Below are 144,179 nucleotides of genomic sequence, written 5' to 3'. Positions count from 1 at the left end.
CAAAGTACAAAATAGGGCATAGTAAGGCCGCGTACACACGGGCGGACTGTCTGTCCAACTTAGTCCGCCGAAACACATTTCAGCGGACAGTTCGCTCGTGTGTGGGCTTCAGCGGACTTTTTCAGCGGGCAGTTTGGCGTACTAAGTCTTTCGGAATTTCCGTAATACTGTCCGTCATACTTTGGTTTCAGCGGACAATCCGCTCGTGAGTAGGCTAGTTGGACGGACTAAGTATGGCGCATGCCCAGAAAGGATTTACACGGCGGAAGGTTGCATTGCTGTGTATTGGACGTCCTATTTCTAGTCCCGTCGTACGTGCTGTACACGTCATCGTGCAAGCTTTCAACGGACTGTTTGTTCATCGTGTGTGGTCAAGTCCATTCATTCGAAAGTAGGACGAACTGTCCGTCGGATTGTCTGATGGACTAAGTTGGCCAAACAGTCCTCTCGTGTGTACGCGGCTTTAGTCTGCAATGAGCAACAATCAGCTGCAAGGAGACCTCAGATAAAATGGACTTTACCCTCTGCTTTCCTGTTTTTGTCCCCAGCTTCCACCGTTTAGTTCCTTTTCGAATAAAAACTATTGCCAAACTAAAAATTTCCATAAAAGATGTGCTTGTAAACCAAAAAGTATATGTTTAGCTCTCCTTTCATCCACAGTGCTAAATATACTGGTCCACTAAACAGGAATAGTCAGATGGAGTTTCTTCTGAAACCTTCACTTCCAGGAATGTCAACCCCACTGGTCCCCTGCTGTGCTCAGTGGTTCCTTCCACTGACCCCTAGGTCACTGCTATGTTCTGTAGTGAGATGGAGGTCAGCGGGAAGAACCAGTTAGCACAGCAAGGAACCAGAAGACTGAATTGTGTCCGAAACTGTTGCATACACACGGTCGGACTAAGTTGTTGAAAAATCCGATCTTTCAGAACATGACGTAATTTAGTTACGATGGGACTACATTCAGGCTAGTAGCCAATAGCTTTGATGTAGGAATTTGATCTGAGCATGCGTGACACTTTGTCCGATCAAAATTCTCTACACATGATCGGAGTATGTCCGACCGGCCCAGTTGGTCGGGAAATATTTCCAAAATGTTGGAAAATTGGGTCGGACGGAGATTCGGACGGAATCAGTCCGATGCATACCACATACAGTCGGATTATCTGACGACACGGTCCGATAGGACACATTCCAACGGATTCTCCGACCGTGTGTACAAGGGCTAAGACATTGCATTGATTACTCCACACAGCACCGGCAATTTAGGTTTTATTCATATAGATCAGTGTGAAGTCTGTGGTGTCTTGCAGGGTGTTTTTGGCATAACTTTGAAAAAAAAAAAAAAAAACTGTCAACGGACTGAAGTTTATAAATTGGCCGCTAAGGTATTTATGTACAAAAAGGGTGGTAACTAGGAATAGGCAATTTGCCCAGATTCTATTTGCCAAATCCTGAATGATATTTGGTAGAAAAAAAGATTGGGCGAGAGTTTGAAATATAAACAATGGGACCAGGCAGGGATTATCCCCCCCTGCTATTTATTCTGACTCTAGAACACCTAAGTAGAACAATTCATTTATAAAAAGATGTACACAGCTTCTCAATAGCAGGAAGAGAATACAAAATAGCAGTTTATGCAGACAACCTGCTCTTTTACATTTATAAAAAAAAAAAAAAAAAGGGTAGTGGCGCTGCTCAATAGTATGAGATTTAATACATTAGTCCATCAATAAGTCCTTGAAGTGGATACTCAGTATATGTAGAGGGCAGGCATGTACTGGCCTTTGGGACTACTGGTAGATTCCCGGTGGGCCGATGGCTCAGTGGGCCAGTTTCAGCAGTCGCCTAATTTACCTATTGCATCATTTCTCAACTGGCGAGATCCGCAGCGATCTACCTGTCAATCACTGACAGCTGGCGCCTGATGGGTAGATAGAGATTTAGCCAGCATGCAGAGTAGCGCAGAAAGCGTCTATGATAAGTTCTCTCTCAGGTCACGCTGCTCCCTGGCGGCCCCTCCTCTCTTCTCACCATCCCAATTTGCTTCTGGGATGGACGATAAGAGAGGAGGGGCCGTCGAGGAGCAGCGTGACATGAGAGAGAACTTACCATAGACGCTTCCTGTGCTACTCTGCATTTGAAGTAAAAGGCTAGTAAACAATGTGCCCCATGTATCCTGATGTGCCCCATTTACACTCATGTGCCCCATGTACCTTGATGTGATGTGCCCCATGTACCCTGATGTGCCCCATGTACCCTGATGTACCCCATGTATCCTGATGTGCCCCATGTAGACTCATGTGCCCCATATACCCTGATGTCACATGCCCCATGTACCCTGATGTCACGTGCCCCATGTACCCTGATGTCACATGCCCCATGTACCCTGATGTGCCCCATGTACACTCACATGCCCCATGCACCCTGATGTCACATGCCCCATGTATCCTGATGTGCCCCATGTACACTCACATGCCCCATGTACCCTGATGTCACGTGCCCCATGTACCCTGATGTCACGTGCCCCATGTACCCTGATGTCACGTGCCCCATGTACCCTGATGTGCCATAATGTCCTGTGCCCTGATGTGCCATGTGTCCTGTACCCTGATGTGGTCTGTTGTGCTGTGTCCTGATGTGTTGTACCCTGGGCCAGTCTGGATGAAGTCCAGGGCCACATTTTTGTCCCAGTCCAGCCCTGGTAGAGGGGGAGAAATGAAGAGGAGGACCTGTATAGATTACTTTAACAGTCCAAACAACCTTGGCAGCCTTTGAGGGGGGAGTTGAAAGCAGACTCCAGATATGCAAAGAGAAGAGAAACACAGGTGCCTCTATGTTAGAACTGTAAACATTTTAATGAGATACAGGTGCATTGTCCACTTACATGGAGGTTAGGGAAGTAAGGGGCGAGTCCATCCACACTGGCGTGACGTTCACTGCAGCCCTCACCATTGGCCTGATGTGGTCCTAGAGATCCTGCTGGCTAGGATTTCTCCCCTACAGGAGAAAATCATCTGTTTGGAATGCTGCTCTGCAGTGAACGCCACGCCAGTGTGGATGGACTCGTGCCTTACTTCCCTAACCTCCATGTAAGTGAACAATGCACCTGTATCTCATTAAAATGTTTACAGTTTTAACCTAGAGGTGCCTGTGTTTCTCTTTCCTTTAAATTTCTCAACCACACATCTCCGTCCCTAAAGCACCATACACACTATCCATTTTTCTGCTTAGTTTTTCCTTCAGGTTTACCAAAACCATGTAGTGAAGGGCCAGTCTGATTGCATACACATTGAAACTCCTAAGGTTTGACCTCATATTATTAGGTTTTGGTAAATCTGAAGGAAAACCCAGCAGAAAAACTGATAGTGTGTATGGGGAATTACTCAAACAAGACTCTTCAAAAATGAAAATACATTTCCAATATTAAAATAAATTTCAGCAAATCAGAAGCCATGAACCCATCTCTTCCTAAAGAATTAGAACAACTAACAAAAGCCAATTGCCTATATATATGGAAATCAAAAAAACGTAAAATACTTAGGCATAAAGTAAACTTGGCCAAACTGCTGGTTGTAAGCTAAACAGTGGAGCCTTGAGTGGAGTGTGAATAAGTATTGCTTTTTGACTGCTGGTGACTGTTGGGTTCCATTTTTAGGTTCTTTTGGGGCTTTTCCTTGTAGCTTTTTAATACCCTTTTCTGACACTTTTTAAATAGTTTTTTGTTTTTTTCTTTACTTCCTTCAGCCTACTAATTAAGGGGAGTTGTTAAGTGGGAGTGGTTGGGTACAGGTGCTTGAGGTCTATATAACTTTTTGTAGAAAACTCATTGTGAGCCTGCTCATCTTGAGTCTGTGGGAACTCTGTCTAAGTGGAACTGGTCCAAGTGGTGAGTTAAAAACCAGAGTTAGTGGAACTGGTCAAAGTGGTGAGTTAAAAACCAGAGTAAGTGGAACTGGTCAAAGTGGTGAGTTAAAAACCAGAGTTTAAAACAGGAGGTTATAACAGGGGTCATAGTACCTGTGTAGTGTGAGTACCTGAGTGTTGTCTGAGTAGTGTGTGTATAGTTAGTACTTGTGTATTGTGGGTGCACGCTGGTCTGTGAGTACCTGTGTACTGTCTTGTTGAGTATTAGTGTCAGGAAGCTAGTTGTTAGGTAATTTGGACTGGGTATAATCTCTAATCCTCATTAATAGGTACGATGACTGGCGGGTGTTGAGAGGCGACTCGGTGTATATCTTGTGGCATGTATGTGTTCCTTGATCTTCTGATCAAGGGCAAATACTGCTGTGCAAAATGTAAGCACACTGTTTCCCTGGAAGCCCAGGTTCTGAATCTGGGGAAGCAACTGTCAGCACTGAGAGGACCCTCCACCCTAAATGGGAGCCAGGAATGTACACGGCAGGTGCGGGCAGGGGCCAGCACAGAGGCGGGTGGAGACAGAGGTGCAGACATTAGCAGAGAGTAGATGGGTGACAGTCAGGAAGGGTAGAGGGGCAAGTGCCAGGGAGGCCGATCCAGGGCTGGAGCATCCCAATAAGTATGCTCCATTGAGTGACATTGGTGATCCCAGTCAGGGACCAGCACTGCTGGAGCTGAGGGATTCTCTTAGCTGCCAGGGGAAGAACTCCTCCAGTGAGAGTGGGGGAGAGTGAAGGGAAAGGAAAGACAGATTCTGGTGGTAGGGGACTCAATTCTTAGGAGGACAGAGAGGCCAATCTGTAACAAAGACCTAAAGTGCCGAACTGTATGTTGTCTGCCGGGCGCTCGGGTTTGGCACATCACGGATCTAGTGGACAGATTACTGGTAGGGGCTGGGGAAGACCCAGCTGTCATGGTGCACGTTGGCCCCAATGACAAAGTTAGAGGCAGATGGAGTGTCCTAAAGAATGATTTTAGGGACTTGGGAGCTAAAATGAGGAAAAGGACCTCCAAGGTGGTATTCTCAGAAATACTACCAGTACATCGAGCCACACCAGAAAGGAAGAGGGAGATTAGGGAAGTAAACAAGTGGCTCAAGAGCTGGTATAGTAAGGAGGGGTTTGGATTCCTGGATGACTGGGACGACTTCTCAGTCGATAACCGGTACTATAGATAGGACGCACTGCACCTAAATGAGGAGGGTGCAGATCAGCTGGGATTAAGAATGGCCAAAAAGTTAGAGGGGTTTTTAAACTAGGCAATGGGGGGGGGGGGGGGTCCAGAGATAGAGATGGTCAGCGTGGAGCTTATTCCAGAGGGTAATATTAGGGGCATTAGTGGTAGGGTAACCAAAGCACATATACCCAAGGTAAATATAGTAGCAAGTCCTAGTTGTAATCTTGGAACACCCAAGAGGATAGTATGTGATCGGTCAAAATATATTAGGCATTCAAATGTTTGTTCACCAATGCCAGAAGTCTGCCAAGCAAAATAGGTGAGTTGGAAGCTCTGGTGCATCAGGAGAGCTATGATGTAATCGGTATTGCTGAAACTTGGCTTCATTCCTCACATGACTGGGCTATTAATATTCCTGGCTATGCACTCTTTCGCAAAGACAGAGTAAAAAGGAAAGGTGGAGGGGTCTGTCTGTATGTGAGAAGTGATCTCAAAGTGAGTGAGAAAGAGGACTCGGTGGACGGAGAGTGTGATGTGTCGGAAGCATTATGGGTGGAACTGCATACAGATGTGCGTAGTAGGGATGCACCGAAATTTCGGCTGCCGAAACATATCGGCCGAAAATGCCCTTTTCGGCAATTTGCCGAAAGGAAAAAATGTCCGATAATTGAGCCGAAAATGGGGCGGGGCGGAGCTCCGCCCCCGCCCCTGGTGCCGCCCATCGTGGGAGATCTGTAACGCAGGAGAGCCGCCTCCGCCGTCTAGCTCAGTAGAGCGCCGGGAACATCACAGCTTTAATTTCAATAGCTGTGTGTTCCCCCGTCGCGCGCCGTCGCATACAGCCCCTCCCCCTTCCAGATTGGACGGGTGATCTGTCTATCTCAGTTCCCCGAACAAGGGGGAGGGGCTGTATGCAATGGCGCGCGACGGGGGAACACACAGCTATTGAAATTAAAGCTGTGATGTTCCCGGCGCTCTACTGAGCCAGACAGCAGAGGCGGCTCTCCTCTCTCTTCGCTGCATCACTGGCTGCACAGGGGACAACACACTGGCTGCACAGGGGACAACACACTGGCTGCACAGGGGACAACACACTGGCGTCACAGGGGACAACACACTGGCGTCACAGGGGACAACACACTGGCGTCACAGGGGACAACACACTGGCTGCACAGGGGACAACACACTTATCTCTTTTATCATCTTGTCAGTCTCTGACCACCTCCTGTACCATGCCGCCAGTCTCTGACCACCTCCTGTACCATGCCGCCAGTCTCTGACCACCTCCTGTACCATGTCCCCAGTCTCTGACCACCTCCTGTACCATGTCCCCAGTCTCTGACCACCTCCTGTACCATGTTCCCAGTCTCTGACCACCTCCTGTACCATGTCCCCAGTCTCTGACCACCTCCCGTACCATGTCCCCAGTCTCTGACCATCTCCTGTATAAAAATATTTTTTAAAAACAGTAAAATGCTGTTTCAGTATCGGTTTCGGTTTTCGGCCTAGTGTATTTTTAATTTTCGGTATCGGTTTGGGCACCAAAAAACCCATTCGGTGCATCCCTAGTGCGTAGTTCAAAGTTAATCATTGGAGTTTGTTATAGACCACCCAATGTTAATGAAGAGGTGGAGACTCAGCCCCTTGCACAGATAGAAAGGGCTGCAAGGGCTGGGACAGTGATAATAATGGGGGATTTAACTACCCAGAAATTGACTGGGGTAATGGCACTGCTGGGGCAGTTAAAGGGCAAAAATGTATAAACCTATTACAGGACAATTTTATGGTCCAGTTTATTGCAGCCCCAACTAGGAATGAAGGTCTGTTGGACCTGGTAATCTCAAACCATGCAGAATGTATTATTAATGTTCAGATAAAGGAACACCTGGGTAGCAGTGACCATAACATGATTTCATTTGATGTTAGCTGTAAGCAAATATCACATACGGGAAAGATAAAAACACTTAATTTCAAGAGAGCAAATTTTCCAAGGATGAGGGCTGCTCTCCAGGACCTAGACTGGGAGAGAATATTGCCATCAATGGGCACAGAACAGAAATGGGAATTCTTCAAAAAGACTGGATGTGATCTCACTGCAAAGTATATTCCCATGGGCAATAAGTTTAATAGGCTAAAAATAAAACCTATGTGGCTCACGGCCAAAGTTAAAAAAGCTATAAACTATAAAAAAATAGCTTTTAAAAAATATAAAAATGAAGGAACACTAGTGTCATTTAAATGTTACAAAGAATATAACAGAATATGTAAAAAGGAAATAAAGGATGCAAAAATTCTAAATGAAAGACAGATTGCAAAAGATAGTAGGACAAACCCCAAAAAAATCTTCAAATATATTAATAGTAAAAAGGTCAAGTCTGAGCATGTAGGCCCTTTACAAAATAATCTGGAGTGGGTGACTGGGGACAAAGAGAAGGCTAACTTATTAAATACTTTCTTCAGCTCTGTGTATACAAAGGAGCATTGGGGAGCTCATGTCCATAATGGGGGTGGTAGTGACGCAGCCCCAAATCCACAATGGCTCAAAAGTGATATGGTCCAGAAATATTTAGACAGAAAAAAGGTGGATAAAGCACCTGGACCTGATGGCATCCACCCACGGATCCTAAAAGAATTGAGCTCTGTAATTTCAAAGCCATTGTATATAATTTTTAGGGACTCAATAATGACAGGAATAGTACCACTGGATTGGCGCAGGGCCAATGTGGTGCCTATATTTAAAAAGGGAACAAAGTCTTTACCAAGTAACTATAAGACCTGTTAGTTTAACTTCTATAGTTGGGAAGATACTGGAGGGATTAATAAAAGACCACATAGATGAGTTCTTGCAGGAAAAAAATATTTTAAGCAACAGACAGCATGGATTCATGAAAGACAGGAGTTGTCAGACAAACCTGATTTCTTTTTATGAGGTGGTAAGTAAAACCTTGGACAGAAGGGTGGTGGTGGACGTGGTATACTTGGATTTTGCAAAAGCGTTGGATACAGTTCCACACACACGGCTCATGTGTAAGGTAAAGTCTACAGGTTTGGAAATATCAGTTTGTAAATGGATAGAAAACTGGCTAAAAGACAGAATTCAGAGAGTCGTGGTTAATGATTCTTACTCTGAATGGTCTCAGGTTATCAGTGGTGTACCCCAAGGTTCAGTGCTGGGACCCTTACTTTTTAATATCTTTATAAATGATATTGGGTCTGGGATCTAAAGTAACATTTCCGTATTTGCAGATGACACCGAGCTATGCAGTGGAATAACGTCCTTACAGGATGTCTCCAATTTACAAGCCGACCTCAATGCTCTGTCTAACCACTTCCCGACCAGCGCACGACGATGTACGTCGACAGAATGGCACGGGCAGGCATATTGGCGTACAGGTACGTCCAATATTCGATGCCGCCCTGCCATCTGGTCGGGACCCCCGTGAGTCCGGTCCCTGGACCCGCGGACTCGATCGCCGCGGGCATCCCCGCGATCGTCTCACGGAGCGGCCGAATGGAGGAAATGCTGTGTAAACAACATTTTTCCATTCTGCCTAGCAACTAGTGACGCTGATCTCTGCTCCATGTGACTGGAGCAGAGATCAGTGTACACTAAATGAAAGCCCAACCCCCCCACAGTTAGTAACACACCCCTAGGAACACTCAACCCCTACACTGCCACCCACTGGTTAACCCTTTCACTGCCAGTGTCATTTACACAGGAATCACTGCATTTATATAGCAGTGATTACTGTATAAATGACAATGGTCCCAAAAATGTGTCAAAAATGTCCGATGGGTCCCCCACAATGTCGCAGTCACAATAAAAATTGCAGATCGCCGCCATTACTAGTAAAAAAAAATAATAAAAAATTATTAATAAAATGCTATAAAACTATCCCTATTTTGTAAACGCTATAACTTTTGCGCAAACCAATCAATAACCAATCAATAATCGCTTATTGCGATTTTTTTTTACCAAAAATATGTAGAAGAATACGTATCGGCCTAAACTGAGGGAAAAAAAAATGTTTTTTTATATATTTTTGGGGGATATTTATTATAACAAAAAGTAAAAAATAATGCGTTTTTTTCAAAATTGTCGCTCTATTTTTGTTTATAGCGCAAAAAATAAAAACCGCAGGGGTGATCAAATACCACCAAAAGAAAGCTCTATTTGTGGGAAAAAAAGGACGTCAATTTTGTTTGGGAGCCACGTCGCACGACCGCGCAATTGTCAGTTAAAGCGACGCAGTGCCGAATCGCAAAAAGTGGTCTGGTCTTTGACCAGCAAATTGGTCCGGTCTGAAAGTGGCTAATTGGGCGACTATGTGGCAGATGAGGTTTAATGTTGAGAAATGTAAAGGTATGCACTTGGGGGCTAAGAATAGGCATCATAAATTTTAGGGGTAGTACAACTGGGGGATCCATAGTGGAGAAAGATCTGGGGGTTCTGGTAGATCATAAGCTCAATAATAACAAGCAATGCCCAGCTGTGGTTTCCAAAGCGAGAAAAGTCCTTTCCTGTATTAAGAGAGGTATGGACTCCAGAGAGAGAGATATCATTTTGCCCCTGTTCTGCAATACCCGCCAATACTCTGCAATACCTGCCAATACTCTGCAATACCAATTTTCAGATATTGGCACCATAGCTTGTGGACTCTATAACTTTCACAAAGACCAAATAATATCCACCAATTTGTACTTATTTTTTACCAAAGATATGTAGTAGTATAAATTTTGGCTAAAATTTATGAAGAAAAATTACTAATCTGCTAAATTTTATAACAGAAACAAAGAGAAATTCATTTTTTTACAGAATTTTCGGTCTTTTTTCTTTTATAGCACAAAAAATAAAAATAAAACAGCGGTGATTAAATACCACCAAAAGAAAGCTCTATTTGTGTGAAAAAAAGGACAAAAATTTCATATGGGTACAGTGTTTCATGACTGAGTAATTGTCATTCAAAATGTGAGAGCACCTAAAGCTGAAAATTGGTCTGGTTATTAAGGGTGTTTAAGTGCCCGGTGGTCAAGTGGTTAAAAATGTCTATACTACCTGACTTCTCTACTTATTTCAAGCACTTCCAATTGAAATCCCCACTTTGTTTTTTTTTTAAAACTGACTACACGTAGTTTCCAACACAACCTTATCTGGGCAAATAAAAAAACACATATACAACTAAATGTACGGGACTTCCAGACTTCAAGAAATACTATTACACTACACATTTAACAAGAATTATAGACTGGCATTGTCATTTCAGTAACAAAGACTGGGTAAACTTGGAAAAATCATGGTCACATCTACAGATACATCACCTACCGTGGAAAAACCCTTCAAACTATCCAGTGACAATAAAAACGTACCCACTTATCAATACCACACTTACTGTGTTCCACAAAATAGGATTGCAATTGCCGATAATCCAGACTTCCCACCTGGTCTTAAACAAAACTATACCTATCACCAAAGAAAATACACAATTGCTGGATCATCATTGCTATCATAGAAACAAACGCCTTCAAGACTCTTAATTCAGAATATTGTGAGTCACCACTAAACTACTGGGTATACCATCAGATACATGATTTCCTTGAAAACAACAACCCTTTATGGCTAGACCACTCACTAATGCTACAAAAGAAAGCCTGAATGGCTCCCACAACCTGAAACTGACGTTCCTGGCAAACATAAACAAATCTGGGAACAGGAACTTAAGATTCAAATCACAAATGACCAGATGTTAAAAAGCGAGTGTTTTCACCCATAAGTGCTCATTAAGTACCCGTATCCTAGAAACCTGCTTCAAAATAAGGACACAATAGTATATTGCAACCATAAAAATCAAAAACTGGGTTACGCCTCAGGCACTTGCTGAAGATGCCTCTCCGACAGGGGGACTTTATTACACATGTGGTGACCGTGCCAACCTATCTTACAGTTCTGGCAACAAGATATAACATGGATTCGACAAATCATGAATATAAAACGATCATGAATACTATAACTACTTGACCCGGCCTGTTGCCTTTTACATGTCAATTATCTTTCATACAAAAGATATATAAACTCCTTAGCCAGGCACCTACTAAATGCTGCAAAAGCAATAATCTCACGCTGTTGGAAATCCACCAAAGAATGGTTACAAAAAGTGAAAACACTTTACGACATGAAAGAAACAATAGCAATGAAAAAAGAATCCAACTCACATTTCCACAAGCTATGGAGACCCAGATATCCCTTTACCCTAACTGAAGAATACAAAAAACTGAGATATGAACCTTATAATAATGAATAAATACATTCTTGTAAGTCCTGAAACTAGATCTCATACTAAGAATATCCATATTCAACCTTTTCATCTAAACACCAGATAAATCTATTAATAATTTGATTTTATTTCAGACATAACTTTATGTAGCAGTAACCCCCCGAAGGAGCGGCTGAATTTTTCTGGGCTTACCGATTACCTCCTCCAGCTCGTACTTGTTGTTCTTGTCTAGGGGTTCCCAGGGTTGATAACCCAGTAATTTGTAGAGACCGACACTTGAATTCCTTGATAGGATTTTTATTTTGCATAAAACGGTTGAACAAACTCTCTAAGTTGGGAATAGAGGGTATCAGGGTAGAGTTTAGCTCAGGTGCTTGGAACTGTTGACTTCAATAAAAGTCTCTCTCTATGTACACGGTCCAGAGAACAGCCACTCACAACTGGACTCTTTAACTGGTGGATAAATCCTTAAGTTTTGGGTTTAGCAGCCAACAGGTAATTCTAGCTTTTCAAAGTCTCTCACACAGACTTGGTTGGAAACTTAGTTACAACTGGAAGGGTAGAGGTAGGAACCTTTCTTACTGTACCAGAATCTTTCATCCAGTCCGGCGATACCATAAGAATTGTTAATTCAATCAATGTTCATGGCAGCTCAGTTTCCAGGCTCCTACTGAGCAGCCAGCCCCATGCGTGGCTCTCCCACCAAAGAGTCCTCCCCTGGTCGCATGCAGAGTTGCTGGGCCTCTCCAAAACCCGAGACGGCACCGGAACACCTTAGAATCCTCCTTCCAGTTACTGTGCCTCGAACTAGCCAGTTTCGAGGCTCGGAAACAGATGGATCCGCACCCCAAGCCATGAGCGCTACTGGGAGCTGGTCAGGAGGACCAGGACCACGGAGTCAGCAACAATTTCTAGATTGGAACCCCGAACCACGTGACTTCGGCACCTTAAGTACCCCTTCCCGGATTACGCAGTGAGACAAACTCCCACTGATTGGTTCCGAGACAGAGATTGGTACTCAATGCGTCCAACCAGACTGCATTCTAAAGCCTCCCACAGGTGTACAACCCCACCTATGACCAGGCAGAACTTCTATACAGCTCAGCCAAACTGATGCCAAAATACAATTTAGCACAATTAGCCCCAAAACTCATTACAGTTTTGGGCAAAAAACGAAATTTAACATATAGAGCGTACTCATTAGGAGTACCAGCGCTACATTTATAGAAAAAAAATTGAATAGACATACGTACAATATCGAGGTATGTCATAATTAAAAGAACTAACAGACTTCTGTTCATTTCATGTATGAGTCCTGATTGTGTTTCTCTTTCTCTCTGTTATTTAGAGGTTCCTGTTGGTCTCGGCACAGGGATGGTGATCCAGTATCCTCCATTCCTCAACTTGTTGTCCGGTGACACGGCACGGATGTCCTGTGACGTCAGCAAAGTTAAGACGGGAGAGATTGAGCACTGTTACTGGCAAATGAATATCAATGGACTCTGGAGTCCTCTGGAGAACACCACCCGGGTGACGGTCACCCTGAACTCTGTCATCATCTCCTCTGTCACCCCTAAAGACACCGGACTTTACATCTGCTCAGTGCTGGACAGGAACCTCATTCCATTCAAAGGGAATGGAACATATCTGTCAGTCACAGGTGAGGTTAGGTATAGCCCGCCATACTAACTTTGTCAAACAGTTTGTAGTAAACAATGATTTGAAAATTATAAGTGTTCAATAGAACAGCAGAGTTCCTTTTAAAAATATTTTATTTGTAGTCATTTATAAACACACACAGCATTGACCAAATGTTCATTAAGGGGTCCATTTAACCGCTTGCTGAGGCCGCGTACACACGCGCGGACTGTTGGCTCAACTTTGTCCGTCCAACAGTTTGAGCGAACAGTCCGCTCAAACTTAGCATGGACGGACATGGCCACACACGACGGACGAACAGTTTGCTGAAACCGTGCGTGATGACGTGAACGGCACGTACGACGGGACGAAAAATACGACGTCCTATACACTGCATTATAGCTTTTGGCGTGAAAATCCTTTCTGAGCATGCGCGAGACTTAGTTGGCCGAACAAGCCTACACACGAGCGAACAGTCCGCTGAAACCTTGTTTCAGCGGACAGTTTTTCGGAATTTCCGTAAGACCTTGTCCGTCCAACTGTCCGCTGAAACTGTCCGCTGAAGCCCCACACACGAGCGGACTGTCCGCCCAAACACTGTTCAGCGGACAAAGTTGGGCCAACAGTCCGCGCGTGTGTACGCGGCCTGACAGCCGCCTGTACATTTACGTCAACAGAAAAGCACGACGGTGCAAATGGGCGTACCTGTACATCCCTTTGAATTTGCCAGCGTGCCATCACGTGCGCGCTAGCTGCGAACTCCGTGAATAGAATGGCGGGTACCGCAAAAGTCTCACAGAGGGGAAGAACGGGGAGATGCTAATGTAAACAAGCATTTCCCCATTCTGCCTAGTAAGACTGTCACTGATCACTGCTCCCTAACAGTTAGAATCACTCCCTAGGACACACTTAATCCCTCCCTAGCCCCCTAGTGGTTAACCCCTTCACTGCTGGTGTAATTTATACACTAATCAGTGCAATTTTATAGCACTGATTGCATGGGGACATGGTGCTTCGAGGGGTCACAGACCCCCAAAGCATCCTCCCAATGTTGGGGGCATGTGGCCTGCTACTGTTCAGGAAGGGGGTGCTCTCTTGTCCCCCCTCTTTCCCTGCGGCCTGCCAGGTTGCGTTCTCCGATAAAGGGTCTGGTGTGGATTTTTGGGGAGAACGCCATGCCATTTTTTTTAAATTTGGCATGGAGTTCCCCTTAAAATCCATACCAGACCTGAAGGGTCTGATATGAATATTTGGGGGGAACCCCACTTTTTTTTTTTATCAATTACTTTCAATGACTGTTCTCTGTATTATGCGGAGCCGACAATTCATTATAGCCGCGAGTGATTTTAAATGACCTTTTTCCTGCAGAAATGACACTTTGTGCAGGGAGAGTTATAAGCACGGGAAACATGCGCCCCTTCACAGGCATACTATACACACCCCCCAGGTACGAAATTTAAAAGAATATTACTTTTTTATGGCTTCACTTTAAACATTATTAAAATCACTGCTGCTGGAAAAACAGACGTTTTTAAAACTTTTTTTTGCATTGATCCATGTCCCCTAGGGCAGGACCCAGGTCCCCAAACACTTTTTATGACAATAACTTGCATATAAGCCTTTAAAATGAGAACTTTAGATTTTCCCATAGACTTTTACAGGTTGTTCCGCGGCTTTTCGAACGAGCGGACCTACACACACACGCCCACGCACAACTTTTTTTTTTCCGGCGATTGTGGGCATGTGTGAAGGTCCCCTCATTCGGAAAGTCCAGCGGAACACCCTGCGGCCCCCCCACCTCAAAGCACCTTGTCCCCATGTTGATGAGGACAAGGGCCTCTTCCCGACAACTCTGGCCATTAGTTGTAGGGGTCTGCGGGCGGGGGGCTTATCAGAATCCGGGAGCCCCCTTTAATAAGGAGGCCCCCAGATTCCAGCTCTCTACCCTATGTGAATGAGTATGATGTACCCCTACCCAATCACATGGGGGAAAAAGTGTACATAAAAAAACACAACACAGGTTTTTAAAGTACTTTAGTAGACAGCTCCGGGGGGTCTTCTTCCGTCTTCATGGGGTCTTCTCGCCGGGCTCCTCTGATATCTTCTGCTCTTTTGCTAGCTCTTTTACTAGCGGAGGAGCCCGGTTTTCTTCTTTGTCGCCGCCACTGTCCGAGGGTCTTCTTCCGACTTCGGGGGTCTTCTACCAACTTCGGGGGTCTTGTTCCGCTCTTCAGTTCTTCTTGCCAGGCCTCCGCTTTCTTCTTCCAACTCTTTAACTAGCATTGGCATGGTCTTGTCGTTGTCACCGCCGCCATGGCCGATCTGTGATGCGCCGGGTCCTCTGGACCCGGTGGTCATTGAAGCCCTCGGGTGCGCTCCCCTGGGGGCGCGCAAGAGCGGAATTCTGGGAGGACGTCATAGTACGCCCTCCCAGAGTTAAGCAACCACCCTGTAGCCATCATCCGGCTATGGGTCGGTTGCTAAGTGGTTAACAATGTTTTTTGTCAGTTACGTTTTGGGGCTTACTCTAAACAACCCCTAAAATGTGTACAAATGTTATTGTTGTCCTTAAATTTAGGCAGAGTGCAAGAGGCAATTTTTTTGGGCCTAAACTCATTTGGAACCCACACCCCCAATGCAAAGTCATCAGATTAAAATACTCTATCTGCTGACTTTGCAAAACTATCCCTCTTTTGTGTTCATATTTTTGTATAAATTCACCAAACCTTGTAGTGCAAGGGCCTGCCTGATTACCTACAAATTGTAACTTCGAAAGTTTTTGTCTCCTATTATATTGATAGGTTTTTTCATAATGTCAAAATGTCCTGCAATTTGGATAGTGTGTATCCAGATTTTTAGATTATGACACTTCTTACCTGTCCACTGGGCTGCCAATAGTGTAAGTAAGGAGGGGCTAGCTATTACAGATTATTTATGCAAACAGGAAGTGGAGAGGGATACCTGTCCAAAACATCTAACCATTACCTCCCCCCACCCTAAAATTTTGCTAATGGGCCACCAGAGGGGGTGATGAATCAGATAAGTTGACTTTACACTTTTGTCTTTAAATACTCATTTACGTTTTTCCTTATGTTCACTAAGCATGTTTGTGTCAAAATATGCTTTCAATTTTATGTGCAGAAGTAGTGATTTATTTTTTATTTTTTTAATCCACAGTTTCCTTCCAACCCAGAGCAATGGCAGGATGTTGCAGCCCAGTTCCACCATCAGTGGGATTTTCCTAACTGTGGTGGTACTATTGATGGCAAGCATGTCCGGATTGTTTCACCGCCAAACTCAGGCTCATATTATTTTAATAGGGCTTTTGCAGCATAGTCATGCTAGCTGTAGTGTCTGACAACTATGAGTTTTTGTATCTTGATGTTGGGAAGAACGGCCGCAACTCTGATGAAGGAGGAGTGATTATGCAGGGAGAGTTCTACAAGCAGCTCCAGAATGGCACCTTAAACTTGTCAACTGCTGAGGAGAATGTTGAGGGCCTAAATTTTGTTTTTGTTGCAGATGAGGCCTTTGCTCTGGGGGGACATCTAAAGAAGCAGTTTCCTATGAGGAACCTCACCCCAGAGCAGAGAATATTTAATTACAGGCTCTCTCCTGCCAGAAGGGTGGTTGAAAATGCCTTTGGCATCCTATAGAGCTGCTTCAGGCTGTTTTTGACTCCAATCAACCTGGCACTCTACAAGATCAACCATGTGGTCCTGTGCTGTTGTATTTTACATAATTTTTTAAGGATGAATGCTACCAGCTTCCTTGCCTCATTGCCAAGTGACGTGGCCCCTGCAGTGGCAGGCCCAGCTGAAGAGACTGCAGCTGGGCCATCTGTGGATGATTGAAAATGCCCGTGCTGGATTGCCCTCACAAATTGCCAAAGAATTACGGCCGAAATATCTTGATTATTTTGTGGGTAGAGGGGCAGTGGCTTGGTAGCAAATTGTAGCTGATCATGCCTAATATAATTTTGTTTTTGTTAAAGTCATATTTCATTTGAGCTACTATTGTTTGTGTTTCGTTTCTGTCTAATAAGTTCACAAATGGGCTTTATTTTTGCCACTTGCTCTAATAGTGCAAATGTACCTTATTTGCTACATGATATGACAATATTTTCTTCAGCTAACTGTTATGGTGTGCTGTGGGTCTGCTACACACACTGTCATGAACAGATGTGACCAGATTGTATGGACTGCAAAGAGGAAACCAAAACGCATGTAAACTGAATAAGAATAACGTTTATTTAAGATAAGTGACATAAATAAGTAAACGCCCCAAATACAAATAGTGCTCAGCCACCCAACAGAAACCCACAGACAACAGATAATATATACAGCCAAAGGGAAGTACCAAAATCAAACACGTTAGTCAGGCCAGGGTCATACACAGGGGATCAGCAAATGAACAAGGGCAGGACAGGAGAGTTAGATAATGAGTGGGATCAGGTTTACAAGAGAACAGAATACAGGAGGCAGAGGTTCAGGATGGGATCGGGTAAAGGCTCAGGTTACAGGGTTCCGGATACAGGTCACAGGTACAGGCCAGGGCACAAGGAAGAAAGACACCAAGGCAAGCATGTGAGGGCTTGCCAGGTAATTATGGGACTACCAGCGATTGTCCTCATGTAACACCTGAGCACAGGGAGTGTTGTCTGCTCCACACTGCCAGGATCCATCCACTGGTGGACGCCAGTACTGCGACCCAATGATGACATAACACCAGCAGGAAAAGACTCTCCTGACAGTTCCATACTGCCAGGAGACACCTGCTGGTGGACCTCAGTACTGCACGCCAAATGATAGATCTTAACAGCGGATGGACCCTTTCCTGACACACACACACAATGTTTTTGTTCGTAATGGATCTAATGCATGAAGTTCAAAAACATTGTCTTTTCAAATTTTCTACTTTTTTGAGGACTAAAATTTGCAGGAGTTGGCCCCATTTAAGAGCACATTGTCACTGTAACTACAATAACTTAACAAATACACTGGTATCGAGCATTGAAATCATAATCCACACATTGTTTAGTAAACAACATTTTACTCAAAGCACATTCACATGTGCATTTTTAGGTTTTAAAACAAACCAACATCTTGGTGTATAACATGTATGTTTTGCATTATTTCTCCTTTTTTCTGGCTAAACAGGCATTTTCAAAAACATAAGATACACATTCCCAACTCAGGAACAAAGTCCGATTTTGGTAACGTGCAGGCCAAATGAGACATTAGTATGCCAAGACTGTGTGGATGTTGCCTTCCTCATATGGGGTGATCTCACCCCTCTAAAATCCAAAATTTGAAGCCACGTACACGTAGAGGCATAACAATTAAATTTCCCTTATGATCCCAGGTCGCAAATGTGTTTTGTTACAAACATGTTTTTTTTCGAAACCCACAAAACAATCAGTGTGTCAACATGTGCTATCTCCCATCATGGGGTGTCAATGGACGTGTTTCGGGGGTGCAGCCCCTTCCTCTGAGCTTCTGTAGTTATGAGGAAGGGGTTGCACACCCAAAACGCGTCCTTTGATACACATTGATGGTAGATACTGTAGCACATGTTGACACGCTATGTGTTTTGGGGCATTTTGCAAACTAGGTGTATGGAAATACACACATTTTAGGCATGGGATCATGAGGGAAATACGAATGTTAAGGCACAATTTGGGGGCGCATTCAAATTTTGGGTTTCAGACATAACTTTATAGAAAAAAAAATCAAATAGACATACTTACAATGTTGAGGTATGCCATAATTAAAAGAACTAACCTTAACCACAGACTTCTGTTCATTTCATGTATGAGTCCTGATTGTGTTTCTCTTTCTCTCTGTTATTTAGAGGTTCCTGTTGGTTTGGGCACAGGGATGGTGATCCAGTATCCTCCATTCCTCAACTTGTTGTCCGGTGACACGGCCTGGATGTCCTGTGACGTCAGCAAAGTCAAGACAGGAGAGAGTGAGCACTATTACTGGCAAATTAATATAAATGGACTCTGGAGTCCTCTGGAGAACACCACCCAGGTGACAGTCACTCTGAACTCTGTCATCATCTCCTCTGTCACCCCTAAAGACACCGGACTTTACATCTGCTCAGTGCTGGACAGGAACCTCATTCCATTCAGTGGGAATGGAACATATCTGTCAGTCACAGGTGAGGTATAGCCCCCTACTATACCTCACAGATGAGGTATAGAATTTGTCAGTTTGTAGTAAACAATGATTTGAAAATGATAAGTGTTCAATAGAACAGCAGAGTCCCTAAAAAATATTTTATTTGTAGTTATTTATAAACACACACAGCATTGACCAAATGATCACTAAGGGGCCCATTTAAAGTTGAACTTTACTCAAAAAGTTAACATTTGCTATTTTATGGGGTTTCCAAGTTGACTGAATCTAAGCAGTACCTGGTATATGTGTATGTGTGTCCAGGCAGTGTTCCGTAGCCTTACAGCTGAACGACCGAACAATGAAAGTTCGGCCCGAACTTATGCTCGGGCCGAACTGTTCGCCCATCCCTAGTGTCCAGCTCAAATTTCATGAATCGGGTTTACATCCACTTTAAGTAATTACATCAATTAACATCTATTAGACAAAGAACTCCAACAGCCCAGTGGGCCAGGCTTATTGACCTATTGTAAAATAAGCCTGGCCCACTAAAAAAAGTGGTTATTTGGGGGCCATTTATACTCTGTTCTGGATTTTTATGGCCAGAAATGAGATAGTCCGTCGGTACATCAGGATTAATATGATTTCATATATATATGACGAGCAGGCGCTATGTGTTTTTTTCAATTTAATATTCCTAAAGCCACAGTTGGGTTTTAGGGTTGATTATGCCAAATTATGGTTTCAGTACCAGTCTAGCTGGATTGCACTGAGTTCTCCTTTGCCACGGGTGTCGCTGTCACCGCTGGCAAGTGTGAAAACACAGTCTGGCTGGGCATATTGAGTGCCGTCCTTTCTCGGAACCAGCCCAGTTGGAGTGTCATCCTGCTGTGCACTCTGGTATTTAAGATGCTGACATCATGTGCTTCTGGGTTCTGGTCCAGAAGAGCTTTCTGTCTGTTTGGTCCTGGTCCTCCTGACCAGCCCCCATGGCCCTCATGGCCTGGGGTGCGGATCCATCCAATTCCGAGTCTCAGGGCTGGATAGCCCAAGGCAAAGTAACTGAGAGGAGGATTCAAAGGTGGTCTGGTGCCGTCTCATCTAGGAGAGGCCCAGCAACTGGAGAAGCACCCAGGGGAGGACTCTTCGGGAGGAGGCCATGCACAAGGCTGGCTCCACCGAATGAGCCCACACACGGGGGGATTGTCCGGCAGACTTGAGTTTGCCGGACTTTTCCACCGGATTGTTTGATCGTGTGTACGAGGCATTACTGTCGCTACCATGAGCTCCAAGGTGATGGGAAAGACAAGGAGTCACTTTTCTCTCATCTTTTAAATAAGCGATTGTATGCGTTATATGTTTTTGAAAATTAATATTCCTGAAACCACAGTTGGGTTTTAGGGATAATTTTGCTAAATTGTGGTTTCAGTACCAGTCTGGCTGGATTGCTCCGAGTTCTCCTTGGCTGCAGTTGTTGCTGTCACCGCTATTGAGCACCACGTTTTCTCAGATGCAGCCCAGTGGGAGAGTTCTCCTGCTGTGCACTCTGGGAGTTGGTATTTAAGGTACTGACACCATGTGCTTCAGGGTTCCGGTCCAGAAGATATTTTCTGTCTGTTTGGTCCTGGTCCTCCTGACTAGCCCCCATGGCCCTCCTGGCCTGGCTTGCGGATCCATGCAATTCGAAGTCTCGGGGCTGGATGGCCCGATGCAAAGTAACTGCAGGGACAGGCCTGACTGGTTATCGAGGCCTGAGGATTCAAAGGTGGTCTGGTGCCGTCTCATCTAGGAGAGGCCCAGCAACTGGAGAAGCACCCAGGGGAGGACTCTTCGGGAGGAGGCCATGCACAAGGCTGGCTCCACCGAAGGAGCCTGGAGGCTCAGTTGAAGGACACTAAATGGATCTACACTCATATGGTATCGCCGGACTGGCTGCAAGATACTGGTACCATATGATAGCTCTTTAAATTTACCTACGTCCCTGTTGAAGTCAGATGACGAAACCGGTCAGGGCAGTGACCATCCAATTCCGAGTCTCGGGGCTGGATAGCCCGAGGTGAAGTAACTGAGAGGAGGATTCAAAGGTGGTCTGGTGCTGTCTCATCTAAGGAGAGGCCCAACAACTGGAGAAGCACCCAGGGGAGGACTCTTCGGGAGGAGGCCATGCACAAGGCTGGCTCATCCGAAGGAGCCTGGAGGCTCAGTTGAAGGACACTAAATGGATCTACACTCATACGGTATCGCCGGACCGGCTGCAAGATATCGGTACCGTATGATAGCTCTTTAAATTTGCCTACGTCCCTGTTGAAGTCAGATGACGAAACCGGTCAGGGCGTGACCAGCATAGATATCGCAAGCGACGTTGTGCGCTCCACCACGATCTGCCCTCTACCCGGAAGTGCTAAGCGGTGTCTGCAATGAACAGCATACTTCCAGCAGACGGCTGGACACGGTGACAGCGCCCTCTGTATACTCTTTTACATGCTTGTTGATTGTGTTTTAAATGTAAACAGCTAGGATTAAGAGGACTTCTACTGTATGGGGAAATGTGATCATAATAAACAGGATTACGCTATGTACTTCTATCCTTGTGTTTTATGATACAATTGGAGTACCTATATCAGTGGATCTTCTGGATAAGTGGTGACCCAGCGCAGAACGATTGTTGTCCATTTACTCAAGGCTTACTTTATAGTGACGTCTGGTGAGTTTGACCCCCTGGGGGAGTGTGCTTCACAAGGTGGATAACTGAATGCTTAATTTGATGGAATGTGCACACTAATAGAAAAGTGATCGAACCTTGATAACACTCTGAACTGTCCACATATCCATCTTCATAAAGACTGTTGTCTGTGGTGTTTGCCTCAGTCCTATGGATGTAACACCATTATTGTTTTTCTATTTATTTTTTAGCGCTGTTTTAGTATTTGTATGATTGAAGGACTATATTGTTTCTAGAGATACTACTTCACTATTGCATTTTATTTGGTTTAAACAGCTGCTTAATATTGTTTAATCATTTTAGTGTTTGAACGTATTTTGTAGTGTGCAATGTTTGCACATTACATCCGTCATTATTAGCATCAGTCTGTTGCTAGCACTGTGGGATTGAATTGGCGCTGAGTAGGTGGACTATAGGCATTGTTTCACCTCCTTTAGGTACAGTGGTGTGAAAAAGTGTTTGCCCCCTTCCTCATTTCCTGTTCCTTTGCATGTTTGTCACACTTAAGTGTTTCGGAACATCAAACCAATTTAAACAATAGTCAAGGACAACACAAGTAAACACAAAATGCAATTTGTAAATGAAGGTGTTTATTATTAAAGGTGAAAAAAAATCCAAACCATCATGGCCCTGTGTGAAAAAGTGATTGCCCCCCTTGTTAAAACATACTATAACTGTGGTTGTCCACACCTGAGTTCAATTTCTCTAGCCACACCCAGGCCTGATTATTGCCACACCTGTTCACAATCAAGGCATCACTTAAATAGGAGCTGCTTGACACAGTAAGGTCCACCAGAAGATCCTTAAAAGCTACACATCATGCCGAGACCCAAAGAAATTCAGGAACAATTGAGAAAGAAAGTAATTGAGATCTATCAGTCTGGAAAGGGTTATAAAGCCATTTCCAAAGCTTTGGGAATCCAGCGAACCACAGTGAGAGCCATTATCCACAAATGGCGAAGACATGGAACAGTGGTGAACCTTCCCAGGAGTGGCCGGCCGCCCAAAATTACCCCAAGAGCGCAGCGACGACTCATCCAAGAGGTCACAAAAGACCCCACAACAACGTCCAAGGAACTGCAGGCCTCACTTGCCTCAGTTAAGGTCAGCGTTCATGCCTCCACCATCAGGAAAAGACTGGGCAAAAATGGCCTGCATGGCAGAGTTCCAAGGAGAAAACCACTGCTGAGCAAAAAGAACATCAAAGCTCGTCTCAATTTCTCCACAACACATCTTGATGATCCCCAAGACTTTTGGGACAACATTCTGTGGACCGATGAGACAAAAGTGGAACTCTTTGGAAGGTGTGTGTCCAAGTATATCTGGCGTAGAAGGAACACTGCATTTCATAAAAAGAACATTATACCAACAGTAAAATATGGTGGTGGTAGTGTGATGGTCTGGGGCTGTTTTGCTGCTTCAGGACCTGGAAGACTTGCCGTGATAAAAGGAACTATGAATTCTGCTGTCTACCAAGAGATCCTGAAGGAGAATGTCCGACCATCTGTTCGTGTACTCAAGCTGAAACGAACTTGGGTTCTGCAGCAGGACAATGATCCTAAACACACCAGCAAGTCCACCACCGAATGGCTGAAGAAAAACAAAATGAAGACTTTGGAGTGGCCTAGCCAAAGTCCTGACCTGAATCCTATTGAGATGTTGTGGTATGACCTTAAAAAGGCCGTTCATGCTCGAAAACCCTCTAATGTAACTGAATTAGGACAATTCTGCAAAGATGAGTGGGCCAAAATTCCTCCAGGACGCTGTAAAAGCCTCATTGCACGTTATCGCAAACGCTTGGTTGCAGTTGTTGCTGCTAAGGGTGGCCCAACCAGTTATTAGGTTTAGGGGGCAATCACTTTTTCACACAGGGCCATGATGGTTTGGATTTTTTTTCACCTTTAATAATAAACACCTTCATTTACAAATTGCATTTTGTGTTTACTTTGTTTACTTTTACTGTGTTGTCCTTGACTATTGTTTAAATTGGTTTGATGTTCCGAAACACTTAAGTGTGACAAACATGCAAAGGAACAGGAAATGAGGAAGGGGGCAAACACTTTTTCACACCACTGTATATATATATATATATATATATATATATATATATATATATATATATATATATATATATGTAGCGCCGGCTTCTGATGAGCACGCACTATGTGTTTTCTTCAATCTAATATTCCTAAAGCCACAGTTGGTTTTTAGGGTTGATTATGCCAAATTATGGTTTCAGTACCAGTCTAGCTGGATTGCACTGGGTTCTCCTTGGCCACAGGTGTCGCTGTCACCGCTGGCAAGTGTGAGAACGCAGTCTGGCTGGGCATATTGAGTGCCATAATTTCTCGGAACCAGCCCAGTGTCATCCTGCTGTGCACTTTGGTAGGTGGTATTTAAGGTGCTGACATCATGTGCTTCTGGGTTTCGGTCCAGAAGAGCTTTCTGTCTGTTTGGTCCTGGTCCTCCTGACCAACCTCCATGGCCCCCATGGCCTGGGGTGTGGATCCATCCAATTCCGAGACTCGGGGCTGGATAGCCCGAGGCGAAGTAACTGAGAGGATTCAAAGGTGGTCCGGTGCAGGAGAGGCCCAGCAACTGGAGAAGCACCCAGGGGAGGACTCTTCGGGAGGAGGCCATGCACAAGGCTGGCTCCTCCGAAGGCCTATCCGGTAGTTGTGAAAGTCCAGTTGTGAAATGGTAATTCTCTGGCTTTCTGTTGTGAGAGACTTTCTATTTTTGCAGTTTCCAAAAGTACCTGAGCTTTCCTTCCTTACCCTCTACCCTTCATTGAGAAATTGTGATATCTCTTTTCAATAAATATCCCAAAATGAGGATCCAGTGTCAGTTTCTGCAATTCTTTGGGCTATCAACCACGGGAAACCCTTAGACACAGGTGAGGTCAAGAAGGTAACGGTAAGCCCAATAAAACCAGCAGCTCCTTCGGGGGTTAGTGCTACATATATATAGCCCATATATTTGTGGACTCTATAACCAGGGCCGTCTTTAAGGCAGGGCAAAAGGGCAGTTGCCCTGGGCCTTGTCATTGTTGTGGGGCCCAAAACAGCTGCCTCATACTTGCCAACTATCCAGGTTTAAAGTCCCTTGTCTCTTGAAGTTTCATTCCTGTGCTATGTCCCAATATCTCAGTGTGAAGTGTTGGTACTAATACTGCCCAGCTCTGCCCTATTGTGTACAGATGACTCACCTGCAGACCCTTTGTTTACATGTAAATAACCGGCATTCATATGTAAATAGTGGCGACAAAACTAAGTAAATAGATGCGGCTGGCGTCATTGATATGTAAATAAAGGCGGCATTCCTATGTATATCATGCTCCCCTGCAGTAAGGAGGTAATGTGTTGTAACCTCTAGCAACTAATCAGTGAGCCATAATATGTGCTGTAACCTCTGGCAACTAATCAGTAAGCAGTAATGATATGCTGTAACTGCTGGCAACCAACCGCAATTGCTGCCTGATCTGATACAGAAAACGGATTTTAAGTCTAGCTGCTATTTATTGTAGGTCTCAGAGTAGGTGGAGAGGGAAATTGCATTGGGGGGGAGGCAAAAAAATTTGGGAGGGGGGGCCCCAAGAAAATTTTTGCCCAGGGTCCAACCTATATTAAAGCGGGAGTCCGCCGTTTTTTTTTTTTTTAAAAGCCAGCAGCTACAAATACAGCAGCTGCTGACTTTTAAAATGATGACACTTACCCGCCCAGCGTGCCCGCGATGTCGGCACCCGAAGCCGATCTCTCGATCGTCTCCCGGGTGCTGCCGCCGCCATCTTGGGTATGGGAATCAGGAAGTGGAGCCTTTCGGCTTCATTTCCCGGTTCCCTACTGCGCATGTGCGAATCGCGCTGCGCAATAAGGATGGACCCGCTGCCTCTGGGATCTGTGTGTTTCCCAGCAGGCAGCGGGGGACTTTCGGAAAGGGGCGTAGATCTACGCCCCTTTCCGCAGAGAGCTATCCCGGAAGTGGGTGCAGTTACCTGGATTATCCAGGTAACTGCACCCCCTCCCCCCTGAAAGGTGCCAATTGTGGCGCCGGAGGGGGGGAGGGTTCCAATGAGCGGAAGGTCCACTTTAAGGTGGACCTCCGCTTTAAAGACGGCCCTGTCTATAACTTTCCTACAGACTAAATAATATACACTGATTTGGGTTATTTTCACCAAAGAAATGTAGCAGAATACATTTTGGCCTAAATTTATAAAGAAAGATTATTCATTTGCGATATTTTATAACAGAAACAAAGAAAAGCTTTTTTTTTTTTTTTTTTTCAAAATGTTCAGTATTTGGTATTCGGTACCAAATGAAAGCTCTATTTGCATGAAAAAATATGTAAATTTAATTTGGGTATAGTGTTACATGACCATGCAATTGCCAGTTAAAGTAGTGCAGTGCTGAATAGCAAAAAATGGCCTGGTCATGAAGGGGGAAAACCTGTCGGAGGTCAAGTGGTTGAAAGAACTAACATCCAATGATTGGAAGGGGCAGGGCCTGGTACAGTCAGGCTGGGGAGAAAAGGACTAGATGATGCTGAACATCCTCCAGCCAAGAAATGATGTAGGCTCTATCTGACTTGCTGCAGCTTCAAATACACATTTTAATAAGCTCAGAGTAAGTAATTTCAGTACAAGAGAGGAGCCTGTACAACTGTGCAAGCACTCTGTACAGCACTGTGGTATATGTTAGAGCTATATAAATGTATAATAATAATAGTGTGGGCGGGGCCAGACTGGGAATAAAACCAGCCCTGGAAAAAATGTCATACCAGCCCCACAGCATTATTATACCAGCCCAACAACATTATGCCATTTTCTTATTCATAAAAGGGAAAACTGTGCATTTTAAAGCACATTTGAAGTGTATTATATATAGATAAGACAGATATGAAAGCACATAAGGATATATATATATATAAAATCAGTGCCCCCTTACATTAATGACCCCACCCAGACTGGTTTGGCGGCACTGATGCTGACCTCCTCTCAGGTGCAAGAGATCAGTGCATCAAATACAGCCTCATCAGTGCCCATCAAATGCAACCTACCAGTGTCCACCAAATGTAGCCTTATCAGTCCCCCCCAAATGCAGCCTACCAGGGCAATGCCCACTAAATGCAACCTGCCAGGGCAGTGCCCACCGAATGCAACCTACCAATGCAGTGCCCACCAAATGCAGCTCACCAAATGTAGCCCACCTGCTCAGTGCCCACCTACTGCAGCCGACTAGTGCAGTGCCCACCTAATGCAGCCCATATGTGCAGTGCCCACCTAATGCAGCCGACCTGTGCAGTGCCCACCGCATGCAGCCCATATGTGCAGTGCCCACCGCATGCAGCCCACCTGTCCAGTGCCCACCTAATATAGCCCATCTGTGCAGTGCCCACCTAATGCAACCCACCTGCGCAGTGCCCAGCAAATGCAACCCACCTGCGCAGTGCCCAGCAAATTCAGCCCACCTGTGCAGTACCCACCTCATGCAGCCTATCTGTGCAGTGCCTACCTCATGCAGCCCATCTGTGCAGTGCCCACCCAATGTAGCCTACCTGTGCAGTGCCCACCTCATGCAGCCCACCTGTGCAGTACGCCCACCTCATGCAGTCCACCTGTGCAGTGTCCACCTCATGCAGTCCACCTAATGCAGCCCACCTGTCCAGTTCCCACCCCATGCAACCCACCTGTCCAGTGCCCACCGAATGCAACCTACCTGTGCAATGCCAGCCTAATGCAGCCCATCTGTGCAATGCCAACCTAATGCAGCCCATCTGTGCAATGCCCACATCATGCAGCCCACCTGTTCAGTGCCCCCCCCCATGCAATCCACCTAATGCAGCCCATCTGTCCAGTGCCTACCTCATGCAGCCCATCTGTGCAGTGCCCACCTCATGCAGTCCACCTAATGCAGCCCACCTGTCCAGTTCCCACCTCATGCAGCCCACCTGTCCAGTGCTCACCTAATGCAGCCTGCCTGTGCAATGCCAACTTAATGCAGCCCATCTGTGTAATGCCAACCTAATGCAGCCCATCTGTGCAATGCCCACCTCATGCAGCCCACCTGTTCAGTGCCCACCCCATGCAATCCACCTAATGCAGCCCATCTGTGCAGTGCCCACCTCATGCAGTCCACCTAATGCAGCCCACCTGTTCTGTGCCCCCCTCATGCAGCCTACCTCTCCAGTGCGACCTAATGCAGCCTACCTGTCCAGTGCCCACCTAATGCAGCCCATCTGTGCAGTGCTTCTTATCTTACACCCAAATCATAAGCCCGCAACCAAAACCTCCTGGTCTCCACCAACCGTCTTTGGGCAGACCATCTCCCCAAAGACCAAAGCGAAGAGTCTCGGGGTTATTTTAGACGCACAAATGTCAATGGATGCGCAAATAGGATCTGTAGTCAGTCGATCTCACCATCTGCTGCGCATGCTTCGCAGACTCCTCCCTTTTATCCCAAAGAATGACAAAGCAGTGGTAGTTGGAACAATCATTAATTCACAACTGGACTACGCAAACTCACTTTACATAGGATTACCACAATATCAACTTGCGCGATTACAACTGATCCAAAACACGGCGGCAAGGCTGATAACAGGAAAAAAAACCCTGGGAATCCATTTCTCCTTTGCTGAGGAGCTTACATTGGCTAACCGTAAAAAATCGGATCACGTTCAAGACCCTTTGCCTCACCCACAAATGCGTGCATAGAGAAGCTCCGCAATACCTAATGGAGAAAATAAATCATTACACACCAAACCGCAGTCTTCCATCAGCCAACAAAAACCTCCTCCTCGTGCCCAAAGCCCGGTATAAATCCAAGGGTGATCGGAGATTGGCTGTCCAAGGACCGCGGCTATGGAATGCTCTACCAATCAACATCCGCCTGGAAGAAAATCACCTGGCTTTTAGGAAAAAACTCAAGACCTTCCTCTTTTAGCAGATGATCAAAGCTCGACACAGCGCCTAGAGGCGATTCAGTTCGCATTGTGCGCTATATAAGTATTTCATTCATTCATTCATTCAGTGCCCACCTCATGCAGTCCACCTAATGCAGCCCACCTGTTCTGTGCCCACCTCATGCAGCCTACTTGTCCAGTGCGACCTAATGCAGCCTACCTGTCCAGTGCCCAAATAATGCAGCCTACCTGTCCAGTGCCCACCTCATGCAGCCTACCTGTGCAGTCAGTGCCCACCTCATGCAGCCCACCTGTCCAGTGCCCACCTCATGCAGCCCATCTGTCCAGTGCCCACCTCAAGTAGTCTACCTGTGCAGTGCCCACCTCATGCAGCCCACCTGTCCAGTGCCCACCTAATTCAACCTACCTGTGCAATGCCAACCTAATTCAACCTACCTGTGCAATGCCAACCTAATGCAGCCCACCTGTGCAGTGCACACCAGTACCTGGTTCACAATCTCCTCATGAAACTTGGATTTCAGTTGCCCGTCTGGGTGGCTGCTGTAAGAAAGTCCTGCCTCCTGTGACACACATTACACTGATGCCCCATTGGATCATTTATCCGTCAGTCACAGAAGCCGTTCTAGAAGGTGGGACTTTCTTAGCAGTGCCAAACAGTTCAGACACAGTGGGAGCCGGTGTTCTGGCATATTAAGTCCGGCCATCATATAGCGTCCGCCCCGTACTGCACATGCGCAGTACGGGGCAGAAGAAGCTTTGTAAAATTTCCGAAGCTGAACGGTGCCTGCGCCGTGAGTGGAGGTGGTAGCCCCACCATCCAAGTGGACATAGGGTTTGGAAAATTAGACGGCCCCTCGCGGGCGAGCTTCGCTCGCCACGCTTCGGGCTCGGCCTCGCTGCGCTCGGCTCTTTTTTATTCGTACTCTATGTCCACTTGGATGGTCGGCTATTTTCGGAATCTGTGTTGCTGTGTACTGTGCATGTGCAGTACCCAGCGGACGCTATCTGATGGGGGGACCTTATATGACAAGACACCGGGAGAACACCGCTGTGTGTGTGCCACACAAGGAAGAGGGAGGGCAGGACAGCATGGAAACTTCGGCGACCAGCCGCAGTGCAGCCACGCAGCATCGGCCCTGCTTGAGCCACAGCTCAAAGCAGCCCCAGGGCAGGCGGCCTACCTGGAAATGTCCCGGTATCCCAGTCCGGCCCTGACTGTGGGAGGACATTAGGAGTGTAAGCTCCTCGGGTACAGAGATTGATGTGAATGACTCAGTAGTCTCTGTACAGCATTACAGACGATGTTGGTGATATTTTGATGAAAAAAGTATTAATTTGTTCCTGTACTGTCAGGTTCTCGCAGGGTCTCGTATCAGCAGTTGTTTCCTGTCTGGGTCCTTCTGATCATTATATTAATATTAACACCGGTGTCCATCCATGTGTATCGCCACCTACAGGAGAAGGTAAGATGACAGAATAAAGTGTTCTTATTTAACAAAATAGTGCGGAGTCCGGTATCCCTGATCTCCCTGAGCTGCAGTCATCTCAACACAAGGTGAAAACTGATTGGTTGCTCTGGGTTTGTAGGTTTTCATTCTATAACGTACATAGTATCATTATATAAGGATTTCATCTATTCTTGGTTATAAAGAAGGTGTACCGATGGAAGCTATAAATAATGAACTTTTGAAAATGATAGTTGCTTGGCTGTCTCTGGCTTTAATACATTTCAAGTGGACTAACCAAACATATGGCAACTGAAGTCAGAGCAAAGACAGAAATGACGATTGCCATGCTTTTGTTTATGTTGCTTACACAGAAAATGTGGATGACAGAGGATCAGCATAACAGCCAGGCAAGTAGCATATTCAGAAGTAGGGATGAGCAAAGACAGCCAACAATAACCCTAAATGAATTTTAAGCAGTACAATAAAATAATGCAGTCCAACCAGGAACACTCACAGTTCCAACAGCGTGGGGAGCAGAGTATAGCCAAACTGTCAGCATCTGTAGAACGTGGCCTGCCTGTCTTGTTCCCAGCAGGCAGAAGGCCAGAGAAGTTGTAAGTCCTACGCTTTCCCTCCTTCGTCAGGAACCTTTCCATGCTGCTAGTATTGTCCCTAACAGGTGGTGTACCTGTCCCTACAGTGCCAACTCCCAACCCAGGAGCCAAGGCCTCAAATAGGCTCTGCCTGACGCAAGATGGCTGCCAGAGTCACATGCATGCTTCCTTAGTGACCCAAGAATCCATAGAGAAACTATGTTCCTCCCAACTTCCTCTCCAACTGCAGCACCACTGCGGTAGAGCACCACCCAGGGGCGAACTGGCAACTGATGGGGCCCCCCGGGCAATAGGAGAAGATTATGGGGCCCCTGGGCAATAGGAGATTATGGGTGGCCCCCCAGGCAATAGGACTTTATGGGGCCACACAGTATACACACACATACAGTACACACACACAGACACACAATATACACACATAGTATACACACACAGAATACACATACACATACTGAAAAGGTACTGGAGAGGCGGGGCAGCTATAATCTTTTTTTTTTTTTTTTTTAAAACACAGATTTTTACATACTGTCCCTGGTTTTATTGAGGCTGGCAACCCTGATGGGGCCCCTTAGTGGCATGGGGCCCTCGGGCAGTGTTCAAGTACCCGAATGGTCATTCCGCCCCTGGCACCACCTGCAGTGGAGAAGGCAGACTGCACCTGCCTACATGCAACTTTTTAATCTCTGAGCCTTTTCCTCCCTATACAACCCCTGGCAAAAAGTATCTTACTCCTGGAAAATGTTCATTCAGTTGTTTAATTGTGTAGAAAAAAAAAACTAATTACAGACAAAACTATTTTCATTTAAAATTCCAACCTTTAGGCTTTAAGAAACACTTAAAAAAATTAAAAAATAAATAATACTGTGGTCATTTGCAACAGTTTTTGCAGATGAAGCAGAAATATAAAAGAATATGGGATCACTCAATTCTGAGGAAAATATTATGGAATCACCATATACTTTGCAGTTCTGAAACAAACATCTGCATCAGTTGGCATCCTGAAAAATGATGTCATCATCACCAAACATCCTTTCAATTGATGGAATAAGAAAAGTTTCCAAAATCTCAATATAAACTTGTGGATTTATTGAAGTTTTAATGACTGTCATCGCCCCCGAACCTTTACTTGACATGCAACCCCATATCAGCAGTAATTGTAGAAATTTGCATGTTTTCTTCAGGCAGTCGTCTTCATACATTTCATTGGAACGGCACCAAACAAAAGTTCCATCATCTTCACCCCGCCCAATGCAGATTGGTGATCCATCACTGAATATCACTTCCATCCAGTCCTCTACAGTCCATGATTGCTTTTCTTTAGCCCGCTGTAACCTTGTATTTTTCTGTTTAGGTGTTAATGGTGATTTTCAATTGGCTTTTCTGTATCCCATTTCCGTTAGCCGATGCCTTACGCCCTGTACACATGATAGGATTTTCCAACAACAAAATCCATAGGATTTTTTCTGACGGATGTTGGCTCAAACTTGTCTTGCATACACACGGTCATACAAAGTTGTTCGGGAATTTCCGACTGTCAAGAACGCGATGATGTATGTAGCGCTGGTTTCCTTGTCTACTAATGTGTATTAACATTTATTTATTTTACAATGAAAGTCTATGGACGTTTCTATGGCTTAGTGTTTGGCGGCATCCAGCGGCCAAACACTGAAAGTGGATTTAAATGATTTTTGCTTTCACAAGCATTGAACTATTTTACAGGAAGTGACTGTTATTTACATTGGAGAGTTTACCTTTTTTACCCACGATGCTGAGTGACCTACCCATGGACACCCTCTCTTGCACTGCATGCTGGGTAGGGCATAAAAGGACCCCAAGCGGCCATCTTGGGTCTCTTGGGAATGCATGGCCTGCCTGTGAGGACTGGTGAGGAGGCCTCCCCGAGGAAGCGGCCTGTTGCCCTTGCAGAGCGCCACCCTGCTCAGTTGTGTGAGTGACCTGAAGTGCCAGAGACACAGAGATCGGATTGGGAAGATCCAGAGACACTCGTTTGAGCATCGGAAGAGTGGGTACATCTATCGGAACGGAGTGAAGGAGCCGGCTAATGCAGAAGCAAGCTGCAAACACCGGACCAAAGTTACCATACCGAGCGTCCGATGCTGTTGGTGAGCGGGTTGCAGCCCACAGTTTCCTAAACTTTGCACCTAGTCAGACTTATATACAGGCCTCGCTGGGAGCCATAGTCCTATGGAAGAGGAATATAGCATTTGACACTAGGCAGGCATAAGGCCTACTTACTATTGCATCTCAAGTACTGTATTATAGTTACGGAAGCAACACTAGGATCATCCCTAACTCAACTTTGACTACTTTAACCCTTGGATTACAAATTATAAGGATTTCTCATTGCTTGGGAAGATCAGAAGACTAAAGACTGAGTACTTTAAGTGAGATCTCACGCATAGCTATAAAAGGAGGGGGAGCTCCTATATATATATATATATATATATATATATATATATATATATATATATATATATATATATATATATATATTGTTTGTAACTGTTTTATCAAAATGTATTGTCCTGTCATTCTATGTTGGGATGACAGTACAATCGCTGTAATCACCTCTTTACCAATATATACAGTAAAATATACTTTGGTTAAGTACCCCGTTGTGTGGAGTATTGTTTTTCTCCCAGCAGGTGGAGCCAGTGGATCCTGAGAGGACAATACAGGTATATTCTGTTATATCACATTGTACTGTATTGTATTGCACCACAGCTGTGTCAAGGGGACTGAGTCAAGTTAGTGGGGTTTATTAGCAGAGTGCAGGCCCAAATCAAACCCCCAGCTCCTTCGGGGGTCAGTGCTACATGTACAACATGTACGACGAGCCAAGAAAAATGAAGTTCAATAGCCAGTGCTGCTCTTCCGCTTGAATCCGAGCATGCGTGGCACTTTGTGCATCGGAATTGTCTATACACGATTGGAATTTACGCAAACGTATTTTGTTGTCTGAAAATTTTAGAACCAGATGTCAAATTTTGTGCGATGGAAACTGTCCGATGGAGCCCACACACGGTTGGAATTTCCGACAACAAGCTCCGATCGCACATTTGCCGTCGGAAAGTCCGACCGTGTGTACGCGGCATTACAGTTCCGTCACAGACATTGACTATAGTTTCTGACCAATTGTCCCTCATTTGGTTTGTTGTGCATTTTCTGCTTTCAATCAATATGGCTTTAAGTTTTTTAAGTTGACGCTTTGATGTCTTCCTTGGTCTACCGGTGCGCTTCCCTTTAACAACCTTCCCATTTGATTTGTATTAATGAAAACCATCACTAACACCTAAAACAGAAAAATACAAGGTTACAGCAATCATGGACTGTGGAGGACTGGATGGAAGTGATATTCAGTGATGGATCACCAATCTGCATTGGGCGGGTTAAAGATGATGGAACTTTTGTTTTGTGTCGTTCCGATGAAATGTATGAAGACGACTGCCTGAAAAAACATGCACATTTCCACAATCATTGATGATCTGGGGTTGCATGTCAGGTAAATGTATTGGGGAGATGTCAGTCATTAAATCTTCAATAAATGCACACGTTTATGTTGAGATTTTGGAAGTTTTCTTTATTCCATCAATTAAAAGGATGTTTGGTGATGATGAAATCATTTTTCAAGATGTCATCTGATGCAGATATTAGTTTTAGAACTGCAAAGTACATGGTGATTCCATAATATTTTCTTCAGAATTAAGTGATTCAATTTTTTTCCCCTTGGCTTGATCTGCAAAAACAGTTGCAACTGACTACAGTTTTCTTTCTTTTTTTTTTAATTATTTTAACTGTTTCTTAAAGGGTTTGTAAACCCTCATTTTTTTTTTTAAATAACAAACATGTCATACTTACCTTTACTGTGCAGTTAGTTTTGCACAGTGTGGCCCTGATCCTCGTCTTCTGGGGTCCCCCGGCGGCTCTCGCAGCTCCTCCCCAGATCGTTAAACCCCCTGGGAGAAGCACTCTCCTGGGGGGGGGGGGGGGTTACCTTGCGAGCGCACTCCCAAGTCCAGCATTTGCATCTATTGACACAGAATGTCGGACTCAGCCCCGCCCCCCGCATCATTGGATTTGATTGACAGCAGCGGGAGCCAATGGCTGCGCTGCTATCAATTTATCCAATCAAGAGCCGAGAACCCCAAGCAGAGAGGAAGAGTCTCCTCTGAGGGATCGAAGGGCTCAGGTGAGTAAAATGGGGGGGGGGGGGGGGCTGGGGGGCCGGTCACTGTCAGAAGTTTTTTCACCTTAACCACTTGGCGCCCAAGGTACGTCCTGAGACGTCCTTGACTTTCCGGGGGGTATATCTGAATGATGCCTGAGGCTACAGATATCATTCAGATATCGGCATTTCCAGCCGGCGATTCCCTGCACCATAAGAATGATCATAGCGGCTGTTCCACTGCTTGATCGTTCTTACGGGCGGTGGGAGGGGATGTCCCCCCCCCCTCCCGCCACCCTCCGGTGCTTCTCGGACCAGAGGTGCCCTCGGACCAGATGGTCCCCGGAGTCTCTATGATCGTTCAGAGGCCGGGCGCGATGTTATGACGTCACGCCCGGCCCCTGCATTCAAATAACAGCGCCGCCCCGGCTGGGATGCCGTGATCTTTTAAAAAAAAAAAATTATTTTAGGCTTCCCAGCCTAGAGGTGAGATACGGGGTCTTATTGACCCCCTCCATATCTCCCTGTAAATAGGTCCGATCGTGCCATGTTCCTATTACAAGGGATGTTTAAATTCCTTGTAAAAGGAATAAAAGTAATAATTTTAGTTTTTTTAAAGTGTCAAACTAAAAAAATAAAAGTAAAATCAACAATAAAAATATATTTTTTTTAAAGCGCCCCTGTCCCCGTGAGCTTGTACGCAGAAGCGAACGCATAGTTAAGTCCCGCCCACATATGAAAACGGTGTTCAAACCACACATGTGAGGTATCGCCGCGATCGTTAGAGCGAGAGCAATAATTCTAGCCCTAGACCTCCTCTGTAACTCAAAACATGTAATCAGTATAAAAAAATGTAAAGCTTCGCCTATGGGGATTTTTAAATACCAAAGTTTGGCGCCATTCCACGAGCATGTGCAATTTTGAAGCGTGACATGTTGGGTAACTATTTACTCGGCGTATCTTCATCTTTCACATTATGCAAAAAAATTGGGCTAACTTTACTGGTTTTTTTTGTTTTGTTTTTTTTAAAGCATGAAACTTTTTATTTTTCTGAAAAAAAAGGTGTTCGGAAAATTGCTGCACAAATACCGGGCAAGATAAAAAAGTTGCAACAACCGCCATTGTATTCTCTAGGGTTCTTTGCTAAAAATGTATAATATTTGGGGGTTGTATGTAATTTTCTAGCAAAAAAATTATGAATTTTACATGTAGGAGAGAAATGTCAGAATTGGCCTGGATGGGAAGTGGTTAATGCATTAAGGTGAAAAAACACAAGGGTCTGAGTCCCTCTTTAGTTCCTGATCCTTTTCCTCCCTATAACCTGAGTCCCCAAATCATGCTTATTTCCCTTTCATTGACATCTCAGTTCTACTATACCCCATCATATATATAGCAGGATTATGTGTACTTTCACAGTTTTAAATTTACAAAACATGGGGAATGTACTGTATATGTTCCTTTTTCTTTTTAAATCTTGCCCAGAAATACACGTTAGGTGATAGACAATACCTTTACATTTATTTATTTTTTGTCAATCCTTTCTTCTAGTGTTCTGGTCGGTCTTTTCTCCCAGGCTTTGCATAGTGAAAGGTGTTGGAGCTTTCATCATTTGAGCCTTTTTTTTTTTTTTTTTTTTTATCATCGCTATTGCTACTTGTGTAACATTGTATTTGTGTCGCTGATATGTTGTTTCATTGTTTTTATCTCTGATTTGTTTCATTGTATTATACTATGTTAATAACCAGTTAAAAAAAATGTTTTATTTAAATTTGTTTTAAAAAAAATTAAAAATGTAAGTTTTACAAAACATAATATGTAGCAAATGTATTATTATTATTTTTTATCACACTAAAGTTTGGCAACATTAACCGGTTCCAGACCCTTAGTTTTAATGTGGCAAGTTGGCGCGCCTGAGTGAACTGCTGTAACTGTACATCGGCCTTTTAAGACGCTGTAGGAGGCGCGAGTGTGCCCGGAGCCAATGTGAGTGCCCAGCGGGCGCGATGACCTCCGGGCACCCATGATCGCTCGTGACAGAGCGAGAACCGGGATCTGTGTGTGTAAACAGACAAATCCCAGTTCTGTCAGGGGAGAGGAGAGAGAGCGTGTGTTCATACTAAGTATGAACTAAGTATACATACTAAGTATGAACTAAGTATACATACTAAGTATGAACTAAGTATACATACTAAGTATGAACTAAGTATACATACTAAGTATGAACTAAGTATACATACTAAGTATGAACTAAGTATGAACACCTATACTAAGTATGAACACCGATCTCTCTCCTCCCCTAGTCAGTCCCATCCCCCCTACAGATAGAACACACTGAGGGAACACAGTTAACCCCTTGATCGTCCCCTAGTGTTAACCTCTCCCATGCCCAGGGCAGGACTTACCATTGGGCTTGACTGGGCTCAAGCCCATGGGCCCCACCCAATAGGGGGCCCCGCCAAAATACATAGCCGAGTGTACCCGGCTCCGCTCACAGTTACTGGGCGTGACTGTGAGCCGAGCCGAGTACACTTGACTACTCTCGGCTCCGTTCGGGACTGCAAAAGGACCCAAGAGCCGCCGAGATACACAAGACTCTGTATCTCGGCAGCGCCATTTTTAAACTTCAAGACTGCAATGACAAGCCTGCAAATGACAAGGCTGCAATGACACTGGACAAGGCTGCAGATGGATGGGCAAGGCTGCAGATGGACACTGATAAGGCTGCATTGATGGGCATTTAAATGTAAGTTTTTTCCTTAAACTTCCTTCCTAAAAGTTTTTTCCTTAAAATTCCCTCCTAAACGTGGGGTGTGTGTTATACACCGACGCGTGTTATACGATGATAAATACGGTAATGTATAGAAGGTAGGGCATTAAAGTGACTCAAGCCCAGGGGCCCCCACCACCCTAAGTCCTGCCCTGCCCATGCCAATGTAATATTTACAGTAATCAGTGCATTTTTATAGCACTGATCGCGGTATAATTATCAATGGTCTCTAAAATGTGTTAAAAGTGTCCAATTTGTCCGCCGCAATATCGCAGTCCTGATAAAGATCACCACCATTATTAGTATTAAAAAAGTAGTACAAAAAAAATAATAAAAATGCCATAAATCTACCCCCTATTTTGTAGACACTATAACTTTTTCACAAACCAATCAATATATACTTTTATTGCATTTTTTTTACCAAAAATATGTAGACTATATATCGGCTTAAACTGAGGAACAAAATTAGATTTTTTTTTTTTTTTTACATTTTGGATATTTATTATAGCAAAAATAAAAGTAAAAGATATTGTTTTTTTTTTTTTTTTTAAATGGTCGCTCTTCTTTTGTTTATAGCGCAAAAAATAAAAACCGCAGAGGTGATAAAATACCGCCAAAAGAAAGCTCTATTTGGGGGAAAAAAATGAGCTCAATTTTGTTTGGGTACAACGTCGCACGACCGCGCAATTGTCAGTTAAAGCCTGGTCATTGAGCAACCAAGTCTTCCGGGACTCAAGTGGTTAAAGAAACTACATAAAAAATAAAATACAAAAATGAATAGGCCATCAACCCCTTCACTGGCAGAGCCATTTTTGCATTTTTTGCACACGTGTTAAAAAATAATTTTAGACCTGAAGATTAGTTAACCACTTAAACCCCCGGACCAATTTGCAGCCAAAGGACCAGGCCCCTTTTTGCGAATTTAACTGACAATTGCGCGGTCGTGCAACATGGCTCCCAAACAAAATAGACGTCCTTTTTTTCCCCCACAAATAGAGCTTTCTTTTGGTGATATTTGATCACCTCTGCGGTTTTTATTGTTTGCGCTATAAAAAAAATAGAGCGACAATTTTGAAAAAAAAAATTCAATATTTTTTACTTTTTGCTATAATAAATATCCCCCAAAAAATATAAAAACATTTTTTCCCTCAGTTTAGGCCGATACGTATTCTTCTACATATTTTTGGTAAAAAAATTGCAATAAGTGATTATTGATTGGTTTGCGCAAAAGTTATAGCGTTTACAAAATAGGGGATAGTTTTATGGCATTTTAATTAATAATTTTTTTTTAGTAGTAATGGCGGCGATCAGCGATTTTTATTGTGACTGCGACATTATGGCGGACACATCGGACATTTTTGACACATTTTGGGACCATTGTCATTTATACAGCAATCAGTGCTATTTAAATGCTCTGATTCCTGTGTAAATGACACTGGCAGTGAAGGGGTTAACCACTAGAGGGCGAGGAGGGGTTATGTGTGATGTGTGTGTGTTTTTTTTACTGTTGGGGGCGTGGCTTGGCATGTGATGTCACTGATCGTCTTTCCGTATAAAAGGGAACAGACAATCGGTGACAGCCACAGTAGGAAGCACGAGGAGACATTTGTTTATACAGACCTCTCGTTCTTCAGCTCTGTGACCCGATCGCGGGACACCAGCGACAATCAGATCCGCGGGTCCTGCGGCCATGGTCATGGAGCTCAGGACCGGGTCCCGAGCGTGCCGCCGGCGGCGCGTAAGTGACCCACAGCTGGGCACTTAAAGAGCCACATACAGGTACATGATTGTGCCCAGCCATGCCATTCTGCCGACGTATATCAGCGTGAGGCGGTCCTTAATCCGTTAAAACCCCAAACATGATATATTTTCTGAAAGCGGAGAATATTAAAAATGCAAATTCCAATGTATTAATACAGTAATGTTGCAATAATGAACTTATTACAAAAATTTGCAATACAAAACATTTTGTTTGCAGAGATTCTTGTATGAGTACACAACGCGTTTCAGAGACAGTAGCTCCTTCTTCAGGGGTAACTCTGCAGAAAATACATTATGATACATCGGAAAGACAACAAAAATAAACCATATTAGAGAGTCCTAGCCAAGGTGCAACCATATTAGTGTAATCCTCCAAACATGGAGGGAAAGAGATCTTCTTTTCACATTTTTGTTCCTCTGATGAGATTGAATATTTCGTTCTTTTTTTCCCCTTTTTAGGATATAAGACAAACAATTGAAGCCTCATGGGGATCGCTGCAATCTCGGAAAACAAGTTTTTCCTCTTCCTCTATTTCTACTCCATGTTTGGAGGATTACACTAATATGGTGGCACCTTGGCTAGGACTCTAACCACTTGCCTACTGGGCACTTTCACTCCCTTCCTGCCCAGGTTAATTTTCGGCATTTTTTTTTGGCATTGATATGTGGCACTGATGTTTGGCACTGATGGCTGTCACTAATGGGCACTGATGGCTGTCACTGATGGGCAGCACTGAAGGGCACTGATAGGTGGCACTGGTAGGTGACACTGATAGACAGAATTGATGATGAGGCACTGATTGGCAGCACTGACCGTCACTGATAGGTGGCACTAGTGGCCACTGGTAGGTGGTACTGATAGGCAGCACTCATTTGTACTGGTAGGTGGCACTGGTGGCCCCTCCCCAGGCCCCGCCTTAAAACACAGTGCAGGTTTGTCTACAAGTGATATTTATTTTTCTCACAGCAACACAGGAAGGCCACTTGCCCTCTGGAAGATTTACCCCCCTTCATGACCAGGCCATTTTTTTTGCGATACAGCACTGCGTTATTTTAACTGACAATTGCTTGGTCATGCGACTTTGTACTTAAATAAAATGTATGTAATTTTTTTCCCTCCCAAATAGAGATTTCTTTTGGTGGTATTTGGTCACCTCTGCGTTTTTTTACTTTTTGCTTTTCTAAACAAAAAATTAAAAACAATTTTGAAAAAAAAAACAATATTTTTTACTTTCTGCAATAAAACTTATCCAATAAAAAAATGTAACAAATCAAATTTCTTCAATAGTTTAGGCCAATATGTATTCTGCAACATATTTTTTGTAAAAAAAGAATCCCAAAAAGCATTTATTGATTGGTTTGCACAAAAGTTATAGAATCTACAATCTATTTGATGTATTTATGTATTTTTTTATTTATTTTTATTAGTAATGGTGGCAATAATCGACTTGACAGCGGGACATGCCAATGCCATAATGTACTGCAGAGACAATGCTACCCATGCCATGCCACCAATACGATATTGTGCTGCAGACAGTGCCACTGATGCCATATCGTGCTGCAGACACTGCCACTCATGCCGCCAATGGCATAATGCCATTGGCAGCATGGGTGGCACTGTCTCTGCAGGCAGCACATGCGATATGGCATTAGCATCATGGGTGGCACTGTCTGCTGCACATTACTGCATTGGCGGCATGGGTAGCACTGTCTCTGCAGGCAGGTTATGGGCCATAACGCTTGTGATACCTGCAGACAGTGTCCCCCATGCCGCCAATGCCATAATGTATAGATGCTGCTTCAGTAGTAGTAGATCTTGAAGCCCCTACCCCTCCCCCCCCCAACCAAGCACACACCTGTGTAATTGTTAGCTGGGCCCCAAGAGTCACTTCCTCCGTGATCCTGCTGCTGCCTGGACTTGAGGGTCCACAAACTAGTTAGATGGGATGCCTCTGCCAATGTCCTCTTCCGACTGCCGCCGCTGTTTACCTGTTGCCTCACTGCCAGTGCTACTTCTGCTAATTCTCAGAGGTATCACTCCACAGCACCACCAGGGGGGCGGCACGCACTGCCACTACAGAGGACGCGCTGGCCGGGATGAGGAGCGGGTACGGAATAGGCATTCTTTCGCGCCCGAAATACAAGAAATAGTCCCTCCCCTGCCTCCACCTAATCATGAACATGTGTATCAGCAAAAAGATAAAAAGTAAAATGTAATGCGGGGGGGGGGGGGGGGGGGATGTCGGTGTTGTGTTCTGTGTGGTGGTATGGTTATTGTCGGAGGTTGACTCTGATCGCAGATTTATTTATTTTTTACATTAAATTGCTTATCTGTTAAAGTGGTTGTAAACCCTTACAAACCACTTTGACCTACAGGTAAGCCTAGATTAAGGCTTACCTGTAGGTCCAAGAAATATCTCCCAAACCTATACGGTTTAGGAGATATTTGCCCGAAGACGGGCACCGCTGTCTATGGCGCATGCGCCGTAGACAGCGGCGCGCAGGTGCACTGAGCGTGGCATCGTCGATGACCAAGATGCCGCGCAATGCCGCGCATCTCGGCTCCCGTGCGCATGCGTGGGAGTGACGTGATCACAGCGCCGGAGCAACGAGACCCACGGAGACCCACCAAGAAGATAGACGCTCGGAACTACAGGGGACAGCGGTGACTTCGCTAGGCTCCTGTGTCAGGTAAGTGACACATAATGGGCTACTATGCGATGCACAGTAGTCAATTATGCTTTGCCTTTGCAGGGAATGAAAGAGGAAGTAAACTCATCAGGGTTTACTTCCTCTTTAAGGTTTGCGAGGGCCCCCCTGCTGGTCGGGCCCGGTACAACAGGGCCAGTTGTACTGGCCTATCAGCGGCCCTGTTGGTGGGCACTGACAGGCAGCACTCATTTGCACTGGCAGGTGCCACTGGTAGGTAGCACTGGTGGGCACAGATGAGGCAGAAGTGGCTCTCCGTGTGTGGGACTGATGTCCCTCTGACAGAAGCCGGTGATCGGCTTTTTTTTCTCCTCACTCTGACAGCGTGAGGGAAAAAAAAAAAGCTAATTACGATCTTCTGTTTACATCACGTGATCAGCTGTCATTGGCTGACAGCTGATCATGTGGTAAGGGGCCAGGATTGGCCCTATAGTCCTATCTGTGATCACCCGAGTCTCGTGGACTCACTGATCACAGAGCACACCACGAGCGCCCCGCAGGGGGGCGTGCAGGCAGCGCATATTTGGGAGGACGTACATGGACACCCTCCCGGCAATTAAGGCCCACACTGTTGCCATCTTTCAGCTATAGCGTGGCCGCTATTTTTGCTGTCCTTCCGATATATCATAATGTATTGTCTGCAGCCCTCTGCATATACCTGAAGAAGGAACTACTGTCTCCAAAACACATTGGATACTCATTGGAGTCTCTGCAAACTAAAATGTTCTGTATTGCTATTTTTTTCTGTAATATGTTTATTATTACAACATTGCTGTATTGATACATTGTAATTTGCATTTGTAATATTTTTTTTTACCTTCATAATGTAATTAAAATAAAGAATATTTTGTAGACTTTTAATACTGTTAAATTTGTCTAAAAAGTCCCATAAAATGGAGTATTGCTTTCTGTATTATCTTTTATATTGCACCAAATAATATGGGTAGTAAACAGTATTGTACTCCACCTATTCTTCACCTATTAAACATACCTCCTTTAAGCCAAAATCTAGTTTCAACCCAACACATAACAAAGGCCCCTACATAGAAATTTTTTTATCAGGTGCTATATTCAGAACTTCTGGTTATATGTAAAAACTCCAAATCCACACATAATAAAGCCAATCTCACCCCTCAAGAATGTCTAGCTATAAACAATTTAAGTAAGAATATACAAATAATTATCAAAATGGCAGACAAAAGCGGTGGTATAGTCATTCAAGACCGAGCCACATATCTTGATGAATTACACCGCCTACTTTCTGATCGTAGCACATATACAAAAACTAAAAACAGATCCTTTACCAGATTTCATCAAGGAATCCAATAGTTTGATTGCCATGGCTTCATCTGAGGGAGTCCTTTCTAAAGCTGAAGCCTCCTTCTTCAATAGAGAATATTACAATGTACTGTACTTCTACTGCCTTCCACAAGAACCTTGAGAATCCTCCTGGATGTCCCATTGTGGCATCCATGGAGAATATTACCACCAATTATTCTCTCTACAATAATATATTCCTCCAACCTCGTATATCCGGGATGGTATCCATCTCCTAGAGTTATTACAACCATATACTTGGGAACGAACATATCTGTGGGTATCTTTGGATGTGTTTTCATTGTACACCTCGATCCCGCATGAGCTTGGACTACAGGCGGTTTGGCATTTTTTAACTTAGGACAGTGACATCAATTCCAGACAGTCACAGTTTATTCTGACAGTGACCAGATTCTATCTGGAACACAATTACTTAAATTTTGAGGGTGATTATTACCTTCAGGAGACTGGGACGGCTATGGGGCAAATTTTGCCCCCAGTTATGCAAATCTCATGATGGGCATATGGGAGACTAGGTGCATAGGGGAACAAAACCTGTTCACAGCAACCTGGTTTTCTATGGGCGCTACATCGATGATATCATCATCATCATCTCGGATGGTCCTCTTCATACTGTTCAGAAATTTCTATTACATTGCAACTCCAACACCTTTGGTCTTTCTCTTACCTCGGAAATAAATACCACCTCTTTGTTTTTTGGACTTGTAACTCAGTCACCAAGAGTCCATGATTATAGCTAAAAATGATACCAAGCCCACATCAGGAAATTCTTTTTTACATTTCACCAGCTGTCACCATCCGAGATGGGTCAAAAATGTCCCCAAAAGTCAATTTTGACGGTTACGGCACAATTGTACGAGGCTAGAGGATTATCATGCACAAAGAGTTCATCTCAAACAGAAATTTATAGAGAAAGGCTACCCCCCAGACCTCATCGATCAAGCTCATATGGTTTACAGTAGCAATGACATAAAAAAATCAAAACAGTGATCACAAGAAAGTCTAGGAACAAGATTTACAACTTAATAATCACAACAAACACTGGAAAATGGAAAGCGTTTTTCAAAAGCACTGGTCTATACTACAGCAAGACCCACACTTAAAAAACACTATTCCTACAGTGCCCCAATTTGCCTATAGGAAGGCTCCAAATATAAAAGGGAAAGTCGCTCCTAGCAAAATAAAATCTGCCCAATCTATTTCCAATAACATTCAACTAACACTCATTCCTCTGGTGGGCATGTTTCAGTGTAAGAAATCCCTGTGCCTGACTTATGAGCAAAGGAATTTTGACTATGTTGAATATGAGCACAAGGGTAAGATATACACATTCAACACCTTCCATAACTGTTCTTCCATGTTTGTGGTTTACTGTCTAGCTTGCCCTTGTGGCATGCTATATGTGGGATGTACAATCAGGGCCCTTCGAGCCAGATTTGAGGAACATCACAGATTCGTCAATGCTGGTCTCCCTAAACATAGTGTCCCCTGCCACTTTCTGGAATATCATAAGCAATCATCCAGATAAATTTTCCCCAGCAGATTGTTTCAAAGGGCTGTGTCGTCTGGAAATGCATTGGATTTTCACTTTGGATACCATGTCGCCTAGAGGAATGAACAAGGAGATCGAAATCAGCACTGTTAACAAGTGCTGGAGTGATCCCCTGGTCATGCCTCTATGGGTTGCCCGGTCACTGGGGACTGGATACCCTGTTTTCTCCACTAAACAGCTCGTATTGGGAAAAAAAAACACAACATTTACCACCCCCCCCCCTTTTTACTCCCCCCACCCCATTTACCTCCCCTCTTCTTTCTTGTATAATATTGTGTTCCTCTAGAGAGTATTGGGACAGAAAGATGCTTTTGCATATACTCACGTGTATGCATGCGTTTGTTGCACATGTACATGTTTACAACTGCAAGTGCACGTATGTGCACATACAGCAAAGATGATAATTATACGCCCCTGTTGAACAGGGGCAGAAAAATTGGGCCTTAGGCACTGGTGGTGGTGCCTTGAAACAAAAACGTTCTTAAAAGCTATCAGCATGAACATTGAGGAATAGGATAGACACTCAGCATAACAGGATAGTCACTCAGCATAGTCTTCAAGGGATCTCACATTCATAGAAAAATGAATCGGTTACATAAGCATCAGGTGCTTGGTAGCTGGTGATCCAAGACTCATTTTCATGAAGGTGAGCCGATCAACTGAGTCTGTGGACAGACGCACTCTGTGATTGCTTACAAAGCCTCCAGTAGCACTGAATGTGCATTCAGAAAGAACGTTGGATGCAGGACAGGCCAGTAGCTCAATTGCATATTGTGCAAGCTCTGGCTAGTAATCCATCCTCAACATCCAGTAACCCAGTGGATTTTCGGTTGGAAAGGTCTCCAAGTCTGATTTTGCCCCTTGGTATTGCTGCACCATGTAAATCAGATGCTGGCGATGGTTGCTGGAACCGATCCTACCTTGGGGCTGTGGACTAAAGAATTGTCTGAACACATCGTTCAGACAGCCACCGCTCCTTCTGTGACTGACCAAAGCGTCAGCAACACATTGTCCAGGAGGACCTGGAAATTGTAGCCTCCCAGGCTCAGGAAATGCATTGAACAAACCTCCCGAAGATGTTTCATCCTCTGCTCCCTCTGCGAAGGCTGGATAAATTCCGCAACCTTACCCTTGTAATGTGGATCAAGAAGGGTTGCCAGCCAGTAATGATCCCTCTCCTTGATGCCACAAATCTGAGGGTCCTTTCGCAGGCTTTGCAGGATCAGGGAGGCCATGCAGCGAAGGTTTGCTGAGGCACTCGATTCGGAGTCCTCTGGGTCACTAAGGATGACATGATCCACAGCCACCTCCTCCCAGCCACGTACAAGACCATGGGTTTCCGGGGACTGAAAATGATCCCTTGAAGACTGCTGTTGGCTAGGCTCCACCTTCATGCTTCTTCTTCATGTGTGATTTGCGGCTCGGCAGGAATCCTGTCTGGATAAAGGGGGCTTTGAGAGGTAAGGAAGTCCTCCCCTTCTGCCTCAAGTGCCCTGTCCATTATTCCACGAAGTGTGTGCTCCAACAGGAAGACAAGAGGGACAGTATCACTGATGCATGAACTGTCACTGCTCACCATCCTTGTGGCCTCCTCAAATGGTGACAGGACAGTGCATGCATCCTTGATCAGTAGCCACTGGCGTGGTGAAAAAAAAAGCCAAGCTCCCCTGATCCTGTCCTTGGGCCATACTCACACAGGTATTGATTGATGGCCCTCTGCTGCGTGTGCAACCACTGCAGCATTGCCAACGTTGAGTTTCACCTGGTGGGCATGTCACAAATGAGGCGGTTCTTGGGCAGGTTGCATTCTTTTTGAAGGTCAGCCAGCGGAGCACTGACATTATATGACCGGCAGAAATGCCCACAGACTTTCCTGGCCTGCCTCAGGAGATCCTGTAAGCCTGGGTACCTGCACAATAACCGCTGCACCACCAAATTAAGGACATGAGCAAAACAGGGAACATGGGTCAAGTGTCCCTGTCAGAGGGCAGATAGGAGGTTGGTGCCATTGTCACAAACCACCATTCCTGGCTGTAGCTGGCGTGGGGTCAACAACCTCTGAGTCTGCCCCTTCAGAGCTGACAGAATTTCTGCCTCAGTGTGGCTCCTGTCCCCTAAGCAGACCAACTCAAGCACTGCATGGCATCTTTTTGCCTGAGTGCTTGCGTAGCCCCTTAAACGCCTACGGAGCAATGCTGGCTCGGAGAGGAAATCTGCAGAGGAAAAGGCCATAGAAGAAGAAGAGGAGGAGGGGGTGGAGGAGAGAGGTGTGGCAGAATTACTACTACTAGCAATTTGGAGGCATGGTGGCAGAACAAGCTCCAACAATACTGCACCCTGTCCTGCATCCTTTCCAGCTGCCAGCAGAGTTATCCAGTGCGGCGTGAAAGAAAGGTAATGTCCCTGTCCATGCCTGCTGGACCATGAGTCAGTGGTAATATGCACCTTACCACTGACCACCCTGTCCAACGAGGCCAAGGCATTGCCTTCCACATGCTGATAGAGAGCCGGAATGGCCTTCCATGAAAAGAAATGGCGTTTGGGAACCTGCCACTGAGGTACCGCACATTCGATAAAATTTAAGAAAGGGGACAGAGTCTACCAGCTGAAAAGGCAGCAGTTGGAGTGCTAGCATTTTAGCAAAGCTACAGTTTAGCAACTGGGGTAGGGAAATTTGCCTGCTACAATCGGATGTTGGGGTAGCGATAGCAGATTGCCCGCAAGTACTTGGCACACCTAATTCTACACCTTCACTCTTCTCAGTGCAGGTTTCTGAGAGGACTGAAGGTATAGTGGGGTTGATGATCCCAGCTGATGAGGAGCAAGGAGAGGTCCGCTTTGTTCTTTGGTGTGGGACTTTTAAGTACTGTTCCCAACGGACTGCATGGGAGCTCGACATATGTCTGGTGAAGCATGTGGTGCCCAAGCGGCTGCTGCTTTGGCCACGTTTGATACGCTTCAGACATATGTTGCAAACAGCAACAGTGCGATCTGCTGCACATATATCAAAAAAGTCTCACACCAAAGAACTTTTCAAAATATGTGGTGAGTCAGCAGCGCCCTGCACATGCAGAGCTCTGTGGTGTGATGCAGTCGGGTGGCTGCCCTTAAGTTGGCCCCTGGAGGGCATCCTGCCTCGTTGGAGATGCGCCTCCTCCTCTCTTCTATCAGGCACCAATGTAGAGTCAGTGACCTCATCATCCCCTCCCTCCTCATCACTGGAGCAAACCTGACAGTATGCTGCAGCTGGGGGAACATGACTGCCAGTTTCTTGTTCTTCTTGGGCACCCCTTCTCTTTGGGCTCACATTACCGCCTTCCTCAACCTGGGTAACATCATCGGAGCCTTCAAAACACTGCGCATCCTCCTGCAGCATGTACCTGACACTGTGGTCGAACAGTTCGGGGGACTCCTCTGTGCATGATGGTGGAGTGACTGATGACATTGAGCCAATGGAATAGGCTGCTTTGGCAGCTGCATTGGCAGGCAAACTACTCTGAGCCTGGGTGACAGAGGATGAGGAGGATAAGGACGGTTTAGTAATTCACTCTACCAACTCTTCTGCATGTTGAGTATCAACACGGCCAGCTGCCAAAAAAAAGGACAAGTGTGCCCCACAGCCACATGCTGAGGATGCACCGTGTCAATGACCAACACTGTTGGCTGTAGACACAGAGCCTGCTTGCCCTCTTTTAGTGGCCTGTGGGTATCTGCCTCTCCTTTTGTGCCCTTCCAGACATACTGTAAAATTTTATTAGCAAAACACTGCCTAAAGTTTACTAGAAAAAGTACACCAGGAATTGCCTGCTGTCAGATATAGGCTTAGCTAGACTAGAATGCAGTGGATCTATATATGTAGGAGACTGTATATATTTTTAATACACTGCAGATCACTGAATCGCCTGCCTGAAAGTGTATTTGAAAACATACACCAGGAATGGCCTGCAGTCAGATATAGGCTTGGCTAGACTGGAATGCAGTGGATATATATATATATATATATATATATATATATATATATATATATCATTTGTAGTTGACTGTATATATATATTTAATGCACTGCAGATCACTGAATCACCTGCCTGCCTGCCTGAATGTATAGTTGAAAACGCACACCAAGAATGGCCTGCAGTCAGATATAGGCTTGGCTAGACTAGAATGCAGTGAATATATATATGTAGGAGACTGTATATATATTTAATGCACTGCAGATCACTGAATCCCCTGCCTGAAAGTATATTTGAAAACGTACACCAGCAATGGCCTCCAGTCAGATATAGGCATGGCTAGACTAGAATGCAGTGGATATATATATATATATATATATATATATATATATATATATATATATATATATATATATGTGTAGGAGTCTGTATATATATTTACTGCACTGCAGATCACTGAATCACCTGCCTGCCTGCCTCAAAGTATATTTGAAAACGTACACCAGCAATGGCCTGCAGTCAGATATAGGCTTGGCTAGACTAGAATGCAGTGGATATATATATGTAGGAGTCTGTATATATATATTTAATGCACTGCAGATCACTGAATAGCCCGCCTGCCTGCCTGAAAGTGTATTTGAAAACAAACACCAGCAATGGCCTGCAGTCAGATATAGGCTTGGCTAGACTAGAATGCAGTGGATATATATGTAGGAGACTGTATATAGATTTAATGCACTGCAGCTAACTGATTTACCTGCCTGCCTGAAAGTATATTAGTAAGAGTACACCAGGAATGGATGCACTGGATGCAGTGGATATATATATATATATATATATATATATATATATATGTGTATATATATATATATATATATATGTATGTATATATATATATATATATATATATGTATGTATATATATATATATATATATATATATATATATATATATATATATATATATATATATATATATATAATGCGAGACTGGCTGTATATATATATATATATATATATATATATATATATATATATATATATATATATATATTAAATACACTGCAGCTAACTGAATAACCTGCCTGCCTGAAGTATATTTGAGGGAGTACACCAGGAACAGACTGCAGTGAGATATAGCTAAACTGGATGCGGTGGATATAAATATATATATATATATATATATATATATATATATATATATATATATATATATATATATATATACACCAGACTGACTATATATATATATATATATATATATATATATATATATATATATATATATATATATATATTTAATACATTGCAGCTAACTGAATCGCCTGCCTCCTTAATCTAAATAAAATGACACTCTCTCTGTCAACGCCAGCAACACACTACACAGGACCGATGTGCAGGCAGCCTTATATAGTATGGGGCGTGGATTTAATCCCCTGAGCCATAATTGGCCAAAGGCACCCTGCCTTTGGCCAATTATGGCTCTCTTTGCTGACTGCGCAGTGATTGGCCAAGCATGCGGGTCATAGTCACAGCCGGGTGCCCACAGTTACAATGCCAGCACCGCCGAATGGAGGGGGGATACGAGCGGAGCTTTGTTCCCCCGCATCGCCAATCCTGGTCTGATGAAGAAGCTTTGAAACACATTACCATTCCTTGCCACTGTGAATAATCATATTTGCTGTTCCTGTGAAGTCACGACCAGCTGCATTTTTAGTTTCCTGCTTCCTGGTTCCCAGCCTCCTCTGGATCCCTGTAAGATCACACCAGTGCCCCAGGCTGCAAAGGGAAAACAGGACACCAATTAGGACGTTTATGAGACTCCAGGACTGGCGATTTTCACCACATACTGAACTCATCTAATTCAACCTGTGAGTTACTACTTGTTTTTATTAAATATATGATTTATACTACACTCACTCTGGCACCCCTCTGTTCCCATTTCTACACAGAGCCCATCGCTTCACTCTAAGGCCGCGTACACACGGGCAGACTGTCTGGCCAACTAAGTCCGTCAGACAATCCGACAGACAATCCGTCCTACTTTTGAATGAACGGACTTGACCACACACGATGAACAGACAGTCCGCTGAAAGCTTGCGCAATGACGTGTACAGCACGTACGACGGGACTAGAAATACGACGTCCAATACACTGCAATGCAACCTTCAGCCGTGTAAATCCTTTCTGAGCATGTGCCATACTTAGTCCGTCCAACTAGCCTACTCACGAGCGGACTGTCCGCTGAAACCAAAGTTGGACGGACTGTATTACGGAAATTCCGAAAGACTTAGTCCGCCAGACTGTCCGCTGAAAAAGTCAGCTGAAGCCCACACACGAGCGGACTGTCCGCTGAAACACGTTTCAGCGGACCAAGTCCGTCAGACAGTCCGCCCGTGTGTACGCGGCCTAAGGGAGCTGCCTCCAGGTGCTATATGTGTATAAACCTTGTGGTGAGCTGCCAAAACTAAAACCTCAACAACCTTAAAATAAATAACTACAGTATACTAGGAAATAGCTGCCAGCGCTCACCACTTCCTCAAAATGTGTCAATATAAACATGTATAACCAATGTGCAGCGCTAAGATGAACATGTGACAAAGTAACAAATATATATACAATATACTAAAACTCAAAAAAATAATCAATAGATGGATAATATGATAGTATGTAAAATATCCCCAATTATAGTGCAAGTGCTCAGTAATAATAATAAATAGATAAAGTGCAAGTGCTCAGTGTATATATATGCTGTCCTCAATATTAATTTGCAAACACATAAAAAAAAGTCCATAAGAATATCAAAGAAATAAGTGAAACAAATGGTGTCTTCATGCAATGTGCACTCTCCCCCTTCAGGCGTGCCCTCACCTTAAAGCGGAGGTCCACCCTAAAGTGGACCTTCCGCTCATTGGAACCCTCCCCCCCCCTCCGTCGCCACAATTGGCACCTTTCAGGGGGGAGGGGGGTGCAGATACCTGTACAGTACAGGTATCTGCACCCACTTCCGGCGTAGATTCTGCAGAAGGTACACCCCTTTCCGCAGAATCTACGCCCCTTTCCGAAAATGCCCCGCTGCCTGCTGGGAAACACACGGATCCCAGAGACAGCGGGGACCATCCTTATTGCGCAGCGCTTGACTCGCGCATGCGCAGTAGGGAACCGGGAAATAAAGCCGAAAGGCTCCACTTCCTGATTCCCATACCCAAGATGGCGGCGACAGCACCCGAGAGACGATCAAGAGATCGGCTTCGGGTGCCGACATCGCGGGCGCGCTGGGCGGGTAAGTGTCACTATTTTAAAAGTCAGCAGCTGCAGTATTTGTAGCTGCTGGCTTTTAAAAAAAAAAAAAATGGCGGAACTCCCGGCGGACTCCCGCTTTAACCACCTCAGTACAGTGCACTTACACCCCCTTCCTGACCAGATAAATTTTCAGCTTTCAGCGCTCTCACAGTTTGAATGACAATTACTCAGTCATGCAACACTGTACCTATATGAAACTTGCGTCCTTTTTTTCCACACAAATAGAGCTTTCTTTTGGTGGTATTTAATCACTAGTGGGTTTTTTATTTTTTGTGCTATAAATAAAAAAAAAATTAAATTTTCTTTGTTTCTGTCATAAAATTTTGCTAATTAGTAATTTTTCTTCATAAATTTTAGCCAAAATTTATACTGCTACATATCTTTGGTAAAAATTACCCACATTAGTGTATATTATTTGATCTTTGTGAAAGTTATAGAGTCTACAAACTGTGGTGCCAATCACTGAAAATTTATCACATCTGATCAGGAATTCAGTACATCAGGTGTACCTCATTTCTTGAGTCAGGAAAGTACAAATACCCCCCAAATGACCCCTTTTTAGAAATTAGACATTCCAAGGTATTAAGTAAGTAGCATGGTGAGTTTTTTTAAGTTGTCATTTGTTCCCACAATTTTTTGCAAAATGAAGATTTTTTTTTTTTACAAAATTGTCATATTATCAGGTTATTTCTCACACACAGCATATGCATACCACAAATTACACCCCAAAATACATTCTGCTACTCTTCCCGAGTACGGCGATACCACGTGTGTGAGACTTTTACACAGCCTGGCCACATACAGAGGACCAACATTGATGTAGTACCTTCAGACGTTCTACGAGCAAAAATGACACATCTCATTTCACAGCCACCTATTACACTTTTGAAGGCCCTGGAGTACCAGGACAATGGAATTTCCCCATAAAATGACCCCATTTTGGAAAGCAAACACCCCAAAGTATAATCTGTGAGGCATAATGAGTCTTTTGAAAGGAAATCTGGAAAAAAATGAAAACGCATTTTTTTTTACACAAAGTTGTCAATTTATAAGATATTTCTAACACATACCATGTATATAGCAAAAATTACACCCCAAAACACATTCTGCTACTCCTCCCGAGTATGGCGATACCACATGTGTAGGACTTTTACACAGCCTGGTCACATACAGAGGCCGAACATTGAAGTAGTACCTTCAGGCGTTCTAGAAGCATAAACGACACATCTCATTTCATTCCTACCTATCACACTTTTGAAGGTCCTGGAGCACCAGGACAATGGAATTACCCCCAAAATGACCTCATTTTGGAAAGCAAACACCCAACATATATTCTATGACGCATGGGCTGCAAATAGGTACTCGGGTACTCTGATGGGCTGCAGATAGGTACTCTGGTACTCTGATGGGCTGGTGACAGGTACTTGAGTACTCTGATGGCCTGGTGACAGGTACTTGAGAACTCTGATGGCCTGGTGACAGGTACTCGGGTACTCTGATGGGCTGGTGACATGTACTTGAGTACTCTGATAGCCTGGTGACAAGTACTTGAGTACTCTGATGGCCTGGTGACAGGTACTCGGGTACTCTGATGGCCTGGTGACAGGTACTGGGGTACTCTGATGGCCTGGTGACAGGTACTTGGGTACTCTGATGGCCTGGTGACAGGTTCCCTGATGGCCTGGTGACTGGTATTTGGGTACTCTGAAGGGCGGTGATAGGTACTCAGGTACTCATATGGACTGTGACAGGTACTCCGGTACTCAGATGAACTGTGACAGGTATTCAGGTACTTAGATGAACTGGGACAGGTACTCGGGTACTCGGATGGACTGTGACAGGTACTTGGATGGACTGTGACAGGTATTCGGGTACTTAGATGAACTGGGACAGGTACTCGGGTACTCAGATGGACTGGGACAGGTACTCGGGTACTCAGATGGACTGGCACAGGTACTCGGGTACTCAGATGGGCTGTGACAGGTACTCGGGTACTCCGATGGGCTGTGACAGGTACTCGGGTACTCCGATGGGCTGTGACAGGTACTCGGGTACTCCGATGGGCTGTGACAGGTACTCGGGTACTCAGATGGACTGGGACAGGTACTCGTGTACTCTGATGGGCTGTGACAGGTACTCGGGTACTCGGATGGACTGTGACAGGTACTCGGATGGACTGTGACAGGTATTCAGGTACTTAGATGAACTGGGACAGGTACTCGGGTACTCAGATGGACTGGGACAGGTACTTGGGTACTCTGATGGGCTGTGACAGGTACTCTGATGGGCTGTGACAGGTACTCGGGTACTCAGATGGACTGGGACAGGTACTCGGGTACTCAGATGGACTGGGACAGGTACTTGGGTACTCTGATGGGCTGTGACAGGTACTCTGATGGGCTGTGACAGGTACTCGGGTACTCAGATGGACTGGGACAGGTACTCGGGTACTCAGATGGACTGGGACAGGTACTCGGGTACTCAGATGGACTGGGACAGGTACTCGGGTACTCGGATGGACTGTGACAGGTACTTGGATGGACTGTGACAGGTACTCGGGTACTCAGATGGACTGGGACAGGTACTCGGGTACTCAGATGGACTGGCACAGGTACTCGGGTACTCAGATGGGCTGTGACAGGTACTCGGGTACTCCGATGGGCTGTGACAGGTACTCGGGTACTCCGATGGGCTGTGACAGGTACTCGGGTACTCCGATGGGCTGTGACAGGTACTCGGGTACTCAGATGGACTGGGACAGGTACTCGGGTACTCGGATGGACTGTGACAGGTACTTGGATGGACTGTGACAGGTATTCAGGTACTTAGATGAACTGGGACAGGTACTCGGGTACTCAGATGGACTGGGACAGGTACTTGGGTACTCTGATGGGCTGTGACAGGTACTCTGATGGGCTGTGACAGGTACTCGGGTACTCAGATGGACTGGGACAGGTACTCGGGTACTCAGATGGACTGGGACAGGTACTTGGGTACTCTGATGGGCTGTGACAGGTACTCGGGTACTCAGATGGACTGGGACAGGTACTCGGGCACTCAGATGGACTGGAACAGGTACTCGGGTACTCAGATGGACTGGGACAGGTACTCGGGCACTCTGATGGGCTGTGACAGGTACTCGGGTACTCTGATGGGCTGTGACAGGTACTCGGGTACTCTGATGGACTGTGAGTGACAGGGACTATAATGGGTGTTGACAGGTCCTCTTTATTGGGGGAATCAGTGTGATTTGTGTGTACTGTAAGCGGTAAGGAGATGTTAGCACAATCTCCTCCTCACACACGATCGGTGTGTGAGGAGGAGAACCCGGTAACATCTCGTTACCGTGGTTTGTTTACATTTAGAGATCGGCTGTGAAAGAATCACAACAGATCACGTGGGTAAACAGCCGGCCAATGGCTGTTTACCAGTGTCGGTGACGAGCAGTGTTCCTGGGAACACGCCGCCACCGGCGTACACGCGCAGCGCGATCGCACGCACTCGCCATGCACAGTGGGGGTGGAACCATCTGTGATCGGCCGTGAATTCATCACGGCCGATCACGTGGTAAACAGCCATGCCCAATGGCTGTTCACCCCCCTCGGTGGCGAGCGGTGTCTCCGTGACACGCAGCCACCGAAGGAACAGGAATGCGTGCGCGCGATCGCGCGCATTCCCTGTTTAAGCGGGAGGACGTCATATGACGGCCTCCCGCCACAGTAGGTGCGCCGCCTTGCCATCATTTGAGGGCCGGTGGTCAGCAACTAGTTAAAGTGGTTGTAAACCCTCTAGGACCACTTTGACCTACAGGTAAGCCTAGATCAGTGATGGCGAACCTTGGCACCCCTGATGTTTTGGAACTACATTTCCCATGATGCTCAAGGACTCTGCAGTGTGGTTGAGCATCATGGGAAATGTAGTTCCAAAACATCTGGAGTGCCAAGGTTCTCCATCACTGGCCTATATTAAGTGTAATAAATAAGTACTGCGGCGCTTATCTAAATATATGAAAATATATATAAAAATATATGTTGAAAGGCCAGTATGGTGGCCTGTATTTATGGGAGGAGCCCGGAGGAGTAATTGATCAGCCCGTTCAGCTGTGTTCCTTATCAGCCAGTACGGTGGCCGGAATTTATGGGAGGAGCCCGGAGGGGTATTTAATCAGCCCATTCTGCTGTGTTCCTTGTCGGTTCCTGTGTGCAATACCACAGATCTAGGGCCGACTATTCGAGACCGTTCGATAGAAGGAGTGCAGTGTTCGTGAGTTCCGTCTTCATTGAAGTCCTGTCTTCATCCTCATGTTACAGTCGGTTTTGCCGTCGTGAGCGTTCGTGTATTGTCTGAGGCGCAACAACTCGAAACTTGCCGGTATCGTGCAACGCATCTGGTTCGGCGGTCACGGGTAGGGCTTCGGCTCCCATTTCTCATTTCATGTTATTTCATGTCACTAAACTGTGATCTGTTGAACTCACGAACCACTCACTGAAATATCACCTTTGTATTTTTCCGATATCGTTCACGCATCTGTTACCTCTAAACATTTGTGCTCCTTGCTTCTCGAAAGAAGTCGTGGTCATCCGTTCGTGACACCACATCGAGCATTTCATTTCACAAACCCGCTATACCGACCAAATCACTGGTCTCTACTGAAACGTCCGAATCGTCCGGTTCATTTCGAAATTCCCAATCAGATGTTCTAAATTCTAATTAACCGGCTCATTTTAATCGTCTTAATCATTGCATTTTATTTAATTCTTCTCGAAAGAAGTCGTGGTCACTCGTTCATAACTCCACATCGAGCATTTCATTTTTCAAACCTTCCGCATACCGACCAAATCACGGGTCCCTACGTCCGAATCGTTCGGATCATTTTGAAAATTCCCAAACAGACGTCCTAAATTCTAACTAACCGGAGAGTTTCAATCATTTCAATCGTTTCAATCATTTCAATCGTTTCGATCAGTTCAATCGTTTCGATCATTTCTATCATTTCGATCATTTCAATCATTTTCGATCATTTCAATCATTTCATTTCATTTCGGTCACGAGTCGTGCTCCGATTCGAATCTAGTCGCATCTCCGGTGCACCGATTCGCTCCGGTGTGCCCCAGTTGTCGGCCTCATTTCAATACATGCTCCAGTGACAGAATCATCCGCAGGTTCAGCCACGGTTTTCGATTCTTGTCTTTGTCATGGCATATCATTTCTGGTCACCTATCACGCCCCGTTACGAATCCAGTCGCATTATATGGATGCACCGATTCGCCTCGGTACGCCCAGTTGTTTGGCCTCATTTCTATACATGCTCCAGAGACGGATTCTTTACCGAATCGGTGGGCCACTCGTTGATTCCGGTCTCTGTCATGGTATGTCACTTATTACGCTCCGATTCGAATCCTGTCGCAGTTATGTGCACCGATTCGTTCCGGTGTGCCCAGCTGCTTCGCCTCATTTCAGTACATGCTCCAGAGACAGGGTTCACCGTTGATTCTTGAGCGCAGCCGTTGATCCCTGTCTTTGTCATGGGTATCATTTCGTTTCACCTATCACGCTCCGACACGAATAGTCACACCTATGTTCTAATTCGTCTCGGCGTGCCCCAGGACTGGCCTCATTTCAGTACATGCTCCAGAGTCCGTTTCGTGCTCAGTCGCAAAGTTACGGCATGGCGATTCGGGCCTCTGTCATGGCGGATTCACTCATTTCACTCATCTCACTGTCACCTCCTGCACCTCGGTTCAAACCCAGTTGTTTTACAAATTCGGGTTCTGGACAGGGGGCCATGCACATTTGGCCTCATTTCACTAATTGCCTCATTTCAGTACATGCTCCAGAGTCCGGCTCGCTGTCAGTGGCGCCTGTGACACGACCGAGCTGCGCCTCTGCCATGGCAGGTTCTCATCAAAGGCAACATTTCGTTTATGTTTGTTCGTCTCATTTCATTTCATTTCATTTCAAAAAAATAATAATAATAATAATAATAATAGGAAAAGAAAAAAATATATATATATCTAAAAAAAAAAAAAAAACATTTCATTGTGTTTGTTTGTCTCATTTCATTTTATTTTATGCCATTTCGTTTTATTTCAAAGTTCACCACTCCCATTAGGAGTCACCATTTGGCCAGTTGTCTATGACAGGTATGGAATCCTCAACTGGTTTGGCCTTTGTGTTTACAGGTCAGTCAAGTCCAGTAGCACCCTCCATGCACTGATTCATCGAGGCATGCCCCAGGTGTCTTGACCTCATTTCGTTCTGTGCTCCGCAGTTCCAACTCATCATTAATCATAAACATACCAATTCTTGTCTACATCACGGCAAACATTTCATTTATTTCATTCCACATATTCATCGTTTACCAACTCAAATCCCTCAAACCAGCAACGCATTAATCCGCACCCGTCTTTTCAGCCTTATGGGTATAACTCAACAATTCATATCGGATTCATTGTCATCTACTCCACGATCGTTTGGGTCGGATTATCACATAACCAATTCATAGGATTCATTTCACACATACATCCGGTTCATATCGGATTCATTTTGCACGCAACCAAGTACAACTCTGTGCAAGCTTGTTGCTAGCACGCATCCAATCACAATCATCCTGCAGTCACCACAAGCACATCTAGGCATAACTCCCTGCAATCGTGGCAGACTCACATCCAAGCATAAACTTCTTGCAATCGTTGCAAACACGCATCCAAGCATAGACTTCTTGCAATAGTTGCAAACACGCATCCAAGCATAGACTTCTTGCAATAGTTGCAAACACGCATCCAAGCATAGACTTCTTGCAATAGTTGCAAACACGCATCCAAGCATAGACTTCTTGCAATAGTTGCAAACACGCATCCAAGCATAGACTTCTTGCAATAGTTGCTAGCACACATCCTAGCATAAACTTTGCAGTTGTCGCTAGCAAGCCCCAGGTACAAACGTAGTACTATCCTTGCTGGCAGGCAGTTCTGGCTGGCTCAGTGCATTGCTGGGTAAGGCCTGGATACTTTCCTAACGTACGTAGTATAACGGGGTGCTATATTGTAGGTAGGTTGATCCAGGGAGAAATCTGATTGCCGCTCGAGGGGTCAGGAAGGAATTTTTTCCCCTGCTGTAGCTAATTAGAGCATGCTCTGCGGGGGTTTTTTGCCTTCCTCTGGATCAGCTGTGGGGATAGCATTGGGTGTGTCGGGTTGTGCAATGTTGTTTGTCTAAATTGTTGATTTTGTCGTGGGCTGGGTGGACTTTGTCTTTTCAACCTAGCTAACTACGCATCCTAGCATAACTTCTTGCAATCGTAGCAAGCACGCATCTTGGCATAACTTATTTAGCCTTTTCAGGTCATACTGCTCACAGGCCTGTGTCCGGATGTCTGCGACACCACCGAGTCCAGCTGCCACAAACACATCTCCAGTGACGTTAACTCCCTTGCTATCATTGTGTGCACACATTTAAGCGCAACACTTGCTATCACGGCTAGGCGTGCAACTTAGCATAACTTGTGATCGTTGCAAGCATTTTGTTGGCACTCAGCCACACATCATTTTCAGCGGTACTCATTTGGCCACTTAGCCCCAGTGACTACGCCACTCGCCATTCCTGACACTCATTCCTCCCGTTGGGCAGTTGAGTTCAGCTTCCGTCCTACACCAGAGGTCGAGTTGCCACACGCAGCTGGCTTCTTCTCGTAATACGGTCAGGCTGTATCTAGCCAGCACCCGACATTTCTATCCTTACAGGACCCCGGTGAGCCATCTGTTGATGGCCCATACAGTAAGATCCCCTCTAACGGGTATCCAGAAACATCTGCCTGTAGCCAACGCTAGACGCTTGCCCATCACAACTGCCATCTTTAGGGACATGTAGAACATCCTCGCACGCCAGTTTCCCCCTTGACAAGCTGACCCTATCAGGTCAGTTTTTCAAACACTTCACCCACACACAGGGGTATACCTAGAAGCAGCTTCAGTCTGTTTCGGGTATGCTCAGTTCTGCGATATGGTCATTCCCCAGGGTTGGTCTTTATGTCATGCATCCTCGTCTTCCCCTCCCAGATTCAGGACCCCTGTCAGACCCTTAATCTGGATGCCACAGATCTTTCAATATCATTCACTGCAATTTTTGGCCACCATCAGGCAACCAGCAGAGATTATTGCAAGATAGGTCTAAATCCCTAGCAGTCATGTCCTGCCTGGGTAGGCTGGTACAGCTGTCGTTATAATTCAGTTTAAAGTTGACTATACATTGTTCCTGGCCTAGAGCAATCTCGTAGCAGATGCGCTGTCGTATTTGACTGGAGCCGATCCAGTGTCAGCCGTTGTCCTTGGTCGGTCTCACCTAAACCCCGGTTTAGTACAATATCTACAAACAGCAACCAAACTCGTAAACGTCTCACTTTCTCGCAACATGCTCAAACTACCAGACGGCCTGGAGGGCCTTCAGAAATTCCGGATACACCACTCCTATGAAACCTCCAACATCAGGCAGTTACTGGCCTTTCCCTCATACTGTCATACTCAGCTGCCTATCCCATAACACTGTTCGGCTATACCTAGCCGGCAGGCAACATTTCTTGTCCTTGCCGGACCCCGCAAACCTTCTTTATTCATGTCCCACGCTGGTTGAACCGTGCTTCGTGAAGTCCAGGAAATCCAACCGATGGTCGGTGACAAATGCTTACCCGAACGGGTGACATCCTTAAGGGTATTCCGACCATCCTGACTATCCCCTCGGTTGTTCTCTCCCCTAGCATGGTCCTACAAGCAGCCAGGTGTTGGCCTACTACAGGTTCCTGTGACCTGGAAAGTTCACCTGCGGTAATCCAGCAGGCCAAGAGCTATGTAGACGCTACTTAGCCTGATACAAAGATCACTTCGTACTTCCCCTAGCGGTTTCAAAGAGCAGCAAGTAAGCTCCAGCGTAGACATCCACTTTTACAGAATCGGTAACAGCGGGTCCCCAGACAATGTCATTGAATAGCTAGGCAGGTAGAAGTCTGCCTGCTTCACCCAGTACAGCCACAATCCTCAGGTGGAAATAAGCTCAGGCATCTGTTAAACTCACTCAGTGATCAAACTCAATCGATAAAGAGCAATTCCCTACCAGTATGTTTTTGCCCCCTTATTTTGGTATACCGTACGTTAGACCAGGGCACACCCTCAGGTCTATTTCAAGTGGTAAGTTTATGTTAACCCTGTTTGTCATCGTTATACGTATCGGACATAGGGCTCTGGACCATAAATATATATATATATATATATATATATATATATATATATATATATATATATATATATATATATATATATATATATATATACAAAATTAATTAATTAAATTAATAATAACAAATACTGTGTAGAATAATAAATATAAAACTGCTAAAAATACCAATCCATATTAAAACTTGATCCCCAAAATAAGTACAAATGACAATCCTTACTAAGCATACTACTGTAAAAAAACAACAGATGAATAATGATTAAAAAAAAAACTATACTATATGAGTGGAAAAAATGTGTGCAAACATATGCAATAAATTATTGTGCAAAAAAATGCAATAACGATAAATCCTGTGCAAAATATCCCACAAATAATAATGTGCAAACAGCAAAGGTGAATCTGTGCAAATTAGCAATATAACAATAAAGTATTTAAGTAAATGAAACAAAAAATCTCCTGATAAAAGTGCAGTAAAATTCCCAACTGTGCAAAATCACAACATGCAGGCTGTCCCATCCAGTACTAAGGTGCATGTGCAGCAGTGTAGCAAACTTCCTCTGTCCAATTCAGGTGATAGAAAAAATTTCCCCCAGCCTCTCACCTCATAGATGGAATATATGGGCCACACACAAGTATTCCACATCTGGTAAAACTCGATCCCTGGTCAATCGATCTCTGGAACACTCCAGATCTCCCAGGTGATAACATGCAGCCATGTGCAAAAATAAGGGGAGGGCTGCATAGTGCAGTATCTAAAAAACCTTTAATAAAATTTCAAGTAGCACTTACAGTTTAAGAAACGAAGGTGCAGCAGATGCATAAAACACTTCCGACCTCGGCCGCGGTCAGAAGTGACGTCATCGCGGCTCCTTTTCCCTGACGCATTGCGTCACTGACCACGTGACTTTTTCACCCATAGACAACGGTGCAGGCGCACTGGGCGTCCCGCAAGTGAAGGCAAACATGACGTAACTTACGGCCCCCGTGCGCATGCGCGGGAGTGACGTCATCTTGGCTCCGGCCAGTCACAGCGCCGGAGCCACGATACACGGAAAGAAGATGGATGCTCCGTGGAAGAGGGGACAGCAGTGACATCGCTGTCTCCTGTGTCAGATAAGTGACACATAATGGGCTACTATGCGATGCGATGCGATGCGATGCATAGTAGTCCATTATGCTTTACCTTTGCAGGGAAATAAAGAGGAAGTAAACCCATCAGGGTTTACTTCCTCTTTAAGGGCTTTAAGAACAAGCCTGTAGTAAATGGTAACAGCTTAGATGGTCATCATCCATATAGTGGCTGGTTAATGGTAAGCAAAGATCCCATATTCTCTCCACCTCCTTGTAAGAATGCTGATCAATAAAGCTACATCTGGACCTGGGGGCGTGGCGACCGCGCAACGTGATGGCCGCTTGTTGAAAGAGCTCCGCTCAATGCTCAGGGAACTCTAGCCCTCAAGCCCGCTACTCGCATCCCACGGCCGGCACATCAAACACCAGCGACGCGGGAGACTCCCGCCGACCTAGCGAACATGCGGAGGAGAACACAGCACCCGGCCAACACCATGAAATTACCGGATTTCTTTCCGGCGGTAGGCCGTGGGCTACAGAAAGATGGCGGAGGAGGCCGACACGCAGGGAGACGCTCTCACCATCTATCGTCACCTAAGACGAAACCCGGAGCGGAACACGCGGTGGAGATGGACGCGGAAACAGGTACACAATCCTCGGATTCGGACTCTCCGAACGTTTTCCCATCGTCACGAAGCCCTGTCAAGTCTAAGCCTAGACTTGACACTACACGAGCGTCTAACCGAACGGATTTAGAAACGACCGATTCGACTGGCGGAGGTACGACCATACAACCGCACGTGGATCCGTTCGCACAGTTCCCGACTACTGGTCAGCCTATCTCTGACACCACACTTAAAGAACTGTTAATGTTACTGAGGTCATCCCTACAATCCGACATGGCAGCCTGCTTAAATCAATGCAGAGCTGAGATTAATGACTTGGGGGGAAGAGTGCACCAAGTGGAAACCAGAATGAGCGACGTCACCTCATCTTTTAATGCGTTGGTGGACTCGCACGCAATGCAACAAGAAACTATCGACAAAATGCAACTAAAAATGGCAGATCTTGAGGACCGGTCCCGTAGAAACAATCTAAAGATCCGAGGGGTCCCGGAAACAATCCTAACACAACAACTGCCATCCTACGCCCAGGACCTCTTCCAAGCAATGGTCCCATCACTGTCTCCGCTGGATCTGACGATTGACCGGATCCACAGGGTCCCCAAACCGTCGTTTTTACCCCAGGAAATACCCCGAGATGTCTTACTCCGACTGCACTTCTATCACACCAAAGAAAAAATCCTGGAGACGCTTAGAAAAGGTGAAAACATTCCGGAGGCGGCCTCCAATCTCCAGATTTTACCAGACCTCTCACAACACACCTTACAACTTCGCCGCAACTTGGCGACAGTTACCAAAGCCATGCGGAACCACAAGATCCTATATAAATGGAAGTACCCCGCCAAACTGCAAGTGACATTCAACGGCTCCACCCATCTCATCCAATCACTAGAGGAAGGGCTGCATCTCTTGAGAACCTGGCAGATCCTACCGCCAGACCTTCATCTGGACCTATCTCAGTCGTCCACCAGACCGCCGACCAAACTGCATCCCGATTGGCAAGTAAAACAAAATCGTAGATCCAGAGCTCTTCACACTTGAGTTCTTACAACATGGTCATCCTCTCCATAGCTTCCAAATAAGTTCCCTGAGCATTCCTGGTACATGTTATCGTACCGTAAACCCCCACCCTGGGCATTCATATTGCCTGACCCGTATGGGTCTTGTTTCTTACCCCAGTTCTCCTGTCTTCATTTTTTTTTCTTTTTTTCTTTTCTTCATTGTTCCGACTATGTTCCTTTCATGTTCTTTTTGGCGCTTATACATGTCATGGTACTGGCATACGAATATGACCAACATTCTGATATCCCTAAGAATCCTATTCAACCACGGTTCATTGTATCCCTACCTGCTATACTTCGATCCTCATGGACACAACCTGCGTAAATACGAGACCTCTCGAAACAGATGCTGCACAATAATTGTTATAGTTCTACCTCGCAATTTGGGCCCAAGATACTACACCTATACAAAACACGATATGTCCTGGACCGTAAACCTCTTCTTACGTAACTACGAGATTATATATCGCTCTTTAATTTGAACCCATGAATATCAATATTTTATCGCTTAACGCGCGCGGACTTAACCATCCTGCTAAAAGACGATCCCTCTGGACTGAAGCAATCAAGCAGAAAGCTGACATCCTGGCAGTGCAAGAAACCCACTTCCACAAACTGTTCACGCCGCTTTGCACACACCAGAACTTTCCGTCCATCTTCCGCTCCTCCATAGCGGCAAAGAAAAGGGGAGTCATGATAGCCGTGAAAGATTCAGTGAACTTTGACCTTAAAGATTCCTTTATCGATCCCGATGGCAGGTTCATTATATTGGTTTGTAATGTCAATAAGATCCCTATTACTTTAGCTTGCATATATGCTCCCAACTCGCACCAACTGAGGTTCCTTAAGAAAGTTGTTAAGCGGATGGAGTCGATGCGAGTTGGAAATTTACTGATTTGTGGGGACTTTAATATGATTCTCGATAAAGATTTAGATACCTCATCTGGAGTCAGGAACCACTTTCCCAAATTCCGCGAACTCCTACTACAGGAAGGACTATATGATGCCTGGCGTTGCCTTAATGCAAACGAGAGATCGTATACATACTATTCACCAAGATTCAATTCCTACTCCAGATTAGATATGTTTATTACTGATGGGGAGTTGCTCCACAGGGTCACAAAATCTTCTATCCTAGATATCACTTGGTCAGACCATGCCCCTGTGTTGATTTGTATTGCAGGAACCAGATCCCAAGTTTCGTCTCGTATTTGGAGGAATAATGAGTCGATATTGCAAGACCCAAAACTCCAATTAGAAATTTCCCAACATTTGGAAGAGTACTTTAGATTTAATGACCCTGAGTATACTAGTCCCTTCACCAACTGGAATGCCCATAAGGCTTTTATAAGAGGAGTCCTGATAAAACTCAATTCCAAAATTCTTAAATCTCGATCTGCTACACTAAACGATTTATTAAATGAACTCCGCTCTTTAGAACAAACAAATCAATCTAACTCTTCCCCAGACCTAGCCGATAAACTATTTCATGTGAGATACAAAATAAGGGAATGGTACTGTGCTCAACACGAACAAGCCATGAAAAGACTCAAAATAAACTATTATGGGAATTACAATAGAGCGGGGAAGCTTCTGGCCAACCGGTTAAAGGATAAACGCTTCAAAACCTCGATCCCATACCTGCTCCACCCCACGACCTCGGCAAAGATAGAACATCCTCAGGCAATTGCGGATGCATTTGCAGATTATTATGCTTCCCTTTATAACTTACACCTGGACCCAAACACGAATACACCTACAAAAGAGAGTATAGATTCCTTCTTAGCCAAAATCCGACTACCCTCATTATCACAAACACAACTCCAGGAGTTGGAAACCCCATTCACCCCAACGGAAGTAGAGAAAGCAATTCGATCACTGCCTCTGGGAAAATCCCCAGGCCCAGATGGCCTCTCCAATGCCTACTATAAACATTTCAGTACCATACTATCTCCACACTTAATATCCATATTCAATATAGCTAGGAAAACCGGATCTTTCCCTATTGAAATGCTAAAGGCCTATGTCATTACATTACCCAAACCAGGGAAACCCTCAGATACCCCTGCCAACTTCCGCCCTATTTCTCTTCTCAACGGAGACGTTAAATTATATGCGAAAGTGATAGCAAACAGAATTTACGATATTATGCCTACCTTGGTGGGTCCGGACCAAACCGGATTCATGAAGGGGAGGCAAGCCTCAGACGCTACACGACGTCTATTGAATATCATCCACCAAGCTAGAGCTCGGGGAACGCCTTCTCTGCTTCTTTCAATAGATGCAGAGAAGGCGTTCGATAGGGTCCAATGGGAATATATGGAAGCGACTCTACGTAAATTTGGCTTTCAAAATGAAGCCTTGTCAGCCATTTTAGCGCTCTACTCCAATCCCTCTGCCCAAGTCTTTACCATGGGGCTCTTGTCCAAATCCTTCAACATATCGAACGGTACCCGTCAGGGGTGCCCTTTATCACCGCTAATTTTTAATCTGATGATAGAACCCCTGGCGGAGGCCATCCGAACCCACCCACAAATTTCAGGACTAAAAACCAAACGAAGGGAACACATAGTGAACTTATTCGCAGATGATATCATCTTGTTTTTATCGAATCCAGTAGTATCCCTCCCGTTTACACATGCTATCTTAGAAGCTTTTGGACAGATATCCTTTTACAAGGTAAATTTTACCAAATCCCTTATACTAGATCTAGGTCTAAACCCTCACACGAGCTCTCATCTGAAAAAAATGTACCCCTATATATGGACTTCTACGCAGATCCCCTACCTTGGCATCCTATTAACAGCAAATCTACCCCAGTTAGCAGATGTCAATATGAAATCTCTTTTACAAGACGTTAAATTGACCCTTTCCAAAATTTCACGCACTGAATTGTCATGGGCAGGTAGAATAGCATCATATAAAATGTTAATTCTGCCAAAAATTCTCTACATATTTAGAACTCTCCCAATACCATATAAAGCCTCACATTTCCATGAATTAACAAAACTCCTTAGACAGTACATCTGGCAAGGCAAGAGAGCCAGATGCCCAATCCACAAACTTATAAAACATAGGAAAGCTGGAGGCATGGGCCTCCCTGACATTAAAGATTACTATTGGGCGGCTATATTAGCACAGGCGAAACTTTGGTTCCTCCCCAACCCTGAACAACTATGGGTAGACATTGAGGCGTCTATTACAAACACCCACCCTATTAGTCTCCTTCTTCTAGCAGACGCTTGGAAACTCAGACCCTTGACACATTTCTCTCCTCCTATCGTAGCGACCATAACAGCCTGGAGACATCTCTGTCAACAGCAACTGATGGGGAAGCCTTCCACTAATGTTAGACTCCCGATTCAAACTTTAACTATACTACTACCGTACAGTAACATCGCCACGTGGGAAAACTCCGGAATAGCATGGGTAGATGAGCTATACAACCAGGGAACACTAAAATCATTTGAAACCTTGAGAATCGACTTCAAACTGCCCCAAACCGGCAAATTTCTATACAACCAGGTATCATCATTCCTATCGAGATCCCCACCACCAACCATTGAAATTCAAACACTCATATGGCAATATTATGTTTCTCATAACTCCAGAGATAGAGGTATATCCCTTCTATATAACACTTTACAACACAAACAACTTCTAACGAAATCTCCCTCTATGCTTACTTGGGAGAACGACTTACACCAGAGCTATGACATTAGCCAATGGAGCTCTGCCCTCAGATATAACTATAAGGCCTCACGCTGTGTTAGCCATTGGGAACTCACACAGAAGATATTACATAAATGGTATAGAACCCCCCACCAATTAGCCAGAATGTTCTCAACTCACTCGTCTCTATGTTGGAGAGACTGCGGCAACGTAGGCACCATACTACATATATTTTGGCACTGCAAAAACGTCTCTAGTTATTGGAGGAAATTATTTAGTATACTTGCGGAAATTACAGGGGTACTACAGCCCCCTAACCCGGCTTTAGCAATTCTCCATATAGGTATTGATAATTACCCACCCGAGTTCCGCATAGTAGTGACACACTTCCTTATCACGGCCAAGTTGGTTATAGCCCGACATTGGAAAAGTGTACTATCCCCAAATCCATCAGAAGTCCTAGTTCAAATAAATTTAAACTATCATTATGAACGATTACTAGCTCTCAGGAAATCTTGTGGCAAAAAATTTGATTTACAGTGGAAATGTTGGACAGAGTGGTATAAGAAATAATCACTACTTTAAGTAGCAGCAAGATACCTTGAACAGATCCCAAATCGAACGTCCACCACTCCACGACCCATTTAATGTCATTTAACTCTACTCTGTGTGGCCCCTCTGTCACAGCGTGATCCCAATTTGGGGTGCAGAGGGAGCCACACAGAGGTCCGAGTAATCTAAGGGATGCTGACCGAATAGAATTCCAGGTTGATCCTTAAATGTGACTGTTCGAGTTCAGATTTATGGATTCATGAGAAAAGCCAGTAGACAGAAAATGTGCTGTTACTTGTAAGCGAATTTCTATAATGTTCTATAATAGTTGGTGATCTCCTTGAATTACATTGGTCTGATTATTCCTTTTATTTTTCTCTCTTTGTTTTTCCTTTTCTTTTGATTGATCTTTCTAGATTGATTTCTTTGATTTACTTCGATTAGTACTAGTTATCGATATGTAATAACAACCACAGATCACTGTCATTTATAATGGTTTATTTTTCTTTTTTTCCTTTTATTGTTTCTTTGTATCACATGGAAATCAAAAACTTAATAAAAATGATTTAAAAAAATAAAAATAAAAAAAAATAAAATAAAGCTACATCTGGCATTTCAAAGATCACCTCATATGCATACAGGGAATAATAGAGGCGTGCAATAGTGTAATTCCGTTTATAAAAAATGTAATGGCAACTTAAACTCATCATATTACACTCACATTCAGTATATTTAAAAACTGCATTAAGCTGTGCTGGTGTGTAGGGGTAAAATGGTCACCTGTATTCCGGTCTGCAGTCCTGGTGTACGGCGTTTCCCCTGTCCTATTTTCTCCACAGCACTTCCTAGTTCCTTGTGCATCAGTCAGACAGACTCCCCCCTACCGGTTTCGTCACACCTCGTGACTTCCTCTGGGAGATATGATTGGCTGATGCAAGTTTCATGTTATTTATAGCGGCGATAGCCGCCATTTTCTCATAGCCTGCGATTACTACTGCTGATCTGATACTGCTTCAACTGCCCATTGAAGTTAGATCAGCAGTAGTGAACTGTTAATAATGTGTCTGTGATCACGGGCTATGAGAAAATGACGGCTATCGCCGCTATAAATAACATGAAACTTGCATCAGCCAATCATATCTCCCAGAGGAAGTCACGAGGTGTGACGAAACCGGTAGGAGGAGTCTGGCTGACTGATGCACAAGGAATTAGGAAGTGCTGTGGAGAAAATAGGACAGAGGAAACGCGGTACACCAGGACTGCAGACTGGAAAACAGCTGACTATTTCATCACTACACACCAGCACAGCTTAATGCGGTTTTTAAATATATTGAATGTGAGTGTAATATGATGAGTTTAAGTTGCCATTACATTTTTTATAAACGGAATTACACTATTGCACGCCTCTATTATTCCCTGTATGCATATGAGGTGATCTTTGAAATGCCAGACGAAAGTTGAGGCTTTATTGATCAGCATTCTTACCAGGAGGTGGAGTGAATATGGGATCTACAGTATGCTCACTATTAACCAGCCATTATATGGATGGTGACCATCTAAGCTGTTACCATTCACTACAGGCTTGTTTTTAAAACCCTTAGGCCCCTTTCACACTGGGTTTGTGTGTGTCGGCAGTAAAGCGCTGCTATTTTTAGTGGCGCTTTACCGTCAATTTTGCGGCGCTACCCGGCCACAAGCAGCCGAGAAAGGGGTAAATCCACCGCAAAGCGCTATGCCAGTGGTATAGCCGCACTGCCCCATTAATTTCAATGGGCAGGAGAGGTGAAGGAGTGGTATACACACTGCTCCTTCACTGCTCCAAAGTTTTTTTTTTGCGTCCTGCCAGCGCACCGCTCCAGTGTGAAAGCCCTTGGGGCTTTCGCATTGGAGAGACAGGAGCAGCTCTTTCAGGGCACTTTGCAGGTGCTATTTTTAGCGCTGTAGCACCTGCAAAGTGCCCCAGTGTGAAAGGGGTCTTAAGGTGAGGGCACACCTGAAGGGGGAAGAGTGCACATTACATGAAGACACCATTTTTTTTATTTATTTCTTTGATATTCTTATGGACTTTTTTTATGTGTTTGCAAATTAATATTGAGGACTGTGTGTGTATGTATATACAGTGCCTTGCGAAAGTATTCGGCCCCCTTGAACTTTTCAATCTTTTGCCACATTTCAGGCTTCAAACATAAAGATATAAAAAAAAAATTTTTTGTGAAGAATCACCAACAAGTGGGACACAATTGTGAAGTGGAACGAAATCTATTGGATTTTTGAAACTTTTTTAACTAATAAAAAAATGAAAAGTGGGGCGTGCAAAATTATTAGGCCCCCTTGCATTAATACTTTGTAGAGCCACCTTTTGCTGCGATTACAGCTGCAAGTCGCTTGGGGTGTCTCTATCAGTTTTGCACATCGAGAGACTGAAATTCTTGCCCATTCTTCCTTGCAAAACAGCTGGAGCTCAGTGAGGTTGGATGGAGAGCGTTTGTGAACAGCAGTTTTCAGCTCTTTCCACAGATTCTCGATTGGATTCAGGTCTGGACTTTGACTTGGCCATTCTAACACCTGGATACCTTTATTTGTGAACCATTCCTTTGTAGATTTTGCTGTATGTTTGGGATCATTGTCATGTTGGAAGATAAATCTCCATCCCAGTTTCAGGTCTTTTGCAGACTCCAACAGGTTTTCATCCAGAATGGTCCTGTATTTGGCTGCATCCATCTTCCCCTCAATTTTAACCATCTTCCCTGTCCCTGCTGAAGAAAAGCAGGCCCAAACCATGATGCTGCCACCACCATGTGTGACAGTGGGGATGGTGTGTTGAGGGTGATGAGCTGTGTTGCTTTTACGCCAAACATATCGTTTTGCATTGTGGGCAAAAAGTTGGATTTTGGTTTCGTCTGACCAGAGCACCTTCTTCCACATGTTTGGTGTGTCTCCCAGGTGGCTTGTGGCAAACTTTAGACGAGACTTTTTATGGATATCTTTGAGAAATGTCTTTCTTCTTGCCACTCTTCCATAAAGGGCAGATTTGTGCAGTGTACGACTGATTGTTGTCCTATGGACAGACTCTCCCACCTCAGCTGTAGTTCTCTGCAGTTCATCCAGAGTGATCATGGGCCTCTTGGCTGCATCTCTGATCAGTCTTCTCCTTGTCTGAGCTGAAAGTTTAGAGGGACGGCCAGGTCTTGGTAGATTTGCAGTGGTCTGATACTCCTTCCATTTCAAAATGATCGCTTGCACAGTGCTCCTTGGGATGTTTAAAGCTTGGGAAATATTTTTGTATCCAAATCCGGCTTTAAACTTCTCCACAACAGTATTACGGACCTGCCTGGTGTGTTCCTTGGTCTTCATGATGCTCTCTGCGCTTTCAACAGAACCCTGAGACTATCACAGAGCAGGTGTATTTATACAGAGACTTGATTACACACAGGTGGATTCTATTTATCACCATCAGTCATTTAGGACAACATTAGATCATTCAGAGATCCTCGCTGAACTTCTGGAGTGAGTTTGCTGCACTGAAAGTAAAGGGGCCGAATAATTTTGCACGCCCCACTTTTCAGTTTTTAATTTGCTTAAAAAGTTTAAAATATCCAATAGATTTTGTTCCACTTCACAATTGTGTCCCACTTGTTGGTGATTCTTCACAAAAAATAAAAATTTTATATCTTTATGTTTGAAGCCTGAAATGTGGCAAAAGGTTGAAAAGTTCAAGGGGGCCGAATACTTTCGCAAGGCACTGTATATATATATATATATATATATATATATATATATATATATATATATACACACACACTAAGCACTTGCACTTTATTTATCCATTATTATTACTGAGCACTTGCACTATAAATGGGGATATTTTACATACTATCATATTATCCGTCTATTTATTATTTTTTTGAGTTTTAGTATATTGTATATATTTGCTACTTTGTCACATGTTCATCTTAGCGCTGCACATTGGTTATATATGCCTCCAGTTGCTAATCATACAAGATCTTGGATCATTTATGGACATTGTGTTTTAACAAATGTTTTAATATTATGTGTGCTTACTTACACATTTTATGTATACCTATATTCCAGTTGCTATATAATTTTATGCTATCACCATATCTAGCACTGCTGTTCACCCCTGTTGTTACTGCACGTTTAACGCAGTAAATTTGAGTGCGTTACTGCAAGTTTAAAGCAGTATATTTGATTGTGTTTCTACATGTTTAAAGCAAGATTTATCAGTGCTTACTGTAAGTTTAACGCAGTATACATCAGTGCATTAATACACGTTTAACTCAGTATACATCAGTACGTTACTGCATGTTTCAGGCAGTATATATCAGTGTGTTACTGCATGTTTAACGCAGTATATTTAGGTGCGTTACTACACTTTTAACGCAGTATATATCAGTGTATTACTGCATGTTTAATGCTGTATATATCAGTGTGATACTGCACATTCTTTTCAAATATTTTATTAAGGAATCAGGCAGGGTACAGTAAAATAGACTGAACAATTTACGATAAAAACAGCAACGAAGGATGATCAGATACGCTGTTACTTAAGCATTGTAAAAGTAGATAACTCGGTACAGACATAAGATTGGCCCCTGCTTCCCACATGCATAGGGTAACGAAGAGTCAAAACCATGGGAGGGGGGACCAGATGAAAATAGGTCAACTAGTGTCGGTAGGGAAAAAAAAAAACCCGTAGACATTTATGTTCAGATCGCCATTCCCTACTCAGGGTAGTAGTAAAGAAGAACAGCTTTGCTTAAGGTATTTTACCCAACATAGAAAAAAGAGTAAAAAAAAAGAAATTACAGGAATAGAAAAGGAGAGGAAAGAGAAGGAGGAAATAGGGTCATAGAGAGAGAGGGAGGAGTTGTGATGGAGTAAGGGAAAGGAGGGAGAGAGGGAAAAGCATGGTCGGCGGACCCAGGGGAACCACAGGCCCCAAATCACTGATTATGTTAAATTAAGGAGCCATAAGGCGTGTGTCAAAGTCCTTAGGTAGGAAATTGTCTACCCATGGTTGCCAAATTTTAGTAAACAATGGGATTTTGTCTAACGTTACCGCTTCTATTTTCGCATGTATCATCGCTTGTGTGATTCTGTGCTTGGTTTCCGCTACATGTAAGGTAGGTGTCTTCCAGGCTCTCGCTATCGTTTGCTTAGCTGCAGTCAATATTTGGAGGGAAAGTCGAATTTGGGGTTTGGTGAAATTAAGTGGTAGCCAATTCAACAATGCTATTTTAGGATCAGGATTCACAGGGTGATGAAATAGTGTAGCTAATATTTGAAAGATTAAGGACCAAAAATTTGTTACGATGGGACAGGTCCACCAGATGTGGAGATGAGTACCCCGGTTTTTGCAACCTCTAAAGCAATCGGGCGAATAATTTGGCACATACTTGGCGATTCTAGAGGGGACCAGATACCATCGCATCAGGACCTTATAGTTCGCTTCAGAAGCTACCACATTTTGTGAGGAGTTCTTAGTGTTAGTCCATATAGTGGACCATGACTCTGCGTCAAGATTAAGTGTTAAATCAGTGGCCCATGCTTTAGCATAATTCGGAAGGTCTTCAGACGAAGTGGAGAGGCAAGAGTAGAGGTATGAGATGGTGCCCGGGGCATGTGGATCAGAGGAACATATAGATTCAAATTGGGACATAGATCTAAGATTGGGGCCTGTTTTGATATGGGTTTGGAAGAAGTGAGCTATCTGCAAGTAACGGAAGCATTCTTTGTGGGGCAGCTGTGTTTGTGCCTGTAAGTCAGGGAAGGGAATGATAGCGGTTCCTCGGAAAAGTTCACATACCCGAGTAAGGCGTGCATGTGACCAGGCTGAAAAGGCGCCTGGCTCCATGCAGGCTGGCGTAAAGCTTGGGTGACCTAAAAACGATAATAGGGGGAGATGCGGGGACAAAAATTTAAAAGGAATACATATCTTATGCCAAATTTTCAGAGAGTGACTTGTGATGGGATTAATAAGGGTTTTACACTCCTGGGGGGGGAGCCAAAGTAAGTTGGAGACGGAAATGGGATGAGCCTCCACTGCTTCCAGACTGACCCATAGTGGAATTTCAGATGCAGCGTGGTAGAGGGTCATTTGTGACAATTGAGCGGCATAGTAATAGTGTTTGAAATATGGTATTCCCAGTCCTCCTTGAAGCTTATGCCGAAAAAGGACCATCCTAGAAATTCTAGGTCTAGTATTACCCCAAATGTATTTGAGAGTCTTGCTTTGAATAGCGTTATGGAAATATGTAGGGACTGTGACCGGGAGTACTCTATACAAATATAGTAATTTGGGTAATAAAGACATTTTTACTGCCGTTATACGCCCCAGCCAGGAAACACATAAAGGTTGCCAAGAGGAAAGAAGCAGCGATAGACTACGTAACATGGGAAGATAATTAGTATGATAAAGGTGAGCAGGGTTACTAGTTAATCTAATACCTAAGTAGGGAATATATGACGATGACCATTGAAATGAGTAGTTAGTCCGTAGGTTTTGTAAAGTTTCTGTGGACAGGGATACTGCAAGGGCTCTAGATTTAGATTGGTTTACTTCAAGACCTGATATTTGTGCAAATGTATCAAGAAGCTTAAAGAGGTTGGGCAATGTGGCATGAGGGGAAGTTACAAACAGAAGGGCATCATCTGCAAAAAGGCATAACTTGTGGGTTGTGGAAGCCACCTCCAGGCCCCGGATATCAGGGTTAGTTCTGATCAGGGCTGCTAGCGGTTCTATAGCAAGGGCAAAAAGCAGGGGTGACAAAGGGCACCCCTGCCTAGTACCTCGTTGAATCGGGAATCTATTGGAACTGAAGCCGGAATAGCGAACAAACGCTTGGGGATGGGCATATAAGGTGTCTATCCAACGGAGAAAATGAGGGCCAAAACCACATTTAAGCAATATATACCTAAGGTAGGGCCAAGAAACTGTATCAAAAGCTTTACGTATGTCAAGTGACAATAAATGCATAGGGATATTTCTAGATCTAGCCAAGTGTTGTAATAGAATAACCCGACGTATATTATCGCTCGCCTGGCGCTTAGGTATGAACCCTACCTGATCCTTGTGAATCAACCCTCCAATATGTGGGGACAGCCTTAGGGATAATACTTTGGCTAAGAGCTTAATATCTAGATTCAAAAGTGATATAGGCCTATAGTTTGACCATACGGAATGATCAGCATCAGGTTTGGGTATCATTGAAACTGAGGCCGTAAGTGTGTCACTACCAAAGGTGCCCCCCTTCAAAAGAGTGTTAAAAGTATTTGCTAAAAGGGGCGCCAGGGTATCTGCAAATTTTTTGTAATATAGCCCTGTAAAGCCATCTGGGCCAGGTTGTTTATTAGCTTTAATTAGTTTGATAGCCTGGAGCACTTCAGAGGATGAGACCTCCGTGTCAATGGCATTTCGGGCCTGGATGGGAAGAGAAGGGATCTGCAGATCGCGGAACAATGTTTCAGCTTTGGTTAAAGGGAAAGAGGAGGGGGATTCGTAGAGTTTCGCAAGGCGTTTGGAAAACTCATCAACTATTTTAAGTGGGTTGCTAGTGTATGACTCTTTCCCCACCTTAAGTCGAATCGGTTTGTGTACTCGTTCGGGTTGTCTAAGGCGGAGAGCTAAAAAGGTGTCAGGTTTATTAGATTTAGTATAAATGGTATGAAAAGTCCTACGTAAAGTTTTATCTGCTGCGTCTGAGAAAAGCAAGTCCAACTCAAGCCGAATTTTAGTCAGTTCAGACTTATTCGTCTCAGAAGGGGAGGCCTGGAATAGGAGAAATAGACGTTGATATTCGGTTTCTAGGTATTGCAGACGTTGGAGCCTGTCTTTCTTAAGGAAGGAGGCTGTAGATATGCATTTACCCCTAATTACAGGCTTATGCGCTTCCCATAAGAGAATAGGGGAGATACCCGGAGTGGCGTTGTGTGTAAGATAATCGCGTAAGGCAACTTGAATGTCGAGCAGAAAGGATTGATTTGTTAAGTGTCTATCGTTCATTCACCAAAGTCTTTCCCTAGGTCTTGGTACAAGGGAGGAGATGGAGGTGATCACTGCACAGTGGTCAGACCAAGTTATTGGGTGTATAATAGATTGCAGCAAGATTGGGGAGGACGCTATGGGGATAAATATATGATCTATTCTAGAAAAGGAATTATGGGGATTAGAGTAAAACGAAAAATTCTTCTTTGCAGGATTGCATTCCCGCCAGGTATCTAATATTGAGTATTTTTGCAGCAAGGACCAAAATTGAGTTGAGAGTGAGTGGCGGTCTGGTGTGTACGGGGATCTATCTACAGACGGATGAATAACCAAGTTAGAGTCCCCACACATAATTAAAGTACCTTTAAGGTGAGTTTTGATTACTTGGAAAAGGTGGGAAAAAAAAGGAATAGGGTTAGAATTAGGGGCATAATAAGAGACTAGAGTTACATCTGATTCCTGTAGGGAGCCTGTCAAGAGAATATATCGTCCCTCAGGATCCTTGATAGCCGACGTTAGAGTGAACAGGAGGGAACGATGGAGAGCCAGGAGGACTCCTCGATGTTTCGTAGCCGCAGAGGCCGTGTATACTAGGGGATAATTTTTATGAAAAAATTTAGGAGTATTACGTACAGAGAAATGTGTCTCTTGTAATGCTACTATACTTGCATGTAACGATGTAAAGGTGCGAAAAGCTTTAACCCGTTTGTTAGGCGAGTTTAGACCTTTTACATTCAGTGATAATATATTCAGGGGAGCCATAAACCAGGGTGTGGGTAGATGATAACTAGGAGCCCGGGATTCCCCCAGGCCAGCCAACCATTACAAGTAGAAAAAGAGAGCAGAGAGGGTAAACAGAGAAAAGGTGAGAAACAGTGGAAAGAAGACAAAGAAATGTCAAAATAATTATGTAAGGCGAACCTTAGGTAAATGGGCATATCACGAGAAGACTCAAGTCGCCCGACAAAAATGTGCATGGTCTCCACGGCAAAAAATCTCGCCATAGAGAGAACGCACTAAATTGGGGGGAGCAGTGACTGTTCCCCGCAACATACCAGGAGAGGCATTACGTATGTAACATTTTCGCATAGTGTAATAGCCTAAGGCAATTGCAATTAACGCATAGAGAATGCACATATAATAAACTCCAATAAACATAAACAGAGTTGAAAGCATAGCAAACTTAGTAACATAACTATGAAACCTAAAATTGGGAAAAAAAAAAAAAAAGGGGGGGGAGGGGGGGGCCTGGAAAGGAGAAAAGGGGGAAATAGGAGGGAGGGAGGGGGGATGAGGGATAGAGAAGGGGAAAAAGGTAAGTTGTCTACAGGGGCGACAACAAAAAAAAAAAAAAAAAAAAAAAAAAGGGGGGGGGGAGGGGGAAGGGGTATTTTTCTGGAGATATTATTCTGGAGGTAAGGATAGGATCAAAAGATCTTCTACGCATAGCGTCTTCAAATATAGCAGGCCAAGTAAGCCGGTGGGTCCAGGATTAAGACTTCCGATAACCGGGGTGTAACATATGAGACAGAAAATGGTGTAGTAGAGATCCCTCAGCGGGGCACAAAGATCTTGGGGCTGTAACGATTCTCAGCAGGAGCCTTTGCAGGTGTTCCCTTACGGATGGACCTTGGTGACCGTAAGTCTCTGGGGTCTCGCTTGGGGGTAGCCGCATGAGGATAGGGGGTTAGACGTGCAGGGGTGCGCGGAAGTGTTGTCTCTAACTGTTGTTCTGGAGTAGTCAACCGAAGGGACTCCAAAAGGCGTTGTAGAGCTTCAGGGGTGGTGCAATTATATTGCTGGCCATTGTATGCAAAATGAAGAGCAAAAGGGAACCGCCACACGTATTTGATTTGGTTTTGAATAAGAACCTGTAATTGTGGCTTCATGGCTCGTCGTTTTGTGATCGTAAGGGGAGCCAGGTCAGTGAACAATTGATACGTGTGGCCTTGGAAAGTAAGTGCGTCTCCTTTGTTGCGCGCAGCGGTAAGAAGTTGTTCCTTCGATCGGAAGAAATGGAGCTTAATAATAATGTCCCTTGGAGGACCGTCGGGCTGACGACGCGTTAAGGCCCTATGTATTCTGTCGAACTCCAAACGTTCGATCGGAATGTCTGGGGAGAGTTCCTGGAATAGGGCCGTAGTAAAGGACTGCAAATCCACGACCGATTCTGGGATGCCTCGCAAGCGTAAATTAGCTCTTCTGGAGCGATTTTCGGCATCTTCAAGTCGAGAAAGCAGCACTGCATTCTCCTCACGAAGCAGTGACTGCTCCTGAGCTTGTTCTTTAAGAGTGAGTTCCATATCATCAGCTCTAGTTTCAAGGTCTGCGGTGCGCTGTCCCAATTCACGTATTTCACGTGTTAGTTTAGTGGTAATTTGGTCTGACGTCGCTTTAAGCACTTTGTGAAGCATTTTCTCTATATGAGAGAGGAGGTCTGACTGCGGCATACCTGGGGTTGGCAAAGCAGGAAAGTCCTCTAAGTGGGGTCCGCACTCCTCGTCGGTATCATCACTGTGGTGGTCGGCTGTGTCCGTTGGAGAGCAGGAGCGCTGCAATGCGGCCTGCGCTTGTGCTTTCGCCGCCATCTTGGACGAAGCCCGCGCGAGCGCCTCTTTAATTGGTTTCGGCTTAGATTTGCCTCTGTGCCCCGTTAAAACCATCCCGGGGGGAGCGCGATGTTGTCCCTGGATCGTACCGGTTAGTTGGATGTCACTTGTGTGATCGGCAGGATTATAATAGCCCGGCACTGTTGCGGGGAATGCGGAGCTCTAACGGAAGGCGTCCATCTCGTCGAGCCTCGCGCATGCGCCCCGTGATACTGCACATTCAATGCAGTATATATCAGTGCGTTACTGCATGTTTAATGCAGTATATATGAGTGCGATACTGCGTGTTTAACACAGTATATATCAGTGCATTACTACACATTTAATGCAGTATATATCAGTGCATTGCTGTGCATTTAACGCAATATATTTAACTGCATTACTACATGTTTAATTCAGTATATATCAGTGCACTGCAGCACATTTAAATTACACACAGGTGGACTTTATTTACTAATTAGGTGACTCCCGGAGGCAATTGGTTCCACTAGATTTTAGTTAGGGGTATCAGACTAAAAGGGGCATAGAAATGCATGCCACACTTTTCACTTATGTATTTGTAAAACATTTTGAAAACCATTCATCATTTTCCTTCCACTTCACAAATATGTGACACTTTGTGTTGATCTATTACATAAAATCTCAATAAAATACATTTACATTATTGATTGTAACATGAATACTTTTTGAAGGCACTGTATATGCTGATGAAGACGGACTCACATTTTTAAAGGGGGATTTACTTATTAAAGCTGTTTTTTTTGCTGGAGCAAGTTATAAAAGAGTGAGATTGCATTCTGGAGTACTGTGGTAACATTAACCTCCCTGGCGGTGATCCCGAGTCTGGCTCGGGTTGGGATTTTAGTTCCACGAGCGGTAACCCCGAGCCAGACTCAGGATCGCATCGCTGGATACAGGGAGGACACAGGGAGAGTTACTTACCTTGTCCCCTGGATCCAGCGATGTCCTCCGCGCTGTGTGATCGAGCTGCCCTCCGCTCGATTCACAGTGCCCGAATGCCCGCCGAGCTCCGTTCCCTGCGACGTTACGGCGCACGGGAGCGGAGATCGGCGCCAAATTCAAAAAAGTAAAAACACACAAAACACACACAGCACTGTAATCTTACAGATTACAGTACTGTATAGAAAAAATTACACACCCCCTTTGTCCCTAGTGGTCTGTCCAGTGCCCTGCATGCACTTTTATATTATAAATACTGTTTTTTCTGCCTGGAATTTGGAGATTGTCCATAGCAAGTGTCCCTTTTTCAATCTTTTAGGATTTGATTACATTATTGAATAATTTTTATTATTATTTATTATATTATAAACGTTATCATACCCGGGATGTCTGCTAGACTCTGGTTTGAACAGATTTAAGAGAGTCATTCCTAAGAATTACAGGACTACAATATAAAATGCCAAATTTCCATGCAAAATAATTGTACCGCTTTCAGCACCTAAAACCAGAACTAATCATACCGCCAGGGAGGTTAAGAAAGGTTCAGGCTTGTTGGGGTATCTGAAGGGGCCAAATGGGGAGTGTTGATATACAGTGTTTCATGCAAAGGTAAGAGAACAGGTCCTTATTAGGAAGGAGATAATCTTTTTGAAGGGTGGTGAAGGGCTTGGGGTATTGTTTTTAAAAAGTTCATTGACATATAATATGCCTTTTGCTTGCCAAGTCCATAATGTGGTGAAGAGCTAAAATGGGTATTTTGAGAGGAGGTGCATTGGGGAATTTGTGGGCCAACTGAAGCAATGATTTCCAAGCTCGCACTGATGCCAACATAGTCGGAGGAAGGAACGAGGGGACTTGGACACCTAAGGGCACACTGAGTAGCCAAGTGGATAGGAAGTGGTCAGGGATGTAGGAGGATTCTATTATACTCCATTGCGTGATAGGAGAGGGTTGGAACCACTCAAGTTGCGTGAGCACTGATGCTTGATAATAATCAGAGAAGTCTACATAACTCGCTCCCCCAACTAATCAGTGTTTGATTAGGGTTTTATGGGCACAGAGAGGTTTCTTTCCCTGCCAAATAAATTTGGATAGTATGGACTGTAAGGATTTAAAATAAGTGGTCGGGATTGGAATTTGTAATGTTCTGAAAAAGTAGAGGAGCTGAGAAAGGTGTAGCATTTTAAAGGCTGCTGGCCTGCCCATCAACGAAAATTCTAATTTGGCTAAGTGAGTAAGGTGATTTTATAGTTTGGGTCGAAAGGGTAAGTCGTTGTGTTTATTTTCTCTTCTTAATGGACATTAGTAAAATACCAAAATATGACCACTTGATAGAGAGGAGGAGCATAGCAATGACATACCTATTTATAACAAGAGATGATGCAATGCAACATTTCTAAAGAATGCTAGAGGGAATTAGCAAATAAATGTAACCATTGCAGATTCACTGGATGATTTTTTTCCCCCCGAAAATAAGACTGGGTCTTATAATAATTTTAGCAACAAAAGACAGAGTAGAGCTTATTTTCGGGGTAGGCCTTATCATGTAATGTGTATTTGCCATTCCCTGTGTCTTCTCTCCCCCAAGTGGTTGTAAAGTCCTATAATCCAGTCTATTTCAGTATTATATAATGTACAATGTGTGCAGGGCTCAAGTCCTGCGGGAACGCATGGGAACGGAGTTCCTGTACTTTTTCCACAACAGGAACTCCGTTCCCGTTAGCAGCCGCGTCCTGCAAGCCCTTGTACACACAGTCGGACATTCTGACGGAAAATGTCCGATCGGACCGTGTTGTCGGATAATCCGACCATGAGTGGACTCCATCGGACTGTTTCCATTGGAATATCCGACCGACAAAGTTGTAGAGCTGGGCTATAAAATTTTCCGACAACATGATCCAATCGGACTTTGTCCGATCGTTTGTAAAGAAGTCCGATCGGACAAAGTGCCACGCATGCACAGATCAAATTACGAGACCAAAGCTATTGGCTACTAGCCTGAACGTAGTCCTGTCGTAACGAAGTTACGTCATCAAGTTCCGAACGATCGGGTTTTCTGACAACTTTGTCCGACCGGGTGTATGCAACACCAGTTTTGGACAAAATCCGTTGGACAAAATCGGAATGTCCGACCGTGTGTACAAGGGCTTAGACTTTGAAGTATGCGAGGTGTGTGGCAGGTGCTACACCAGCAACTGCCTACACAGCTCGCAATAGTAAGTGCCGCACACCTGACCATCCAGGCATTGCCAGTAGAGGGCCCCATGACAGCTTCCGCTTCGTTCTACCTGTCAATCACAGCTAGCTGATGGGTAGATCAGGTCCCTGCTGCTAAGAGATTGTATTTAGTCAGACCTCTCGTGATGCGCTCCTCCCCGACAGCCCCTCCTGATTTTCTGTCTCCTCATCTTCCCCCCTCCAGTCTCCTGCATACTTGCTCTGTGTGTCCCGCTGAATCCCCCCCTCCTCTATCTTCAGTGCCATATGATGAGAGAACCCAGAGGAGGAGCACAGCTATTCTGCTCACAGGACATGCAGGGAGAGAGGTGAGCTGAGGGAGGAACATCAGTTTGGGGTGGTAAGCTGGGCACAATACCTGGCAAAGTTTAATGCCAGGAGGGAAGTTTATGTGGAAATATGTGAAGGGTTGGAATAACAGCGAGTGTGTGTTGGAGCCCCTGCAGAGTTTGCAGCCCCCCCAAGCTAACATACATCTCCTAAGCAGGAACACATCACTATCTCCCCAAGCATTCTGTCCAGATAATGTGCAGTTCATTTATCACCTTTCCATTTAACCCTGTGTTATCCAAACTCTGTTCAATGAAAAGTGTAAACTCACCACATAAACACTCTATATACAAAATAACATTCCCCAATAAAGATCAGAACATGATGGTCACATTTGCATGGAAGCACAATAAATGAATGCTGATTATTCCAAAAATTACCGTATTTATGTTTATTGAGAATTGTCTGTTTTATGTACTAACAGTTAAGCTTCATACACACAATACGAAAATTGGGTGAAAAATACCACTTTTGAAGCGTTTGTGCATATGAGCGTATCATTATTTTTTTTGGTGGGGGGAGTGGATCTTGGGTGGGAGTTCCCACACTTTTTTCCCCAGGACTTGACCCCTGAATGTGTGTGTTTCTGTAATATTATTGTCCCAAATACCTTCGTTACAACGCCGATGGGGACTTACATGACCCGCTGAAGCTCTCTTCCCTACTCCGAGCACTGCAAAGGGGGGGAGGGGGGGATCCCGCGCTGACAGCTGGGAGAAGAGCAGAAGAGCAGCCAGCTAAGTGCTGTAACAAAGGTATTTGGCACAACAATATTACAGAAACATGACCAGTGTAGTTCAGAGGTACCCAACCTGCCTCATACTGCTATACCACTTGTACTCCCCCATCCCCATTTCTTACCCTTCTAAAATGATGAGACCACACCTTCATTTTGGAGTATAAATGGCCATAGCAGCCTATTTATTATTCACACCATATAAATAACTCCAATATCAAATATATACCAAAATATCACCTCCGTAACAACTTGTTTAACTCCAGTCTGTTGGTCTTTGACGGCCCCCCGAACTCCAACACATATTCCACCAATACAACGCGGGACCTTTTTCCACACGATAGGCCTCCAGCGGATAATCAGCTCGGAGACAACCCCCTTCCCGCAGTGCAACCATTACAGTATTCCAGCTAACCTGGAATACACCGGAGGGGCACATACTACCGATGAGCCCCCCACCCCTTTCCATCACATATGTTTACTGCCACCGTCAAAGACCAACAAACCACCGCCAATCCACAGCTGCCATGACGACCATCTGCCATGCTCCTGAAAGAAAGAAAACACATAAACCAACAAACACAGACAACATATAGGGAGGGTGGGTGGGAAAAACTGCCTCCTCCTTTCTTTCTCCACAACTTTCTGTTGCCCAGCCCCGCCTCCTCCTTATATATTACCACTCCCCCTTGGACTTTACTCACTGTCCCCTCCCCTCTTATCTCTTCATATTAACCCATGCATTGTCTCCCCTAAACACACGGTCATGCCCGGCCCTGCACTACTTTTTCTTTTCTGTCTTTTCCGTTCCGGGCCTCACTCACATATTGTACATTATATAATACTGTAATCAGGGGCGTAACTATAGGGGGTGCAGCAGTCGTGACCACAACTGGGCCCTGTGCTGCAGGGGGCCCATGCAGCCTCCTCTACATATGGCCGGCAGCAGCATAGGCAGCTAGGGGTACCAGTGCACCATGCACACGGGTGGCTGGAGGTGGAGAGTGACTAGCAGAGCTCCATGCTCGACTATCGCACTGGCTGCTCTTTAGTTGTGCATTCCCCGCATGACCTGTGTCCTCGGCCGGCTCCTCAGAGTACCCCTCTCCTGCTCCATGCATTGCTGCTCAGTCTGATGTCTGTTCTCCCCAGCCAGAGTTGAGAGCTGCCCTGGAGAAAAGGGCCTCATCTCTTCTGGGGACAGGGACCCCATCCTGCCTAGGGATAGTCCCCCAACGGGGCACCTAAAAATAAAAAAAAAATAATAAAAAAAAATACTGATACCAGTGGTGGAACTACAGGGCTCACAAAGGTTATACCTGTGACCACGCCCTGGAGTTCCACCGCCGGACTCGGAGGGAAGGGCCCTGGCTGGGGTTCAGGGGGGCCCTTCATGGTTTCTTGCATCGGGGCCCTGAAGGTTCTAGTTACGCCACTGACTGTAATAGAGTGGATTATAAATATGGTATATATAAATAGACCCCTATGTGTGTATTAAGTTTGTATTTTCACCTCCTGACAGTTTTTTGCAAGGAGAACTGAGGTGAAGCTGTATATATTCCATGCTTCATCCCAAACCTGCAACCTTTGGATTTAGAAGCACAAAAGCACAACATTGTCCTGCCAAAATCTAAGGTATTGAGCTGTTTTAAAAAATAAAATAAAATCTGTAGGAAATATGAAAGCATACAGTGCTTCAAGAGAATATTTGCAAAGCACAATGCCAAGTGCAGTTGCTCCAGGGCTTAAATGAGGGAAGATGTGCTGACTTTCATCATACAATCCCGTGCAAGCAAAAATGCTGTTTTCTTTTTACATTTTCTTGTGCAAAGTGAAGCTTTGTCTCATTTACCAAGCTCCAGAACGAAATACCTTGCAGAGTGCACCTGCAAAGTTTATATATTAATTGCCTTTAGTAAATCAATCTCAATGTAGCATAACTCCTGTAGCTATAAATCAGCGTTTTATATCTCACGGATTACTTTCACTTTGCGCTGAGACGTACTATCTGTGTCTCTCCATCTCAGAATTCACATGACCCGCCATTTCAACAGACTCCGGACTTCCTACATCCATGCAGTGCCTCAAGGGGTTAAGTCACATTCACAGTAGAGAGTAGATGTTCTTGGCAGAGGATAAGGTTAGCAGTTTGCAAGTCAGTGTACAGAGGCTATTAGTTTGTAGAACAGCGTACAGGGGGTCAGCAAGATGGAGGGCAGGGGGTTATCAGGGTGGTACACAGGGGGTTAGCAGGGCAGTACACAGGGGGTTAGCAGGGCAGTGTACAGGGGTTCAGCAGGGCAGTGTACAGGGGTCAGCAGGGCAGTGTACAGGGGTCAGCAGGGCAGTGTACAGGGGTCAGCAGGGCAGTGTACAGGGGTCAGCAGAGAAGACTACAGGGGTCAGCAAGCCAAAGGATGGGCATCACCAGGGGAGTGTACAGAAATTGGTAAGGCAGTGTTTAGGGGGGTCAGTAGGGCAGAGCACAGGGGTCAGCAGGGTGAAGAACAATAGTCTACAGGGCAGTATACAGGGGGTCAGCAGGATGGAGAACAGGGGTCAGCAGGGCAGTATACAGGGGGGTCAGCAGGATGGAGAACGGGTCAGCAGGGCAGTGTACAGGGGTCAGCAGGGCAGTGTACAGGGGTCAGCAGAGAAGACTACAGGGGTCAGCAAGCCAAAGGATGGGCATCACCAGGGGAGTGTACAGGGAGTGTACAGAAATTGGTAAGGCAGTGTTCAGGGGGGTCAGTAGGGCAGAGCACAGGGGTCAGCAGGGTGAAGAACAATAGTCTACAGGGCAGTATACAGGGGGTCAGCAGGATGGAGAACAGGGGTCAGCAGGGCAGTATACAGGGGGGTCAGCAGGATGGAGAACCGGTCAGCAGGGCAGTGTACAGGGGTCAGCAGGGCAGTGTACAGGGGTCAGCAGAGAAGACTACAGGGGTCAGCAAGCCAAAGGATGGGCATCACCAGGGGAGTTTACAGAAATTTGTAAGGCAGTGTTCAGGGGGGTCTGTGTTTGTTGATCTGTGATATGATTTCCCAATAAAAGAAAGTGGTTTTCTGAAGAGTGTGGCAGTCCAGAGCTTGTTTTTCATCTGTAGGAAGTGAACCCTTACGGTTTCACTGCCTGTTTCCTACTGCGCATGCACAAGTTGTGCTGCACGATCTGAATGGTCCATGCTGTCTTCTGGGACCTGACCTGTGTGTCTCCCAGAAGACAGCAGGGGGACGGAGGAGGGGCCAGACATTCCATAGTTCTTTGCCCGGAAAAAAAGGGAGCAGATACCTTGATTTGACAGGTCTCCCTCCCCCCTTCGAAAGGTGTCTATGTGGCGCTGGGGGGGGGGGGGGGAGGGGGTTGGGGGAGGAACAGCAGAAGTTAAATTTCTGGGTGGAATTCCACTTTAAGGATGCATTACATTGTTGTTATTTTGTCTAGTTATTCTATAAAGGTGTACTCCAGGCAAACCGCTAAATACAAAGATGACATACACACTGTATATGGGAGCAGTTTTATCTCGCCAAAAGGATTTACATTTTTGTCTATCCAGTGCTGAGATTTGGACTGCCCTGCCACACAGCCAGGCAAATGATATCATGTAAAAATAAAAAATAGAGCGGCATGGTCGTCCACAGGTAGGGGCAAGGGGGGGGCTAGTGCCCCCCCTGGAGCAAGGTGTCCACACATGGACACTCAGGGGCCAGGCTGATCCTGGGCGGGTGCAGAGCCGGCGCTAGCATAGGGGAGGAAAGGCCGCCTTAAGGTACCAGGAGAGGGAGGGCACTAAAGCCATGGGCTTCTCAAGAGAAGCTGATGCTGATGCTGGTCCCGCTCACACCTTTACCCAGCTCAGCACAGGTCACACAGCGCGCACCGTGACATGCAGCACCGTGCTGTGATTCTGTGAACATCAGCCCCTGCCTCCTGTTTACACTAGCTTCCATTTGCTCCCCACTCCAGACTGCTACTGCCCCTCCTCTCTCCAGGGTGATGGGCAGAACAACCGCTTTTCTCTCTCCAGGCTCCAGCCCCGCACTGAACAATTCCTGCAGAAATGCCTACAGTCCAACACAGAGTCAACAATCGCCGCTGAACTGGAGGCGAGAGATGAGGGGGAGGAGTCCAGTGAGACTAGGGGGAGGAGTCAGAAAGCACAGGAGTGGGATCTGCATGGAGGGTTAAAAGGCGTCAAAAACGGTGACCTGCGAGAGCGCCATGTTGGATGCTCGCAGTTCATTCAGCTGTGTTAGGAAAGCGAATGAATATTCACTTTCCTAACACTGAACCGCCTCTCCGCCAATCAGGTGCTAGGGTCTGTTACCTGTCAACTGATTGGCTGAAATGACAGGCGCCGCTATTGGACACCTATCAGGAGGAGAGGATGGGAGTTGGGAAATGAGGACGGCAGGAGACGCTGGCTCGAAGGACCCTGCTTGTCGCCATCACCCGCTGCTCCACCAAGACAGGGTAAGTGCCGGGCAGATGGCGAGCAGGCGCTGGTGGGTCACACTGGCGGCATTTAATGGGCACAGTGGCTGCATTTGATGGTACGGAGCTGCGTTTGATGGCACAGTTGTTGCGTTTGATGGCACAGTTGTTGCGTTTGATGGCACAGTTGTTGCGTTTGATGGCACAGTGGCTGCAATTGATGTTTTTTTTTTCAGTTTGTTTGTGCCCCCAAAACATTTTGAACACCACCTGCCACTGTTGGGATCTGTGTGCTGATCCCCCCGCTGAGCAGATCCCACACAGCCCACTTTGCTCCAGGTGACTTTTTATTTATCGCAGTCAATGAGCCAAAACAAACTGAAATTTCACTTTGCAGAGAATACCCAGTCATGTAAAAAATAAAAAACAAAACAGTGTTAAATAACCACTTTTTTGCTGCAGTACAAAGGCGTTAATTTACTGCCCCGGGTCACTAATCCATCATCATTTCATCATTTACTGCCCCGGGTGGCAGCACACAAACCCCTTCAAGCTGCATATTACTACATTGTAAAGTAACTATTTTTTTTATCTGGCCTGGTAAAGAAGCGGTTATACCAGGATCATGGCTGAAGTTACAACAATCATCCTGGTATAATTTTTTTTAGTGCTGGCCGGGGCTTTTTTCTCTGTCGGAACGTGCTGGCGCGGCATTCCGCACCTCTGCCAAAGCTAGTGAGGGAGAACTTGTTTCTATAATATTTACTTTACTTGGACACCAGCCGCAGAGTAAGCTGGCACTTAAGCCGGAACAGCTTCTGTAGCGCCATCTGCAGCCCTTACAGAGGCGGAGTAATATCACCTGCACTCCGCCTCTCTCTGTAGACCGGATCGCGCGCTCCTTTTTGGCACCAATTGTAGCTGTCGGGAAGAGCTGCGGTACGATGTGCTAGCCTACTTTCCTGGGGAATCATTGCTTTTTTGGTAAGTTAATTATTCAGTTTTGCTGGATGGGGGCTGTCTATTAATGCTGCTTGGATATAGGGGCTGCCTGGATGTCTCTTGCAGGATATGGGGGGTGTCTCTTGCAGGATATGGGGGGGTGTCTCTTGCAGGATATGGAGAACAGGGGTCAGCAGGGTAGTATACAGGGAGCCAGCAGGAGGGAGAACAGGTCAGCAGGGCAGTGTACAGGGAGCCAGCAGGATGGAGAACAGGTCAGCAGGGCAGTGTACAGGGGGTCAGCAGGGCAGTGTACAGGGAGCCAGCAGGATGGAGAACAGGTCAGCAGGGCAGTGTACAGGGGGTCAGCAGGGCAGTGTACAGGGGGTCAGCAGGGCAGTGTACAGGGGGTCAGCAGAGAATTGTAGCGGGGTTCAGCAGGGCAAAGGATGGAAGGTTAGCAGGATGGACAGGCATGTACTGGCCAACGGGACTACTGGGAGTTTCCCGGTGGGCCGATGGCTCAGTGGGCTGGTTTCAGTGACAGCCTGTCAAAGTAATGGCTGTGTGGCTCACGCAGCCATTAATTTGAGCAACACTGTATGGCTGAAAGGACTGCAGTCCTCAGTCTTCATTGTTCCCTGATACAGTACATCCCTCCCTGTACATTGCTACTTCTTTGGGCGTATCCCTTCTACCAACAGGTGATAATCCTGCAACGGGCCTGGGTGATAATAAGTAAGTGGCTTCTTTCCTTCCCTCCTGCCTGTACTATGTCATTATACCCTTTGTATAGGGGTTTGGGTGAGTCGGGGGCGGTTGCAGCTTTCCTGGAGTCCCCCTACCTTTGCAATCAGGCTTGCTCAAAACTTTGTGCAGCTTCACATTCAGCCTCTACAGACTCAGTACAACAGCAAGCAGCCTAAGTCACCCAGTAGCAGTCATATGCAGCCCCCCCCCCCCTCCAGTCTGTGCAACATCCAAAGCTCAGCAAGTCCTGCAAGCGAGCTTTAGTCCCTGCTTTCTCGTTTGTCACCCCAGACCCCCTTAATGTTCCTAGGAGGAGGGGGGTGACAATACAAGGGGGTTCTGCTTCACAGAAAAGCCAAGTATTCTGGAGATCCCCCCTCCCCCTCACACCATCCTTAGCTAAGACTTTTTTTTTCTTTAATTAGGCTTGGTATAAGCCCTTGTACACATGGTCGGACATTCCGACGAAAAATGTCCGTGTTGTCGGATAATCCGACCGTGTGTGGGCTTCATCACAGCTGCTATTGGACGCCTATCAGTAGGAGAGGATGGGAGTCGGGAGATGAGGACGGCAGGAGACGCTGGCTCGAAGGACCCTGCTTGTCGCCATCACCCGCTGCTCCACCAAGACAGGGTAAGTGCCGGGCAGATGGCGAGCAGGCGGGGGGGGTCACAGTGGCGGCATTTAATGGGCACACTGGCTGCAATTGATGGGCACACTGGCAGCATTTGATGGCACGGTGGCTGCGTTTGATGGCAGAGTTGTTGCGTTTGATGGCACAGTGGCTGCAATTGATATATTTTTTTTTCAGAATTTTTCAGTTTGTTTGTGCCCCCAAAACATTTTGAACACCACCTGCCACTGTTGGGATCTGTGTGCTGATCCCCCCGCTGAGCAGACCCCACACAGCCCACTTTGCTCCAGGTGACTTTTTATTTATCTCAGTCAATGACCCAGTCATTTGAAAAATAAAAAACAAAACAGTGTTAAATACCCGCTTTTTTGCTGCAGCTCAAGGGGTTTATTTGTTTCCCCCGGGCCACTAATTCATCATCATTTCATCATTTACTGGCCCGGGTGGCAGCACATTAACCCCTTCAAGCTGCATATTACTACATTGTAAAGTAACTATTTTTTTATCTGGCCTGGTAAAGAAGCGGTTATACCAGGATCATGGCTGAAGTTACAACAATCATCCTGGTATCATTTTTTTAGTGCTGGCCGGGGCTTTTTTCTCTGTCAGAACGCGCTGGCGCTGTGTTCTGCACCTCTGCCAAAGCTAGTGAGGGAGAACTTGTTTCTATAATATTTACTTTACTTGGACACCAGCCACAGGGTAAGCTGAGACATAAGCCGGAACAGCTTCTGTAGCGCCATCTGCAGCCCTTACAGAGGCGGAGTAATATCACCTGCACTCCCCCTCTCTCTGTAGACCAGATCGCTCGCTCCTTTTTGGCACCAAATGCAATAGAGTTGGTCTGCTTACCTGTTTCCATGTGTTCATCTCTAGAGACCAGCCGACCCTCACCTGACTGCTTTTGTAATCCATCCTCTGGCATGGCTCCACCCTAGCACCTATCAGAGAGCTCTATATTAACCTGTGCACTGCAGGCCAACCCTGCTGATCAACCTTTGTGTGTTTAGCTTCCTGTTACCTGCTGTGTGCTCTTCTGTTGTTCCGTTACCGACTTTGGCGTGTCTTTGACTATCCCTGTTTGCCTGTGATTCTGACCTTTTGGCGTGTCCCTGACTATTCCTGTCTGCTTGTGGCCCCGACCTTGGCTTTGTCCCTCACCATCCCTATCCTCCTGTTGCCTACTGTGAGTGTGAGCTGGGGGACCCTGGGGGTCGCGACCTGGAGCCAGTTGCAGCCATCCTCACCACTAGAGGCTCTGGTGAACACCTGCTGGCTCTTAGACTCCGCTCCCCAGGGAATCTTACGCTCTAACCCTGGTGGGACCTGTCTCCCATCCGCAGCAGTCAGCAATAGGGTCCACAACCTTGCGGTGCACTCCTGATCCCTACGGTGTGCATCTGTCACCTCGCCTCAAGGTGACCTGACACTGTCTCTGGCAGGATATGGGGGGTGTCTCTTGCATAGTTGCCAACATTGTAAAAAAAAAATTGGGGACACCCTTTTGGCAGTAGGCGGAGTTGTATTATAGATAAATAGAAAGAACTGCGCCAATAGCACTAAATAAATGACTATATATATATATATATAAAACATATGGCATAGGTGTCTATTGCCAAAAGTGGTCACTAAACATACGTATAGTGTTCACAGAAACATATATGCATCACTAATCTATGAGAAATAGGGACCATACAGCAAATAAAATTAGCATAGACATAAAAATTATTATAAATTAAAGTCCATTAGGGTGTTCCGATATTCCAAGCGATCAGCATATCACCACCGTGATCACACACACACTCCGAAAATTCTGTGCCCGTCACCAGATAAGTGATGCGCTTACCAGATGAATGAACAATTACAGCCTTAATGGTATTTAATTCGAAGCAGAGAGATTGGAGCTTCAATCAAGACTCCTGACTCCAGATGTCCCAATGTAGATAAATGGCCAAATCCCGATCTATGGAGCTCCAATGGATATGTCATCAGCATTCATTGAAGGAGGGCACATCCTCGATGTCTGCAGGAGTTATGTCCGTTTGGATTTTCCCTCCGCACTCTTTGGTGAAACACACGGAAATCACGTGACGTAACGTGAGGCAGCGGAGGAAGAATCTGTGCTTGTCGTCGGAACTGCAGTCAGGTGGGTGAAGGGGCGTGACTGTGATGAGGAGTTGTATTATAATTAGGGGGCGGGATTGTGGTTATAGGCGTGGCATAGGAAAAGGTGAAAATGCGGCAAATGTGGGCACGGTTTACGTAAAATAGTGGGCGTGACTTACATGGGCGTGGCTCAAAGGGGTGTGGTTAGAGTCTGAGATGAATGCGGGATGGAGAGGGAAAAGGGGGGTGGGATGGAGAGGGAAAGGGTGGGGGGGATGGAGGGACAGCAGCCTCCGATCCTACACCACAATAGCAATATGTGTTTTCCAGAGTTTGACAATCAGCAGATAAAGATACTCCATATACCTGGTGTTAGCGCTTCAATCATCCCGGCGCCATGATTGTTATGGTGTCAGGATGATTAAAGTGCATTATTTCTATTATTACATTGTAATATAAAATGAAATCATTCAACTCACCATAATGCAGAATCAGTGGGAGCCATGAGCGCGTCGCTAATCACGTTGCCTGCCACCAGATGCCATCAGGTGCCCCCAGCAGAGTCCCTCCTTACTTCAGGTGCCCCATCAGAGCAGCCTTCCTTACATCTGGTGTCCCCATCAGTCCTCCTTACATCTGGTGCCCCTCTGACATCCAGACTGGCCCCCTCTGACATCCAGACTGGCCCCCTCTGACATCCAGACTGGCGACTGCCCCCTCTGACATCCAGACTGGCCCCCTTCTGACATCTAGACTGGCCCCCCTCTGACATCTAGACTGGCCCCCCTCTGACATCCAGACTGGCCCCCCTCTGACATCCAGACTGGCCCCCCTCTGACATCCAGACTGGCCCCCCTCTGACATCCAGACTGGCCCCCCTCTGGCATCCAGACTGGCCCCCTCTGACATCCAGACTGGCCCCCTCTGACATCCAGACTGGCCCCCTCTGACATCCAGACTGGCCCCCCTCTGACATCTAGACTGGCCCCCCTCTGACATCTAGACTGGCCCCCCTCTGACATCCAGACTGGCCCCCCTCTGACATCCAGACTGGCCCCCCTCTGACATCCAGACTGGCCCCCCTCTGACATCCAGACTAGCCCCCCTCTGACATCCATACTAGCCCCCCTCTGACATCCATACTAGCCCCCCTCTGACATCCATACTAGCCCCCCTCTGACATCCATACTAGCCCCCCTCTGACATCCATACTAGCCCCCCTGACATCCAGACTAGCCCCCCTGACATCCAGACTAGCCCCCCTGACATCCAGACTGGCCCCCGACATCCAGACTCACTGGCCCCGACATCCAGACTGGCCCCTAACATCCTCCAGACTCTGACTGGCCCCCAATATCCTCCAGACGCCGTTAGTTGCCACGCGAAAAGAGATTGAACTGTGGCGCCGCCCACCTCCCATACACTTCACAGACACTGGTAGCAGGGGTGGGCGGTGCCACAGCATCTCTATTGAAGTCCAGCTTCTGCTCTTCTTTAAAATGGCGGCCGCGGAACTCTAGCGGCCGGCGGCGAAAAACAGGACAAACCGAATTTCCCGGGACATTTCCAGGAACAAAATTTAATCGGGACAAGGGTCCTAATCCCGGGAATGTCTCGGGAAATTCGGGACAGTTGGCAACTATGCTCTTGCAAGATATGGGGCATGTCTCTTGCAGGATATAGGCTGTCTCTTGAAGGATATGGGGCATGTCCCTTGCAGGATATAACCTGTCTCTGGCAGGATATGGGGGGTGTCTCTTGCAGGATATAGGCTGTCTCTTGAAGGATATGGGGCATGTCTCTTGCAGGATATGAGGCACGTCTCTTGAAGGCTATGGGGTATGTCTCTTGCAGGATAAAGGCTGTCTCTGGCAGGATATGGATGTGTCTCTTGCAGGATATGAGGCACGTTTCTTGAAGGCTATGGGGTATGTCTCTTGCAGGATATAGGCTGTCTCTGGCAGGATATGGGGGTGTCTCTTGCAGGATATGAGGGTGTCTCTGGCAGGATATGGGGGTGTCTCTTGCAAGATAAGGGGTGTCTCTTGCATGACATGGGGTGTCATTTGCAGGATATATCTCTTGCAGGATATGGGGGTGTCTATTGCAGGATATGGGGGGTGTCTCTTGCAGGATATGGGGGGCGGGGGTGTCTATTGCAGGATATGGGGTGTCTCTTGCAGGATATGGGGGGGTGTCTCTTGCAGGATATGGGGGGTGTCTCTTGCAGGATATGGGGTGTCTCTTGCAGGATAAGGGGGGTGTCGCTTTGCTGCATATGCATCTGTTGAAATCTCAAGGAAGAAGAAGAGAAGGTGGCGGCGACAGAAGACCGGGCCACTGCTAGTAAAAGAGCTGGGAGAAGAAAGCGGAGGCCCGGCAAGAAGAACCGAAGAGGGGGACAAGACTCCCGAAATCGGAAGAAGACCCCTGGGCGGCGGCGGCGGCGGCAACGAAGAAGAAGAAAGCCGGGCTCCTCCGCTAGTAAAAGAGCTAGCAGAAGATAGCGGAGAATTCCGGTGAGAAGACCCCCTAAGACGGAAGACCACTGGAGCTGTGCAATAAATTATTTTAAAAACGTGTTTTTTTCTTTACACTTTTTTTCACCAGGTGAATGGGTAGGGGTGCATGATACCCCAATACTCATTCACATAGGGTGGGGGGCCAGCATCTTATTAAAGGGGGCTCCCGGATTCCGATAAGCCCCCCAGCCCACAGACCCCAACAACTAACGACCAGGGTTGTCGGGAAGAGGCCCTTGTCCTCCTCAACATGGGGACAAGGTGCTTTGGGGTGCGGGGGGCCGCAGGGCCTCCCTTCCCCAAAGCACCCTCCCATGTTGAGGGCACGCGGCCTGGTACGGCTCAGTGCGGGGGGGGGGGGGGGCGCTCGCTCGTCCCCACCCCCTTTCCTGACGTTTTTTGGGCATAGGGCTTCCCCTTTAAGTCCATACCAGGTGACGGGGCCAGCGACGTGTCAATCTTGCCGATGGAGGCGGCGACATTGACCTCCTGTGCTAGTCCCGTCTACCTGGAGTCACGTTCAAAATGAATGGACTTTTCTCCATGTGTGGGTAAGTCCGTTCATTTCAAAAGTCCGGCGGACTAGCACACAGGCGGGCAGATTTTGAGTCAAAACTTCTTTCTAAGTCCGCCGGACTTTTGAGTAAAAAAGTCAGCCAGAGCCCACACACGGGCGGATTGTCTGGCGGACTCCGGTCCACCGGACCAAGTCCGACGCATAGTCCAATTGTGTGTACGCGGCGTAAGTCAGTCTCCTGGAATAAGCATGCAAGTTAGAAAATCAAAGTCTTCACTGGCTGCATGCTTGCTCTAGAAAGGGAATAAAAATGATAAAAGCATAACCTAATTTTAACCAGTTAATCCTGTAACATGTACCATGTATGTCCTACAGTGCTTCCAGCTGGTTGCAAACCCTCAGATAGGACTGTAGGTTGTCTGTGTAGAAGAGTCACTGCAGCTGATTACAATGGATAGCTCTTTTACAAAAGTGTTTTTCTAAAAATCACTTATGGCCAAATTATTGGGGCAGCAGCTGGAAGTCGAAAATTTGTTCTGGAGCTCAACAGGTTAAAATAATCAGACAACGCCTATAATTATTTCCTTAGTAATGTTGACTCCTTGTCCTAGAAACAAAATAATCTCTTCTGTAAATAACTGACTCTTTTTATTCTATCCAGGAGGAGAAGTCAACCACCAGACTACAATGAAGTTACAAGTGTTAGTAATGTTACTATTCAAGGTGAGATTCTGAAGATTTATTGGATTTATTTAACGGCTTACTGGGCACTTAAAAACTCCCTCCTGCCCAGAACAATGTTCAGCTTTCAGCGCTGACGCACTTTGAACGACAATTGCGCGGTCGTACAACACTGTACCCAAATGACATTTGTATCATTTCTTTCCCACAGATAGAGCTTTATTTTGGTGGTATTTAATCACAGCTGGGATTTGAATTTTTTGCTAAACAAACAAAAAAAGATGGAAGATTTTGAAAAAAAAAAAAAAATCATGTTTAATAGTTTGTTATAACATTTTGTAAACAGGTAATTTTTCTCCTTCATTGATATGTGCTGATTAGGGGGCACTGATAGGCTGCACTGATATGCACAGAAAAGGTGGTGCTGATAGGCACAGAAAAGGTGGCGCTGATAGGCACAGAAAAGGCGGCGCTGATAGGCACAGATAAGGCGGCGCTGACAGGCACAGATAAGGCGGCGCTGATGGGCACAGATAAGGCAGCGCTGATAGGCACAGATAAGGCGGCGCTGACAGGCACAGATAAGGCGGCGCTGATAGGCACAGATAAGGCGGCACTGACAGGCACAGATAAGGCGGCGCTGATAGGCACAGAAAAGGCGGCGCTGATAGGCACAGATAAGGCGGCGCTGATAGGCACAGAAAAGGCGGCGCTGATAGGCACAGAAAAGGCGGCGCTGATAGGCACAGATAAGGCGGCGCTGATAGGCACAGAAAAGGCGGCGCTGATAGGCACAGAAAAGGCGGCGCTGATGGGGACAGAAAAGGCGGCGCTGATGGGGATGGATGAGGCAGTACTGATGGTCACTGATAAGATGGCACTGATGGGCCCTAATGGGTGGCAGTGATAGGTACCACTGATAGGTGGAACCGATGGGCACTGGTAGGTGACACTGATGGGCAGCACTTTTGATGAGGAACTGACTGTGGGCACTGATGGGTGGCACTGTGGGCACTGATGGGTGGTGCTGGTGGGCACTGGTAGGCGGCACTGTGTACTGCTAGGTGGCACTGGCAGGTGGCACAGGTGAGCACAGATGACCTGGCCACTCTCAAAGCCGCCACTGATCAGCTTTTTTTTTTCTCCTCATGCTATCAATGCGAGGAGAAAAAATAGCCGGTTACCGACTCTGTTTACATCATATGATCAGCTGTCATTGGCTGACAGCTGATCATGTGGTAAGGGGTCGGTGTCAACCCCTTACTCCGATCTGTGACCAGCCAATTCTCATTGACTTGCTGATCACAGAGCGTGCCCTGCAAGGGGCACGCATGCCACTCGGGCACAGGGGGGACATCAATAGACTTACTCCCAGCAAATTAGGTCTGCACTGTAGCCATCATTTGGCAATGGCACGGATCTGAAGTGGGTTAACTTCTCTAAAAGCTGATCGCTCCTTTCTCTTCCGGAATAGTGAATGTGAGGAAGCCACATAAACAAGGAGGGGATATGAAGATGTAGAGGTGCTCTAGGAAGGGTTGGACCGACTTTGGGATGATTGGAGCTCATTCACATTGAGGAGTTTTCATCCCCTGAGGAGCGAAGTCTGAGGCTGGCCATACACTATATAATTTTCTTCTTCAACTTTCCTTTAGATTTACCAAAACCATATAATATGGAGGTCAAACCTAAACCCTTTTAAGTTGAATGCAATCAGGCGGGTCCCTGTACTACATAGTTGAAGGTAATAAGTGAATAAGAAAATCGTATAGTGTATCACCAAACTAACACTCTCTACAGACATTTGGATGGGGTTTGGCCATCATGGCCAATCTGAAAATAACCAATATACAAATTATGTGCCATTAGGTATCCTGTCATAGGGAGCAAGCGAACACTTATAAAGTGTTTTCACTACACCTCAAATAATCAAAAATAACCAAACAGTGTAGCGCTATAAATAAACAATACAAATGTGTGTTCTGTGTATTGATCTTTCTTCTAATCATCAAAACATTGCGTGATAAAACCACAGACAGGAACATAATACTAGGAATACTAATCAATCTATAAATAAACCCCTTTTTTTTTTTTTTCTTTTTTTTTCTCGGTAGGGCATGATGGGTGTTACGGAGGGATTACGATCCCACCTTATAAGAATTTTTGATGGGGAGTGATAAGATCACGTGGGGGGATGGTGAGCTCGGACACTTCTTGAATGGGGTATGATTATACCGGCTACAATTGAGACCCCTAAGGGTGGCTCAGATGGGCAGGGTTGGGTGGGGGGTGGGAGGGAGGGGAGTCTTCGAGCGCACGCTGTGAGTAACGGGGCAGCGATGAGGGGCAGGTTGAGAAGGGGAGTGGCGATGGGGGGAGGAAGCGGTTCCCTCTCCCCCTACCCCCTCCCCTTCATGGGCATATTAACCACTGGAGTCGATGAGTGGGAGGAATATCATTGGAGTCGATGGGTAGGTGGAATATAACCTCGTGGAACGTGAGGGGCTTGGGAGACCCTAAGAAACGGAGGTCTGTGATGTTGGAATTGGAGGGAAGAGGACCTGGTTTACTCTTTTTGCAGGAAACCCATCTGACTCCAACTACGGCCCCTCTGCTCCATGATCGGAAATTCCAGGCATACTACCACTCCTTTCATTCATCGTACTCCCACGGCGTGAGCGTGTTGGTATGGAAGGGCACGGATTTTTTTATGTAAAGAGTCCCAGATAGATGGGGAGGGGAGATTTGTTTTCTTGCACTGTCAGGTGGCTGGGCAAGAATGCATTCTAGCAAATATCTATATACCCCCTCCTTTCAAATTAGAGGTTATGGATACATTTCTCATGTTCAGCCTGGGTAAAATGGGTATCCCATGGATAATTGCTGGGGATTTTAATGAAACTATAGATAAACGCCTAGATAGATTTCCTTGTCCAACTGGGAATAGAACAGGTCGATTACACGAACTTCTTATGGAAGTTGGTCTAAGAGACATCTGGCGTATGCGACACCCCCAGGATAGGCAGTACTCCTGTTTCTCCAGTACCGATCAGACGCTGTCAAGAATTGACATGGGTTTGGGGAACAATGAGGCAGTGGGAGTGGTGGTAGACATAGAATACGGGGTACGGGGGATCTCAGACCATTCCCCTTTGGTTATAACTTTGAACACGGGAGAGTGCGCCCCACTGAGAGAATGGAGAATAAGCCCCGCTTGGCTGGAACTAATTGATAGATCCAATCTTTTAGGGGATCAAATAGGGGAATTTCTCCAGACTAACAGGGGGACAGCGGCATCTGGAGTGGTTTGGGATTCCCTAAAAGCCTTTCTTAGAGGAATACTTATACAGAATATTGCAAGGACAAAACGGGAATCCCGAGACCAAGAGGGGAAAATCCGAAATTACGTTATTCAGGGTGAGAGAGAGTTCGTGGAGGATCCATCGCCGGGGAAACAACAGATTTGGGAGGATAGCCAACAGATATATAAAATGGCACTTCTAAAAAGGGTAGAAAATCAACGCATTTTCCAACGCCAATATTATTTTGGCGAAGGGGAGAAGGTGGGTCGAGCTCTTTCTTTATTGACTCGCACTAATAGCTCCCCCACAGGAATACAGGTAATTAAAACACAGAAGGGTGACCTTGTCTCTAGGCCCTTCGAGGTTATGAAGGTGCTGGGCGAGTATTACAGAACCTTATATAAATCAAACACACAGGGATGGGAGGCTCTGGACACTAACTTCTTGCAGCAAACAGGTATTCCCGTGCTTTCAGACCAGGATAAATTGAATTTAGATCTACCACTTACTTTGGAAGAATTAAAAGGCGCAATGAATAGTATGCCCAATTGTAAATCTCCTGGTCCCGATGGCCTTCCAGTGGAAATTTATAAGCGATACAGCGAACAGCTGATCCCGGCACTACTGGAAACGTTAAACTACGCACTAGAGGTGGGGGAACTCCCCGCTTCAATGAGCGAGGCTAATATCACTTTAATCCTTAAAGAGGGGAAGGACCAACATGAGGTCTCGTCATACCGGCCGATATCTCTGCTATGCTCAGATATAAAAATCCTAGCCAAGGCCCTAGCAATTCGTTTAAATAGTTGTATACATAAATTAATACATCCAGACCAGTCTGGGTTTGTCCCAGGCAGAACAACTAATACTAATATTAGAAGGGTTTTTCTAAACCTACAAATACCCAGCGATAGTGATAACCCAGGTGCCATACTAGCGTTGGACGCCGCCAAGGCTTTCGACAGTCTGGAGTGGGACTATCTTTGGGGTGTATTAGAACGTTTCGGCTTTGGCCCCCAATTCATCCGGTGGGTAAAACTACTATACAGGGGACCCAGGGCCAAGATTAAAATGGGGACCCTATTTTCTGAAGTGTTCTATCTAGAAAGAGGTACGAGACAGGGATGCCCGCTGTCTCCCCTCCTGTTCGTGCTAGCTATGGAACCCCTGGCTGTGATGGCGAGAACACGCTCAGACATCCGGGGATTCCGGCGCGGACTAGAGGAGGAGAAGCTGGCTTTGTTTGCAGACGACGTCTTGTTTTTTCTTGACGATGTGCGCCCCACTTTGAATAGGGTAGTACGGCTGATGGACGAATTTGGGCAGCAATCAGGTTTGGTTATCAATTGGAGTAAATCAGCCCTTATGCCACTATTGGAGCTTGAAGACCAAACATCGTCTATAGTTGAGGGACTAGAAGTGGTACCTAAGCTGAAATACTTGGGTGTCTGGATTTCCAGAGAGATAGACCAGTATGTTGAGGAGAATCTGGTACCATTATTGGCAAATCTGAAACAGAAGGTTAATAGCTGGTGTCGCCTCCCCCTGTCGGTGGCGGGGCGTTGTAATTTAGTAAAAATGATTTGACAGCCACAGATCCTATATATCCTCCACCATTCCCCGGTCTGGATCAACCAGAAATGGTTTAACAGACTGGAGGGATTAATTCGAGAATTAATATGGAAAAAGCGACAGCCTCGGATTCGGCTGCGGACGCTGCAGCTCCCGGTGGAAAAGGGAGGAGTAGCGCTGCCACATTTAAGAACATACTTTCTATCAGCCCAGCTCCAGCATTTGACTGGGGCTGGACTGGAAGAGGGTGGCTGTCCAAATCATAAATTGATGATTAATAAGGCATATCATAGAACTCTAGTTGAAGTTCTGGAGGCTAATTCATTCGCTTGTAAATGCCCCACCAATACCTTGGCGAGGAAAGTATGGCAGATAGCTAAGCGCCTCTTGGCCTATGGGGGGGTAACTGAGTATACCCCCCTATGGAACAACGGAGAACTGGCTGAACTAAACTGTATAGCACGGTCCCAGGAGTGGGAGAGGAGGGGGATTAGAAGACTGGTGCATCTCTAACAGGGGAACACTATGAAATCTTTCGAAGACCTCCGCCAGGAATACGACATCTCCAATAAAACATTTTATATATATTTGCAAGTGAGACATGGGATACATTCACAGTTTGGCACACTTACTATCGAGAGGACAAAGAACCCCTTGTTACAGAGATTTCTTGAGCAAGGACAAACAAAGGGCCAGATCTCTAGCCTGTATACAAAACTTAGGGATAAAGTCTTGAATGGAGAAGGACCGGACAAGAGCAGGAGGGGATGGGATGGGAGGAAGATCTGGGACCAATTGAGCAGGAACAATGGGACGAGATCCTAGCACAGGGGAATTTGGTGTCTATCTCCCCATCGCAGCGTATGTCTCATAAGCTTTTTTTATATAGGGCATACTATACCCCCAAAAAAATGCGGAGGATAAGCAATAGGTCCAACGGGGAGTGCCCTAGATGTAGAGCATCAGGAGACCTGCTCCATATGGTATGGAAGTGCCCAAAACTGTATCAGTACTGGATAGAAATTGTGCACAGAATAAATAGAATTTTTAATACCACCTTAGAACCTGAAGCTAGGACTTGTCCATTAGGGATTATGGAAAGGGGTGGAATCTCTGTTGCAACAAAAACATCTATATTAAGATGCCTGTACCAGGCCAGACGCTTAATCGCAATGAATTGGCAGCCAAAGAATCCTCTAGCACTGCAAGCATGGATAAATGCCATCAATTCCATAATTTGGTGCGAACGGGCAATGTATATTAGACAAAATAACCTTAAAAAATTCAAGCTGCTATGGAATCCATAGTTGAGGGACATCGGCTTCCCCCTAGATGAGATAGTGGAGGATGGGACCTAGAGTGCACCTATCGGTCTCAGGCCCGGGGCGGCCTGGGAGTTTACTGGAAGCTCCGTATTTCTGTCCCTGAATGGATTCGCCACTTCGTCATCGGCTGTCCAGATAAGCTTGTTTGGATTTAGCAGCGTGTGTTCGAAGAACAGGGGTATGGGGGGGAGGAGGGGTTAGCCCTACAGGGGCGCTAGCGATAATTAGAGGGATAGATATGACTACGTCATTGGTGTTAAGCAGTTTCTTTGGAAGAAAAACTCGGTATTTTTGGCTGACATGTATACCCCCTCTATGTATGCAAAACCATGTTTTATTTATGCATGTATAAGCGAAATTCTTTTTTTCAATAAAAAACAATTCAACTAATAAATAAACCCCTTTGAATGATAACTGTTCTTAACGTAGCAATTAATAAATGTGAACCACATAAACAGATTTCATGAAGTGCAAACTGTCTATAGCAAATAAATCCAACAGTTCAGTGTTCAAGTTTAATCCCAGATGCAGGGGGGGGGGGTGCAGGCAGTACTCAAGTAAGGGGCCCAGCTGGCGAGGGCCTCCTCCACCTACAGCAGCACATGAAATTAGTCTATCACCTCCCTGCGCCACCGCTAGCCTGCGTGATATAGAGAAAGAAGCCTTCATTCACCTCTTTTCACTTTTCCCACCCACTGTCTGTACAGAAGTGGAGAAACACATTAGATCAAGCCTGAGCCTCCGCCGGCCGCCACCTTACTGACTAGCAATCCCCCTCAGCAGGTGATCGCAGCCAGCACTATCTCCTCTTCCTTCCCTGCTGAGGCGGAGCCTGCTGGCTGCTGCTAGGTTAGTTTACAATGTGATTGGCCAGGACACAGACGGGGGGTGTGGTCAGCTCGTTAGCGGTGAACGTGGACGGGGCCAGCCCTATCAGGTGCATGCATGCAGATAGATACCAGAGAGCGGCTTGGAGGGTAAGTCACAAAAATTTTGTGTGTGTGTGCTGTGCTGCCTCTGTATATTTGAACTTTATTTAATCTCCTTCTCCTTGGAGGGGGACACCTGAGGGCCGGGGGCTGACAAGCTGGCATGATGGAGTCGCATTGTGGAAAATGGAGGAGTGTGACTCTGGGTGGAGATGAGTTACATTGTGGAGAAAAAAGAAAAAAATAAGATAGTGAAAAGCACACTATCAAAAAGAAGGCACCATTTACCAAGCAGTTTGATTCAGTTAATTTATTTGGTTGAAATCTGTATTTTTGAGACACTTCCTATATAAGACACCTTTTATACTTCAGAAAACATAAAACATATAACATGTACAAAAACATTGTTAAAAAGACAATACGGATTGTCAACCCACATGCTGGAAATTCTACGATAAAGATAAATATCTAAATATTAGGGCTGTAGAAATTAACCACTACAATACAGGGCACTTTCGCCCCCTTCCTTCCCAGCCCAATTTTCAGCTTTCACGGTCGCGGTCGCCAGTGGCGGAACTACCGCCATAGCAACACATGCGGGCGCTATGGGGCCCGCAGTCAAGTGGGGCCCGGTGAGGACAGGCGCCACGGCTCCGCGGGTGGTCCGCGGGCGGCTCCGCGGGTAGTCCGCGGCTCCGCGGGTGGTCCGCGGGCGGCTCCGCGGGTAGTCCGCGGCTCCGCGGGTGGTCCACAGGCGGCTCAGTGAGTGAGAGCGGGCGGTCAGAGGATCCGTGGGAGGCGGATGAGAGTGGCCAGTTCGCTGGTGAGAGAGTGGGCTGGCCGATCAGGGAGCTGACAGGCGGGGAGCATAGAGATGACATCATCTCTGGCCGCCCTGCATCCCTGCAGTGCAGTTCCCCCCTCACTGGGCAGGCAGCCAGGAAGCAGAGAGCTGACATTATCTCTCTGCTGTCTGACTGATAATCTGCTGCCTGACTCAGTGACACAGCAGGAAAGTGGCAGAGCAAGTGACAATCCATAATGTGTGGCAGGCGACGTGGCAAGTGACAATCCGTAATGTGTGGCAGGCGACGTGGCAAGTGACAACCCGGGACGTGGCAAGTGACAATCCATAACGTGTGGCAGGTGACATGGCAAGTGACAACCTGGATGTGGCAAGTGACAATCCATAACATGTGGCAGGTGACGTGGCAAGTGAAAATCCGTGACGTGACAAGTGTCAATCCGTAATGTGTGGCAGGTGACGTGGCAAGTGACAACCCGGGACGTGCAAGTGACAATCCATAATGTATGGCAAGTGACAATCTAGGATGTGGCAAGTGACAATCTGTAATGACGTGGCAAGTGACAATCCGTAATGTGTGGCAGGTGACGTGGCAAGTGACAACCTGGATGTGGCAAGTGACAATCCGTAACATGTGGCAGGGGACGTAGCAAGTGAAAATCCGTGACGTGGCAAGTGACATTCCGTAATGTGTGGCAGGTGATGTGGCAAGTGACAATCCGTAATGTGTGGCAGGTGACGTGGCAAGTGACAACCCGGGACGTGGCAAGTGACAATCTAGGACGTGGCAAGTGACAATCCGTAATGTGTGGCAGGTAACGTGGCAAGTGACAATCCGGGATGTGGCAAGTGACAATCTAGGACGTGGCAAGTGACAATCCGTAATGTGTGGCAGGTAACGTGGCAAGTGACAATCCGGGATGTGGCAAGTGGACAATCCACAACATGTGGCAGGTGACATTCTGCAACGTGTGACAAGTGACAATCTGCATCTGGTGGCAGGCGATGTGGCAAGTGGACAATCCGCAACATGTAGCAGGTGATGTGACAAGTGACAATCCTTAATGTGTGGCAAGCGACAATCCAGGACGTGGCAAGTGACAATCCATAATGTGTGGCAAGTGATGTGGCAAGTGACAATCCAGGACGTGGCAAGTGACAATCCATAATGTTTAGCAAGTGACGTGGCAAGTGACAATCCAGGACGTGGCAAGTGACAATCCATAATGTGTGGCATAATGTGTGACTTATCTATCTTGGCAAGTGACAATCTGGGATGTGGCAAGTGGACAATCTGCAACATGTGGTAGGTGACATTCCGCAACCTGTGACAAGTTACAATCTGCATCTGGTGGCAGGCGATGATGGCAAGTTACACGCTCAGGGATCCCACTGATTTTGCATTATGGTGAGTTGAACTATTTCATTTTATATAACAGAACAGAAATTGGTTAGAAGGCCTGGAGGTCTGCAATGTGTTCCCTTCAGGGGCTGCATACAGTATACTGCATACTTTGTTGTTCAAAATTAATATAAGCTGTTGCCCGGGTACTGTGCCACATGGGTGTGGTAGTCTGTTGTTCAATGGCATTAGTTCATTTTTTTTTTTTTTTGATGGGGGGGGGGGGGGCCCATACAACATTTTGCTATGGGGCCCTGTGATTTCTAGTTACGCCCCTGGCGGTCATGCTACACTGTACCCAAATGAAATTTTTATCATTTTGTTCGCACAAATAGAGCTTTATTTTGGTGGTATTTATTCACGACTCTGTTTATTTTGTGCAATATAAGCGCAAAAAGAGCTGAAATTTGGAAAAACACAATATTTTCTTCTTTCTATTTTCAAAGAAATCCAATAAAATCATATTTTTTCGGAAATTTAAGCCAAAATGTAGTCTGCTACATGTTTTTGGTAAAAAAAAATTCAGTTAAGTGTATAATAATTGGTTTGTGTGATCATGGACATATGTATGCAAATGATCATGTACAGATGTGTGCAGGTGATCACATACATATCACATACATATGTGTGCAGATAATCATTGGGACATGTGATTTTAGTGGGACATATGTGGGGGACATAGTTTCATAGTTAGTAAGGTTGAATAAGGACACCAGTCCATCCAGTTCAACCTAAGCAAGTGTCTACAATTGTCCCTATCCCTGTACATCACACACTCACATTGGTCCCTACCCTCAAGGAGCCCACAATCCAAGGTCCCCATTCATATACTATGGCCAATTTTGGACAGAAGCCAATTAACCTCCCTGCATGTCTTTGGATTGTGGGAGGAAACCAGAGTACCCGGAGGAAACCCACGCAGGCACAGGGAGAACATGCAAACTCCAGGCAGGTAGTGGCATGGTTGGGATACGAACCAGTGACCCTTCTTACTGCTAGGTGAGAGTGCTAACCACAACACCACTGTGCTGCCCACAAGTGACATGTGTTTTTATTATTTGGGGACATGTCTTTTTTATGATTTGGGGACATGTGTATTTTGGGGAAGTGTGGGGACATGTGTGTTTTATACTAGACTGGTGATCAGTGAGTAAAAAGCTGTAAAAAGTAGCTCATACTCCCTGATCACCAGCCGGCTGCAGCTGCTGCTCTCCTCTCTCAGCGACGACTTCCGTGTGAGGAGAGGAGAGCCGATTGCCTAGCAACCGGCTGGCTGTTTACATCACATGACGGCTGTGATTGGACATGGCCGTCATGTGATCAGGAGGGCCAATCACAGAGCCCTCCTGCCGATCCGAGATGCGCCGTGTCCGGGTGACACGAGTACATCGGGATCCCCCTCCTTCTGAAGGACGTTCCTGAACGTCCAGTCAGAAAGAAGGAGGAGGCTCCCACCTGGCCGTTTATATACATTGGCCGGGTGGGAAGTAGTTAAAGATTAATTCCTCAATTCCTTGATTAATCGATTAATTTTTTTTTTCAAAAGAATTTTGATCGATCAAACGAGTTCCATCAGAGATCCGGTGACGTCACGGACATCAATGTCACCGGACTCCTCCCCCCTTCCCCAAGTGCCTCCGTCTGCTAATGAAGGGAAGGAGGGAGCAGTCAGGTGACGTTGAAGTTCTGATTGAACGTAACGCGTACGGGGGGAGGAGCTACGCATGACATCACCCGCTGCTGCCCTACAGAACTAACACGATTGTCGGCTTTACATGCTGTGTTTTTATCATCTTTATGTGAGTAGTTTGTGTTTGAACACAAAAATGAAATATTATACTTAAGCGGTGAGCACTTCGATCTTTTCTTTCTACCCATGACCCGGCGTCCTTGCTGAGATCTAAGGAGACGTGAGAGCAGTTTATGGTCTGTGTTAACCCTTTTTATACCCGCTTACATGACCTCCTGTTTGCACAGGGGTCCATGCCATAAGGTGAGAGCGATTAGTTAGACCGGAGGTGGAGGGATCGTCACGCTACTGCGGAAAAAAAAAAGACTTACGTCAGTGCTACAGTTTAAATTTAAAATGTATTTGTGTGAACTGTGAAGTTAAGTCATGGATTGTGGAAACGAACTAGTGTCGGGAGATTGTATATAGTGTATACCACATTTACCACTGATGCAGAGCTGCAATTCAAGGAGATCAGCTAAAAGTAGTTGGATCTGTATGTGCGTTATAATTAAACGTAATTAGTAGATTAAAAAAAAAATTGATCACGAAAATTTTAATCAGTAACAGCCCTACTAAATATCAAAAACTCTGAAAATTCCAGTTTAGAATGAAGTGCACTTTGAGCAAAAATAGCAATTATGCCGAGGACAGAAGGGTACCATTAATTACCAAAGCTCACTCATATATGACCATAGGTTTAAGCAGGGCTTTTTTTCCGCAGAAAATAGGTGCAAGAACTCAACAACGACCACCCAACTCCCCCCCCCCCCCCTCACCACACACACCCATCCTCTAAACCACATCAAATAGTGGGTGTGGTCAAATTTCACCACTAACAGTGGGAGGGCCTTGAAGGGGCATTCAATTCCAGGAGTGCTGGGATAAAAAGGATATAATATACCAATTGGGGACTATTTCAGCTGTCAGTCCTCCTACGTTAGATATATTATTATAAATGTCCATGTGGGTGACACAACACAAAAATTCTAAGTAAGGATTGCAAGACACAAGTACTCCATCAGAGATAAACTCGACAAATTACCACTAGCTAGACACTTCATGGAAAAAAAATCACAAGGTGTCACAATTGAGATTTATGGTTACTGATGGTATACCTAAAAACAGACGAGGAGGAAACTGAGAATTAGAATTGAGGCAAAGAGGAGTGCGTGAGAGGAGTCTAGCGGGGCAGACATGTTCAGCTAGAGCTCTGCTAAGTGAGGAGATTACCCGCTGAATAGAGGTAACCCAGCGGACATTCAATTAGCGGAAATATCATCCCATATACCGGAGAGGTGAGAAGAACATTTTAATATTTAAGAATGGTGCTTGGAGGAGCCCGCATTAAAACAAAAACTAAGTTAGGAGGCATACCAGTGGGGGTGTCACCTAAAATGGCGCAAATTACCTCAGAAGCAGCCTCAAACACCTCAGCACGCTGTAATAAACAACAATTAAAATTAAACCTAATACAGCCTGTTTCCTCAGGAGATTCAGACAATGATTTATCTGTATCTCATTCAGCCCCACAAGATTCTATTTCACCTCAAAACATTTTGAAGCAATTTGAAAAAAATTTACATAAAGAGCTAAAACAAACTTCAGAGCAAATCACTGAAAATCTTACAAAGGAGATTAGAGAATTGGGACACCGCACAGCAGCACTTGAAATTAAAGTGGAAGATATTGAACATACAACTAATGACAGAAATGGATATGCTTAAAGAAGAAAATATTGTATTACAAAACAAAGTTGAGGATTATGACAACAGAGCTAGAAGGTCAAATCTGCATATCAGAGGGATACCAGAATCTGTTAAAGATGTGCAATCCTCAGTAACAGCATTGTGTCAAGAATTATTACCAGGTATACCAATGGAAAGATTGGAGATGGACAGAGTGCACCGGGCTATTATACCTAAAAAAGCAGATGCCCCCCCCAAGAGACATAATAGCTAAATTCCACTTTTTCAGAACAAAGGAACAATTATTAATTTCTGCTAGAGAAAAGACTAACTTAGTCTTTCAGGGACATAACTATCAGTTAGTTGCGATAGGTCAGCAAATAATTATCTCCAAAAGGCGTGCAATGAAGCCACAATTAATGGAATTGCAACGAAACAAGATTACTTACCAATGGGTTTTTCCTTAAGATTTACTTACCGAGGTATCAGATACACTTGCAGAACATCTGAAAAACTCCAACAAGCGCTACAATATCTAAAATTGACTGAATCTCCACAAACTACATCTACCTCAAGAAGAAGAACAGCATCTACTTCCTCACAATGAAATTCTTCTCAATATGTGGAGAAAAATGGAAATCAACACCAACACAAAAGAAGTAGACATGTATCCCCACCTCAAGAAAAAGAAGATGTTATGGAATGAAAAACGCAAAGAGGGAAGTTGAAAATATAATCCTTTCATGGAAAAGAATTCATGAAGAATTCCATTATCATTGGTAGAGAAACCTACTCCCAATAACTAATGGACTACATATTATCAAATTATTCCAGAACTTGATCACAATATGTAAAGGAGCCTAAAATCCCTTCTAAAAGTCATATGACTCCAACTTTTTATACATATTTTTTTTTTTTTGTTGGATCATTATTCTTCATATTAAATTTTTATTTTTATTTTACTTTTATTTAAATTTTTATTATTCCTTATTTTTTTTTATTTATTTTTTATAATTTGAGTGATCCGTTTTGATTCATTTCGGTGTGTCTATACAATAACACTGATTTTAATCATCATGGATGGGTTACTTCCTTAGGGTTGCAAGTTTTATTTATTTTTTCTCTTTATATTAACCAAATATCTCCAATTCGCAGGATAAATAGGATTGTATAGATTGAAGTTTAGTATCTTTTTTCCTTTGCTTATCCGTATTATGATTCCTCACTCACTATTATTATTATTAGTTTAATCTATCCTTTATCAATTTACCCTCATCGGGTGGAAAATTTCAGTTAATGCTTAAATTAACAGAATATTGAAATTCTTTATTAACAAAGATCATTATGATGCTAATATTTAATCCTAATATTATCCTTTCATTTTCATATTAATTTAATATTTTTATTTTATTTTTACTTTTATTTTTATTTTTAATTCCATTTTTCCAATTAGACCTATATGGTCCTTTTGATTCATATTGGTGTAACTATACATTAACACTGATTTTAAACACCATGGATGGGTTTCATCCATAGAAGTGCGAGTTTTATTTATTTTTTCTCTCTATATTAACCAAATAACTAAAATTCGTAGGATAAATAAGACTATATAGTATATAAGTTTAATCTCTTTTCCATTCACTTATCCGTATTAGGATTTCTCATTTCAATACTATTATTAGACAAATCTATTCCTTATCAATTTATCAAATTTATTAAATCGGGTGAAAATTCAGTTAATGCTTAAAATTAAAGATATATTGAAAGGGTTTATTAACAAACATTGTTATGATGTTTATATTTAATATATTTGAGACGGGTGTTTTGCTCACGGAAGATCCGTGCTCCCCAATTCGCCTTCACCAGATCCCCAGTTTTATTATGGGGGGATTCAGTGTTGGCAACATTTCCCCTGATGGAGGATATTGTCCATCACGGGTACACCTTGAATGTTTTAACATCTTTTTTGTACCTATTTATTACGTGATCTCACATATCTTTTGTTCCTTACCCACTCCAGGTCTTTCTGAACTTTTCTTTCCCTTATTTCTATCTTTTTCTGCGGACATTGGGTCGAGAAACCAACACTCTGGAATATTCGGTAAGAATGGTCTGCTGACTCAACAACTACTATGGCACCATTGAATATTCTATCCCTGAATGTTCATGGTCTCAATATTCCGCAAAAGCGTACGAAAGCTTTTAGAACATTTCAGGCCAAAAAAGCACACATTGTGTGCGCACAAGAAACACATTTTACAAAAAATCCAACTCCCAAGTTTTATAATGCTTCATATCCCCCAGGTATTCACAGCTTCAGCTGATACCAAGCAGCGTGGTACTCTTGTAGCCTTTCATAGGTCTACTCCCTTTACATTACATAATGAAATTAAAGATCCAGAAGGCAGATATATAATACTTACCGGATTTATTATGGACACAGCCATTACCATTGTCTCATACTATGTGCCTAATAAAAAAACCTATACCTTTTCTGTCACACATTTTTCAAGTAATAAACTCAAATAAAATGGGATCACTAATTATATGTGGGGATTCCAACCAGGTTATACTCCCATTTTTGGACAAAACCCCTTTTACTTCTCCCAATAACCATTCTAAACAATCTTTCTCTCAGCTCCTCTGTAAATTTTAATTAGCGGACTCCTGGAGAGAAAATAATCCTACTAAAAGAAAATACACATACTTCTCGCACCCACATCAAATTTTTAGTCGAATTGACCATATCTTTTTAACTATAGGAATGGTGCCAGAAATACTTACATCCAATATAATTCCAATTCCTTGGTCCGATCATAATGCAGTATTCACTTCCATTGCATCTACCATACCGAAAGTGCACGATCACACATGGTACCTTCCAAGCATATTATTAAAACACCCATCTCATTGCAAATCAATAGAACTAGCCCTTAGCATGCTCAGACATTTCCCCATTGACTCTCTGGGAACCACACAAGCCCGTTCTGAGCCCTTGTACACACGGTCGGAGATTCTGATGGAATGTGTCCGATCGGACCATTTTGTCGGATAATCCGACTGTGTGTGGTCTACATCGGACTGTTTTCGTCTGAGTATTCGACGGACCAAGTTTTCCAACTTGTCTGTAAAATTTTCCGACAACATGATCCGATCGGACATACTCCGATCATGTGTAGAGAAGTCCGATTGGACAAAGTGCCACGCATGCTCAGATCAAATTCCTACACCAAAGCTTTTGGCTACTAGCCTGAACATAGTCCCGTCGTAACTAAATAACGTCATCACGTTCTGAACGATCGGATTTTCCGACAACTTTTTCCGACCGTGTGTATGCAACAGTTTTGGACGAAATCCGACGGACAAAATCCGACGGATTTGGTTGTCGGAATGTCCGACTGTGTGTAAGAGGAATAATTCAACAACAGTTGGGAATACTCAAACGGGAACGCATCAATTTGGCAAGGAAACTAGAAACTGAATTTAATTCCTCTTTTATAGATTTTCAAAACAATCCTACTCCAACAACAAAAATTAAACTAGAAAATGCAAGATTTGAATACGATTTATTCTTTGCAAATTCTGCAGATAAATCATTGTACTGTACTAAACATGCGTTTTATGTTAAGTCAAATACATCTGGCATGTACTTAGCTCGTGCACTAAAATCCATTAATAAATCATTTAAACCAATCAGAATTAAATGGGCTAGAAACACTTACACCAGTAATCCACTCAAAATAGTGCAGAAATTTGGATCTAACTTATCACCCCTATACTCCGAAACAAAAGAGTTTAACCCTACAGAAGCTCAATCCTTTTTCTCACGTATAAAGATTCCTCAAATATCTTCCTCTCATAAGAATCTTTTAGACGGACATAAAACTACCGAAGATGTAATGGCTGCCATTAAGGATTTAAAAATAAATAAAAGACCGGGCCCTGACGGATATACAGCACTCTATTATCGCACTTTTGCTGACATCATTTCCCCTTTGTTGGCAGATGCATTTAATAATATATTAGATGATAAATCCTTTAGACCAGAATCCTTAATGGCAATAATTTGCATGATTCCGAAACCTAATTCGGATGAAACGTCCTGCTCTAATTACCGTCCTATTTCAATGTTAACCACTTGAGACCCGCGCTATAGCCGAATGACGGCTACAGCGCGGACCTCCTTTGCCGGGACGACGTCTATTGACGTCGTCCCGTGCAAGAGCGGCCTGCGCGCCCCCTGTGATCGGCGAGTCTATGAGACTCGCCTGATCACTGATCCGAGCAAGGGGTCAATCCCGACCCCGTATCACGTGATCAGCTGTCAGCCAATGACAGCTGATCATGTGATACAACGGAGCCGGTAATTGGCTATTATTCCTCCTCGCGCTGACAGCGCAAGGAGAAAAAAAAAGAGCCGATCACCGGCGGCTGTGATCAGGACATCAGTCCCGATCACGGCCAGCCCTGCCAGTGCCCACCTGCCCCCTGCCAGTGCCACCTCATTAAAAAATAAGTGCCCCCCGTTAGTGCCACCCAGCAGTGCCCACAGTGCCACCCAGCAGTGCCCACAGTGCCACCCAGCAGTGCCACCCAGCAGTGCCCACAGTGCCACCCAGCAGTGCCCACAATCTGCCTCAAAAAAGTGCTGCACCCCAGTGCCACATATCCGTGCCCATCAGTGTCATCTACCAGTGCCCAGCAGTGCCGCCCATCAGTGCCCAGCAGTGCCACCTATCAGAGCCACCTATCAGTGCCACCTATCAGTGCCCATCAGTCCCATCTATCAGTGGTACCTATCAGTGCCCCTTAGTGCCACCCCTCCGTGCCACCCATCCGTGCCATCTTATCTGTGCCCATCTTTGCCCATCAGTGCCGCCTTATCTGTGCCCATCGGTGCCGCCTTATCTGTGCCTATTAGTGCCGCCTTAACTATGCCTATCAGTGCCCACCAATGCAGCCTATCAGCCTATCAGCCTATCAGTGCCGCCTCATCAGCGCACTTCAATGAAGGAGAAAAATGACCTGTTTGCAAAATTTTATAACAAACTATTAAACACGATTTTTTTTTTTTGCATCTTTTTTTGTTTGTTTAGCAAAAAATAAAACTCCCAGCTGTAATTAAATACCACCAAAAGAAAGCTCTATTTGTGGGAAAAAAATGATAAAAATTTCATTTGGGTACAGTGTTGTATGACCGCGCAATTGTCATTCAAAGTACATCAGCGCTGAAAGCTGAAAATTGGTCTGGGCAGGAGGGGGGTTTAAGTGCCCAGTAAGCAAGTGGTTAAACACCAATATCAAAATTCTGGCAACAATTCTAGCATCTTGCCTAAATAAAATCATTGGATCTCTAATACATCAAGACCAGGTCGGATTTACGCCCAAGCGTCAAGTGGGAGACAATGTGCGCAGAGCAACGCTGCTAGCGCACATTGCAAAAACATGTTGTATACCCGCATGTTTTCCTTCTCTAGACATTAAAAAAGCCTTTGATTCTATTTCTTGGTCGTATATGAACTACACCCTACAAAAATGGGGCTTTGGTCCTAACTACATAAATAACATACTATAACGGGCGTTGAATTGGGTGGTTACCAACACAAAATCTGTCTTTTTGCAGGTGATATATTACTATTTCTTTCTTCTCCACAGGTCTCAGGGCCCAATCTTATGCCAAATCTCAATGAATTTGCTGCTTTTTCTGGCCTATCAATCAACCCCAAAAAATGCTTAACTTTGAACATATCCCTTTCAGAATTGGAACTAAACTCTGCAAAACAGGGACTCCCATTTAACCACTTTCAGCCCCGGACCAATTTGCTGGTCAAAGACCAGACCACTTTTTTGGATTCGGCACTGCGTCGCTTTAACTGACAATTGCGCGGTCGTGCGACGTGGCTCCCAAACAAAATTGACGTCCTTTTTTTCCCACAAATAGAGCTTTCTTTTGGTGGTATTTGATCACCCCTGCGGTTTTTATTTTTTGCGCTATAAACAAAAATAGAGCGACAATTTTGAAAAAAACACATTACTTTTTACTTTTTGTTATAATAAATATCCCCAAAAAATATATAAAAAAACATTTTTTTTCCCTCAGTTTAGGCCGATACGTATTCTTCTACATATTTTTGGTAAAAAAAAATCGCAATAAACGATTATTGATTGGTTTGCGCAAAAGTTATAGCGTTTACAAAATAGGGGATAGTTTTATAGCATTTTTATTAATAATTTTTTATTATTTTTTTTTTTACTAGTAATGGTGGCGATCAGAGATTTTTATTGTGACTGCGACATTGTGGGGGACCCATCGGACATTTTTGACACATTTTTGGGACCATTGGCATTTATACAGTAATCACTGCTATATAAATGCAGTGATTCCTGTGTAAATGACACTGGCAGTGAAGGGGTTAACCAGTGGGTGGCAGTGAAGGGGTTAACCAGTGGGTGGCAGTGTAGGGGTTAAGTGTTCCTAGGGGTGTGTTACTAACTGTGGGGGGGTTGGGCTTTCATTTAGTGAACACTGATCTCTGCTCCAATCACATGGAGCAGAGATCAGCGTCACAGTTGCTAGGCAGAATGGAGAAATGCTGTTTACATGGCATTTCCTCCATTCAGCCGTCCCGTGAGACGATTGCGGGGATGCCCGCGGCGATCTAGTCCGCGGGTCCCGTGACCGGACTCACGGGGGTTCCGACCAGGGCGGGAGCGCGCCGGCGGCGGCGCGCTCCCGATGGCAGGGCGGCATTGAAGATTGGACGTACATGTACGCCAATATGCCTGCCCGTGCCATTCTGTCGACGTACATCGTCATGCGCTGGTCGGGAACCGGTTAATTGGAATGAAAAATCAATCCCATATTTAGGGATCAATCTTGCTGCGTCATTGTCAGATCTTTTTCCATTAAATTATCCTCCAATCCTGAAATATATATCAAACCTAATGAAATTCTGGTCTCACATCCCACTATCATGGTTTGGAAGAATAAATGCAATTAAAATGACAATACTTCCCAAAATACTATACTTATTCAGAGTGTTACCAATTCCGGTGCCTGCCTATTTTTTGAGAATTCTACAGAATAGAACATTGACATATATATGGGGTTCCTCTAAACCACGAATACAAAAATACACATTATTTCTCCCTAAATTAAACGGGGGTTTGAGATGTCCTAACTTTGCACAGTACTATAAGGCAACACATTTGGCTAGTCCTACCAAATATCAAGCAAACTATGACATTCCTCTAGGGGTACACATAGAAGCTGCAGAATGTGACCCACTGACAATTTCCAACCTACTTTGGATTTCCCGAAAGACCGTAAAGAATTGAGTAATCCTATTACTAAGCATTTTCTTTCTCTATGGGATAAAACTAAAATTGGGAGCCGTCTACAATCAATGCACAATCCTCTCCTCTCATTCTACAAAAATCCATCTTTCCATCCTGCATGGGTTTCTCCCAAATTTATTTAGAGAATGGATATCCCTTAACCTCTTGACGATGCATAAATTCGTAAACTCCTCACTCCTCTATGTGAATCTTATGGTTTACCCCAATCTGAATTATTTCGATACCTCCAAATTAAAAATTTCTTCACACCATACCTAAACTCTGATACTCCAATTGATCAACTCACTAGTTTTGAAAATATTTTTAAGAATGATCCTCATACTAGGGGTATAATATCACTATTATACTCCCAGATTTTAACACATCCTGAACAAAAATGGGAGTTGGATCTGGAAAGAACATTAGAAAATGCGGAATGGAACCGAATTTGGTCAGTAACAAAAGCAATCTCCCCCAATGTATTGGCGGTTGAGGCAAACTACAAAGTGATAACCAGATGGTACCTTGTACCAGTTAGAACTGCTAAATATGCACAGAATTGCTCAGCACAATGTTTCCGTGGTTGTTCAGATTTGGGCACATATTTCCACACCTGGTGGGTATGCCCTAAAACACAAACTTTTTGGACGGTAATATTCAATATGGCATCTAAATTGTTGAAAAAGGAAATCCCTATTGATCCTGTAATGGCTCTCCTTAATTTAAAACCGGATTACTTAACACATTACCAATTTAACCTGCTGGTTAAACTTTTCACAGCAGCCAAACACTGGCAAAAGCCTGGAGAACTCCGGACTTGGTGACTAACGAAGCTGTGAATAGAATGAACAATACTATGTCTCATGCTAAATCGATAGCTCTCGAGTCTAACACGATTCCTAAATTTGAAAAAATATGGCAGCCATTGATAGATCACTTTTTATCTCCATCATTTGACTTGAAAGTGCTTTTGCCATGGTAGTTGATTGAGAAGATATCATCCTGAATACCTTAACCACTTGCCGACCAGCGCACGACGATATACGTCGACAGAATGGCACGGGCAGGCAAATGGGCGTACATGTACGTCCCTTTAAATTTGCCGCCCTGCCATCGGGAGCGCGCCGCCGGCGGCGCGCTCCCACGCTGGTCGGGACCTCCGTGAGTCCAGTCGCGGGACCCGCGAACTCGATCGCCGCGGGCATCCCTGCGATTGTCTCTCGGAGCGGCCAAATGAAGAAATGCCGTTGTAAACAGCATTTCTTCATTCTGCCTAGCAACTAGTGACGCTGATCTCTGCTCCATGTGATTGGAGCAGAGATCAGTGTTCACTAAATGAAAGCCCAACCCCCCCACAGTTAGTAACACACCCCTAGGACACACTTAACCCCTACACTGCCACCCACTGGTTAACCCCTTCACTGCCAGTGTCATTTACACAGGAATCACTGCATTTATATAGCAGTGATTACTGTATAAATGACAATGGTCCCAAAAATGTGTCAAAAATGTCCGATGGGTCCCCCACAATGTCGCAGTCACAATAAAAATCGCTGATCGCCGCCATTACTAAAATAATAAAAAATTATTAATAAAAATGCTATAAAACTATCCCTTTTTTGTAAACGCTATAACTTTTGCGCAAACCAATCAATAATCGCTTATTGCGACTTTTTTTTACCAAAAATATGTAGAAGAATACGTATCGGCCTAAACTGAGGGAAAAAAATGTTTTTTTATATATTTTTGGGGGATATTTATTATAACAAAAAGTAAAAAATAATGAGTTTTTTTCAAAATTGTCGCTCTATTTTTGTTTATAGCGCAAAAAATAAAAACCGCAGAGGTGATCAAATACCACCAAAAGAAAGTTCTATTTGTGGGAAAAAAAGGACGTCAATTTTGTTTGGGAGCCACGTCGCACGACCGCGCAATTGTCAGTTAAAGCGACGCAGTGCCGAATCGCAAAAAGTGGTCTGGTCTTTGACCAGCAAAATGGTCCGGTCTGTAAGTGGTTGATTTCAGAAATAGCGGTGGCTCTGGGCCCAATTCCGCGGATTCCTTCCCTTCCCCTCTTTCTTTTCTTCCTTTCCTTTTTTCTCTTTGTATCTTTTCATTTCTCTCTCATCTTCTTTTTTTTTTTACTATACTCATACTTACATATCATTATAAAAATATGCATACAAGTTGTTTCTAACTTATTATAGTTCCGAGGATTGCATCTAATTTTGCAAGGTCCTTGATTTACAAATTATTAATGATATTATTGTTTATTAGTTAAGGATTTATTAATAATTTACCATTTATGTCTTCAAATAATGATAATAATACTTTAGGATCTGTGTGAGTAAACTTCATTACCTTGATTGTATAATCATTATTGTATCTAATATGTATATAATTTATACATGCAATAACATCTTTTAACAAGGAGAAAAAAAAAAAGTTGGATACACCGTCCGGATACCTTACAACCCAAGGGGTTAAACTCAGATTTTGACTTGTATTTATTTTTATAATTTATTTTTGTAATTTACCATTGTGTTTTTGTATTTTTTTTTACAATAGTTCTTATTGGTCCTTCCCCAGGTACGAATATAAAGGATTATATTTTCATTGTTATTTATTTGTTGTACTGTTCTCCATTTATTTGATTTCATTATGTTATTTTTATAATTTTTATATGACTTTTTTCTTGTCCTGTAGATGTAATGTCCGAGTAATTATATCTTTGTAATGTGGGGGATTCAATTCACCTGTAGATTAAATTCGTTACAGTCTTTTGAACCCATGTATAATATGGAATTTCGTATACTCTATCACTAATTGATTCCAGCTTGTTCAACCGTTTAATGATTTAAATACAGTAAAACCTCAGCTTGAGAGTAACTTGGTTTGAGAGCGTTTTGCAAGACAAGTACATTTTTTTAAATACATTTTGACTTGATATACAAGCGATGTCTTGATGTACAAGTAGCATCATGTCACAACTGAGTACAAAAGAGAAGAGAGGCGCCTCTAAGTGTAGCAATACGGTTACATTTAATGAAGGTCCAACATTTAGCAACTCACATGGTTGATTAAAACAGGCACAATGCCACGTACACATGATCGGACATTTTGATAAACAAAATCCATGGGATTTCGGATGTTGGTTCAAATTTGTTTTGCATACACACGTTCACACAAATGTTGTCGGAAATTCCGAACGTCAAGAACGTGGTGACGTACAACATGGACGAGCCGAGAAAAATGAAGTTCAATAGCCAGTGCGGATCTTCTGTTTGTTTCCGAGCATGTGTGGCACTTTGTGCGTCGGAATTGTGTACACTCGCTGGGAATTTCCGACAAACTTTGTTGTCGGAAAATTTGAGAACCTGCTCTAAAACATTTGTTGTTGGGAATTCTGACAGCAGATGTCCAATGGAGCCTACACTCGATCAGAATTTCCGACAATAAGCTCACATGGAACATTTGTTGTCGGAAATTCCGACCGTGTGTACGCGGCATTAGTATGCAGGCATCCGGGGTAACGTTTTCCACATAGACCATCCCCCGCATCAACGTCATTCCTTCCACTCTGTACTCCATTAGCGGTTCAAGCCTCGGTTTCAAATCGCTCTACTACAGTATAGTCTTCCCAATCACGATTGCAGACTGACAGTAGTGAGAGATGGCAGTGAGGAAGATGGTCTATGTGGACAGCTTTACCTTAGATGTGCCTCTTTTAATCCTCAACCGTGTGAGTTGATAAATGTTGTACGTTCATTAAAGCAGAGTACCACATTTTGCTCCCACTTCCAGGCATATATACCCGAACCACCCGCGGGTATCTACGCCCTTCCTGCCCCCCGCTGTATTCTGGGAGACACACGGGTCCCAGAAAAGAGCATTGACCAGTGGGATAGCACAGCGCAAGTCGCACATGCCCAGTAGGGAACCAGGAAGCAAAGCCGCAGGATGACGGCGGCAGCACCAGACAGCTGAGGGACAGATTGGTTTCGGGTGCCGACCTCGGGGGCACCCTGAGCAGGTAAGTGTCCATATTTTAAAAGCCAGCAATTGCAGTATTTGTAGCTGCTGACTTAAAAAAAAAAAAAAAAAACGGTGGAACTCCGCTTTAAATGTAACCATATTGTTGCACTTAGAGGCGCCTCTCTTCTCTTTTATACTCTGGAGCTCCTGCTGGATTTTGCTTCTAATCCCCTTGTGAAGGCAGCTTCAAATTGTAGATGGACATTTTATGGTTACATAACCTATCACATTACTATAATCTTTTTTATATGGACTATAAACTGAAGGATAGGGATGAACATCCCCCCCCCCCCCCAATTCGGTTCGCACCAGAACCTGCGAACGGACCGAAAATTTTGCGCAAACTTTAGAACCCCATTAAAGTCTATGGGACTTGAACGTTCAAAATCAAAAGTGCTAATTTTAAAGGCTAATATGCAAGATATTGTCCTAAAAAGTGTTTGGGGACCTGGCTCCTGCCCCAGGGGACATGGGTCAATGTAAAAAAAAGTTTTAAAAACTGCAGTTTTTTCGGGAGCAGTGATTTTAATGATGCTTAAAGTGAAAAAAAACTGTGAAATATTCCTTTAAATATCATGCCTGGGGGGTGTCTATAGTATGCCTGTGAAGTGGCATGTGTTTCCTGTGTTTAGAACAGTCCCTGCACAAAATTTCTAATGGAAAAAAGTCATTTAAAACTGCTTGCGGTTTTAATGTATTGTCTGGTCCCAGGCATATGGATGAAAATCATTGAGAAAAATGGCATGGGTACCCCCCCACCCATTACCAGCCCCTTTGGGTCTTGTATGGATATTAAGAGGAACCCAGTACCCATATTAAAAAAAGGAAAGGCGTGGGGCCCCCAGGCCCTATATACTCAGAACAGCAGTATACAGGCGGTGCAAACAAGACAGGGACTGTGCAGATTTGTTGTGTTAAGTAGAATCTGTTTGTAATTTTGAACTGGTACATTTTTAAAGTGTAGCTCCAGTCAAAAAATCTATTTTTAAGCTTTTTGGAAAACATAGAGAAGGGTTATCACCCCTGTAACATTTGTTTTACTGTCTGTGCACCTCTTCAGAAGATTTAACCTCACTTTCTGTCCCTTTTGACAACAATTGTTTAGAAAATTTGGGGTTTTTAGTAAAACAAGGATTGGTGATAAAGCATCAGTGGAGAGGAGACATGTTTTTCCCATATCAACTCTTACAGGAGAGAATTTCCCTTCCTAGGGGTAGATTTCATCTCCCTTCCTGTTGTCTCCTTCCGTTTGCAAGTAGGAGACGTTTGTAAGTTGGATGTTTGAAAGTAGGGTCCTGCCCTATATGCTCTGCAGAAATTTGGGCCTAAGGTGTTGGTGTTACCACAACACTGTAAGCCCTCAAAGTGACTCTTGGTGGGCGCTAGAGCGCCCTGCTGTGAACTATTATATCAAGAATTGTAATTACATGCCATTGTTGAACAGTGGTAGAAAAATTGGGCCTTTGGTGATGGTGGTGCTGGTGGTGGTGGTTCAACAACACTGTAAGTCCTCACAGTTAGACCCCTTTCACACGGACGGATTGTCTATCTGTTTTTCTTCTATCCGTCAACGGACGACAATGCATTCCTATGAGCAAATGGATGGCCATCCGTTACCATCCATTAACCTCTGCATCCGTTTTTATCCATTTTTTTAACGTACAAGGCTACATCCAGATCCGTCAAAACGGATATTAACTGATGTTAACAGACAATGTCCATCAACGTCCGATCAGTTAAGATCCGTTTTGAAGAATTTTTTTTTTTTTGTTTATCTGTATGAGAGGAGCAATGCTTTCTAGGTAATTCCCTTAAAGGCACAGAAACTTCTGAAAGCGGATGAAAAAACGGATGTAAACGCGTACATTAACGGATGAAAACAGATATTAACGGAAGACGGATGAAGCAACAGATAAGAACTGATACATTTTTAACATGGCTAAACTGATGGTGCCCGTGTGAAAGGGGCCTTATGCTTGGTGGGTTCTGGAACAGGCCCTGCTGTGAAATATTATATCAAGAATTGTCATTACATGCACCTGTTGAACAGGGGCAGAAAAATTGGGCCTCGGGCACTGATGCTGGTGCCACGACACTGCAACCCCTCACAGATACTCTAGTTGGAGCTCAGGAATGAGCCTTGCTGCAAAGTATTGCATCAAAAATTATAATTAAATGTCCATGTTAAACCGGGGCTGAAAAACTGGGCCTTAGCCACTGGTGGCAGCGCCCAGAACCAAAAATGTTCTTCCAAGCTATCAGCAGGATCATTGAGGAGAAAGAGGATAGTCACTCAGCATAACAGGATAGTCACTCAGCATCAGCATATGCAGTCTTGAAGGGATCTGACATTTCAAAAAAAAATATTCGGTTACATCAGCTTCAGGTGCTTGGTAGCTAGTGGTGATGCAAGATTGATTAATTTTTATGAAGGTCAGTCGATCATCCGAGTCGGTGGACAGGCGCACCCTGTGATCGGTTACAAAGCCTCCAGCAGCACTGAATGTGCGTTCTGAAAGAACGCTGGATGCAGGACAGACCAGTAGCTCAAATGCATACTGTGCAAGCTCTGGCCAGTGACCCATCCTCAAGACTCAGTAACCCAGAGGATTTGCGGTGGGAAAGGTGTCCAAATCTGACCTTGCCCCTAGGTATTCCTCCACCATGTAAATCAGATGCTGGCGATGGTTGCTGGAACCGATCATACCTTGGGGTTGCGGACTAAAAAAATAGTCTGATCACATCGGTCAGATGGCCACCTTCTCCACCGCTCCTTCTGTGACTGACCAAAGCCTCAGCAACACATTGTCCAGGACCAGGAATTTGTAACATCCCAGTCTCTGGGAACGCGTTGTACAGACCTTTCTGCAAGGCCTTCTGAAGATGTCTCATCCTCTTCTCCCTCTGCGACGGCAAGATAAGGTCCGCAACCTTTACCTTGTACCGTGGATCAAGGAGAGTTGCCAGTCAGTAATGATCCCTCTCCTTGATCCAAAGAATACGAGGATCCTTCCGCAGGTTTTGCAGGGTCAGGGAGGCCATGCAGCATAGGTTAGCTGAGGCATTCAGTCTGGAGTGCTTTGGGTCACTAAGGATGACATGATCTGCAGCCACTTCCTCCCAGCCACGTACAAGTCCACAGGTTTCTTGGGACTGTAAATGATCCCTAAAAGACTGCTGCTGATGCTGAGTGCCAGGCTCCACCTCCATGCTGACACAATCCCCCTCCTCGTCCTCTTCCTGATTGGTGGGCCAGCAGGAACACTGTCTGGATAAAGGGGGCCTTGAGAGGAAAGGAAGTCCTCCTCTTCCTGCCTCTGTTCAGCTTCAAGTGCCCTGTCCATCCTCGTGGCCTCCTCAAATGGTGACAGGACAGTGCATGCATCCCCGATCATGGCCCACTGGCGTGGGGAAAAAACAAGCTCCCCTGACCCTGTCCTGGTGCCATAGTTGCCCAGGTACTGATTGATGGCCCTCTGCTGCATGTGCAACCTCTGACCGGCGGAAATGCACACAGACTTTCCTGGCCTGCCTCAGGACATCCTGTAAGCCCAGGTACCTGCCCAAGATCCGCTGCACCACCAGGTTAAGGACGTGAGCCAGACAGGGCACATGTGGTGCCCAAGTGGCTGATGTTTTGGCCACGTGAGATACTCTTGAGACATATGTTGCAAATAGCAGCGGTGTGATCTGATGCACTCGTCTCAAAAAAGGCCCACACCAAAGAACTTTTGGAATAATGCGCAGAGGCAGCGCCCTGCACATGCGGAGCTCTGTGGTGGGATGCAGTCGGTGTGCTGCCCTTAAGCTGGTCCCTGGAGGGCATCCTGCTTCGTTGGAGATGTGCCTCCTCCTCCTCATCTCTCCTATCAGGCACCCACGTGGATTCAGTGACCTCATCATCCCCTCCCTCCTCATCACTGGAGCAAACCTGGCAGTATACTGCAGCTGGTGGAACATGACTGCCAGATTGCTGTCCTTCTTGGGCACCGCCTCTCTCTGGGCTCACGTTACTGCCTTCCTCTAGCTGGGTATCATCATCAGAGCCTTCAAAACGCTGGACATCCTCATGGAGCATGTACCCAACACTGTGCTCAAACAGTTCGGGGGACTCCTCAGGAGGACATGTTGGGGCTAGGGAAAGAGTGACTGATGCCATTGAGACGAGGGAAGAGGCCGCATTGGCAGCTGCTTTGCCAGTACCCTGAGCCTGGGTGAGAGAGGATGAGGAGTATGAGAAGGGCTTGGTCATCCACTCTACCAAGTCTTTGGCATGTTGCGGCTCAACATGTCCAGCTGCCGAAAATAAGGACAAGCGTGTCCCATGGCCACGTGCTGATAACGATGCACCGCGTCCAAGGCCAGCACCATTGCCTCTAGACACAGAGCCTGCTTGCTCTCTTTTATTGGCTTGTAACTGTCTGCCTCTCCTTGTTGGCCTTCCAGACATACTAATGGCCTGCAGGGAGATGTAGTTGCACAAAGCTGGGACGTATATACTCATAATACTGCAGCTAGCAGAATCAACGGCCTGCCTGCAGTATTATTACTATGAGAACACCAGCAATTGCGGTAGCTTTAGGCGTACACTGTGCAGCTGGCATGATACACTGACTGTAATTACTGCAGCTGCCTGTGGTATAAGATCAGCAGAACACTAGCAATTGGGGTAGTTTTAGGCGTACACTGTGCAGATGACACAGTACACCGACTGTAATTGCTACAGCTGCCTGCCTGTGGTATAGGATCAGCAGAACACCAGCAGTTGGGGTAGCTTTAGGTGCACACTGTGCAGATGACACAATACACCGACTGTATTTACTGCAGCTGCCTGCCTGTGGTATAGGATCAGAAGAACACCAGCAACAATTGGGGTAGCTTTAGGCGTACACTGTGCAGGTGGCACAATACACCGACTGTAATTACTGGAGCTGCCTGCAGTATAGGATCAGCAGAACACCAGCAATTGGGGTAGCTTAAGGTGCACACTGTGCAGATGACACAATACACCTACTGTAATTACTGCAGCTGCCTGCTTATGATATAGGATCTGAGGAACACCAGCAATTGTGGTAGCTTTAGGTGCACACTGTGCAGGTGGCACAATACACCGACTGTAATTGCTACAGCTGCCTGTGGTATAGGACCAGCAGAACACCAGCAATTGGGGTAGCTTTAGGTGTACACTGTGCAGGTGGCACAATACACCGACTGTAATTGCTGCAGCAGCTGCCTGTGATATAGGATCAGAAGAACACCAGCAATTGGGGTAGCTTTAGGTGTACACTGTGCAGGTGGCATAATACACCAAATGTAATTGCAACAGCTTCAAAAGAAATTCAAAGACACTGTCTCTCCATCTATCTCTCTCTCAGCCGACGCAACACACTACGCAGGGCCGCCATACAGGCGGCTTTATATAGTGTAGGGCGTGTGCTAAACCCCCTTTGGCTAATTACAGCTCGCTGTACAGACGGTGCTGTGATTGGCCAAGCATGCGGGTCATAGTGCATGCTTGGACAATCATCAGCCAGCAATGCACTGCGATGCCACAGTGAATTAGGGGCCGTGATGCGACACTCGAATTTGGCGCGAACGGCCCATAAAGTTCGCAATTCGGCGAACGGTCGAACAGCCGATGTTCGAGTCGAACATGGGTTCGACTCGAGCACGAAGCTCATCCCTACTGAAGGACCTATAAATAAATGGTTGTGGAACGAATCATTTGAATTCCCATTATTTCTTATGGGGAATTTGCTTTGATATACAAGCGCTTTGGATTACAAGCATGTTTCTGGAACAAATTATGCTCGCAATCCAAGATTTTACTGTATTTAATCCTGTGATGATGATGATAATGGGCTATATATTGGCCTATGTATGTGGCTATTTGTAGGTATGTTGTTTTGAAGAAGGATGTTATCTAGACTAGCCCAAAACATCACCATGTATACCATGCATATTTGATGCTACTTTAGTATTTTCAATAAATATTTTTATGTGCAGCATATATGACACTGTTATTTATTTTGAATTTAATTAGTTGGACAATTGGTAGCCCGTGGAGGGATTAGCATAGAGGAGTAGTAGATGCTGAACAGTTTGTAAGGTGGATGAGTCTGGCAGCAGTATTCATGATGGAGTGAATAGGGGATAGCCTGTGCAGTGCTGGCACACAGTCATCCGGCGCCCAGGGCAAAGATGCCAAACTGCGACCCCCCCCCCCTTCCCTTAGGGTTAGGGTCTGGATGCCCCCATCCTTGCAATAAACTATTACACCCTTGAGCCTATGTAAAGGTAAGCCAATGAGGAGGGAGTTGCATTACTATAGAGATAACCAGGAAGTGAACTAGGAGCCTTGTGGTGTCATTGATTAGGAAGGGGCGTATTTTGGAGATGTTGTGGAGGTTGAGGTGCCAAGATTAGGACAGTGATTGGATGTGGGGTCAAAAGGAGAGTTCAGAGTCCAGGATTACACCTAGAACCTTGGCATGTGGGGATGGGTTGATAGTTGTGCCATCAATCTTCACAGAGAAGTCAGGGGAAGGGGTTCATGGGGGAGGAAATATTATGAGCTTCATTTTGAATAGGTTACTTTTGAGGAACTGGTGTGACATCCAGACTGATATGTCTGTTAGTAAATTAGGGATACGTGAGGAGACAGAGGGAGTGAGCTGAGGAGTGGAGAGATAGATTTGGGTGTCGTCAGCGTAGAAATGGTATTGGAACCTATGGGAGGCAATCAGCTGACCCAGGGAGGAGGTGTAGATGGAGAATAGGAGAGGTCGAAGAACAGAACCCCAGAGGAGAGGAGGAAGTAGAATTGTAAGTGATACTGACTTTATTAAATATTTAATTTTAATGTACTGACTACAATAAAACATTTTTTTTTGTTGTAGATTTTCTCGATAGCATTGCATTTTCTGCCTGTGAAGTCCCTAGGTAAGTGGTACTTTTAATTTCTTAAAGGGCATTTTGTAATCTTGGGCATTCAAATCCAGTCTAATCATCAGACCCCCAACATTGATAAACTGAATTCTTATTTCCTAATTATTTGCTTTCTCCACCTTGTCCCACCACTCAGTCTATAGACACATGTAAATATATATTATGCACAAACTCTGTATTTAGTGTTACTAAGTATGTATGTACTTCTCCGCAGGATGTGGAAACCTTGCAAAAATATCTGAACACATGAATGGGGGGAGGGGCAACTACATGGCAAATGAGGTTCAATGTAGAAAAATGTAAAATAATGCATTTGGGTGGCAAAAATCTGAATGTAATCTATAGACTGGGGGGAGAACCTCTGGGGGGTCTAGGATGGAGAAGGACCTGGGGGTCCTAGTAGATGATGGGCTCAGCAATGCCAAGCTGCTGCTAACAAAGCAAACAGAATATCGGCATTAAAAAGCGGATCAACTCCAGAGATAAAACGATAATTCTCCCCTCTACAAGACTCTGGTCCGGCCGCACCTGGAGTATACTGTCCAGTTCTGGGCACCAGTCCTCAGGAAGGATGTACTGGAAATGGAGCGACTACAGAGAAGGGCAACAAAGCTAATAAATGGTCTGGAGGATATTAGTTATGAGGAAAGGTTGTGAGCTCTGAACTTATTCTCTCTGGAGAAGAGACGCTTGAGAGGGGATATGATTTCATTATATAAATACTGGACTGGTGACCCCACAATATATAAATACCGGACTAGTGATCTCACAATTGGGAGAAAACTTTTTTGCAAAAGGGAGTTCAACAAGACTCGTGGCCATTCATTAAAAGTTAGAAGAAAAGAGGTTTAACCTTAAACTATGCAGAGGGTTCTTTACTGTAAGAGTGGCAAGGATGTGGAATTCCCTTCCACAGGCAGTGGTCTCAGCAGGGGGCATGGATAGTTTTAAGAAACTATTAGATAAGCACCTGAACGACCACAACATACAGGGATATACAATGTAATACTGAAATATAATCACACACATAGGTTGTCTTTTTTCAGCCTCACCTACTATGTAATTATATGTAACTGTGTATATTAACAACATAGAACATGGAGATCACACTGCAGAGTATAGGTTGTACTTGTTTTGGCAAATTTACCACCTCACTTGCTGATAAACATAATAAGTGGATACCATCTTTTGTCTATACCAGAATCTAGCCAATCTTGCTGTGACCCTTATATTAAGGTTAATTACAAATAACAACTGTGCTAAAAAAATAAATAAAGATCTTATTTACTCAGAAAGGAATGTTTTGTAATTATCGAATAAATTAAAGTGGCGAGCTGCCCCAGTGACTCAGGAAATCATACAGGAACCATGTTCCTCATGACGTCCTCTCTCTCTGCATTTTCGCTGCAGTTGAGCACCACCTGCAGTCAGTGCCAGGACACGGTTATCCACTGCCCAGGACAAAGATGCCAAACTGCACCCCCCCCTTTCATTAGGGTTAGGGTCATGGCTTCCCATCCCTGCAATAAACCATTGCACCCAGGGCACCCGACCCTCCTGCCCACCCCTTGTCCCAGCCCTGCTTGCAGTGAATATAGCACCTTGCCTACATACTGGTCATTTTTAGGTCACCAGCTGCCATTTATGACAGATAGTTCCCAACTTAAAGTGGTTCTAAACCCTTAAAAATATCCAGTACAGCAACTGACCTCAGGTTATACACAGAGCTGAAACAAATCCTCCTAAATGAACCCTTTCAAGTGAGTTCCTCCAGGCATGACAAGGGATTCCCCACAGAGATGTCTGTCACATACTCCCTTAAGTCTAGTACACACGATCAGAAAATCATACAAATAATACTGCTTTCAAAGTGATTGTATGTGTAGCGCCATGTGAAGGAGCCGCTTGGTAAATTTGGGTCCTCTGATCTCCGCCTCAACCCCAAGAATGACCTCCAGCACCTCTGGCACACCTGGTTAAATTAAATGACTGCACATGTGGAAAATACTGTTATCCTGGCTGTGAATTATCACCAATAACAGACACACACCTGATAATGACAAACAATTTGAATATATTATCACGGTTTAAGGCATATGGAAGCTTACAACACTGTTAAACCTTTCTGCAAAGAATTAATACATTAGAAAAGACAACCTTCAATACTTAGAAACTGTAAATTTAGAAAAGGGCAGTAATTAGGGATGCACCAAAATTTCGGGCACCAAAACATATTGGCCAATAATGGCCCTTTCGGCAAAAAGCCGAAATAGAATTCTTGCCGATACTGGCACCGAAAATCGTGCATGTACAGTAGAGACGGCAGAACCAGTGGGTGACGTCACTCGTTGTGTGGGCAATGCCGCACTCGTAAGCACGTTCCCTGCTGAGACGCTGGCACCTTCCCCCGCGGACACTCTTCGTGCTTGTGAGATGCTGCTGGGACCCGAGAGACGCTGCTGGGAGGCGAGAAACGGTACTGGGAAGCGAGAGACGGTACTGGGAGGCAAGAAAAGGTACTGGGAAGCGAGAGACGGTACTGGAAGGCGAGAGACGGTACTGGGAAGCGAGAGACGGTACTGGGAGGCGAGAGACAGTACTGGGAAGTGAGAGACAGTACTGGGAGGCGAGAGACGGTACTGGGAGGCGAGAGACGGTACTGGGAGACAAGAGACGGTACTGGGAGACAAGAGACGGTACTGGGAGGCGAGAGACGGTACTGGGAAGCGAGAGACGGTACTGGGAGGCGAGAGACGGTACTGGGAGGCGAGAGACAGTACTGGGAAGCGAGAGACGGTACTGGGAGGCGAGAGACGGTACTGGGAAGTGAGAGACGGTACTGGGAGGCGAGAGACAGTACTGGGAAGCGAGAGACGGTACTGGGAGGCGAGAGACAGTACTGGGAAGCGAGAGACGGTACTCGGAGGCGAGAGACGGTACTGGGAGGCGAGAGACGGTACTGGGAGACAAGAGACGGTACTGGGAGGCGAGAGACAGTACTGGGAAGCGAGAGACGGTACTGGGAGGCGAGAGACGGTACTGGGAGGTGAGAGACGGTACTGGGAGACAAGAGACAGTACTGGGAGACAAGAGACGGTACTGGGAGGTGAGGGACGGTACTGGGAAGCGAGAGACGGTACTGGGAGGCGAGAGACGGTACTGGGAGGCGAGAGACGGTACTGGGAGGCGAGAGACAGTACTGGGAAGCGAGAGACGGTACTGGGAGGCGAGAGACGGTACTGGGAAGTGAGAGACGGTACTGGGAGGCGAGAGACAGTACTGGGAAGCGAGAGACGGTACTGGGAGGCGAGAGACAGTACTGGGAAGCGAGAGACGGTACTCGGAGGCGAGAGACGGTACTGGGAGGCGAGAGACGGTACTGGGAGACGAGAGACGGTACTGGGAGGCGAGAGACGGTACTGGGAGGCGAGAGACAGTACTGGGAAGCAAGAGACGGTACTGGGAGGCGAGGGACGGTACTGGGAGGCGAGAGACGGTTCTGGGTGACAAGAGACGGTACTGGGAGGCGAGAGACAGTACTGGGAAGCGAGAGACGGTACTGGGAGGCGAGAGACAGTACTGGGAAGCGAGAGACGGTATATTGAAGCGACAGACGGTACTGGGAGGCGAGAGACGGCTTCATAGAGGGTTGCACATAGCATACTCAAGTACAAGACTGGGCACTGTCACTCCTGGGTGGCTACCATTACTATTCGCCAGACCGGTGAGCATTGCTGCTTTTGCCTTCTTAAACTGACAGAAACAAACTAGTAATTTTTATTTCTTGATTATATAGTACTAGTACTGAGTCTGACTATTTAAAATGACTGTGTGTCTGCACTGCAGTACATCTGATCTGACTTGTAGCAAAAAAATATATATATAATTGAACTGAGTGATTAAATATGATTTGGAATAGAGTGGATGCAAATTACACGCAATTTTTTTTTTTTTTTTTTTTTTTTAGCTATTCTCTAGTATACAGTATAAATTTATTAATGCGCTTGCTGTTATTGAATGTGTCACTTTGACAGTGTAGTATAAGTTATACAATACTGACATGACAGCAAGAGCGTGAATTTTTTAAACATGAATAAATAAATAAATAATAAATAAATAACGCAATAAATATATATTATATTTCATATATATAATATAATTATATTTATTTCATACTGTCATGTTTAAAAAATTAATGTGCTTGCTGTCATGTCAGTGTTGTATAACTGTATAACTTATAATACTACGCTCAGACAAAGGGGTTGATTTACTAAAACTGGAGAGTGCAAAATCTGGTGCAGCTCTGCATAGAAACCAATCAGCTTCTGTGTTTGTTTTGTCAAAGCTTAATTAAACAAACTGAAGTTAGAAGCTGATTGGCTATCATGCACAGCTATACCAGACTTGTTATTATTCTACGTTACCAGCAAAGGTGGACCATGTCTGCAGTGTGGACATTTTTTTAAGTTTCTGATAAAGACCCCAAATTTGCAATCTGTACTCTTTGCTCAACAGAAATTTCAAGAGGGGGTACAGTGCCAAATAATTTTTTAACAGGTTTGATACACCACCTGAAAACACGTCATCCAGTTCAGCATTCAGATTACAAGAAAACAGTGCCACTTTCAAAAAGTGACTCAGGCTCAACACCATCTGTGGCCACGGTCTTTGAAAAGGTTAAAAAATATGCAAGTGACAGTCCCAAAGCTCACGTCATTACAGCTAAAATTATGGAATTTATTGCATTAGATGACCAGCCATTCTCTGTTGTGGAGGACATTGGATTCCGTAGGCTCATGCAACATATTGAGCCGAGTTACTCACTACCAAGCAGACGCTACTTTGCAGATACCTGTCTACCTGAATTGTTTAGCAGTGTTAGAAAACATGTTCAGGAGCTCATGACTACCGACATCATAGCAATCAGTTTTACTACCGAGACGTCAGTCCAACGACCATGCTTAGCCTGACAGCGCAGTGGATAGGTGACAAATTTCAATTGCAAAACATCCTACTTAACGCACGTGAGTTTGTTGGATCACATACTGCAGCAGCAATATCTGATGCTTTAAAAACCATGCTTGACACTTGGCACATTGAGAAGTCTAAAGTGCATTTGATTGTCCGAGATAATGTGCGGAACATGGCAAAGGCATTGGAGGACAGTGAACTTCAAAGCATACCATGCATGGCACACACGCTACAATTGGCTGTGAATGAAGGATTGCTGAGTCAGCGCACCATATCTGATATTGTATCAAAAGGAACAAAAATTGTGGGTCACTTTAAGTAGTCTCTGCTTGCTTATTCCAGATTACAAGCTTTGCAGATGCAGTTTGGAATGGCACTGAAACGACTGCAGCAAGATGAAGCCACTCGTTGGAACAGCACCTACTATATGCTACAAAGTCTTTTTGAACAAAAGCGTGTTTTAGCTGCATACATTGCAGATTAGGAGCTGCCAGCAACACTAAGTGCACATCGGTGGACGTTAGTTGAAAACAGTTTGTCTCGTCTATCTCCATTTGAACAGTTAACAAAAGAAATAAGCTCAACGAATGCTTCCATTACTGAAGTTATCCCCTTGATTGCTGCATTGAAGCGTCTTCTTGGAAAAGAGGTAGAAACAGACCATGGCGTAAAAACGGCTAAAACCACTCTACTGGAGGCCGTTACCAACCGGCTTCAAGACACAGAGTCCAACCCTCTGTACTGCATTGCAACAGTTCTAGAGCCTCGGTTTAAAGAGCATTACTTTGATGTGGAGAAAAAGCAACGTGCACGGGAAAATATGCTGCCACAAATGGAGGTGGTGGAAGCATCTACTGAAGGAGTTTCGAGGTGTCGCACAGAGGAAAGTGAGAAACGGTCGCATACAAGTGAAGAGGAACACACTCCCTCCATATCTGATACGTTTGAAGAACTTTTACACAAATGCACCCCAATCCATAGCGGTGCCACAAGTGTAGCTACCCAACAGCTGGACATTTATTTATCTGAACAGCCTATTATCAGACCAATTCTCTGGGTGATGACACAACGGAAGTCCCAAATGGTGGTTCAGGTTTCTGGCAATATTGTAAGGCACTGTATCGCCTGTTGGATGATCAGGATGGCTGGTAGCTGAACTGGCAGGGTGATGGGACAATGGCCAACAGGACACCTGGATGGGTCTTGTGATCCCCGAAGCGGTGTGTGGGTTGTCTCCGCTGGGCTAGATGGCACTGAGTTGCTAAGCAGGGTCCCTGGGCTGAACGGTGGAGGACCGTGTGGGTGACACTGTTTCTGGCTCATTTATCCTCAGTCTCTTGGCAGCAGTCTCGGGAAAAGCATGTCTCTCTCTCTCTCAGATGCTGGTAGATAGTGTATCTCTCTCTCTCTTAGGTGGAGTTCCACCACACAGTCCCGTAACCTCACCACTCCTGTCCTCTATCCCCTCTCCTCACGGTAACTTTCCCCAGTAGTCTCAAGAGAAACGTGGTTTTCTCTCCCTCTGTTGGGTCACACAGTCCCTGGTGTCAGCAAGTGTCTCTCCCCTCAATCAGATGCTGGTACCTCAGACCACTCTCCTCAGACAGCCCCCCTCAGATCTTCTGTCAGCACTCTCTCTGTAGTGCTGTGTGAAACACCTGTCTCTCTCTCTTTTCTCTCACTTCAGCACTTCCCTCTCCTTATTTTACCTCCCAGTGTGCTTTGTGTCTGAGTTTTCTGAAAGGACAAGTCAGCATATCTCTGTCTCCATCTTGTGGCCAAAAGGAGAAATTGCATTACAACATGCCTGCTACACACTCCCCCCACCAAAGAACCTTTGGTCCCCAAAGGAAGGACAGAGTCTATCAACATATAGGGGTTGATTTATTAAAGGCAAAAATACTGTGCACTTTGCAAAGTGCAGTTGCATTCTGCAAGTGAAGTTGCTCCAGAGCTTAGTAAATGAGCAGAAGCTCTGCTGACTTCCATCATACAATCACGTGCAAGTAAAAATGCAATTTTTTTTATTTTCCTTGCACGTGATTGGGTACTCTTTGCAATGTGAAGGATCGGCAGGCTGTGGATTCTCTGAGATGTGAGGATCGCTTCTTCAGAACTTTTGCCTAAAGTATCGTATGTCAGCCTTTTTGGTGGGTGAATTGTTCGCTTTCCTCTCTGCTCTTTTGGCTCAGACGTTTCGGGTAGTAGTAGCCTCTTCCGCTAATGCTGTAGAAGGTTGAGGAGCTTCTATGTCCTCTACAGTTGGGGAACTCAGAAAGTCTCCTTGGCTTGCCAAGGGTTGTCTCTGTGGGATGAACTTCGGAGCCTCAGGCCTGACGGTTCCCCCTTCTGCTTCTGTGGGAGAAAGGGAAGTGCCAGTCTCTGCCAACATAGACTGCCACAGCCAATCCATGCCCATTTCTTCATCCTCACTGTCTTCTGCATCCATGTTTGGTTGCAAGGATTGCGACCTGGTTACTGGAGGTGATTCCTGAGAGATGGTTTGAGTAAGCTGCTGATTTGGTTGAAGAGGAATACAAACTGCTTCTGATAAAGGTAGCAGATGATTCTGGTGCCAGGTCTTTAGTGGGCCTGTTCTTTCTTCTGGGCAAATCTGGTATACTGGCAGTCCTGGCAACTGCTTGCAGATGAAGGGCTGCGACTTCCACCGATCAGCCAAATTGTGTTTCCCAAGGACGCCCGAGTTCCTCATTAACACTCTGTAACCAGGCTGTAAATAATGTACTCTCACCTTTAGGTCAAAGTTTTGCTTGTTTCGCTGGCCCCGGGTGTCTGAGGCAGCCTGGGCTTTCTAATATGCTGTCCTCAGACTCTTCCTGAGGTGGTCCACATATCCTCTGTGTGACACCATAAAGGTATAATCTAAAGAGGTGCCAAATGCTAAGTCCCCTGGCAGTCGAGCTTCCCTACCAAACATCAGCCTACAGTATATGGTGAATAGCCTGTGGCATAATTTTCAGTGCTATTAGAGGCGTGTACAATAACTGCAATGTGCCTGCTCCAATGTTGTTTCTTTTCAGCCATAAGAATCCCAAGCATATCCAGCAGGGTGCGATTAAAGCGTTATGGCTGGGGATTTCCTTGAGGGTGGTAGGGGGTGGTTCTTGATTTCTGAACTCCTAACAGGTCTAACAGTCTTTTAATGAATCTACTCTCATAGTCTCTCCCCTGGTCAGAGTGAATACGATGAGGTAGGCCGTAGTGGACATAGAACTTCTCTACCAGAATTTTGGCCACCGTAGATACTTCAGGGTCCTTAGTTGGGAATGCCTAGGCATACCGGGTTAAGTGGTCGGTCACCACCAGAACATTGCCCTGTCCACTCGAGTCAGGCTTCAAACACAGAAAATCAATACACACCAATTCCAGTGGTCCTTGACTTTGAAGATGGCCCATTGGGGCAGCTCTGTGGGGTAAAGTCTTCCTCTGTATACACCGTATGCAGGAGTGACAATATCCCTCAACTTCAGCCAGCATACAAGGCCAATAGAACTGGTCTCACACCAGTTTGAATGTCCTCAGGCCCTAAGTGGCCATTATTGTCATGCAAGGCAGTCAGCACGGCCTCTCTATGCATTCTCTGCAAGAATAGCTGCCACTTATCTTCAGGATCATCTGAGGGGCCCCTTCGGTAGACCACCCCATTGCGTAACTGCAGTCGATCCCATTCCTTGTGTACTAGTCATGCTCCTGTTGGAGAGTCTGTTAGCAGTAGATTTGAGCGTTGGCTCTCCAGGGCCTTCAGTATTAAACTACAGAGGAGATCTGCAATCTGGTCCTTCCTTAAGTCCCTATCTGAAAGCTTAGGTAGGCGGTTATCCCTGACCTGGGACAAATCACAGTAGTATTTGGGAAAACCTGCCACTGAGACTCCAATGGCTTCTGCCCCAGTTTTTCTTCTGGCCTGATGTTCTGCTCCCTGACACAAGGCTATCAAGACACAAGTATCTCGTCTGGAGTCAGTTGAGTCCACTCTTCAGAGGAAATCCCAGAGTCATAGGGTCTCCTCGAAAAGGACATCAGCATCTCTGTTCCCAATTCCTGGGTGGTATTTTAGGCTGAAGATGAACCTGTGATAGGGTGACCAACCACATGTGCCCAGTGGCATCCAGTTTTGCTGGGGTGAGTAGGTTGTTGTAAGTTTTGAAGGAACCTCTTCTGTTTTTTTGTGGATCGGATTGGAGATAGGCAGGTGTAAACGGACACAAGTCTGTTAACATCTGCCGCTCTATAGAGGTGAATGGAGGGTCAGATTGGGTCCACCTGAAAAACAGACAGGCGGACCCTAAGGGAAAAGGGGCCTAAGGCAGCTTTCACACTGATTCACTGCGGTTTACCTGCACCTCAACTGACCTCAATCTTCACTTCTTCCTCAGAATTCCTGCATGTATCGCTGGCTGCTGCTGTCCCCCAGGGCGGGTATGGCTGGCAGAAGCTGCTATCCCCCAGGCAGGTGTGGCTGGTGGCTGCTGCTAGCTTTCCTCCAAGGCTGGTGGGTACTCCTGTCGGATATCACTCTGAAGGGTACAGTCAAGGTGCCATTGGCTCCCGCTGCTGTCAAAGTCAGTGAGCCAATGAGGAGAAAAAGGAGGCAGGACTGGGTCGCAGCCCCGTGTCTGAATGGACACAGGGAGCAGTGGCTCAGCTCGGGTGCCCCATAACGAGCTGCTTCCTGTGGGGGCACTCAACAGGAGGGAGTGGCCAGGGGCACCAAAGAGGAAGCCGAGAAGAGGAGGATCCAGGCTACTCTGTACAAAACCATTACACAGAGCAGGTGAGTATAACATGTTTGTTATTTTTAACTAAAAAAAACACAAGACTTTAGTATCACTTTAAAGATTCCACTGGAAGACTTGGGAAGCACTTGAGAGGAGTTGGACTCGCAGGGACTCAGAACAGCAAGGTGAGTGGGGGATAAACTCAACATCAGTGTGAGATTTGGGACTGCTGGACCGGGAGGTGGAATTCCGGACCTCGAGGGATACAGACCACTGTCAGCATGTGAAGGCTTCCCTCTGACCTCTGAATGATCCTAACCTAGTCTCCAACTGCATTTACAGAAATGCAGCTCCAAACTTGCAAGGAACCTCCACCATACTTCACTCTTTCCTGCAGACACTCATTATTGTACCGCTCTCCAGCCGTTTTGCTACAGCCAAATAATTCAAATTTTGACTCATCAGTTTCCGAGCGCCTGCTGCCATTTTGCTGCACCCCAGTTCCTATATTTCCATGTATAGCAAATAGAAACATGGCTAAGCATGCAGGCAGGTGCAGTCTACTTTTTCCACTGGTGTCACGTACCTGGTTGGGGGCCTGAGATTCTGAGAGTGCAGAGCACCCTGAAGGTGGTAACAGGAGATGAGGAAGAGGAAGGTCCCTTGAAATATGCCCTTTGACCCTGGACATCAGGTGAAATTCTTCATCCATCGCCCATCCATCCTGGGAGTGAGGAGACCAAGGCACATTGCGAATGTTAAGCTGTCAGAGCAGCTCCCAATCCAGCGCCACAGTGATTCGGACTCTCTGTCCTCATTAGCTCATCCATCCAGCTGCACATGTTTTGGACAGTGCTACTATCACAAGCTCATCCTCCCTTTTTTTTTTTTTATTTCAAAAACTCTCCTTGGTTTTTATATGTGCGTTTCTCATGCACTTTTGTAAGTATACATCTTTTAAAATTTTTTATTTATTTTTTTATTAAAATTGGTTGGAACTTACTACACTAGAGTGGTTGCCGTTTCCCCCCCCCCCCCCATTTGTTTTTACCCCGTCCAGTGGAGACTGATTACCGGGATCTGCTGGCTGCTGGTGGACACTGGAACAACATCCCTTCACCCAGGGAAGCACAGTGCCACCAGCAGGTGACCCAGGTCCTAACAATCTTCTTCCTGGCCATAAGACAATATCCTTCCTGACCATCAAATAATATCCCTGACTAGTGTAGCCTGAATGTTCCCCTTCTATTTTCCTTTCCCCAACACCTTACCCTTTTATAAACGAGACCACACCGTTAGTTGGAGTGAACTGGCCACAACAGCCTTTATTAAACACAAATTAAAACTCACCCCAATAAACTTGTATATATATGAAAATAAATATATATAAATAACTTTATTAACATCAACAACATTAAATGCCGTTTCTGGTGATCTCCGACGGTGACCACACTTAAACCAACACCAACTCACTGCGGTACACCTGACCAACTTTTCCAAAGGCCTCCACCTGTGACCGGTCGGAGACAACTTCCGCCAGTGAACATAACCGTATTCCATCCACCGTTCAGGAATACGCCAGAGGGGCCGATCTTTCGATGAGCCCCCCCACACCCTCAGATCCCTTCTGAGTAACCGTCTACCGTTAGAAACCACCAGAACACAGAACACACCGCTCCCACTGTGAAGATCCTCCAGCTGTCGTGACAGCCAACGAAACCTGCAAAACAAGAAAAAAACAGCAACAACAACACGCCAAGATAAACGTAAACATAGGGGCGGGAAAAACGTCCTCCTCTGTGTCCCACTAGGCTACGAATGATCCCTTGGGCTCCTCCCTTCCTTTTTATTTGGCTCCTCCCCTATTCCAAAAAACTTCCTCACTCTAACTTTCTTCAGCTCCACCTACAAATGTTAACCCTGTGAGTCCCTCAGTCCCCCTGTCATGCCCAGCACTCTTTAGTACCTTTTGGTCCTTGTTCCGTGCGTCTCTTTCTGACCACAGAACAATATGTTAAACCCCCATTGATTTCAGAAAATGGCCAGGCTGAATATATATCCTTCTCTCTTGTTGTCTATTTGCGTTGTATGTGTGATTCGTCGACTCAGGTAGTAAGGTTAGATCGAATTAATGAAAACTGAAATGCCCCGTACACACGAGTGGACTTTTCGACATCAAAGCTTCGACGGAACGATTCTGGCGGACCATTCGATCGTGTGTGGGCTGCAGCGGACTTTTGATTTGCAAAAATCCAACAGACTTTAGAAATGGAACATGTTTCAAATTTTTCCGCCGGAACTCCGCCAAATCCAGTTTCTATCGAAAAATCCGCTCGTGTGTATGCTGGTCCGACGGACAAACAGCGACGCTAGGGAAGCTATTGGCTACTGGCTATGAACGTCCTTATTCTAGACCGGACGTACGTCATCACGTTCGACTCCGTCAGACTTTGGTGTGATTGTGTGTGGCCGAGTCCGTTCATTCGGAAAGTCCGTCAGAACTCCGCCGAAAGTCTGTCGGACCTAGTCCCTCGAAAAGTCCGGTCGTGTGTACGCAGCATAAGTGATCATACATAAGTCAGTCATTGGCTAGCTCCTTCTTTCCCAGAACTCAGAAAGATTTTCCACTTCTGCAACCATCCAGAATCACACATTTATACATTTCTTAGTATTATAAATGAAATTACTCATAATTATACATTGTAACTAATGGAGATGATGTGAAAGGAATTCAGAATGCGGCTGATTGGATGAAGTATTCATTTTTAGCGAATATTTCTGCTCTCCTCCACAGATGAGACTGAAGTGGTTACTTCCCTCTATGCCACGGTCACCCTCCGGTGCACATTTCCCTTTATACGTGGGCAGGAAGGTCTGTCAGTGGTCTGGGAGAAGAATGATCAGGGCGGAAGAAGATTGATCGCACACAAGTTTACACAAGGCCGGGATAATCTCAGCGATCAGGATATGCGCTACATGGGACGCACAGAATTGTCTGGAGATTTCTCCCAAGGAAAGGTGGATCTGACCTTGCGAGAGGTCACCTTCAATGATGAAGGGACATATTGCTGCCGAGCAGCCAATAGAAAAGGCTATGGTGAGAAGAAGGTTGAATTAACCATAGACAGTAAGTTCTGTTGCCTAAAATATGCAGTTCTTTATAATGTTATGTATGGCTGGTGATAGTGGACCCACCACACACATAGTTGCTAACATTGTAAAAAAAATTATAAGGACACTTTTTTGGCTGTAGGTGGAGTTGTATTATAATTAGGGGGCGGGACATGCATTTATAGTGCAAAATATGGCGTGGTTTAAGTGAAATAGCAGGCGTGGCTTATATGGCCATGGTTCAAATGTGGGTGTGGTTAGAGTCTGAGATGAATGAGAGATGGAGAAAGAAAGGGGAAAAGAGGGAGGGAGAGAGACAGAAGGAGTGAAGGAGAGAGAAGGAAGGAAAGAAGGATGGAGGGACATCAGGCCCAGATTCTACACCACAATAGAAATGTGTTTTCCACAGTTTAACAAATCAGCAGATAAAGATACTCCTAACACCTGATGCTGGCGCTTCAATCATCCCGGCACCATGGTTGTTGTGGTGTCAGGATGATTGAAGCGCATTATTACTATTATTACATTGTAATATGAAATGAAATCATTCAACGCACCATAATCCAGAACCAGTGGGACCCCTAAGCATGTCACATGCCATGTCGCCTGCCACCAGATGCCATCCGGTGCCCCCAGCAGAGTCCGTCCTTGCATCAGGTGCCCCCAGCAGAGTCCGTCCTTGCATCAGGTGCCCCCAGCAGACTCTGTCCTTGCATCAGGTGCCCCCAGCAGAATCTGTCCTTGCATCAGGTGCCCCCAGCAGACTCCATCCTTGCATCAGGTGCCCCCAGCAGAATCTGTCCTTGCATCACGTGCCCCCAGCAGAATCTGTCCTTGCATGAGGTGCCCCCAGCAGAGTCCGTCCTTGCATCAGGTGCCCCCAGCAGAGTCCGTCCTTGCATCAGATGCCCCCAACAGAGTCCGTCTTTGCATCAGCTGCCCCCAGAAGAGTCCATTGCATCAGGTGCCCCCAGCAGACTCTGTCCTTGCATCAGGTGCCCCCAGCAGAATCTGTCCTTGCATCAGGTGCCCCCAGCAGAATCTTTCCTTGCATCAGGTGCCCCCAGCAGAATCCGTTCTTTCATCAGGTGCCCCCAGCAGAGTCCATCCTCTCATCAGGTGCCCCCAGCAGAATCTGTCCTTGCATGAGGTGCCCCCAGCAGAATCCGTTCTTGCATCAGGTGCCCCCCGCAGAGTCCGTCCTCGCATCAGGTTCCCCCAGCAGAGTCCGTCCTTGCATCAGATGCCCCCAGAGGAACATCGGTCCTTACACCAGTGTCCCCAGCCTCAGTCCTTACATCAGTGTCCCAAGCAGAGCCATAGTTACTGCCCCTGTACATAGTTACGCCCCTCCCCCTGTATATAGTAACCTCCCCTGTACATAGTAACCCCCTGTACATAGTAACCCCCCTGTACATAGTTACCCCCCCTGTACATAGTTACATCGCTGGCCCGGGCTGTAAACTGAGAGGGACAATGGCAGAGAAGAGCAAACTCCACAAGCTTGTGTACATGTACCATGTGCTGGGAATGTACAGTGTGCTTCCCCTGGTAGAGGAGTATGACAGCCAGCATCATGTCCCCCCCAACTCACATCTACACATATATCTCTGAATAACAGGTGCCCCCAGCAGAATCTGTCCTTGCATCAGGTGCCCCCAGCAGAATCTGTCCTTGCATCAGGTGCCCCCAGCAGAATCCGTCCTTGCATCAGGTGCCCCCAGCAGAATCCGTCCTTGCATCAGGTGCCCCCAGCAGAGTCCATCCTCGCATCAGGTGCCCCCAGCAGAATCTGTCCTTGCATGAGGTGCCAATGGCAGAGAAGAGCAAACTCCACAAGCTTGTATACATGTACCATGTGCTGGGAATGTACAGTGTGCTTCCCCTGGTAGAGAAGTATGACAGCCAGCATCATGTACCCCCCCCCCCAACTCACATCTACACATATATCTCTGAATAACACATACACCCCCCCACACACACACACACACACACACTTTACCTGACAACAGCTACCCCTGGACACTCCAACACATGGCACCTGAGGGAACTATGTGTAACTTCCTACTGGAACCTGAACTAGTTCCAACTACACATGGGGACTGTTGTAACACAACAACTTTGGTTCCACTTTACAGGAAGTAAGTGCAAGTAAGATTTCCACTGGCAGACATTTTTATGGAGCCCGCTGCTGGTGCTGTTTACACTCAGCCGCTAGTGACTTAGGAGGTGCTTGCTTTACAATTAAGCTGACCAATAGAAGCAGCCAATCCAGAGAGTATATTAGAGGGCTAGGAACTGCTACAGCAAGGGAGAAGGTGGTGTGCAGACATGTAGGAGAAGAAGTATGTGAAAGTTTGTGATGAGGAAAGTGACAAGGCTCATCATTACACACCTGCACAGAAGTGGCGCCGTGTGTACAGTGGAGAGGGAAGGGGCTGATCCGTGCAGCTAACCCTGGCTTCAGAATTGTGAAGAGATAAGCCGATTCATTGGCTGCACAGATCGAGAGCCCCCCCCCTCCACTTAACACACGGGGAAAGAGATATTGCGGCGCCGACAGTCATTTTGTTGGAGCCAGAACTGCTGCAGAGCCAAACATTCCCAAGTTCCCTGGACAAAAGGCAAAATCCCAAATCGGGACGGCCTCCGATCGGGACGAGGGTCCCAAAATCGGGATTGTCCCGGGAAAATCGGGACTGTTGGCAACTATGCATACAACTTGCCCACATAATGGTGCTTTCTGTGACATATGCTGTGCAACTCATAATGTGTTCACTGTATTTTAAGACCTATTTTTTTTTACCTTTTGATAGGGAGCTGATCATTACTATTATTATACAGGATTTATATAGTGGCAACAGTTTGTGCAGCGCTTTACAACATGAAGGCAGACATTACAGTTACAATACAATTTGGTACAAGGGGAATTAGAGGGCCCTGCTCGTTAGAGGGAGGGTCAAGTGATACAAAAGGTAATAGCTGTGGGGGAGGAGCTGATGGAGAAAGTAAAAACACAGTGTATTAGTTAGAAGCAGGATAGGTGTCCTTAAGGCTGGGTTCACACTGCTGCGGCTACGAGAACCGGATGTGATTCGCACCGCACTGCAGTGCAAATCACATCCGATCTCTGTGCGATGCGAGTTCAGCCATACAGATAGTATGGCTGAATTCGCATCGCACCCGGCCCAAACTCGCACAGGACCCTTTTTTTGGTCCGCAGCAGAATCGGATCGCATTGGGTGTTCACACCATGCGATCCGATTCCTGTCCGAGTTTGCAGATCGCACTGCGATATGCGAACTGATCTGGGGGTGTCATTAACATTTCACTGACACTCCCAGCAGTTCGCATAGGGCAGTGTGAACTGCCGCCGAGAGGTATGCGATGCGGGAACCCGCCGCGGATTTGCGGCGTTCCCGCATCGCTGCAGTGTGAACCCAGCCTGAAGAGAAGGGTTTTCAAGGATCATCTAAAGATGGATAGATTCCAGACAAGAGTGGACATGTAACCTTAAGACTATGCCTCTGCAGTGCTAAATTTCTTTATTAGGGAGACCCTGCCAGGTCTGCCAGTTCCTCGCAAAGGAAGAAGTATTATACTCACCTCTCAGGCAGCCCGTATCTCCTACCTTTGCACCTTCTCATTACAGTAGCCTCTGTAAGTATCCTTGACATTCCACACTTCTGAGAATGTCAGATACCTGAGCCCCTGCTATGCACTGTGGCTCCTTCCTCTGACCCCTACGTCAATACAAGACATATCAATGACATAGGAGTCGGAGAATGGAACCTCTGTATGGCTGCAGGCAGTGGGGGCTGGTGTTTTTTTTGTTTGTTTTTTTTTGGGGGGGGTGATATACACCCCCCCGGGTGGCAGGCGGCACCTCCCCACCCCATTGGCTCGCTCACTCACTTTCTGCCAGTCGGTCCGGCACTTACGACATCTAGGTGGCAGGCAGCGGCTCCTGTGTCCTCTCCTCCATCATGGCAGCTTCCACCATGCGTCTCCTCCCCTCCTTTTAGGCGTCGCCTGTCCTTTAAGCAAATCAGGTGATGGGTCTCAAGACCCGCTTCCTGATTGGCCGGGTGGAGGATCAGTGTTACAGTAGTGAATATTCATTTGCTATTGTAACACACCTTGGTGGGCTTGGTTCACAGTGCTTGGGCCCCAAGCCCACCCTATTTTGTAGCTTAGTATAGCCTCTGGCTCTAATTAGGTG

Source organism: Lithobates pipiens, unplaced genomic scaffold, assembly GCF_037356315.1.
Source record: "Lithobates pipiens isolate NorthernLeopardFrog02 unplaced genomic scaffold, aLitPip1_a1.2 Scaffold_16, whole genome shotgun sequence".
NCBI lineage: Eukaryota > Metazoa > Chordata > Amphibia > Anura > Ranidae > Lithobates > Lithobates pipiens.
The sequence above is the reverse complement of the archived record's forward strand: the minus strand, read 5'-3'. Positions refer to the sequence as shown.